The sequence below is a fragment of the Cydia pomonella genome, chromosome 7, assembly GCF_033807575.1.
Source record: "Cydia pomonella isolate Wapato2018A chromosome 7, ilCydPomo1, whole genome shotgun sequence".
Taxonomy (NCBI): domain Eukaryota; kingdom Metazoa; phylum Arthropoda; class Insecta; order Lepidoptera; family Tortricidae; genus Cydia; species Cydia pomonella.
The window spans coordinates 19139059-19283064 of record NC_084709.1 but is presented as its reverse complement, the minus strand read 5'-3'; the positions used below and the strand labels follow the sequence as shown (position 1 = coordinate 19283064).

Sequence of the window (144006 nt, the reverse complement as noted above, 5' to 3'; positions counted from 1 at the left end):
GTTGCACCCACGGGAAAAGGTACCTTATAGCGTCTGGCGCTTACGCTGTTATTCACAACGCGTTGTAAGCGCCAACCACCATAAGGTACTTGTCACTATTTTCTTTTTCTTATGAAACTAATAAGTTTATAGATAAACAAAAACAATATTTATCGAAGCAAAGTCATTATTTTTATGTAAACTTAATACTATTATTTAAATAAAAGAAATGGAGCTTTGTACCACTTTTGTACCTGTCTTGTCCAAATGCATCGCTCTTTCATTTTTAGTTCATAGTTTTATAAAAATCAAATTTACTTGGCTGGATTTAGTGTTTTCTAAATGACGATTGATATTTTCAAGGATTCTTCGAGAAAACACTAGCTTATGTAAATGAGTAAATTAAGAGGCAACAGGAGTGATCATATCTCCATACAAACGTACTCGACTGTTTCCTCCGTGGTTTTTGAAGCTAGAGCAATGATTTTTTTAACACAGATTAATATTATTAATATCTGTATCGGACTGTTTTGCTTTTTTTGATATTTTTGTTTCTTAAGGCGCAAGTGCATTTCAAATATTCATAAAAACGGCCTAGTTTACTAGGCCGCAAAGAGAAGCATGGTATTCAAAACTTAGCCTAAGAAGCAAAACAGTCCGATACAGATAATTTCATTACCATTAAGATCTCATAATTTCGTTACATTTGGTTAAGTTTTGGAGGAGGAAACAGTCGAGTATGAAACATCGTTATTTGAGATTTTTACGCAGGATTTTTCGCCTAACCTGGCGTTGTCGTTATCGCATTAGTTTTAGGAGCCGCTTTCGTTAGCGAGACGGATAAAGTCACCTAAAATATTTAAATCTCAGCTCTCTTAAAAAAATCCCGTATGTAAAGTAGGCTTAGTCTCGAAAAGTGGCGCTGCCACTTGTCAGTAAGTTTAATTTAGTTTTTTGTTATATATCACTCGAATATATACATTTTTAATCGATGTTGAAATATAATTTCTGAGGTCGTCTGCTAAAATACTAAGAAATAGTAACGGGCTAATTCCCTGAACTAATTCGAATTTGCTAAGGTACAACTATAATGATCTCTCAACTTTACAGCGATTATAATTATATTTATACCAGTCTTTATTATTTACTTAACTTGTCTTTGCTTAACTTAATGCACTGAGTGCAAGGACACTTTATATAACCGGTTGAAATGGAACAGGTGCAAGTAGGTCTAGTACAGTCAACTTTGGAAACATAAGTAACTGTAAACTTGCTCACTCTATAAATAGACAATAAAAACTGGACAAGAGCGTGTCGGGCCATGCTCAGTGTGAGATTCCGTAGTTATACGTCTCTCAAAGTAGGCAGCCAAGTGGGCTACGAGCTGATATTATATGTGGGCGATGTGGCAGTCCAAATCAAAAGGCACCTTATGGCGGTCGGCGCTTACCATTATTATGCGTAGAAAATGCAACGTAAGCGCCAACCGCCATAAGGTCCCTTTGGATTTGGACTGTCACATATAACAAGCAAATAGGGGTATCTTCGCCGCACTTTTTACAATAATTTTCCAAAAGTACATATGTACTTTTGGTTTGTCTAAACCCTTGTTCTTTTTGAAAGACCTACTCTCCGATAACCCACACGAATCTCACGATGGCGTTATAGGCTACACAATTTTTTTTTAACGTTATATGTACAAATTACGTACGCATTAGAAAGAAGGTAAGCAATCTTGAAATATATTTTTATTTAAAAATATTTTAGAAAAATAAGTCACAGCAAATAAGTATAAAATATAAGTCATAAACGATTATTAACATTATTAAGCTTTTATAAGTAATATTGAACAAATTTTTAAAAAACGTTTTTCAATATTTTTTTACAAAAAGACACGTCAAGATTGTTTATCTTTTTTCTAATGCTATAAAAACTGACTATAGGTGACTGTGTATCTTACTTTTCATACAAACATATTTTCAAAATTGATGGAACTTCTTACAAGACATTAATTAACTTGTTACCTCAGTGTATCTACTTAAAATGCTCGTCTACGGATAACCTGATTGTCAAAGAGCCTGTGCAAAGAGTAACTGCAATGTCGCAGCATCACCCGCATGTTGTTGCAATACATTAGGCGATTGAATTTGAGAAATGTATGATTGATACAAATTTATTTATACCCTGACTAGATTATACCTACGAGTATTTGGCCTTCACCATGTTGCGTTTTTTCAGGGGTGCTTATTTATTTTTCATCACACTTGCTCGTGAATGGTGTTATATGCCAGCATACTGAGATGGAATGAGCCATATTATGCTCACGGGTGTTATGGGTTTTCTTTTCCATTACGCCCATTGGCATATTGGGCAATTTTTTTATCTCAAGTAGGTATAAATGAGTATTACTTTTGAAATACTGACGTTTATAGATTTTATTTTGTTTGTTTATAAAAATTTAATTTGATTAATTTAATAGCCGTTTAAAATATGTTGACACAATTTCCAATCGTGGCTGTCACCTGTCAAAAATTACAATATGACGGAAGAATATTTGAAATGTCACCGTGTTTAAGAATTATTTCGCTTAAAATTTCTTTTTTTCCCTCACAAATGTGATGAAAAACATTGTGTGTGCCACGAGTTGTGGTGGGGGTAAGAATTACGAATTAAAACAAAAAAAATACTTTGCTAATCGACGGAAAGATAACGTGCTAGTCAATCAGTGCTAACTCGTTATACTTACTTACTTGCGTATTTATACATGCAATTAATGTTCCCCACCTCCCACCACAAGAATAAATACGCAAATAAATATAACAATCCACCACCGAAAATACAAAACTCGACACGTGTTACGCCTCTCTATAAGGCATCCTCAGGAGATGTTGACGGTCCGAAGCCCGACGACTGAAAGTCCGACGGCGACGGACCGTTATCGTCGGTCGTATTCTATTCGTTAAGAATAAAATTATGAACTCGTGTTTATTAAAATTATCACTTGCTCGACGTAAATTCTTGTTTACAGCCCTTAATACGCAAGGAGACTTTTTGATAAAAGATGTTGAAATTCATCGAATGGTACCGATGTATAAGAAATTTTAATATCCAAAAACAAAGAAATAAATAAACATAATAAAACTTAGTAAGAACTTAAACTAAAAATCGATGTATTGACATTTACAACAAAAAAAGGACGAAAGATGGCGTAGCGTTGAAATGCAGAATTTGGAAAATAAATAAACAATATTTTGAAAATTTTGACCAGTCTTTGACATAACCAGCAAGGGTAAGATGGTCGGCTGTCTATCATTTGTCACCCTACCTGTCACGCTCTAACAAATACGTAAGTGCGAACGTGACGGATGATATGACAAGTGACAAAAACACGACCATGATACCGCTGCAGTACTGACACTTTATTTGACTGTACAAGTCGCACTATTGGGATATGTAAGCTGCTTGTTGCGATACTATCTATCCTTCGTCCTTTTTTGATGTAAATGTTGGAATGTATAAAAACATCTTCCGTTTTCGTAATTTTTTATTTTATTTTTGTCGTTAAATCGTTTATTATTGCGAAATCATTTCTTCTTGTTTACATCAGTGACGACATTCTATGATTTTCAATGTCTGTTGTCAATCTCCTTACCGGTAAAATAAGTTGGTACTTACCACTAAACGGAAAAATAAAATCATGTCAGGGAATAATAAAATCTATTTTATAAGAAGCAAGCTAGTGGAAGTTTTGAAAGTGTAACTTCTACTCGCTGTGGGCCCTCTGAGCTGGCTGTGTGTTCTCTAATCTTGGCTGTTTCATAAATACATAGTATACGTACCGTCAAGCGTGGCAACATTACCTTCCGTAAGCAACTTTACCAATAGTCTACCTTTAGTGACAAAACATGGTATAGCTAAATATAAATAGCTGATAGAAAACTCCTGATAAAGAAGTTAGCTTTGAGAAATTATGGCAGGCAACATATTTTATTCGACACCGGCGATATTCGCAGTGATGAAAATATAGCCGCTTAAATCTGGCAAACTGGCGCATGTTTTCGGTGTCATTGTAAAAACAATGTTAAAAAGTGCAGAAATATACCCATTTATAAAATATATTTATGGGTAATGTTACTTGAGGTTAGGTTACGTCGCCACTATGAACAATTTGGCACCTTCACCAGGGTTGTCACAAAAAATTACAAATTCAAACATTAAATGTAACGTTTATTGTGTATATAACGTATTTAATACTCGTACGTATGTAATATTTAAGGTACTGAAACGACAGCTTTCATATGCACAAAGCTTCTCTAAATGTTCTATAGTCACCGACATTTTAATTAAATCAATGCCAAATTAAGTGAAAATTAATACATGAGTTTAAGCATTTATTGGTCTAGTTTAAGTAAATTTTGATGAGAGATTTTGTGATAGCCCTATTTTAAACAAATTACTTATTATGAAAATAATGAGGAATCCTGCGGCTACTTTACCAACTAGGCAGTGTTGCTAAATTTGATTTATGGTGTAGTGTAGACTTCTGCGGGACAGTGGCTGATCGCAAGCGAGTGTTCAAGCTCACGAGAGAGTACTCAGCACTTGCCTTATTCATTAAGCATAAAATCCTAACATTACCTAGTGTCTATATTTTGGAAGCGTGTAAGTACGCTAGAAGTCTCCCTTTGGTCCCGCCCCATACTACCGCTAAAGCCAAGAAATCCGTCGGTGTGTTAGGGGTCAAACTATTCAACGCGTTACCTGCCGACATCAGAGGAGCCCCTAGTGAAGTGAAGTCACATAAACTAATAAAATAAAATATATTTTATTAGAGATGGCCTGCTGCACTATTAACAAATTTTTCGATAGTGTCGTCGATCGATCGATAAAGTCAATGCTTACAGTCGGTGTTTTAACTGTGAATTTTATTTCTGATATTATTTTTGCTTGGAAATTGTATTCTTATTATTAAATTATTATTCTAATTTACTTTGATTTTTATTGTAGTATTGAATTGAATTGACATTTAGTTAAATGTAATCCAATTTTATGTACCTAACCTTGACGTATAATTACTTTTATCAATAAGAATATGAATAAATAATTATTGTTTCGTTTTGTTTGTTTTTTGATAAATTGTTTTTTTTTTTTATACTACGTCGGTGGCAAACAAGCACACGGCCCGCCTGATGGTAAGCAGTCTCCGTAGCCTATGTACGCCTGCAACTCCAGAGGAGTTACATGCGCGTTGCCGACACACAATATGTGTGTTGTACATACATACAATATATGAATATGGATAATTGTGTTACTACGTACGTTGTTGCACACAAATAGATCTTGTATATTCGAAAAGTCAATAGCCACATTAGCTTGCTTCCAAATAGCATGAATAATTCTATGAAAACCGGTAAGTAGGTAAAGATGGCAAAAATGTGTCAATTTTACTTGTTCGGTTTTCCTCCATAAAATAATATTTTGTGGATATTTTTAACAAGTTGTTACAAAAATTAAGTGCTCGGTATATTCTCATTGTATACAAGTTACTACATACTACATTGTATATATCTGCTTTTGTCTAAATCATAGTTTTTGAGAAAAAATGTGCTAAAGTTGCCACGTTTGACGGTATTGTGAAGATGCCTTGATCACAACTATTCTGCCAAGAAGATAAAACAAAATTATGAGGCTGCGTTGTTATATCATTATTGTTATTAATGTTTTCATAGTCATTTCCGATCTCCATTTTCAGATCAGGAGCCTCATTCTGATTTATACAATTTCTTATTCCAAAGCTGTTATGAACAATGACATTACGGAAACAAAAAATTCACTTTTTGTTTTGTTTGGATGGGGATTTATAATAGGTACAAACACAACAAATGCGTTACGTAGAAAATATTTTATTAGAATTGGACTAGTTTTGACTTTTTTTGTATAACGGTTTAACCTAACAGCGAAGCGACAACGCCAGGCGGCACACCACCTCCGGGACCCTGCTCGATGGTGGGCTGGTAACCGTTCTCGTCAGCGACGTAGTTGACGTTGTAGGTCACGCCATCGGGACCCACCCACGCGTATGAGCCCTTTACGGAAAGCGCTTCGTTATCTGTTCCAGCATTTTTCAGTGTACCCTGCTCTTCTTGTTTCTGTCCGTTGTCTTGCTCGTATCTGAGGAAAATACATATATTTTTTATTGTATGCACCCTTCGTAACTGTATGAATATTTATTTTTTCCGGTTGCAGTCAACGACCGCACCCTCTGCAGCGCTCCAAATTTAACCTTAGTAGTAGTTCTAAAAGTAAAAGGCTAAATTTCAAATGATAGGTGAAGTGTCGTGATCGCACTGCATGAATCCAAACTAAAGAATATGATTATAAGGCGAAATGTGCAATTCTATTTTGTCAGAAAGTCGTATCCTTTTGCAGAACACTTCTGCTGCAAAGCGTCGCAAGGAAAAAACATATACCTGCCTTTCTCAGCAGAAAGTGTCCTGAGAAAGGATAGACGTAATAAAACCCTTTTACTCGTAATAATGGAGACGTTGTAGATTTTTCTAGCTGGTCAGCTTGAAGCAAAACTCTATAGCTGACTAAACGAAATACCCATGTTACATGCGGCCATCATGGCTGGCCAACTTTGTTGTGGAATAATTTTATATTCAGCGCATTCATAACCGTGGAATTTTTCTTTTGTTTTTAATCTAAACGAATTTTACTAAACAACTCATTACTCATTATAATTAATTAAAAATGTCACTTAACAGGGCATGGGTATTTAATAGAATTGTCATATGCGTCACACTTCAAATAGTGAATTTTTATAACACATTGATGAATAAATATTTATATAGTGAAATTGTATTAGATGTCCGTCCAGGAACTTGTTAATTATGTTATAAACTTTTATTAGAACAAGTCGAATTATCCTCAAACTTTTCACTTCAAATGCATCCCATAAATGTTCTTGTTAGCAAATGACTTCAGAATTTACCTATATTTCTCTCTTGTGCAGTCAGCAATAAGAAAAGCTTATCGGATAATGATCCGAACACGACTTTATTGTCATAAGAAAAAAGCATATGAAGATAATTTTGAGCCATTCGAATACGTTAGTAGGTAGGTTATGAAACGGTTTCTTACGAGAAGGCATAATTTCCGAGTCCGTCGTTATCGGAAGCAGACCGCAAAAGGTTGATAATAGACCGAACAATGTTTTGTCGTGGAGCCCTTTGCTGCGCCGCAGCCCCCGCCACAGCTACCAAAGCGAAGACAACGAACTGAAAACAATACAATCCATGAGGAACTCGGTTCACAAAACACACACACTTTTCACTGTTAAAATATCAAAACCGGCCGTCCTTTAACCGTGGAATTTTATAAAGAATAACATTTACATTCAACAAGGTAACTAACCAGTTTCATTTTAGATCTGATAGTAAGACGCGCCAATCTCAACTGTGCTTGTTAGCTGGATAAAACCATCTTATATAGTGGATGTATTTATTACAACACAGTTATTTGTTGACGTTTATCCATGCACAAGGTTTTGTATATTGGACTACTCCTACGAAGCGACCTCTTCGTATCATCTGAGGACAGCGATGATGGCGTTTGCAACACACTTAATTATAATTCATTTTGTAACAAAATGGGTTATTATTGGTACTAATTAATGAAGGACTTAGAAGTTCAATAACGCCAAGTAGTTTATATTATGATTGTAGAACTATTTGTATTTCCGAATGTAGTCTATGATAAAGTACCACTAGTACCAGTTAGTAGTCTCTTAAAAAAAAAAATCTAGTTTATAAATTATTTGGTTTGAAATTTTAAAATATCTACCTAATATCTATATACCTATACTTAATTATTTTACGGTTATCTTGGAAATGAATAATTTCCATGTATGCAAAAATAATGTTTTATTTTACTGACAAACAAAATCAATATAATATTTATTTATGTGTCCGCGTTTTCGTTAGTCATAATTTGGTTTCTCTCAGAAAGGCGTAACTTTTCAGGATTGCCATAAAACAACCCTAACCTAACCCATCTATAGGATAACCTTACGAAAATCCTGAGAAGTTAACGGTTTCAGAATTATGACTAATGAATCTAATGATAATCTGACTATCATTACATTATGACTTTCAATACTTATGTCAAACCAAGGGATCCGGTTTTTATTATATACTTGTTTGAAGTTGAAGAAATTAAGTGGTCAACTCCATAAACTCTTCACTTTATGATGAAACATAATTTACATTATATTAAACTTTCATGAGATGGGCACATGAAATGTCAAAGGTTGTTCGTGGTCGATGATAGGATTTTTAATGCAACAGGGAGACATTATATTTACATATATGTCCTGACTTGGCAGTAGGAGATTAGTGCAGCATTAGTACGCTGCCGTGTGATGCCCCTCACCTGCATTTGAGTGAAGAAAAAAATAGGAAATACGTACAATATCAATACTACGAGTAACGATACCCGTAAGTCAGGAAAGGCCCTCTGTCATAGTCTTAGCTTAGTCTTATTTGAATCACGATCGTATCAGATAGTGGCAACTGAGACAACCCGTCTCTAGTTGAGTCATATCCAGATATAAGTTCTAAATTATCGTTTTTGTTCTTGAAAGTAAAGGAAATTCTTGAAATAAATAGGTAAGTGTGTGTATGTTTACGAATACACAAGAGACACATTTTGTTTTTTTTTTTTTTTTATACCTGTGTGAAATACTAAGTTCTGACAAGACTGCATTTCTGATGTACGATTATTATTTAAGTGAGGATAGGGGAGTGGAGTTTGATTTTGTTCTGTGGGCAACTTGCCTCGCGTTCTTGTGCCCTCAACCTTGCCCTGGGCCATCTTGACGTTACATGCTCAAGGCTAGGTTACTAGTGGTCACTGTCATGTTGTTTTTACCTAGTGGGTATACTACGATACTTTGACCAATAACTAATTTTAATGCGGTTTTATCACATTTAAATAAACATTAGAATATAAAAAAAAATATCTAAAATAAGTAACGGTAAAGTACATATTTAGGGTGCCGCACCCAAAAGGCGCATAAGGCATAGACAGTTGAATTTTATAGATTGCATAGTTCTTAAAAAATTAAAAGTCAATACAAAAACATCATCCAGGGATTTTTTGATATACTGAAACTGGGTAATTGTAATGGCCTAATACGCATGCCCCTAATAGATTATGCATTGAACTAAGAATTATAATCACGTTAGAAAAACGCTCATCTAAAAAAGTTTTGACATAGATGTGTCAATGTTTTGACAGGTCAGATAAATCTTTCCTTTTATTTATGCATATAAACTTTTGAAATCAACAATTACATGAATATGTCACTTGTTTAAGGTCACGTCAGAGTCGAATGTGCCTAGTTTATGCAAAAAACTAACTTTACCGTTTTAATATGACATTTATGCGATTCGTCAAACATTTTATATCCTGGGTGTTATATTATATAGTTATATGGCTACCAAGGTCCATAATATTTCGCAAGTGGCGACAGAGACGCCAGTAGACGTGTGCAAAGTACACGTTCTGCAATAGGTACTGATAATTGCCAGAGTACTTAAACATACACGGAGTAGTCTATTTGTTTCTGCCAAAAATGGTTATAATTTTAAACTCGGTTCGTAAAGAAAAGGACGAATTACATATAGAAAGATGGTGTTTATGGTTTTTTGTCGTCCATTCCGGTCCGGTTTCCGATCCCAAATGTCTACGGACTAAACTTCTCCATTTCGAGTGTTTCGCTCTTTAGCGGGAGTGTTATACTTACATAATAGAGTAACCAGAACAAAAGCGGGTAGGCCGCCTAAAGTGGGTAGTCACCTGTACATAGTTGTATATAATAGTATTGTGAATGTATGCCACTATGCATATGCCGTAAGGGTTCACAGTGCGTGCTGCATTGCAGCTTAGACGTATTACAGTATTACACGCTGTGTTCACACAGTTTACTGACAGTAATCCCACTTGTAAAGAAACGGAGTCTACGTATAAATAAAAATAAATAATTAATATTAGGGGCCAAATATACATACAAATCGAGCTAGCCCCAGTGTAAGCTAAATAAGGCCTGTGTTGTGAGTATTAAGAAGACAATAACGGTGTTTTATAGATATTCAATTTCAATAATTAAATTTATTTATTTCGAATCTGGGCAGATTCATATAGTTTTAAAAGAGTACCACAAATCTTAAAATTAGGTTAAGTAGCTTTTACAACTCGTATTTAGAAATAATGTAATACACACACACACACACACACACACACACACACACACACACACACACACACACACACACACACACACACACACACACACATACACACATATACAGAATGAAACCAACCGCCAATGAGTTTCAATTATATCCGAGCAATCCGCGCTATGTAGAGGATGCCTGGCTTATGCCGTATAAATTTTGTGGTGTTTCTATTAAAAATAATCAATTTAAGTGTTGTCTGATTAGTCAGATTATTATTATTTAACGGTTTTACTATACCATTAGATTAGATTTAATATTTAAACGAGATCGAAAGCATTGACGGCTTTGTTCGTATTTCAAAGTTATATCTTGTCAATAATAATAAGTGGTTTTAGGCAAAGCGGGCAGTATATTATTTACTTTAAATATAATTTATATTAGTTTATTTTTTAAAGTACCCGTTTGCCCAACCACTTCTCGTTTTGCCCAAAGCACCACACCAACCCACTTTAGGCCCCAGTCTGGGCAAAGCGGGTTTGAGTAGACCCTTTATTTTCTTCTTTAGTGTGAAAATTTTAAGTGGAAACTTAAAAAGCCATGTTTTAAATTGAAGTTCGATAAATTTCTTAACTAATGGCTGTATATTTGCTACTTTAATACAATAAAATCGTAGATTTTTTTAGGGTTGTTGTTAGCTTACCCGCGTTGGGTTTGCTTACCCTACGGTACGGCTAGAACCACCTCCTTAGCTCCATTGTACTCATGCGAAACGTCGCAACGGCGGACGCCCTTAGGAACATCAATCTTTTTTACATTTATCTTCAAAGTGACGATACCTAAACGATGCTAAAATTGCACAGGTAGCTTGAATTAATCGGGACTAGCCGTAGCCAAGAACGAGTAGTTGCGCGGTGATATTCATGTGGAGTGTTTGGATATAGGTTACTGTCTTTAGTTTTTATTTTGTCTAAACAAAATTTGCAGAAGATAAGAAGATATTCGTTTTGCATAATAAAATCGTAATTTATAAATTATACATTTGTGGTAACCAACTTCCATTAACCAAAGCGATGATCGCGCATACCTTTAGCACACATGTCCTTAAGCTCACGTAAACAATGTATAATAGGTCCAGGTACTTCAACCCCTAAAAAACTTTAAGGTATTTCCTGTGGACGTTATAAAATAACCTTGTACAGCGTGTATTTTTGATATCACCACAAACTTAAACGAGATGTAGGTTTTAGTAGTATGAACTGATTCCGAAGAAAATTTTTAATTTTCTCTGAACCACTACTGCATAATTAATTTTTGTTTTTTTTTTTCGAGCAGCATAGTATTTCGTACATCGTGATCACTTGTGACAGTTGTGACGTCGTGTCATTAATGCGACGTTTTGAGTTAGCACAAAGTAGTGATACATTGCTGGCTGTATAATTTTATATGAAAAAACTCGTCTATTTTTTATACAACCTATGAAAGTGTGTTCGTTAAAGGCTTAACTAACTACCCTTTTATTATGTGATCGTATCAAAAATACACGCTGTATATCTATATACGCTCCATCTTCCAAACTTTTACTTCTTAAAAGATGTGATACAAGCATTAGTAAAGACAAATTGTTGTATACGTTGATTATAATAGTATTTACAAAAAAAAAAAAACCGTTTTCCGGCATGTTTTACACATATAATTATTTAATAATAATGCATGGATAAGTCGCCCGGACTGAAGAGTTTCGTACCTTTCCTAATCCAAAATTTTCTTATTTGAAAATAACTGGCAAGTACCTATATTTTTAATGAAAAATAAATTTCAAAACCTACCTTTCGACTGTTTTAAGGACAGGTAGTTATTTTAAGTACAAGTAGAGAGGTATAGTTAGTTCGATAGGTTACGTTTAGATTGGCCTACTGCAGAGTTAATAAATACTTTGCTGTCGTCGACGCATCGCTGTCCTAATTACTTTGATATTTCAATTTATCACTCATATTATCAAGTAGATTGACCAAGATTGACAGTGACATCGCCTATTTGAAAGCTACAGCAGTAACGTTGCATCAGCAATGCAGCAGAACGTAACCCAAATAGACCGCTAGCTAGGAACAGATTCGGTTTAAAATATATTATTATTTTCTCAAAAAGAAATTTACATTTCACTTATATGAGAAACATTTTTCTATAAAATTTGATGAATAATAATCTATAAGATTTCCATGACCAATCGCCTCCGGGGCTAAAACTCGTATAGTGGTTAACGACTATGTATGATGAACCCTCGTGCACGGCAGCTGCCGCTCTGTTGGTGGGTTGAGGAATGGCAGCCACCGAAACACGTGAAAAAAATTTGTTATCACCTCCCGTTTGATACTTTGTCAGATGGTATTTCAGATGCTATTGTTAACTAAAAAATCGCCAGCCGGTTGTATAGCGGTGGTAAGAACGTCAGCTGGTCGCATCAACATTTAAAAGCTAAGCGCTTTACCTTTTTATGATGGTAAAGCAAAATCATGAAACTGCAAGTAGCATTCTATCAGGCATTTCAAATAAATGGATTACGCAATTTACACATTACGCATACTTTGCGGACATAAAGTGGTAAGGCGCGTATTTTTTATATGTTCATGCGTATACTGATAGTCAGGGGTCGGACAAAAAGTGCGGATGACGTCAAACCACTCATAGGATGATTTCAAATAGTATTTTTGATTTTCATAAACAATTATCACTTATCATTTATCAACCTCTTTATTAAACGATATCGCCACTTGAAATGAGTAAGTACGTTTTTGACTGACACATTGTCAATCAGATGAACAATAAATTGACTTCGTTATTGTTTAGCTATTGTATCTTCACGATTATATTAAGCTAAAATTTATATTTACTAATGTATAAGAAAACGCTCTAAAATGTCATCTTTACTCGAATATTGTGGCAATTTTCCGTTTTTGGAGGTACGTGACAAACACGTATACTGCTATTGCTGTAATCAAGATATACCAACGAAGGTAAGCAATATTAAAAGACATTTGGAGACAACCAAACATGTCGGAAACGTAGAAAAAAAGGGCAAAGTGAATTTAATATGAACCTTACAAATTTTATGATAGCAGCAAACATACCCTGGGTGCAACTACAAAATGAAAACTTCCGTAATTTCATAAAAAAAATGCATAAATGTATTATTAATTCCATGGATTTATTTACGATTATTTTGTTACTTCATTAATATATACATGTCACACGGAAGTTTAAATACAAACTCAAACATCATCTGTGTGCAAGATTACGTCATTTTTACGTCATCCGCACTTTTTGTCCGACCCCTGCTGATAGTCTTTCCACCGCGATACAACCGGCTGAGGATTTTTTTTTAATTTAAAAAAGGCATCTAAACTATCATCTGACAAAGGATCAGCCGGGAGGCGATGACTGACGATATAAATTATATCGTCAGTCATCCCCTCCCGCCATATTATGCTAGACACAAAACTGTTATTGACGATATATGCTCCTGGCTTGCGGTCTAAATTGGGTGAATTGCAAATGGGAATCCATAGTTAAAGACCTGTAACAATTAGTCTAAAGTTAATTGATTCCATTTTGTTACAACCATTAAGCCATTTCTATTTTAGTAATATGCATGAAAGTGTGTTACAGTATGCCGTAGACTTGTTATGTGTATAAATTAAGTACAATAAATACTATTCAAATACCATTTACATGGTTAATTTTTGTTTTCGTTTTCATGGAATTTTCGTTTTCATTTTCTTAACAACGCTTAAATTATGTTAAAAAAATGCAATTCACCCAAATATTACTTTTGGCAACGTTAACACATACAATCTTTGTAAGGTCTCTTGTAATACCGAGCCACACATATAAGTATTACTTTAATGATATCATCATGACTATCATGAGCAGTTGTCGATTAATAAAGTGGAACATTTCTTGTTTACCTACATTTAAATATGCGGTGTTACATTAATACCAGTAGTTTGAGATCAATTGCTTCCGGAATAGATGTACAAACAGGGGACGTATTTCAGAAATGTTATTCCAATTTCAATCCGACCGTAGTTAAAGTTAAAATTATGAGTACTGTGGCAACGTTACTAGCTACAGCGTTGACACGAAACATGTCATTCGCAATTTCATTGAAAAATTGCATTGCTGTCATTGCCGCATTACTGTAGCGATTAGAACGTTCAATCTTCCCACATTTTATTAACGAAAAGACAGGTGTCAATGCTTTAGCAGTTGCGCTTCAGCAGCACGTTGCAACAATAAAGGTAGCACCTTTATTGTTGCAGTCGTCATCCGAATATCACCTTAACAGTAGGCGAGGTAACTTAACTAACAACTATGATATCATTTTTGACACCTCAAAAGTATAATTAAGAATTAAGGCCTTAGAATGTGCTTGATTATGAGAGGATATAATTTATAAATCGATTCAACCTTTTAGAAGAATGTTTCTGTAATTATTTATTTCCTTAAATTTTAACGAAAATACTTTTAGTGACAATAGTCTAACATGAGTCTTCTGATTTTAAATCTACATCATCACGATCTGTATTCTTGTACTGAAACTATTATGGTTATTTCTGGTCCAGAAATATAACTTTTGACAGCTGACATATCCATAACAGTTTCAAAACAAGAAATTGATCAGAATCGAGATCTTGGTATCATAATATCTGTAATTATGTTAATCAAATTAGCTTAGATATGAAGCAGTGGAAGAATCAGATCTAACAATTATATAATTAAGTTTTCTTGTCTTATAATCCATTGTCAAAAACAACTTCCTTTGTATACAACAAGTAGGTACGATCGAGCTCACATGCAAACATCTTTATAAACCAAAGTTCCAAAAATATATTTACACCGCCTTATTGTCATTGTCTTAAAGGCATGTAAATATATTTAGAGCGTTGGCTTATGTGGGGACTGTACAACAAGAGTAAAATATTAATTTATTATTTTACTAGGACACTTGAAATAAATTGGCGTTAAAAACGAAACAATAAATAGGTACAACAAAAGAAAAATATCAAGTCAGATTTGTTAGCACTTAAAATAAATCGTTTTTAATTAACTGGGAATTTGCCGGTTTTTTACCCAGCACCCAGTATGCTAGCGAGTATTGGACCTGGTACAGCGCCAGGTGGCTTCTCGGCTTCCGTTATGATCGTTGGCTGGTACCCATTCTGGTCGGCCGTGTAACGCACTGTGTACTTCACGCCGTCGATGTAGAAGGAGTAGCTTCCGCTGATGACCAAGGTCTCCGACTCTTTACCATCGCTTACCACTTTGACTAGATCGCCTTGAGCCTGGACGATCGTACCATCGCTCTGCTCGTATCTGTAAAAAAGCAGCTGGCTTTACCTTTAAGAAAATTGAGAAGGTTCTCCATTCGACGTGTACAGTCAGATGCAGAGAGAGATGATCCCCCCCCCCCCCACTGCATAGACTGATTGTACATTAGACATCAGAATTGGTGAAGTTCCTCCAAATCGCAAGTAAAGTAAGCAGTAGATTTTATAGATTTTATAGAATATAAAACTAACTTAAACAAATTAGAAAGTATGCAAGTAAGATTCCTAAAACTGTTAGTTAGTAATAAAACTAAACATAAAAATAAAAAAGATTATAGAAATTTGTTCAAAATTTGTAACATTCTTCCGGTAAGCCTTAAGCATAAATATTTAATAGTGTTTAATAATCATGGCAGTCGAGAGCACACCCAGTTACACCGTAACGATGTTTGTGGAACCAGGTCGGTGTCTGCGGGCAAGTTTGTCGTACCGAGGGTCTCTAATTATTAAGGCGATAGGTGTCTCCATAAACGCCTACCCTATATATTTAACAGCCTGCCCTCTGACATCAGACAGGAAGCCAACATAGTTAAGTTTGGTAAAAAGCTGCGTAGTTACCTTGTAAACTGCATAAAATAATAATTAAGCATATAAATATAGAAACGAATCTCATTGTAATATAAATTATAAATATAAATATAAGAGAGTAGAGACTGCACGATCCCACAGTCAAACCGTGTAAACTGTTTTGTGGGACTCCGTATCTGTTTGAGATGTATCATTTTATGTTAGTAATAAATAAATAAAATAATAAAAATAAAAATAATAATAATTGATTACGTATTCCGAAAACCCTTGTTGCCGCCGGGATTAAAATTTTCGTTGAAAACAAGCTTCACATCTTCGGGCTTTGGATCCAAGGGACTCGCGGCAGCTGCTGCTGCCAAGCAGCAGAGGACCCACTGAAATTTAAGACATTGACGTTTAATAACTTATAATAGCGATTAGGTATTATGTACTAAGCCTTGCCAGATAGGATATTTAAGACTAAAATTGACGGTCGTGCGAAGTTGGCTTTCCGTAAATAAGTACAAATACAAACGTAGTCCTCATTTTCCTAACTGGGAATTAACGTTATTGGAAATATTTTGGCACAGTTTGATATATATCAACCACAGCTATGCCCCATCGCTTAATGTTTTTCGAAATTTTAATTATAATAATTTTAATTATAATTCGACGACCGGTTTGGCATAGAGGGTAGTGATCCTGCCTACGAAGCTGATGGTCCCGGGTTCAAATCCTGGTAAGGGTATTTATTCGTGTGATGAACATGGATATTTGTTCCTGAGTCATGAGTGTTTTCTGTGTATTTATAAATATTTATATATTATATATATCGTTGTCTAAGTACCCTCAACACAAGCCTTATTGAGCTTACTGTGGGACTTAGTCAATTTGTGTAATAATGTCCTATAATATTTATTTAATTTAATTAAAAAAAAAGAGTTAGAAGCATAAAAAAAATTTGTATGGAATATGTTTTTCTCTAAAAATTCTTATAATTATCAAAAAATGCTTCATTCGCGTCAAATTATGTAAAAAGGTGTTCCATTAAGTCAATAGGAGAGTTCGAGAGGAAAATGGGGATTACGTTTGCATGGAAAAGCAGTCCCCTTTGGTCTTAATTTTCTCTATATTGATCTTTACGAGTTCTCCAGTTGTTAAAAAAGTCTATTATTCCTTAGCCGGCTGAAAGCGAAAATAACATAGTAGCGCGCGCAGACAGACGATCAAGCGTGTGACAAGCATGTAGGCTTTACAATCGCAATTGTTTGTTTGCTACTTAGCTTGAAGCGATTGTCCTATTGTTTAAGATTATTGAAGGCGCTTTACCATTTTTTTATTAACATACGTCAATCGATTGACACGAATGACACACAATCGATTTCTTTGATGATCGAAATCGAGTCCAAAAGATTAACGCTTGACTTCAAATTGAATCAGTCGCACTTCAATCACTTAATAACGTACGTCTCTTCCTCACGTCAGGTATTTGTACTGAGCACCCATCATGCTTGATTGTCTGCGCACCCTCTAACTCATGCCACACTAGTAGGTAGATTAGGTAGATAGATAGATAGAATACTCTTAATTGGCACCCCTCACCACTTCAGTATAAGATACAGCTTAAGGGAAGCAATGGATTAAATATAGAGGTAGATAACAGGCGGACTTATAGCCGAAGAGCGATTTCTTCCTTTAGAAGGCAGGCAGTACAAATGAATTACTAATTTTTAGGCACAATAACTACGAAAAAGTAACAAATATGAAAATCGATACTGACCAGTCTCATTGTGATGCTGTAACGGTGGGTTGATACGGCCAAGTGACATAATAGCTAATAGTTCTAATCGTTTTATATCCGATTTAATCTAGCTAGACAGCTTAGGTATGTTAATATTGTTTAAAAAAGCGATCTAACAAAGTTGAAGGCCTTGAACTTCTAGTATCTGACTTAATTGTACTATTTATACATCTGCCGTATCTTACCCGTCAAACATTTTCTTATTTTTCTATCAATGGCCGAATATTTTACATTCGGACTCAGATTAGTCGGCAGCAATGTAGTATGTAATGTAGGTAGTTGGTAGCAATGTATTAGTCGGCAGCAATATAGTATGTAATTTAGTCGGCAGCAATGTAGTATGTAACGTAGTCGGCAGCAATATGGTATGTAATGGGGTCGGCACCAAAGTAGTATATAATATAGTTGGCAGCAATGTAGTGTGTAATATAGTCGGCAGCAATGAAGTATGTAATATAGTCGGCAGCAATGAATTATGTAATATAGTTGGCAGCAATGTAGTATGTAATTTAGGCGGCAGCAATGTAGTATGTAATGTGGTCGGCAACAATGTAGTATGTAATTATATTCAGCAGCAATGTAGTATATCTAGGTTTTTTCTCTGCAGCTGACTGTACATAACATAGGGCCAAATCGGTAGCTCCTATGCGTCTCATTGGGTTTCGTTTGATACGTATTAAATACAATGCGATACAGTGTATAGACGTGACAGTAATGACAAAACACGACGTTCAAGGCCAACTAAAGACTGACCAGTAATATAATATGATCACGCGCCATATTGCAGAATTTCACTGGAACGAAATTTTTCATACTAAACAGAACTGTCACCCTATACATGAGAATAATAGCGCCCTCTTGACAATGATCATATATTTCTGGTCAGGTTTTACATGCCGATCATATAACGAAATTCCAAATCCTACAAAACATGTCATGTACTTATAAATTAAATAATAATAATTCAGCCTATATACGTCCCACTGCTGGGCACAGGCCTCCTCTCATGAGCGAGAGGGCTCGGGCTATAGTCCCCACGCTAGCCCAATGCGACCTTTGAATTTCTTCGCAGATGTATGCAGGTTTCCTCACGATGTTTTCCTTCACCGAAAAGCTAGTGGTAAATATCAAATGATATTTCGTACATAAGTTCCGAAAAACTCATTGGTACGAGCCAGGATTTGAACCCGCGACCTCCGGATTGAAAGTCGGACGCCATATCCACTCGGCCACCACCGCTTTACTTACTTATAAATTATTTGTTCCAAAGCAAACTTTTATTGAAATTACACACAACCACCTACTTACATACGTGCTAAATTATCTTATTTCTCTAAAGTAAAAACACAGGAGTTATTTTTTCTCAGTAATATATTTTTATAAGCTATTTACAAACATATTTTGAAAGAAACGAAAAGTACTTTTCTACTGTATGTTAATAAGAGACACGTGGGGTAATAATATTTATATTCAATTGTAATATTTACTGTCCGTACTTGGGAATGTTAAGTAAATCACTGTATCGTTTATATATATATATACTTTCAATTATTTATAGATCTATCAAGAGCAATGGAAACAAGTTATTTTATATAGAACTTTCCTTACAAAAATATCTGTTTTAATAGCTCTTGCGTGTAGTTCATTAGTGAAAAAAAGCTGTCTAAAGTTACCCCGCGTGTCCTCTTCCTACCCTCTTCGACGGTACCTGATGAACCACCTAATAAGGATTTTAAGATTTGCGAATTCCTTGAAGGGAACTTCAGTGGCGGTGGGCGATGGGTAGTTGGGGGCGGCGGCGGTGGCCGACGAGTAATTGACGGTGGTCGAGGAGAAGTCAACGAAATAGGGGAAGTGGGTTGAGAAGGTTTTTCAACGACAATATTGGGATGGTATCCATTCTGGTCGGCCACGTATCGCACGGTGTACGTAAGGCCATCGATGACGAAGGAGTAGCTACCCTTGATGACCAAGATGTCCACTTCCTTACCCTCGGTGACTACTTTTACCACATTCCCTTGGGCTTGAGACTTCGAGCCGTCACTTTGCTCGACTCTGCAATAAAATACAATAGGCAATGATTGCACACAACCAAATTTTAAATAATTCAGTTTATAAAAAAGTGAGATATACAACAGATGTTAATTTTACCGAAGAGAAATATCGTTCAGAAAACCAGTTCCTAGTCTTGAACAGGAGCCCCATTCAAACGAATGATGTCAGATGCGCGTGTAATATTTTGTCGTACATGTATTGGCACGAGCAAGGCGCACGGGTGACTGATATCATTTTGATGGCACAATGTAAGTTTGAACTGGCCTCCAGGAACACAAAAGTGGATAACAAGTTATCAATGAAATCATATCTTAGATATTATCTGGAAAGTTTAAATTGGCGAAGTGATGGAGGTTCGCGAAATCTATAGCTGACGAAGCCACTAGTATATTACCAAGTATCTTACTCATATTTGAAGCCGCCAGCTTCGTTATTATAATTGTCGTACTTCAAGACCCGCACGTCACTGGGGCTGAAATAGATATGAGATATTCGTGAGTTCATTGTGCATGTCGACTAATCCAATTCCCAGTCAAATTCGTATTAGCAGATAATCAGTAAGACCCCTTTTAGATTTATGTACAGTCAGCAATACTATTAGTTTAGCACCCCTGCAGCTGTGCATACATAATTTAAGAAATCTGTTTATTCCTGCGAAAAAATCTAAAGGCTTGTTTACTGTGTAAGGTATTACATCTGGAGTGCAGCCAAAACGAGCATAGCAAACTCAAGGGACACACCAAAACACAAAGGCGATTTTACACAATGCGATTTTTTGCATCAATACGGTCTTTGACGGTAGCGCGTTTGCATCGCAAGACTTTAAACCATCATATACTTGATTTACTGCTTTGTTGTCGTTACGGCTTTATTTCAAACGTACAATCTGTAACTTATCGAAAGACCAAGGAGATTGATGACTTGATGGTGACGTAGCTCGCGTCAACGTTGTAGCACCAACGCTCTAGACGCTCTACACCACATTGAGCTTATTACGAAATAAATAAAAATATAAGTAACAGGTTTACTAATAACATTTGATTTTTTAATGTAGGTACTATACTATTTGGCATTCACTGAGCCACAATCAAGTGTTTTGTATGTACTTGTTAAAATTTGTTGTAAATGTTGAAACCAATTGCAGTATATGTCATTAAACAATCACTTCGTAAACATAAAGGACGAAAAGACATTCAACAGACATTTTCCAGGTATCAGTGACAAAATCGACCATACTCCGAATCTTCTCTTAAATGTCTCACGATTGATGCCGTTACTAGAGTAAAAATTCAACAAGTTTTAATTTTGTTGTTCAATTTCTTTAGTGGGTTTTCTGCTGTCTAGTGATAGCAGCGACCGCGCGGCCCAGCTGGGATATTGCTGACGATGTCGAATATTATGAGAACCACAACAATGGCACTGGCCATTTTAAATATGGGTAAGGTTATTATGTGACCATAATTGTAATCAGCAGCTCTTTGTAGCAGCAATACTCTTTGTAGGTCAAACTGAAAACTTGTATTATGGTACCAATGCTTCCATCGCAAAAAAAAATTGTCTGTCCCATAGAAATCAGCGGCGTCGCATCACTTCAGCCGGAGCCGTAATGTATGAAACAGACAATTTTTTGATGCGTTTTCGGCATTGGTCCCATATTAAAAGTTGTTCAGTATAAAGTCACTTTACGTAGAGTATGGCTAGTGATAAAAATTTCACCCTGTAGGTATATTTGTTGTAATCAAATAAATAACTCGCACATTCAATAACGAACCCTCATATTTCCTCATCTTTTATCATTCAACAGCAAGCGAAATCATCTGTCCGATATACTTATGTTTTATGGTTAATGCATGTAACTTCCCTTCTTAAAATGAAACCAGGAAACGTCTACATGTCTTCTAATAAAAAAAAAATTAAGGGGTTTTTTACCACATAGAATATTATACAATTATGTTTGAAATTTCAATTTTTCTTTTGTCGTACTTGTTGAGTTTTTTTTAATATACTTTATATCCGTAGATTCAGGGAAAAGAACGCAGGAGTGTCGACGTCCATTGAAGCTCAGGGAGACCTAACCAAAGTGACTAAGGAGGGCAAAGAAACGACTGCCGTAGTCACGAAGGGTGGTTTTGAGTTCTACATTTATAATAAAAATATCAAAACAGATAATTTTTGGGACTTAGTTAAAGTGAATTACGTGGCCGACGATAAAGGATATCATCCGCAAGTATTATTCCTTCCAAATGCTACTGGAATACTTAGTACAGCTATCGATCCTAGGGTACAAGCTTCTCTCCTAGGGTAAAAACTAACTAAGCCCAAAAAAAATAATAATAATAATAATGGTCAAAATAAAGCCTTTTCACATTAAAATAATAACAGCATCATTTTGTTTTCTTTTTTACATGATTTCCTACTTATTTTGCGGACACCGCTTGATGCGGTACAAGCCGTTGTACATTTCGACACGACATATTGGGTGGGTAATGAATAGAATCAGGCGTTACTTTGCGAAAATCCATTCTAATTAAATCAAAAATATTACTTTGCTAATCCGCGAAAAACGCGCATGGATTAGCAAAGTAATATTTTTGTTTTAATGACGTATTGGGTGTAAACAATTATTGTATCTTATTTTATTATAGGTATACTTCTCAGTCAATAAAAAAAAACATTCCAATACAAAACCTCAGTTCGCCAAAGATATAAAGTGTAGAGGATGATTGCGTATTTTTTTTAGCAGATACAAAAAGGTATACCTAATAGGTACACAACTATTACTTTTAGTTGCGATGTATAGGTAACATAACTCAATAGAAACATAATTATTAAAACAATAACATTATTTTTATTACTTTTCTTTTTATACAAATATACATTTATTTTAAAGGTTGTTTGTTATTGTGTTTAAAAAAAAAACATAATTAAGATAGGTATGTACAAATCGGAGATGTCCCATGTTTGAATCAAATTCGTTATTGAAGTATGCACTTATAGCAGAACAGATCTACCCCTTCTGTATCCATTCACTATACTTAACGTTACCTGATTTATATTTATTAGATTCTTGTACCTAAGATTAAAATCGGTGAAATAGATGCCGTAATTTAGTTCAGTTTCTCAGCCAAGCAGTGAAGCAACGACTCCCGGAGGAACAGCTCCTCCAGGCCCTTGCTCAATAGTGGGCTTATATCCGTCCTCATCAGCCGTGTAGTTGACGGTATAGGTGACTCCGTCGATGACGAATGAGAACACTCCCTTGACGGCCAACACCACTTCCTCGCCGGCTTTTACGAGCGTTCCTTGGGCCTCGTTCCTGTAGCCGTCGGATTGCTCGACCCTGGAATATAAATGTTTATTATTTGAACTGGGTCAAATACAATACAACAATGATTGAAATAATCGAAAAAAAAACATTAAAAAATATTCTTACTTAGAGCCACCCCACACTAGCGTCTCTTGAGCGTCGGCGTCTAGTCAACTGTAATATGGCTGCTGCTCGACGCAACGTTGTTGGCGCAACTGCGCCGACGCTTCAAAGACGCTAAGTGTGGGGTGGATTGCCTCGATCCTGACAACGAGCTAAACTCCGCGCCCATAACAACCAATAAGGATGTATTTAGGATTATCTTATCTTAGTTTGCAAATGTTGGCCGGTGCACAAAGACAATGATGGCAATAAACTTTACCTGAGCAAACCATTTTTATGTTTTTTATTTGTTACCTAATCTATATATGTCTATGACAATGCATGCCAGCAGAATTATTATTATTTAAGCCTTTTATTTCCAATAGAAAAAGATACATACATGCACGAATAAATTATAAAAGCATTTATAACTATTTACGTTTTTCATTAATTCTCTTAATCTAATTAAATTATATTATTTTGTAATTATTGGGTTTTGTTTTTTTATATAAATAATATTGAATATTGCGAAATAATTTATAACAATTTAAGTTCTATTGAATGTCCATTTATGGACCCTCCATACTATGCCATATTTCCCGATCGATGGCGGCACGGGTCCACGGCCAGCAGAATATGCTTCTATTTACTTACCAAAATTTACCATATTCTTTGAAATAAGTGATTGAAATTGAAATATTACCTCAGAGTTATCGCCTGACCGTCTACAAGACGTTTAAACGATTTCTTGGTGGCAGTGTAAGTGTAACTCGACTTTCATACCGGCACCTGTGGGCCTACCATGAACCACGTTCGACGTGCTGCCTCCATGTCGGACTTGTAAATTTGTACGTTAGTGTGACAGGGAGGTAACACGTTGAACGTGGTTCGCGGTAGGCCGTCTGTTTACACATTGATTTGTGTTTAGTGCGTAGAAGTAGTTCATACATTTGTCACCAAAGGCCAAAATAATTATATAAACTCGAAATAATCAATGTGTAAACAGGCCTCAACATGAAGGCCAGCCACTCTTATCCGTATTAATTTATTTTTCCTGGGGGCCAGACAAACTCTATGATGATTTGACGATACCATGAAATGGTCCTCTTGTCCCATTGTTCGTCTTACCCTATCTCAAATTTCTAAAGACCAATTCACACTCCCAAACTTATTATGGTTCGAAGTTCACTAATGTGTATCGGTATAACGTCGTCATCGTCGTCGGATGTATCGGTATCAAACACAAACAACAATGGTAAAACGACGCTAATGCACTCGATAGTACAACATGATCGTTATCTGTCCGACCAGTTATAGACAGAGAGCTATACCTGGGAATTGGTACATGATAATGAGGGTAACGAAGCTTGACAGTTAGTTTGCTATACTATCGTTATTACGTACTAAATGTGGGCGTCTGGCAGCTGTTCATCGGCGGAGGCCAGAATGACAGGCCAGCAAAATTTTCAGTTGGAAAAAAAAGGAATGCCAAAGTACGAGCAAATTTGAAACCGCTTTGTTTTATAAATATAGGTACTTAAACTAATGATATACTTAATAAAATCCCAAATCAGTAAATTCCGTACCTAATCAAATATAGCTAAAAGCTTTGACAAGACATTTATTGCCTGGCGATAAAAAGTTTGCCGAGATGTATAGTTTTTATTAAAATTAAGGTCAAACGTAAGAAAGGAATGTTGTGACTGTTATTTCGACGTCAACCCTTAATAAAAATAGTTAAATAGGTAACAATAAAGAATAACTCACGCCAGAACGGCCTGGGTGCGGGCCGAGAAAACCGACACTTCATTTTCTATGACAGGTGACCGTTGGTCACATGATGCTTTTTATAGAAAATGAAGTGTCGGATGCATCGGCTCGGACCCAGAACGTTCTAATATGAGTCATCCTTTAGGATCTTACGCGTAACTAAAGCCATCCGGATTGACTTCATTGTCGTATCGCAAGATCTGCACGTCGGCGGGGTTGAAGCTCGGAGCGGCTGGTGCGGCCAAGGCCGTTGCCACCAAACAGCATAGGATTAACTGAAAATTAACACGATAGGGATGATGACACATGTTGAATGAAATATTACATACATAATACATATGGTAATGATAAAAAAATACAGGACCAAATTTTTTTTTTTTACGTTAATAAAGGAATAAAGTAAGGGTACCATTCGATTCCTTACACTTTATCCAAAAAATATTATATAATCGCATTACGCAATATTTCACCGGCAAAATCGCAATTTTTTTGTTTTCCATACTTCAATCCGAACGGTACCTTAACTCAACAGAGAAGTATACGACTTACCGTATTAATAAAATTTAGGGAACCATTTAACGGTGACATACAGATTTTTTTCTAATACAATGGAATTAATTAAATGTGGACGAATTAAGACTCAAGGCCTTAACTATGTTTTATTTTTCAATTCACCCATATATTGGTTTAATGGAAAGTAATCTTTAAATTTATAATACGTGTCGTGTAAAATCACTCGTTTAAGTCCACCAATCCTCCATACAAAAGCCAAACTTTTGCCTGACCCATAGAAAAAAAAAATTTTTTTGGCGTCAAAAAAATTTTTCTTCTACTTTTTCTTAAACAGAAACACCTTACCGACTATGCCCTTAAACGGATCCCTGTTACAACTTAAGGGATATAGTTTTAATTTTTTTCTATGAGAGTTTCTAACAACGAAAACTAGTCCTATAAATATTTAGCCTGAGCATTTGAGCAACTTTTACTACGGAACCAACCCCGAAATCGCGAAAAAAAAATTTACCTCTCCCATAGAAAATGTTAAGCACAGACAGCCAAAATGTATAAAACAGCCAAATTCTCTTTCGCGTATTCGGGGTTAGTGGTGCTCAGTATGACCTATATATTCACCCCGTAAATTATTGCAAGTGACTAAATACTCGTAAACACCGTGTATGTAAAATAAATATTTATGTCATTTATTTCATGTTCAGAATGTCGTTTTAAAACTAGAGCGTAACTTTGATTTTATGAAGGCGGCTAGGTATGTGAGTTTCTTATATACAATCGCCATCAGATACATCGGAGCGGCCATGGTGTTCAAAAATATCTGAACACGGACTCTAACGCCTTGACATTAGAGGCGTGTTCCGATATTTGTGAGTACCTTCCGCCGCTCCAATATATCTGATAGCGACTGTACCAATTGTTTTTCACTCACCAGTTTCATCTTGATGTGACTGTATGGTGGGACACGACCAAATGACAATAAAGAGATGACACAGATCCTTTATATATTTAAAATTAAATCGAATTCATAAGTAGCGAATATTCAAAATGGTTGCTAATCTGGATAATTATTCATATTTCAAGGTAATTTCTTGTAAGGTTAGGGTACCATAATAAAATGAAGTACGATACCTTTGTGTTTGACACGAATATATTTATATTGCGTGTTTTTCTGATATATCCGCAAACTTAAACGGGACATAGGTTTTAGTGCTATGTAACGATTCTGAAATAAATTATTAATTTTCTCGTAACCACAAGTGCATAATTAATTTTTGTTTTTCTTTAGAGCAGCAATGTATTTCATACATCGTGATCACTTATGACAGCTGTGATGTTGTGTCAGTAAATGTCAAATGCTGACATGTCTTAATTATTTTTAGTTAAATGTTTTTTATATTTTAATTAATGCTGACATGTTTGAATTATTTTTAATGAAATGTCTTTTATGTTTTAAATAACTTCCTGAGGGTAGTCAAAAACGTAATTTTAATATTAATAGAAAACTATTTTATTCTATCAAAGTGTACGTATTGCTCACCCGGTATTGTATAGTCCTAGCCCTAAGTATACGTGTGCATGGTAGACTTTAGGAAAAATAAAAGTCGTCCCTTTTTCATAAAAACTATGGAAGTGTGTCTATTATGATCTAAACTAACTATCTTATGATTATGCGATCATATCAAAAATATACGCTGTATAATACTTTTTTATACTACGTTGGTGGCAAACAAGCATACGGCCCTTAGTCGGTACGGTACGGTAGTCTTCTTAAGGGCGTCCATATGCTACAAAGCTCCAGAGGTGCTTTGTAGCATATGGACGCCCGCAACTCCGGAGCCTAACACTCCGCGTCCTCGTTGAGCACTGGCAACCTTATTCACCGGCAGGAACACAGTCTTAAGTGCCATATACGCTACTGGCTCGTAAGTAATTTAGGCTAATTTCCGCTATTTTGAACTTTTTCCAAAAAATTCAACGACAGAAAAAGTATATTTAACTACCTATTGAACCTGTTCCCAAAATTTCACTAGAATCGGTTGAGGATTGCGACCTGTAAAGGAGAACATCCGGACATACGAAAGCAAATTGCCCGAGGAAAATAAACGCTTAAATTAAAATTGCATATAATAACTTGACAATAATTTATTCACTACACCCAAGAGCAATGAAAACGGATTACTTTTTGGATACTCTTGAATGTAGCATTTGGAACCATCGGATGCAAAATGGTATTCTTACTTTACTGAATCAAGCTGTGAGCTACATACTTATAATAAAAACAGGTAATCATAGCAGACAGCCAATAATAGATCTATCAAAATACTTCCCAGACTTCGTGAGGTCAAAAGATGACATTTAAGTGCGCAGACGATTAAGCATGCTTGAAATGCACGTGTACAGTACCTGACGATAAATATTGCACATCGGTCTTTAGAAAGAGAAGATGTGGAAAACAAGTGTTGGCAAAACTATTTACCGTAGGGTAACTAACTTCACTGTTAGTGCCCAACTTCGCCCAAATAAAGCTGCGTAAAAACTATAATAAAATAAAAATTCTGAAATAACCTAACGATCTGCAAACGATGTACAGTGATACGTCGCCTCACTACGCTTGGGATTCTATTTTAGAATCCTTCGCTACTTTGGTCCCTTTTCCATCCAGCACTTCTATTTGTCAATTAAATGACGGCTAGTGATATTGATATCTAAATAAACTTCATTAGAAGCGCGGCGCAGGGGGCGAGCTGGCGCTTGTCTATAGGATTATAAAAGCAGTTATTATGAATATCCATACAATATAATACAACTGTTGCATTTTTTTAATGATAACTTTTCTATATGTATTTACTTTGATTTTATTTATCATTTTAGTTGTTTGCTGCTGTCTTACTAAAAATATTGTGTGCAACGGTACTTCGACTCGGTCTACTTCATTTCGTTTTATAACTTCAGCCCTTGAATTTTAAGAACCCTTATTACGTATCTGTTACATAAAATACTATAAAGAGCATCAACCCAATTCTAGAGCCTAGTTTTATTCAAATTTTCTAGGTCAAATACTTAATTAGCAGTCGTGAGATTTTTTTATAAATAAAATGTAAGTAGATCTCAAATAATCCTTTAGATGTAAACTAGTTTAACTTCTATTGTCTTGACTGTCGCTAGTGTTATTCTTAGGTTAATTCGTCTGATAGGCCAATTCAAGTTCTAGTTATTCGGTATGTTTTCGATATGATACTGATCTGTCAGTGTCAAAGGTCAAGTTTTTGGTTATTTGTAGACATGTCACTTTTGACACTGACAGAACAGATCATATCGGAAACAGATCGAATAACTAAAACTCGAATTGGCCTGTGTGTATGCTGGAAAGCATTCTTCAATAAGTATCGTAAGCTATATATGTAGGCATATACCCAGACATAGACCTAGACAGGTAAAATGAGAGAGCTAATCTGGGGGCACGGTAGTGCCCCCGCCGGGACGACTAAATCTACCCCTGACGGAACGGAGACATGCGTTTCGGGTGAGAGGTTTTTTGTGGGTGTGTGTTTATTTACTCATTTTTGAACACACAAATAAATCTCAAACTATCTCTGAAATGGATTGACCGCTTTAGTTGTGGTTTTCTATGAAGGATTTGTCGTGATACACCAGTTATAGTTCTGAGATAGGCTTTAACTCAAAAAATGCCCCTGTTGCAATTTTTTCGAGTTTTTTAAAAATTATTAATATTTTGAGCTTTCATTTTAAAATTAATAATATTTACATGAATAAAATTATAATTTAAATGATAGTTTTATTCATGTTAAGGGAAAATAATGTACATGTATTATAGGTAAATAATACTTTATTATTATTTAAACTATTGAATCAGTATATAAATATTATATACAGCTTCATAATTGGCGCTATGTACAGAACTGTTAAAACAGTTTATTGACTTAAACATTTAGCCCAAAAGTGAGGCGACAACACCGGGAGGCACTGCTCCTCCGGGTCCTTGCTCGATGGTTGGTTGGAAGCCATTTTCATCGGCGATGTATGACACGACGTATGTCACACCGTCAGGGCCTACCCAGGAGTACTGCCCACGGACTGCGATGGCCTCGTTCTCGGTGCCTTGGTTCTTTAGCTCTCCTTGCTCTTCGTGCTTGCTTCCATCAGATAACTCGTATCTGCATTAAAAAATATATTAATAATGTTCGTTTTAAATGTGGTTACAGTCTTTTAGTTTGTGATTACTTACACGAATTGGTATCCGCCCAACCCAGAATTGTCGGACTCCTGACGGAGAATCTGCACCTCCTGGGGGTTCTGTTGAGGAGCTGCCCAACAAGCAGCGATGAGAGCTAATAACACCACCTGAAAATAATCAGGTAACTTCATATCGAGATCCAAATAACACTAACACTTCACTATTCAAATCACTTCACATAACTAACCGATTTCATTTTGGCTTCTGTTTTTGATTTTGGCGTCTGCGTGCCACGAAGATCTGCAAGTTTGTGGGATGCTGGTATGTCCTAACGGTTCTCTTATATATTTCTTCTAATGCTGGGTTACAACATAGCGCGATTCGATTGCCCTACGGCCCGGCGGCGCATCTGTCGCGGTGGGTGAACGGCCATACATACAAGCATTGTTCATCTGTGTAACCATGTGTATGGACATGGCATGACCCGTGAATGTTTTGTTAAGTAACGTTTAATAAGAGTACAAATGTCAATGTTAATAGGAATTTCAAAAGGTTGTAATTTACTTTGCTGCACAGAAATATTTCATTACTAAACGTTTATCGGACTGTATAATTTTATGAGCGATGTGATAGACACCGAGCATGTGTACGAGTTTCATTTACAACTCTGTGCTGTAGGGAATTTAATTGGTACTTTTACGTAGCATTCATCATAGTTGATAATAATTGCCTATAACAAGGTGTTTGATAAAACGAATCTTATGAAATGAAGCTGAAGTATTTTTCGTTATTGCTTTTATGTAACAAATGGATTCATAGTTCATTTAGTTTATAGTTAATACATAGTTAAATTATTAAATAATTGAATAAAATAAGATTAAGACATGACATGACGACCGGTTTGGCCTAGTGGGTGTGCCTGTGGGCCTACGAAGCTGATGGTCCCGGGTTTAAATCCTGGTAAGGGCATTCGTGTCCTGAGTCATGGGTGTTTTCTATGTATTAAAGTATTTATAAATATTTATATACCTATTATATACAGAATGATTCAGGAGACGTGAGCAGGATCAAGCTTGCATATTCGGTAAATTATCAGCAACTGTTTCGTACCAGTATTTGTGAGATTAACGTTAATTTAATTTTTACTGTTAAAAAAAAGAGTTTTATTTTATTTACGATATTTATGGTCACCCTCTTTGTTTTATCCATAATAAGTGACAAATTGAATGTCATCGGAGTGTGGTTACTTTTATAAAATCGTATCTCACTCAAGTGTGACATTTTATTTTCTTCATAATCAAAGTGCTGTCATAACTCATAACGGTTAAAGAGGTTGTATCTTTGTTAATTAATTGTTGTAGGGTGTCCATGATTGTAGATAATCAAATTTGTCCTTAAGAAAAAGTTAAATAACAGATAAAAAGCGTGATTGTTTTACTTAAATATGATGGTGAACGATTCATTAACATTTACTGATTGTGTAGTCTTAGTCCAGCTCACGTCTCATGAATCACCCTGTATATCGTTGTCTAAGTACCCTCAACACAAGCCTTATTGAGCTTACTGTGGGTCTTATACAATTTGTGTAATAATGTCTTATAATATTTATTTATTTATTTATTTAATCCACGCTTTGAGTTGCTTAGTAATGTAAATGTAACTACTTGACCCTTGTCTTTTATTAGCTTACGGTTTTTAAAAGATTATCTCAGGACTCGTGCATAATGATGCACTATCCACACTTGCACTAAAATGTACTATTACTTTATCAGGCGTTACTTTACGGAAATGCAAATTAGATAAAAAAAAAAATATTTTCCTAATCTGAAAAATAATATCGAGCTTAGTCAATTGGTGTTAACCGGAGCCAGCAGGGGTGGGAACATTAATTGCATTATGGAGAGTAAAGAGAATAATCTATGTGTATGAAAAGTGTCCACCAAAGGTGGCGCTAAATCACGTTTTTTTTAATTTGATAAAATATTCAATCGCACATCACTTCGTTAATGACGTCGAATCTCATGTCATATCCTTGTGCTACCATAGCGCCACCGGAGATTGACCATAGCGGACCATAAGAGATTGTTCTCCTTTAATTGCATGCAAAAAATACGCATGTAAAGGTGACATTCGGATGCCAATTGCAGATGCATTACTTTTGTGACATTACTGCGGACTGCGGCGCCGTTGATGCCGCCACTGTATCTGTCAATTTCCTTATTAACATTATAATCGTGACTGTAAATAATTTAATTGTAAACATCGCATAACTATTAACATTTTAAATCTACCTCAAAATAGCATCTACAAAGTTTTAAAGTTTTCGTAACCGTAACATTCGACCTCTCACCTCATTCTACAACCCCCATTATCTATTTCAAAAATATAGTGCTCTCGACGAATCTGTATTAATAAAGGCGTATGTTGTTAACAAATTGGCACTACTTACGCCCTTCCGTGTCCGAACGGGTGTACTCTCGTTGACGTGTAGTCACGTTCAAACGAAATCGGCAGACATCAATAAGGTGGTGCCACTTGACAGCACTAGTATCGGATGACTAGTTTCCTGACTAATATTCATGTCGTCAGGTCTTGTAACATAGTATAATATCTTGGTCACTTATTTATTCGTTCAGTTAGTTACATTCTTTATTTACTCTAGGATCATATCCATAAGGAATAACGTAAAGTACATGTTACACTGTGCCCTGTTAACTGTACAGTACATGAAAGTTGATATTATATAAAAATAGTCATTATTGATGCAAGTTTTATTGCCGATTAGTTACAAGCCGATTTTGAAAGGCTCGATAAGTAAATTATATTTTTTACTTACTATTTCTGTAACCGATTCCATACTCCTTATCAAACTAACCTATGTAACCTTTTGGTTACATTGTTACAATGTTTTCATTGGCAATATTGTTCTTAATCCAATTTATAAAACTTAAATTGCAAGCCGAACTCAAAGTTTTAATCATTGTTTCCTTATTTTACCTTGTAGAATAAAATAATCAGTTGAATGAACTTAAGTATAACTTTATAGGGTATTATCAGGAAAGTGTACATTTTAATTGATTCTTTAAGTTTCGATTGACCCCGAGCAAGGGTCAATTGTACGAGCCATTCCGAAGTCAGTATCACCAAGCGTGATGTGTTTATTGCAGAGTATTTATTGTTTCTTGTTTTTTCAATTAAGCAGTCTATTGAGTTACATAAGTCAAAAGTGTGAACATTTATATAATTCAGACTAAAAAGTGAAGGTTAAATTGAGATATATACCTGCTCCATTAAACTAATCATTCCTCAAACTGTGACTGATCCTAATAACAAACGTAATGTAACGAGTAGCTAACACTTGGCGTCTCCTTGGCTTCAAAATGTTACTGGAGTAAGATTTACTTCAGCAGTATTTTGATGCCAAGGGGAATTAATAGCAAATTACAAGGAAAAATAATTTTTTCACTTTTTTGTTACTTACTTTAGTTAGTGTGAATTGTATGTATTTGTTATTTTAGAATATTACAGTTTCAAAAAGATAGGACAACAGTATTTATCTTGTGTGGCACCAAGCGGCTGCCCGGTGAGCACATTAAGTCACTGAAGAGGCAAACAAATGGTTATTTCTGTGATACTTGCCACAAAACTAAGTGGCGAGTCCGGTCATAATGCCATCTCTTTCACTATTGGTTGGTCTTAACAAGGGTAAAAGAGATCTCAGTCGCCAGTTAGTTTTGCGACAAGTATAGTATGGCTCGGTGACCTTGCGATAAGCTTCATAACCTTAAAAATTAAAATAATCCTTCGTTAAGTCATTAACACAGCGAACTTACGATGATCTTGAGTACCATAGACCCTACTCGTATTGGCACTTAAGTCTACTACATATTTATTGTACCTATATATGTTTGTACGACTGTTAGAGTGTGGTAAACACTTTCGGGCACAAACTATTGATATACCTATTTGTAAAACTACTATATAGCACATATTACAGAAGTGACAGGTACTTCATTTTGTTTTATTCGATACTATTGTAGCTTCAATTTACTATTGGGTCGCAAATTGGGTGGGCAAAAATAAGTTTACTTATTAATTCATAAATTGGATGTAGATGACGACGTTAACATTCTCATAAGGTTATGGGAACTTCAATCGGTTCAAGTAAATATTTCGGCCTTTAACATATTCTATCGGCTAGAGTTATTCGGAAGATGATGCATTTTCTTAAAGAATCCATTCGATATTGACGCTTCTCCGATGGTCATAAATTTTATATTCCGGTGCGCTAGAATCTCGGAAATTAATACGCGCACCGACCGCAACGTGAAGTCAGTAATCAAGTAGGAAAGGTCAAGGTTTGACGTTTGGCGCTGAATAATTTGTGTCCAATTGGTTTTTGATGGGATGGGTCTTTTAAGAGCTTCGATCATTATGCATTCCTAAGTTCTTGTACAGTAATTTGTTTGATCACGTGGGCGGTCTGTGCCTGGCTCATAACACAGACGAAGTCTTGAAAACAATTCAGCTAATATGTATATAGTATTTAGCAAAACCCTAATGATAATAATAGTAGATTATGATACAAGTGTGCTACGTTGGTCATTCCTCTACACTCGAGGCAATGATGTGCGCGCGAGCTGAAAGTGAGCGCGCAACAAGACTGCCTATGTGTGTAATAACTAATGTACGTGTTTCTTACGACGTTTTTCATCACATTTGCGAGAGAGAGAGAGAGAGAGAGAGAGAGAGAGAGAGAGAGAGTTCAACAAAACTGATATTTATCAAATTTTAATTGTAAAAGTACTATTTAAAAATACCGTACAAGATCCCACATGCGGGGTAATATCTAGGATTATGAGCCTAAAAGCAGTTCAATATTTACCACGTTACGAGCAAGTGTGCTGAAAAACAATAATTTTAAAATGCTCATATATCATATATGCTCGCCCAGTTCGGGTTTAGGTCAGGTTTATCAACTGAGGCTGCGGTTCTGTGCCTCAAGCATACTGTCCGATATTACACAGATCGTAGAACACCGGTCTATGCATGCTTCTTGGACTTATCCAAGGCATTCGACCTGGTGTCCTACGATCTCCTATGGAAGAAGCTAAACCAAGCGGCGGTACCTGGAGAGCTGGTTGAGCTATTTAAATATTGGTACAGTAACCAGATTAACAGGATAAGATGGGCGGGTTCGCTGTCTGACTCTTACAAATTGCAGTGCGGTGTGAGACAGGGAGGCCTAACTTCGCCAAGGCTGTTCTGCCTATATATGGATCACCTGATTCAGGAGCTCAGCGGCACTCGAGCGGGCTGTTCAGTCGGAGGACAGTGCTTCAATAACATCAGCTACGCTGATGATATGGTGCTGCTTAGCCCTTCGGTTTGCGCACTTAATAATTTACTGGCCATATGTGAAAGATACGCGGAGGTACATGGCCTCAGGTACAATTCTAGTAAGACTGAGTTACTAATTTTCAAAGCCGGCACTAAAACATATAGCATAGTTCCACCAGTCATGTTAGGAGGCGTTCAGTTGAAATTAGTAACACAGTTTAAGTACCTGGGGCATTGGGTCACTGCGTCTCAAAATGATGACATGGACGTTGAGAGGGAGCGCAGGGCTCTATCAGTGAGAGGCAACATGTTGATCCGCAGGTTTGCAAAATGCACAACAAGTGTTAAAATAACCTTGTTCAGATCTTATTGCCAAACTTTTTACACTTGCAGCCTGTGGATCAACTGCACGAAAAAAGCCTATAGTGCGCTGCGCGTCCTCTACAATAACGCGTTCAGGATGCTGATGGGGCTGCCACGGTACTGCAGTGCGTCGGGGATGTTCGCGGAGGCATACACGGACGATTTTCATGCCATTATGCGCAAACGCGTCGCGTCCCTGATGCGTCGTGTTCGTGGTAGCCCCAACAGGCTCTTGAGCGCGGTCGCAGGGGCCCATGACAGCCCGATATTTGGCCACTGGGCGAAATCTCACGCGCCACATGCCAACTACGACAAATAATAATTAGTTTAATATAATGTGATTGATAATTTTAATTTAATTTATTTGATAATTTTAATGTAATTTAATTGATAATTTTGATTTAATAATGTTAATTTAATGTAAATATTTTGATTGTTTGTTGTTTTGTGTGTTATGGATATTTTCCGAAATAAATGCTTTTTATTTATTTATTTATTTATAAAGTACCTACTTAAAATAAATTTAATTATATGACTGCGTCTTAAAGTATATAAATAGCTGTTGTTGGAAAATAGTGTCTATTTAAATTATTTCAACACATCGTCATCACAACGCCAGTCGTACCTGTAGCCTTTAGGTACTTTGCTAAATACCGCATGCATAATGGTTTACAATGAACTGTTTATCGACCAATTATGCTACTGTGGCTACTGTTAATACAAAGTATTTATTTATAAAACCAGTTTAGTATAGGGTCGCATAGCCAATGTAACAATAAATACTTTCTATGGTGTATTAACAAGTAATTAGTTTTCTAGAATTATTTGCTAGTGTTTTATTTTTAATTTATTTTTTGTTATTTATTTGTAATTTTGCTATTGTAAGTAGTTACATGTTGTTAATTAGCAAAATCTTCATTCTGATGTTGATTTAAAATTATCGGGAAGTTAAATTACTTAACCAAAATTAAAATAATGTCTATTTTATCGAAAACCAGTAGATACCATAAATACATCATTCATCATTAATATAATACCCCGGGAAAATTTGAAATGGAATTTACATTACCACAACAGATTATTTACCGGTTTTATTTCCCAGAATATACTTACCGACATGTTACAAAATTTTGCGAACGCTTATTTAAGCTTCTATGATCACCATATTTCACCGGCGACGGGTCGCCCGACCGGTCGTGTTACATCAACCGAAGGCTCTACCGAAGTCACCCGATGACCTCCGACACCCATACGTTCGACCATCAGCAGAAGAACGTACTAATAGCATTCTAGTCTCCGATATACTTACGATCAATCTACTTCGAACAGCACCAAAGCTATAACTTGCCTTACGATCTGTTTCAGGTCAATCCACCGCCTTTTGACTCTCAGACAAATTCAATATAGCTTAATAATTAACAATGTAAATAACATTATGTATGTATTACAAGGTTCACAAGGTTACGCGACACAGATGTCGATGACATCGGCTTATGTAACTCGCGTCGAGAATTTAAGTAGCAAGTTCAATTCATCGCGTATTTCGTTTATTAAGTGTTACGACATGTATCATCAAATTTATAGGTTTCATTCGGCATAAAAATAACAATATTCATAAATTCTTATATGTCCACGTGCCAATCAAATCATCCAAATTTGCAAGAAAGATTTGTTAACGATTCTTATGAACTTTTGTTAAGTGTGTTGTCGTGTTTTATGATGATTGGAAGAGTTTACGTTGTCCGATTTCAATTAGCAAATATTAAGATGCCGTTTGGATTGAGAAATTCAAGCGATGACCGCTTTTAATGGGGATTTCTATGAATTGCACAATTTTTTTATGATTGACAATGTAAATTTTAGTAGGTAACTTTGTGAAACTCTTAATATTTATATATGTAGATAAGTATAGTATAAAATAGCATAGTATAGTAGTATATTTATTTTTATTTTATTTCAGGCAACATGTACAATCGTACACCCATCTTCTTCTTCCTCGCGTTGTCCCGGCATTTCGCCACGGCTCATGGGAGCCTGGGGTCCGCTTGACAACTAATCCCAAGATTTGGCGTAGGCACTAATTTTTACGAAAGCGACTGCCATCTGCCCTTCCAACCCAGAGGGTAAACTAAGCCTTGTTGGGATTAGTCTGGTTTCCTCACGATGTTTTCCTTCACCGAAAAGCGACTGATAAATATCAAATGATATTTCGTACATAAGTTCCGAAAAACTCATTGGTACGAGCCGGGGTTTGAACCCGCGACCTCCGGATTGCAATTTGCAAGTCGCACGCTCTTACCGCTAGGCCACCAGCGCTTCGTACACCCATATCAAAATAAAAATAGAAAATCTTTTTACGTAAACTTATAAAAACTCTAAGTCGCTGTAATTTTTACTACCTACAAATTATCCTTATTTGAAACGAACAATGTTCCAAAATTACACAACTATCATGAGATTGAAACATCACAAAGAATTCAAGTTGCCTCGCAAGACGTGACTAAGGACGATTCCAACATCGAAACGCCTCGCCGTCATGGGAACGAATGCGAACATCTACGATCAGATATCCGAATAACTGAACGAATGTCCGGGTGAAACCATACGACGCCGTGTGATTAGCTTATGCAACCTATTGTCCGGGGACCTACTCTATCAACGATAAACAATGAGTATCGAATCCAAAATAGGCTGTAATCGGGTCCGTGGACCTGTCTTGTCGGCGGCGATCGCGAACTTGATTGTTGTGTGTATTTGCATAACTATTGGGCTATGATTCGCATTGTTATCAAGTATGAAGATCTTTATAACTGATGCATTTAAATAATGAGAGAATTTAGATCAAGTCAGTCAGATCTATTTAAGACTATACAATTAAAAGGTTTCTAAAGTTCAAATTCTATAGATTAGATATGTATTGCATTTATATTACTGTTTTTCTACACGTAGTATATGCTTAGGCCCCAATAAAGAATTAACTTTTTTGTCAATTTGATGCATGAGTTTTTAAACTGAAAATTCTGACATTATACTATAAAGAAAATAAATATACTGTTTTCCAACTTAAACCAAGAAGGTATATATTAAAAAACACTGTAAAGAGTTAAATAAAATACTATTTCATGAAACAATGATAAAATGTATTCTAAAATGTCGTAACAATTTTATCCAGTTCCTCTAGAGTAAAGCAGATGAGAAATATACAGTACACTCTTCGACGATCAATGTGACTTTCTAGTTTCTGAGACATGACGTATGCGCTCTCTGCTGAGGAATATCGGTTCACGTCTATGTGGCACATCTGTAATACAACACATTAATGTATAAATGGTTCATGCGTCGATGTACAGTCGCAATCAGGTACATCGGAGCGGCCAAGGTGTTCACAAACATCTGAACACGCCTCTATTGTCACGTTAGAGTGTGTGTTCAGATATTTTTGAGCACCTCGGCCACTGTTGGGCACAGGCCTACTCTCATCGAGAGATCGAGAGGCTTTGGGCTATAGTTCCCATGCTGGCCCAATGAGGGTTGGAGACTTCACATACGTACACCTTTGAATTTCTTCGCCGATTTTAAAATTTCCTCAGCAGGTATCTCGGCTACATCACTAGCTATTTAATACTAAAATTATACTGCTATTGTGTGCATCGTAACGGTATACTACTAAAACATTAGACATGTTTTCGTGAATTTTATCTACCTAGCCAACTTTAACCTTTTAAGGTTTTGATTCGAATCTGCTCTTACAAGCAATAGTCTAGTTTCCATGTAATTTTTTTCATGGCAATTGCCCTTGAGAAAAACATGTGAAAATTTAATATAAAAACTAAAATTTTGCGTCAACGCCCTCTTAAGTCTTAACTGAGCTTCGATTGCTTACTTTGCAATAGGGCTTACAAATTGTCAGTTAACAGTGTGTGTTTAAAATACCAATAATACAAATATGTATGTAATTTACAGGAAAAGCAATTTTCTTAAATCTCGCATAAATACAGAGAGTGCTCCCATGCAGTATCTAGTAGTTATAATACGTTTTAAATTATGTTCATCAGCGTAAAAATAATCTATAGGAACAATAGGGTAAAGGCACCTATTACCGTGGTAGTTAAGGAACTTTTCAAAAGAGATCCAAAAATTAAGGGTATCAATGCTGTCTAACAGCCAGGAATATTTTTTTTTCATCAGAGCATTTAATGAACTTTCCGTTTCACACGTTTTTGGATTCATTTTGGGTTATTATATGTATTAAAATATTTTTTGAAGCCAAAATGACCAAATCTTCTATTACCGTGGCAAGGGCCAGGCTGTGATTCTATTATCGCGAATTGAGCTTTCATTACCGAGGGTACAATTGGCATGATTTTTCTGCACTCGTTAATAGAAACCAAACTCAAAATTCGAAACCTAATACCGAGGGTTAAAACAATAATAACGACGTGGGTTCTGTATATTATTTTTGTGTCATTAAGTTTAATAATGACACAAAAATAAAAAATAAAACTATAGGAGTATGTTTAAAAATAAGAGATATATTCGAAGAGATTATTATTACACTTTGGCACAATCAAATACTATTAAATAGTTAACTTACCAAGTACCCACGAGTACCTGTATAACAAGTTATAAGTTGAATGTTTTACATGTAAAACAACAAAAATTATTGTTAGTAAAGTTTTACTAAGGACGTATATGACAAATAGGCCTGCCTGTTATTAAATAAAGTAATTTTTAAATGCTATAAAGATTGATAAGAATGTGTCTTACTGACAATTAGCTGCACAAAAAAAACAAGTAAGTAACATTTTCTCATAAGGCACAGCGTAAATTATAGTCAAAATTTTATAAGCTGGACGTTTACTACCTGAGTGAAAGTTTACCACAGTGAAATGGTAAACGTCCACCTCATAAAATTTCGACTATATATAAAAACATGAAAATTTTTAATTCTAATATTTTTGATAAGGTAATTAAGTTAAATAAAGTCTCTCACATATTATGTGTTATAATTTACCCGTTTATAATGAACAAATCACAGTACTTTTCTTATTGCTGATTCTTATAGCTAAAAAAATCATGTCTGAGATATTGAACTACTATATAAATAAAATTATATAAAAAAAAAATTTATCGGAACTGTCCGGCAGTTGGGTACCCTTCCTTGTCAGAGTAATAACTGAATCAGAAAACAGAAGAATTTAAATCTGATAATGATAACTGAAGTCTAAATTTTATCAACGAAATCTGTACTTGCGGTACCCTAAATGCGATATTTCAATACAATACCAAATAGTCACTCGGTAATAGATAACTCTTTAAGATCCTATTACCGACCCATTCGATATTTCTCTGGGTCGGTAATAGATTTCTATACATTCTATTACCGAGGGTAATCTGATCATACCATCGGTAATAGGCTTAATTTGGAGTTTAATTAAACCTAATTCCGACCCATAAAAAGAATAAAACACAGATGGTTTTTCAAATCAAATCAAACACGTATATTACAAGCTTCTTGTAAAGACAAAATCACATAACTGGCAAGTAAATTTTAGGTTTTAACTCAAAATAAAAAAAAGTTGACAGATTAAGGGTACCCATAGAAATAAGGAAATCGGTGCTGAAGTTTTTGTCAAAAATTAAGGGTTAGTTGAATACTTTCCATACCACGGAAATAGCTCTTTAATAGCGTGAATAGATCAAGATTGGAATAAATAAAAGAAATTATAAAATTGATAATTTGTACCAAAACTAAAGAGTAAATAACAAAACTGCCACTTTTTTTATTACCGTGGCATACCACGGAATTACTTACCACATAAATAATTGGCGCCTATCACCGCTGTATTTTATTTTCAATTTTAAACGTATTTCCCGGTCAAAAACTAAGTTAAAAGTAACTCAAAATCGTGTAGAAAACAATACACAACCTCTTAAAAGGCATTGCACTAGTTTATTTGCCATAACTATTACGTAAAACACTAAGTAAGATTGGAGTGCACTTACCTGTGGTGTCACGCGTCTGTATGGAACAACCGGTTCTTGCGCCGCCGTCGCACAAACTGACGAATCGCGAGTTTTTTGTTACACTCACACAAATGCACACTAATGGGCACGATAGACCAATGAATGAGCTTGTTTTGTGTATGCTTTATTTCTTAGGGAATAGATCTGTTTGCTTGCAAAATGAGTATTTGTAAACACCGCGGTGTTAGACGTCGATTTTGATACCCGCGTTAATAGCCGCCGTTACCCTAAATTAAGCTTTCCTAGGGAGTGCTGAACTTTTGCCCATCATTTTATTTAGTGAAAGCGGTGTCGAGGATAAAATACGACATTTGGGCATTACTTTAAAGTAATAAACATTAAAATAATGCCCAAATGACAAAACTTAATTGATATTCGTATGTTATGCTTTTGAAAGTAAATAATATTACCCTTTTTCCTTGTTCGCCATAGCAAACCAATTCTTCAAAAGGGCTGTTGAGTGCAGACATCGGATGCAGGAAATAATGCCGGAGCTCAGCATAACGACCCAAGTGCTTAAATATTAATGTTATATGTAATAATATATAAAAATTACTAAATTCTTATCCTTTTGTGCACACATGTTTATAGAGTTATACTTAGTCTAGATCTGAAGTGTATGCTAATAATATAATTCCTGCAATTGTTTGTAACTTGTTTCGGGAGTAAAATAAAGTATGTGTCTACATATATATTAGTTTATGTAATGGCTGTGAGATAAACATTTTGTGCGATGGTATGTATACCATTGAAATATGTAGGTTGCTAGGTACCTACTAGATGTCCAAATATTACTACAACTTCGTGTACATGCAAAACAACAGTCGTTCGGCCCAATTTAAACTTTAAAATATGTCAAATATTAGGTCTATATACTATATGGATAGCACAAAACAAAAACGCCACTTTTAACACTGACATATCCGATCCATACCGTACTTAGACATAACATTTGATGTATCTCAAAGTTCGAATCGGGCCGCAAGACATGTTTAAACCTTATGAAGGTGTCTGCTACATTCATAAGTTAAAATAATACGTGAAGTAATGGGAGATATTTTGTCAACCATTTCAGCCAAACCTACTTACCTAGTTATTTCTTTAATTAATTACCCGATATAAATAAAAATTCTTACTTCAGCATCAACGCGCCCAGTTTTCCGGACAGTATCTTGTGGAAACTCGTTAGGGAAAATTCTCCTCAACTCGACATCCTCGCTAAAGCAAAAACAAGTGACTGTTAACCTTTACATGCACATAGACTCAACTCAGCATTTAAAGACCTTATTATAATAGGAATAAGGTCTTGACAGACAGGTAAGCATGATCGTACAAAAATAAACTCATTTGACGCGATATTTAGCAATATACCACTTACTATGTGTAAATGACAGCACCGGCCGGCTTCAAGAGGTTGTGATGAACCTAAAATGGCACGATGATTATGGTTAGTTTATTGCAATTATTTATTTTAATACATATTATTTAGCCTTTAAGATTCAAAATTGTAGTTATTGAAGTAACATGATGAGTACCGCAAAATGTGTGATGTTAACTAGATGGCTTATGAAATAGTCAATTTGAGGGTTTTTTTTTAATTTAGTCATTTTTTTTATAAATGTGGCCAGTAATCATTTGATGTTTGTACTCGTATTTATGATGCCATCCAATAATATTTCCTCTTAAATGTCAGAATTAATTTGTGGAAGGTTAAAATGGTTTTATAAATGAACAATTATACATAAGTTACAAATATCTTTTAAATTGGCTATTCGTTCATAATATTATGGTACTAATTGTGGCTTTTCATCACAGAAGGATTGTTATGCTTCAAGGGCAATAAATAAATATATTATAGGATATATAAATATATTATAGGACATTATTACACAAATTGACTAAGTCCCACAGTAAGCTCAATAAGGCTTGTGTTGAGGGTACTTAGACAACGATATATATAATATATAAATATTTATAAATACTTAAATACATAGAAAACACCCATGACTCAGGAACAAATATCCATGCTCATCACTCAAATACATGCCCTTACCAGGATTTGAACCCGGGACCATCCAATAAGGCCCTTTTTATCTGAAATTCCGACAGAAATTCTGATAAAAAGGTACTTATTGCACATTAAGCAAAAGGAACCGTTTATAAAAAGTTCAGATATACAAACTAACACAATTATAAAATTAAGGGGATAAAACCAGTGTACCGTATTATACTGATAATTATTATATTGATCACTTATACAGTACGTATATGATACGAGTAATTAATAATGTCCTATACCTACTGTTGACTACTGTTTATGAAGCATTTATTTAACTATGGTTATTTATGAACCTACTCACCGTTTGCATACTACTAGATTTAACAATAATTTACAGACAATCTACCGATGCTGCACCCGAATTGCATAGACCGACTAGTGTTGGTAGGAGTTCGAGTCTTTTGAGTCTGAATTTAAAGAACTCGACTCGTTTTTACGAGACTCGGTGCTTGTATAACTTTTTAGTCTTTTAAGTCCCGAGGCGAATCCTTTATTGAGTCATTTTTTAAGAGCAACTCAAAAGGACTCTAGCCTCCGAATAAAGACTCCGGCAACAATTTTATAGGTTTTAACTAAATAGCAGTTAAGGAATTATGCGTTATTGTATTATTTGTGTACCTAATCCACAAATATTACTTAAAGGCAATGCATTACGAAATTTTGCAAACAAAAAAATTTAGTGTTTCATTTCACTCAAGTCTACAAAAGACTCGGGTCTCTAAAAGTTGAAAATAACTCGAGTTTAGACTTAATTGAAGAGTCTGAAAATCTGAGTCGCGTTTTAAAGGAGAGGACTTAAACAACTCGAGTCTAAACCAACACTAAGACCGACGCATGAACCTTACTCATTTTTCGATCGGTGTTGATTGCACACTTAAGGTTAAAAAGCACTACGATTAATTTCTTGCGGTTTCAGAACCGCAAGAAGGGTAACGCACGGCATGCTTCATAATCGCACGCACTTGCAAGACTGAAACCGCAAGAAATTTGTGGCAGTGCTTTTAAAGTCTTAAGCGGTTTGTTAATATTGACATACGCAGAATATTTTTTTCAAAGACAACTATCACGTTCATTCCAAGCCGAGTGTAAAGGGAGAGTATTAAGATAGCTGCATTTACTCGAATAAACTTCACTTACCATTAGAGCAACAAGATGAATCGCTGTTTTAATCATTTTAGTTAGTTAGCTGCAATAACGTTTAATCATTTAAATGTTAGATATGACAGTCCGCGTCATCAGGTTATCGTAGCTTTTAAACTGTTTTTCTCAAGTCCTATTTATTGTATCCGTAAATATATTTATATAAAAATCTAAATAGGAAACGTTTTTCTCTTCAATCTAAAGTGTGATAAATTCAACAATTTCAAGTTATACATTAAACCAAATGTTATTGTGAAACGTAGCATAAAACCATAAATTGAAATTCGATGAAAGGTTATCGATTGTAATAAAAATTCTATTGTAACTATCATCTAAAACAAAAGTGAAATTTAGCTCAAGTATTTGGGTGAATCATTTCGTTTATATATCAAAAGTGTCGTAATATTGTCATTATGTAACTTTTAAACTGACGGTCTGTAGTTATCGTCCTAAACTGACCGTTGTGTTGACACTGATGCAGTCATTCAGAGTTGTATTAATAGTTAAAGCAATTTTAGTAAACATAACAAGAAAGCACGTATGTAAATAGCGTAATCATTAGCGACTCTTCCTGTGAATTTTATGGACTTTAAATTTTATGGACATCGTGATAATGACGGGGTCTGTCTCTTATTAGCATAAAAAATAGATTTCCTTGAAGGTGTAGAAATATACGTTACTTGTGGCATAAACGGCTATATATTTTTTTACGTTAACTTAGGAATTTGTTTTTTTTTTTACAGCTTCAAGGGGCTGTAGACTTGAGTATATGGTTTTAATTTCAACTCGATACCTCCAAACGTTCCCGAGATAAAGGGTCTTGGCAGACAGATAGATGGGTGGACGGATAGACGGATAACAAAGTGATCCTATAAGGGTTCCATTTTTTTCATTTGGGGTACAGAAATCTAAAAATAAGTAAACTTAAAAGGCTCACTTCATGCATCAGTTTCCTTACCTACTCAATAAATAATAGATTGTATGGTAAAACGTATTATTAATAAATTTCAAACTCGTTTAATACTTTATACTTATTTAGATAACATTTTATTACAAGTAAGTTTTTATCAATGGACTAAGCACTCTATGCTTAACTTATTTATCTATGTTATTAGTAGCGTGGTGTTAAAAAATAACGTTTGTTTTAACACGTTCCTCACGTGGATGAGTTCTTTATAAATAAAGCACTTATTTGTATCATGGTATAGACTTTATCCATGTTCCTATTGAAGTATTTATTACACTTATATAAATTTTAATATGAAACCTTTTGATTACTGATCAGTTTGTTTAATAAAATTATAATTTTTCAACAATATTCGTTATCTACAATAAACAAAGATTATTTCATAAGATCCTTCTATCGTTGAATCTCGTGTCGTCGTCTAACACGGGTTGGAAACCGTTGGCGTCGGCAATGTACCGCAAGGCGAAGGGGCGGCCGCTCGGGTCTATATAGCCGTATTCACCCCGGACCACGAGAGATCCATCTGGTCCGTTCACGAAGCCGCCATCTTCCCTTCTGTATGTGCCGTCTTGCGTTTCATACCTGAAATAAGATATTAAATATTATTATTTTGACAACAAGGTCAAATACTAAACTAAATTTTAATTTTAGTCAAAAACAAGAATTAGAGAGAAATTGGTACAGTCGAGTCCACAACATGTATGGAAGTTCGGTAGCTATAACATCCTCCATCTTTTCCCTTCATTTGCTGATAAATAATTAATTAATGGGCTTATATTGGAAAACGTAATAGGGACCTGACCATATGATACGGTCAAGTTATGTTTTAATATATTCGACGACCGGTTTGGCCTAGTGGGTAGTGACCCTGCCTACGAAGCTGATGGTCCCGGGTTCAAATCCTGGTAAGGGCATTTATTCGCGTGATGAGCATGGATATTTGTTTCTGAGTCATGGGTGTTTTCTATGTATTAAAGTATTTATAAATATTTTCCTACTCCTCTACTGTTATCTGTCATTTATGCATTCATTAACACGAATATAAGAACATACATAAAAGGTTTCAAGAAAAGTCTATATTGTCTATTCCTCATAACAGCTCTTGTGCTTTTAATCGCTATAACGTTACTGCGATTAATGGCTACCAACCTAACAAAACCAAAACGAATACAGTTTTAAACTAAGTGCATTGCTGCCAACTTACAAAATATTCATTTGGTTGCATAGTAAAAATAATTACTTCATAAGTCAGAAACACGCATGTGACATCCGTAATATAGCAACACCCATAGACTACGAAGATCGCTTAGCGTTGCTTGTTAGTCTCCGTAGGCTACGGTGGCCAAAATTGAGAAAAAACTGTCCAAAAATTGAATTTAGCAAGTAGCAAGTACCAGGGCCTCATGATTTACGAGAAGGTGTCGCCGACCGGCCGGCCGCGGCCCGGGGCGGGCCGGGCGCGTAACAAGGTATGCTCGCGCGTCTTGGCTATATACTTTTGCTGTAATTTGTTTACCTAAATTAAGATTTATTTTTGTTGACTCGTAGGAAAAATATTGTATGCAACGTTGTATAAGTAGGTCAAAAAATGCTCGTGGCGTATTCCTTTACAATGTTCGCCTACGCCTTCGGCTCCGGCTCACATTGTAACTCACGCCACTCGCCTTTTTTGACCCTTCTTATACAACTGTTGCATAAAATACTATTATATATTATATATATCGTTGTCTAAGTACCCTCAACACAAGCCTTATTGAGCTTACTGTGGGACTTAGTCAATTTGTGTAATAATGTCCTATAATATTTATTATTTATTTATATATATGGGGAAGACAAATCAATTATGCCTTTGGGTCCATACCCAAATATAGGCATAATTTGTTGGTCTTCTCCACTTGCTTGACGCACACTAGCGTCCTCTCCCCTCCATCTGACACAACCCCCTTTTAGCATGAAATATGTCTCGGTTGTCGGTTATTTTCATTTTTGAGAAAAGTATTAGTTATGAAAGCAAGGGAAGGAAGGGTTAAAAAGTTTCCATGTAAGAAATAATCCTTAATAAATTCTTAACAAATAAGGTTATATTCATTTTTGGATTCGTAGCATCATTTTTGTTATAGGCGAATGATATGAATTTTATAAGGATTATTTCTTAGGGTATTGACATTATATACCTCAAATGTATCCTTTTTCCAAAAACTGCCGGGACATATTTCCGGGGGAGGGACAGTTGTACGTAAAGCACTATACCCAAACGTATCATAACAGTAGGCCTAAGATGGTCGGCTCTTTATCATTTGTTACCATGCAAGTGCGAAAATGACAGGTATAGTGACAGGTGATTAAAAATGGAACCATGCTGCCACCACTGCATTAGTTTCAATTTGGATATAATTTGTTTTTCAAAAAATAACACAAATTATTAATTTGACCGAATCAAACATATTATTTCATAAGTGTGAAGTTACCTACGGAATGTTATTATTAGGTATAGGGAGTACTTATGAAAACAAGATGCATGTTTATGCAGAACAAATATAATATTTATAAAAGGGTATTTGACCTTACTCACGTCCATTGGTATTTTACGTAAATATGCTTCATTCATCATAGTATTACAAATGCATTTGAAAACATCAAAATAGTTTTCAAAATAATAATGTTTATGGCAAATGTCAGTAGTACTCTGAGCTTGCCATTTGTTTATTTATATGTTTTTGATATACAATAGAGTTCAGGGCTATTGCGTGAATAGGAGTTCAAGTGGCATTATACTTAATTCACTCTCTTAATTCCGGTGTAATTCAATTAATAGGTATTTATTTTACAAGCGGGCTAAGTTGTTGTTTGACCTCTTATGCTAATATTAAGCTAAGCGAAAGTTTTCAAAATTATCCAAAAACTCCGTTCGAAAAGTGGAATCTTGAGCGTTTCACCATATAGGAAAACACTTACTGTAAAATATCAAACAAAATCAAATCAATTCAAAATTAATTTTATTAAATATTTATCATTCAAAATCATCATTTAAAAGTCAATTCTATCAGCCAACATAAGGAACCAACTCAAAATTTGCATTTCATTACTTTGACACGCCTGTGGATACAATGCTACTTTCTCATCAGTTTTTGCACAATCAAGAGAGCCTCTGTCAGCTGGTGTGATAAAAAACCTATTTCTAGAGGAAAATTCTGACTTAACAATTTGTTATATCGGCTTTGTTGAGATATAATCTTGATACGATTTCAACAATCAACGTTAGCTATTGTCAAGTTCGTATTACAACAAGAAAAAAACCTTAACAATTTTTCGAATTAGAATCGGCTACTTACTCGAAGCTGTATGTTCCAAGTCCATTGTTGTTAAATACATATTTTTTTAATTGTGCCTCGAGGCCGCAGCAGGTTGGTATTATAATGGATATTATAATAGAGGAGGCTACCGCGGCGACGAAGAGGCTCGCTTTTACCTGTGCGTTGAACATATGTCAAGGTCAACGGTTTAACAAATAAGCTTATTACATAAATGACTAACAAAATTTGTTTATCGATACAATGAAATGGCATGTTGCATGATTATGCAGATTCCGGGTTCAAAGGCGAGTTTGACATATGTAATATGCATTTGTAATGAGATTGTGTAGGATAGGTGATAGATTGTTACGAGTATAGGCTTGTGCTGATATCTTTTGTATATTAGGCCATAGCAGCTAGTTAGAAAACAAACTTATTATAACTTAGATAAGCTCTTTCCTGACGGTTCAATCAAACCGCACCGTACAGCGCAATAAAAGGGATTTTTACGTTACATTGATCCGATGTCTCTTCGTTTCGTGCTGTATTTAAAAAAAAAACAACAAAAATCTACTAGTAAAAAGCTGTAATTTTGGCATTAGCATAATTCCAACATATATTTAGCATATTAATGCATTGTTAATCGGCTAACATAGCTAAACATAAAGTAAAAGACTTGTTATAAACTAGCGATAATGTTCAATCACCTAATTTGCTTAACTCGTACCTCCCAACGACTACGATTACTTATGAGTGAGTGACTTACCATTTCGGTCAAGGTTTTTCTTCTGTGGTCGCCAGCTTGAACTGCGACCACAACACCTCTACCTACTGTTTATATCCGCAGCCAGTTCCTTAAGAATGTCACGTATGGACTTCATTCCTGAGACACAAGGACCTGTCCATGTCCATGTCATTCACACTACAACACAATTCAACTATTCGCGGCCTTGGTGATAAAAGGTTCATCTGATCGTGAAAATTGTATGCGGATAAGTCTTTATATTAATAAGAATAAGTAATGGTACGACAAGCTTAAATTTTATAATGATACTAAAAATAAAATATGATCAGAAGAAGGATAATAATATATGATTACGCGTGACTTTTTTAATGTATTAATTTACATAAATTAGTAGAGCTGGCATAGATAATCGATTAATTTCAAAATGAAATTTTTGATTAAAAGATTCACACATACAGACTATAGATACTACATACAACAACAACTATTTTCGACGAAAGAAATTTCAAAAGGCCAGGCGGTTCACTATTTTTACTTAGGGAGCTCGAGTGACTATAAAAACAAAAGTCGATACGATTTTTATAATGTTAGCTAGTAGAATTGACTTTAATTTAGTCATCATTTATTGACAATAACAATATACATAATGGATATATACAGATGATTACTATAACTAACTTATATCTAAAATAGGCCCTTGAGGCATTGTTCCAAGGATGCTGGCGGCGTTTCCTCGTTGTATCGCAATACTGATACGTTGTGCGAGGAAGCCGCCAGCTCTTCGGTCACCAGTTACGATTTTTATTGAAATCAAATTGCAGAATAAAAACTATTTTTGTTTTACAAACTAGTTGAGTACTTGAGCTAGTCTTCATTTTATTACTATCAGTGCACCTGTTTTGCTTGTAATTTCGATATAAGCATGTTTATTAACCGGAGGAACCACCTAGTATACTTATAAGCACGGGTTGTGGCACTACCTGAAAAAAAAACATGGAGTAAGGTTATGTAGAGCATGTACCACTAATGAGGCACGCTTCTTATCATTATTAAAAGCATACAATGTATCTAACTTAATGACTTTAAGGAAAAAGTTGCGTTCCCATGGAACTCCTTGCAGCCTAGCTTCAAACCCACAGCCAACAGTTTGCAAGCCGTGCGACTTACCTCTAGGCTAAAAATAAATAGAGCTATTTTTCTTAACCCACCCAGAAAAAACTCTAAAATAAGCTTTATAGTTATTTAGTAAACCCACCTCCTGAGTGACTTCCGACTGACGGTTTGGCACGTCTATTATATCGTCATAGTTGTACGGTACAAATGGTATGGTCTGATTGTGTAGTTTACTGTCCAGCACAGTTGTCGGGATTTTTCCCGGATGGACTGGATAGGATGGCACATGTGTGATTCTATCTGGGACGTTTGCCGGGATTTGACCGGGATCTGATGGCACATGTGGTTTTTCTTTCGGCTTAATGACCGGCATGGCTGTCAATGTTTCCAGGTTATGAGTTTGCACAGCTGATGATATTTCCTGATAAGACGGCAAAGCTGTTTTCTTTGCCAGCTGAGGGAATAACATGATTGGAATTCCAAGTTGATGAAACATAACAAATGGTGAGATAACAGGCTGACGGAACCACACAAACGGTGGAACTTTCAGTTGGTGTGATAGCACAATTGATGGAATTTTTGCCTGAAAGAAAAAATGTACCTATAATATAGCTGTAATGGACCAAAGAAGCGTACCTAATTAAAATTTAATGATCTTGCGAAGGACTGCAGTCATCGAACGGGGGCAGGCCGTTGTACCGGACACGACACGATGTAACGTCGTTCGCTATATGCAAATAATGTCGATTCCCTGGCAAACTCATACCTACTGTGCATTCAGCGGCGGCCTAATCGGTGTGATTTCGCCTTTGTTTAGGCTATCGAATTAAATGAAATAAAAATATGACCCACAACCCAGTGTGATTACGCCATTTATTGGCCTACCTATATCGTGTCAACAAAACACAACATATCACTGATTAAAACTTTCACGATTTTTACACATTACTACATTATAGAAACGGGACTTTATCGCGTATTACGTTTTAAATTTACCTCCGACGTATCGAGTATATGTAAGCGGAAACGGATATCGACAGTCAAAAAATCGAATATCGTTAGTGATGCGTGTCGACAGAGTAACATCCCTAGTGCGCAAAACGTTCAAGTTGATAAATAAGATCAAGTGAGGGTAGTTCGAAAAACTCGCGCGTCTAAAAGATGTTGATGTCAACTTAGCCAGTCTTCTCCGAGACCACGGGGATAACGCCGTCCTCGAAACGTCGGAGGTAAATTTAAAACTTAATACCCGATTATGTCCCGTTTCTATAATGCAATAAAACACTACAGACTCCATTCATATTTTTTAATACTTACCAGTGGTGCCTTTGGTGGCGTTTCTGTTGCTTCTGAAGTGACATCATCTACAGTGACATATCCGTTTTCGTCGGATTTGTAATGAACGACCACATCATTGCCGTCCGGATCGGTGTAAGAGTAGGAACCTTTCACGTGATGCTTCTGGCCATTCTTCACTGTACCGATTTCATTTCTGGTTAGTCCGTTAGAAGTCTTGAAGCTGTTATATGCAAATATTTCGGTATAGTACCGAATAAATGTTACTTTTTATTTAGAAGACGAGGAAAGCATTTGAGAGAAGAGAATTTGTAAATTCATGTTATTTTATTTATAAAATAAAATGAAATCATTTATTGCAGACAACATTGATCCATATACATATAATATTTATAAAAAGAATATAAATAAAATAAAATTGAAAATTATACAAAAATGCGATAAAATTAAAGACGATTCAAAACTAGACATTAAAATTTACTTGATTTATCAACCCACATATTCATGTTATAAGCGATGCTCAGATTTTTATTTTACTTGTATAAGATCTATCTAATATTAACAACGGATAATCAATAAATTGGACAAAAGTTATGTGATAAAATCAAAGGTAGAATTGCGAGCTCCTTTTTCTTTAGTTTTATTAGCTCCCCCGAATAAAATGTTATTATTATAAATGTTTTTTTTTTTTTGAGGAAAAAAGACCGAGACATCTGTTGTTTTGAACACGCTAAAGAGAACGTTAACACTAAAGAGAGAGTCATCATAGTGGCGTATCAGGAGCTCAAGACAGTTGCAGAGAGAAAAACGGAATGGCGATTACTCCGCCAAAAATAGCCAGGCTCTTAAAATTATTATGATGATGATATGATTGTAATGAAGTATTGTAAAACCACCCAGTCCTGTACTACAACTATGGTACACAAGTTCCATTTGAATTTAAATAGGTACCATTATCCCTTTGAACGGTTTACGTTATAAACAAAAACATCACTGACATACCAAGGTCCCGGGCGCAAGCGAGCTAATGTAAACCTTACTTCTTCTTCTTCTTTTAAAATATGGATTCCATCAAATCTGTGATTATTTTGCCAATGTCAAGTTTCGTTGTTGTTGTTCGGTAGCTGCTTTTAGTAAAAAGATAGCTGGACTTTACTAAAAGCCACGATGAATTGCCGGGTGTTGATTAAAACATGGTTAAACGCGTTTCAAGATTAGTTTTTCATTAGCTACACACTTCCACGATAGTTCACTGCATAATAAGATATCAATATTACACTTTGAACAACATGAATGAGCAAAACACAAAAATATTCTCGAGACGTCTTCGCCATCTTGAATCTCAACGACAACCGAATAATATTCTAAACTTTACTTGAAAGTGTGAAGTTTATTTTGACAGCGTACGTCATAACACCCATATAGTCCAAGGCGCAGTGGGCACAACTAGTAAGGACGACTTTAGGCTTTTGTTCTTGGCTTTCAAAAGGTTAATGTTCTTTTTGTTTGTCATTTTTTTTATATACCTATATGAATATTAACGTTAGACCTACAACATTCAAATAATAGCCACACTTGAATAAAAATATATTCTACTTAATTTTGGACCATAGTTGCGAGCTTTTGGACTATACTTTTTTGGATTTACGGTATAGAAAGATCGTGTCATTAACAAAGTCGCATGCCTTGATTCGTAATGTCATTTTATTAAAGGTTAGATTTGACAAATCTACGCGTTATCGTGGATGACACGAACTATACATAAGAGTAGGATTTTGCAAAAATAGTTTACCTGAAATGGTAATTACCGCTGCCGTCATTAGAGTTAGTTTCTTCTAATATTTTTGATTGAGCAGGAGAAGAAGCAGCCTTTATTATTAATATCTGCATTACTAGCATATTGAGAATCATCTGCAATGCGAAATGTAAGAATCATTTTATATACGATTTGCATAGAAATGAATTAAAAGACGAATTATTTACAGTCTTGAGTAGGACTTGACCATATGACCACTGGATCGCTTGCCCATTGCTCTACCATCTGAGCTACCCTAATACAGCGAATATTTTCACCATATATGAGCCTTAGGGAGAACCCAAGACAGTGTTTTTTTTTTCACTTTTAATTTGTTTCTAAGCTTAATAGCATCGTCTGCAGACGTTTCTGCTTAATACAAAATTTATTTGTAATGATTTTCATTTCAAATTGGACGTAGTTTTTAACTTTTTGGGCCGTCACAATATGTAGGCAAATACAGTGAGCAACAATAGATACTCAAACAGCTTTTTAAAAAGAGACTTATCTTTATATAGATGAATAAGTAATCTGTAACAGATACTTTTGAATGCGAACTGTAGAGATTTCTCTATTTGGACAAGTTATCCAGGGTGGCAGGTACTTTTGGCACATCGTTATTCGCTAATATTGATGGAGGATGTAGGTAAATTCCATATAGGCCCAGCGCTCTGAGTTTCTTTAAAGACCTATCGACTTCGAAACGACTCAGAAATGCACAAGGAAGCGAAGAGCTTGCAGGTTACTCACTATCTTCGGTGACCTGTGACCGCTTGACGAGCCGTGGGCCCCTTTTAAGATTAAGTTTAGAGTTTATTTTATTTGAGTAATATTCTATTCAAAATTTTCTTTGTGTTCGGTTTTAATATTTAATTTGTGAATTAATATTAAAATTATTGCTTTGTAAAAAAAGGTATCCTATCGTAGCCCTGGAACTTTGACTGAAATGTTCAATTTACCATTATTATACAGAACGTGTTTTGTTTTTAAACTATATGATACTTAGAAGAGTTACATATCTAACTCAACATAACCTAAAATTGACTACAAAAAACTATTTAAAAAATATGTTCAATCCATGATTTTTGCAAAAAAAAAACATGTATCTGCTTTTTGCGACTAATGAAAATTTGGTATCGACATCATGTCGGTTTTTTTTAATTAAGGTTGCTATGGGATACATTGTAGAAGCAATCAACTATTAAGTGTTGCATTTTGTAGCATGCTAAAATAAGTGCTAGAATTATAATTACTTACCATGTAAAACATAATTAACAAGAAACCGCCTCACGTCAAAGAATATTCACATACATCTGGGTTTAACTCCGTACTTGTCCCTTTTATATGTTAACTAACTGGATCACATGAACCTGCACTTTAACTATAAATAGCAACCAGTAAGGAACATTAACTTGTAGATAATCAAGCAAAATTTTTAATTTTGTACTTAAATCTGAACCTTATAACCAAAACGAAAAGTCGAATTTGCCACAGAGATTTTTATTTCTTTTAGGGTTTCGTATTTACCTTAAAGGGTCATAATCACTTCTTTCTTCGCGTGAAGGTCGTTGAAGACTATCAAATTCTCAGGTCAGCTACCGACAGCCACAGTTCCTTAAAGTTGCGACCAAACTTCCAACTCGACGAAATCAAAAGATTTGTCCGTTTTCTCCACAGGCAAAGTTTTTCTGTTCCGCATATTTATCAGTACTTTCATAAACTTGATGTTGCCATCACCTAGTTAAACGGAACCAGAGGAAACTAGAGCGTTCGAGTGTTCTCGGCTCCGTTTGGCTCAGAATTGGCTCAGGTTGGCAAAACTTGACGTTCCTTTGCGTGCACAACCACAGATAAGATAATTACATGAATTATGACAACCCTAAATAGCAGAAAAGACAGTTCCATACATTAGAAAGGGACAACATGGTTCACTTTCAAACATTGGTTTTGTAGGAAGTTTCTGTTTGATAGTACCTATTATTTATTCTGTGACGGAACCCCGAGTGCTCAAGTCCGACTCGCACTTGGCTGGTTTCTTCTGCTATTGGTTGAATTGGTTGATTTTTATTTGTTTTTACCACGTTGCATTCTGCGGGTATCATGGACCGAATGAAGTGAAGGTCTTCTGTTATATTTATAACTATAGTCAACTACTTATAAGGGTGTAGGGGATGTATTGAATTAAAATACGGCAAGAATTTTTATTGTAATTACGATGTTTGGGTTTTTATGAAGCAATGTGTCCGCAGCTGTCAAACGCCAACTTTGTCGCTGGCCATAAGGACGCCTCGACAGGTTATTCGTATAAAGATACAAGGAAATCTCGTCCTTATGGTAAGCAACAAAGTGGAACCTTTGACTAGACTTCAACCCAAATCAGCTAAAGTCACACCTGGATACGTGTTAACCTGAGTCTCGATATACTTTTTGTTACAGTAAATGATTTGCATCATCCTTGCATCAATGCTTAGTTTACGAAAACGCATACAATACAATGCTTGATCTTATAATTTAACATCTTAGTCAAACTTCTTAGCTAATTAAACAATGCGTTTGCAAACCTCACGTTTTGTTACTTTCAAATATGGAATATCTTTATTGTATGCGATATAGTTCGTGTCATCCACGGTGACGCGCAGATTTTTCCAATTTAACCTTTAATTACATGACAATACGAGTCAATTCACGCGTCTACCTTCATAAGGTGGTGTTATGCGGGCTTCGTTTTCCCTCTTAAAATGGAAAATACTCGTCTGATAGTTTAGTCATCATCGCCTCGTATCACATCACAGCATCTTGAAGGTTCGGCGGATGTATTCTTTTCATATTATGTTAACGTGCGAGTCCAACCAACCAGCTGAACAGGTATGGTCTGTCTTTTGTTGTCTGTCTGTGTGTGTTGCAAGGTCACAGGGAATGTGAGTCAAAAACGAGTACTGCTTTAAGACTGTTTTGTTTATCAATTTTTTACCATAGTGCACATACTAATATAGAACAACGTTATAACTACTTTTTATGTGCGTCCACTTTGGTGTTATAAAGTGTTAGATAACGTTATAAAACATTTGTTGTATAACATGTTATCACAAATCGTAACAAAAGTAACGCATTGTTATCATGTTATGTAACTTTTAATGTTATACAACAAACTGCAACACAAATTGTAACTTTGTTTTAAAATGTTTTATAACATTATGAAACATGTTAGGCGCTCCCACACTGAACACTTTCGAAAATTTATTGCAAATTCTTGTATAACATGGTAACAACTTATAACTTTTGTTACAATTTGTGATAAAGTTATAAAAGAATTGTTTTATAACATATATTTTGTTGTACAATATGATATGAATTTTTACCGGTGTGGGAACCTTTCAAATATCTAACAAGATGTAACAAAGGTTAGGGAATGTTATCGTGTTATATAACACTTTGTAACACCAATGTGGCAGCATCTTCAGAAACGCAATGAAACGCGGCCCTTTTCATACAAGTTTAATTAACGATTACTCCTGGAATAAAATAAATAAATATTATAGGACATTATTACACAAATTGACTAAGTCCCACAGTAAGCTCAATAAGGCTTGTGTTGAGGGTACTTAGAAAACACCCATGACTTAGGAACAAATATCCATGCTCATCACACGAATAAATGCCCTTACCAGAAAGCCATTGCCTTATGGTGTAAGAAATGCTTAATATAATGGGTGAATCAACTTTTTTTGTTTTGTTATCGTGTCCCGTTGTCCAAGGGACAACAGTGGCACAGTTTGTTTGAAGAGACGCTGTATGCCGTTCTATTAACATGCTTAGTAGGGGGCTCATTATGGACATTGGTTATAACGACCACAAAAACGCAAGTTTAATACATTTAAGTACCATAAAATCAGTATTTCAATGAACTTTTGTCCCCTGGACAACTAATCGTAACCATGGCAACGAGTGACGCTAAAAAGTTGATTCTCCCAACTAACGTATTTAATTTGATAATTATTAATACTGTATCCGTGTAAATGGTTTTACAAATGCCACATATTATGTAATCTTTTTCTAAAAGTTAAGAATGGGTATAATAAGTTATCCTTAAAAGATAGACATTCAACGTCGCGGAGTTTTTTATAGACCCATGAAGGAGAGACAACCCCACCATACATTGTGTTGTTATAGCTCAAACGGATTAGGCAGCGTTTTCGATTAAAGCTCCTAGCCAGCGTGATTTTTTCCGACAACTGCATCGTTATATTTCAACCAATTTACACAAAACCTTAACAAGTTATATACCTAAACCTTCCTCAAGAATCACTCTACTGATAGATGAAAATGATTGAAAAATGATTGATTTAGTTTTGGAGTAGTTTTATAAGATGTAGTGAATTGACGTTTTACCCTAGACTTGCGGACGCTAGGTTGTGTGACAGTCGTGCACATAGCGAATACTCGTATGTTATTTTTCTGTTTTTTTTTGTATTAATTGATTGTTAATAGTAAAACATCTTAAAATAGGAAAATAAACTTTAATTACACCGACCGGTCGGTTGACGTTTTTAAGTGACCCTGCATATGAAGCCGATGGTCCCGGGTTCAAAACCTGGTAAGGGCTTTATTCGTGTGATGAGCACTGATATTTGTTCCTGAGTCATGGGTGTTTTCTATATATTTAAGTATTTGTAAATATTTATATATTATATATATCGTTGTCTAAGTACCCACAACACAAGCCTTATTGAGCTTACTGTTTGACTTTAGTCAATTTGTTTTATTTATTTCTATAATATTTATTTATTTCATTTACATAAAAATAAATTTGATTGGGACGCCAAATGATGACTATTCAATAAAACCAGAAGCAGATAGTATTATTATTAAAATTTAATTACAGGTACTTCAGCTTGGTTTAATGACATTGCTACATAAATGTAAAACCGATGGCGATAAAATACTTGGTTAATATAACCTTAGCCTAGTAAAGACGCCAAAACTCCAGTCTAAAACAAAACAAATAAGGAACAGGTTCAGAGCGGCATTCAGATTTTAATATGTCAACTGGATTTGTTAAAATTATAATCATACCTACCTATATTATATATATATTATATAATACAACAAAGCCTATTGTACTTACAGATATTGAAGCTGGACCGGTTGGGACTGGTTTCACAATAACGTAACCATTTTCATCGGCTATGTAATGAACAACCACTTCGTTGCCGTCCGGATCGATATAAGAATAAGAGCCGCGCACAATATATTTCTGGCTTGAATCATAGTTAGTTGTCAGCTGACCAGTTTCCGTCCTGTATAGTCCATTTGATGTTTTGAAGCTGTGACATGAACATATTATTAGCTACAATAAAATTTTATTATAGCATTATGCATGCTGTTAGTTGGTGTCATTTATGTATATTTTTTAATTCAGCAAACATTTGTTTAATTTCTTTAAAGTTAAGAATATTAAATTAAGGCGATGAAAATGTTCATTATATTAAAAATATACAAATTCAGTGTTTTATTATCTTCAAAAGAAAAGTAAAGCCCGGTTTACGATGACAGCACATGCGTCAATGACCCGCTCGCCGGCAAACCATACGAAATCAACATGAGTGTGATAATCACTGAACTTAATAAAACGATGGTAAATTTACCTGAAACGATAATTACCACTTCCATCATTAAAGTAAGTTTCTTCTAATATTTGTGACTGAGCATCTTGTTTTTCAAGGGCTGCAGCAGCTCCTACTACCAATACCAATATCATCGTCAAATTGAGAATCATCTGTAATATTACAAGTGACTGTCAAATATATATTCTAGTAGGTACACACTTTTATCGCTTATTGTACTTTCTCACTTATGCATGTCTATCAGATATTTCTAATGAGCATAACCATGTGTTTTCCCAACAAAGAGTTCATTGGGCTATCTCCGAGTGCATCATCAGATCAGTTCTATTTTAGAATAGTATGACATTGTCATTGGAAGTATGCCAAATATCAGCTCAATCAGAGGCAGGAAAGTGGTTCAGATTTAAGTTACATAATTTGAAGCACATAAAAGTATGTAAAATAAATATTTATTGCTTTCAAACTTCTGCTGATCATGCACATAAAAATATTTCGTGGTTAGTAGGTTTTTTTCTGTATCTGAAAATTAAGGACATTGTTGTTATTTTTTATTCCCGTAAACTACGTCGGGACCGGGTTTGAGCGATTTTCATCTTTCTGTCTGCACATGACCTTGCTTTATTCAATTACTTTGTATAAAATTTACCTTCAACCGTGATTATAAGATTGACATACACAAGGTTTTATAACATTAAATCGAAATATAATAAAACAGGCTAATTCGGAAGACTATTTATTGCGAAACATGTATTGGAATTTGCTTTTAGATTTTATTTTGTCATGGCCCATCATTCTGAATGATTAAAATGGGCCTCCTGGTGTATTGTAACTAACTTAAATCATTTCAAGGATGCAAGTAAGAGTCAATTATAAAATAAAATAAAATTATGTGCGACTCGCTCCCCCTGTAACTCCCTTTGCTAGCTAAAGAGAGGGGAGGAGAATATCCACTCATACCTTCACCTGCGGCGTCAACCGCTTTGCAGTTAGGGGAGCGTCATGGGATCGCTTGCGTGCGGTATTCTACGCGACGTAGGGACTATCCTACGCAGTTGTACAAGATTCAAATATAGGTAGGTATCAATAACATGAAGTACTTACCATGTAAACAAAAATTGCAATCACATTAGAACTTAATAATAATATATTCACTCACAGCTGGTTAAACAATGGTACCTTTTTATACTTTTACTGGATTACTTGGTCCAGCAAACATTAAATAGCCACTGGTAAGATCCTGCAGATTTGCATAGTATTTAAATAGGTAAGCAACTTCATATTACACGAAGGTGGACAAAAAAGACAATAAAACGCGATAAGAACGCGAGAATCAGAACTTAGTGACCGAATAAAAAAGTCGAATTTTCTGTGGCTGTTTTTTGTAGAACGCATATTTTTCTGTGTATTACCACCTGTTTTATATGCGCTTTTGACCCGAAGTTACATTCCGTAGTTATCGTAACCTCCGTGTCAGCGCGTCTTATGTGGGCGATGACTCGCAAATGTGACGCGGCGCGGCGGCCCAACGGCATTCGGAGATCGCCCACGTAGGACACTTCCATAGGTATCAAAGGATTGAATTCACCCGCGCCGCGCCGCGCCGCTTCGCGTTCACGAGTTATTCCCTCAGGTAAGACACTGCCTATCTATCATGCTACATCTTGGAGGATTTAACAACTGGAGACACCTTGTACTTGTAATTATACGTAACGTACAAATAGCCATGTCAGATAAACACTCCAGTTGCTACATTAATGTACAAAAAAAATATTCCTCTACTATAGACATGCAATCATGTTGGTTCTATTTGATATGTTAAGCCAACAACAAAACAATACAGGTATAAAAACATATATCACCATATAACATCTTCAACGTTCGAATACATTTATGTAGTATATCGTAAATTACAATATTCATTGAAAAATTGTATAAACTAAACTTGTTTAAAATTAAAAATATTAGTAACATCTAACTTCACTAACATACTCATATAATACAAACAAGTGCGAGTCAAACTCGCCCATGAAGGGTTCCGTACCATTTATGACGTATAAAAAAAACTACTTACTAGATCTCGTTCAAACCAATTTTCGGTGAAAGCTTGCATGGTAATGTAAATCATTTTTTTTTTTAGTTTAATTATTCTCTTATTTTAGAAGTTACGGGGGGGGGGGGACACACATTTTACCACTTTGGAAGTGTCTCACGCGCAAACTATTCAGTTTAGAAAAAAATTAATTAGAAACCTCAATATCATTTTTGCAGACCTAGATACCCCACACGTATGGGTTTAATGAAAACAAATTTTTGAGTTTCAGTTCCAAGTATTATATGGGGAACCCAATATAATACAATTTTTAGATACAATTTTTTCACTTAGAGACCTTATACACCTCTAAGATTTTATTTTATTTTAAATTTTATTTTATTTTAAATTTTATTTTATTTTAAATTTCATTTTATTTTAATACCTATTTTAATGATTTGGACACTTAGAGACCTGTACATCTCTAAGTCAATTTAAATTTATAATTTAGTTTTATAGGTAGGCACTCCTTATGAATAATATGTAGTCGCGTTTATGTGGCGCTATGCCGTCTTTAATGCAACTTACAAGCACAAATGTTGTATCTCACAATTTTTTTTATTATATTTATATTAATACAACCCGGCAGCTTGAACATGTCATGCTCGCTTAAAAGTCTTTACTTACGGTGGCGTCGTTGATCGGGTCGCCACTTTCCCGAATGAAGGTTGAGGGAGGCGATGGCTGAGATACACGTCATACTCGTGAACGGGTGCTGTTTGTGGAGACCGGTCTGTTTAAGCTTACACGGGGTACAGGTTAGGTTATGTTAAAGTATGTAACTTTACTTTTGAGTGACATTAACGTGAGACACTTCATTCGGTTCTTGTCTGTTTTAATTTATTTGTCTTTTAATTATTTATATAAGAATTCAAGCCTTGGCGACCCTCTACATCTCTAAGGATAATTTAATATATATTTTTATATTTTATCTCTGACACTTAGAGACTTATACATCTCTAAAGAATTTTAGTATTTTATGGTTTTATTTTTTTATCATAGTTTTTTTTTGTGTAATTTGACATTTAGAGACAGTATACATCTCTAATAAAGTATTTATTATTTCATAGATTCGATATTTGTAATTGTTTTTTTTTTTAATTTATTGTTTGTAAAAATGGACATGTAAAAGTGCCCCTGTGGCCTATTTGCTGAATAAATGTTTGATATTTGATATTTGATATTTAATATAGATTAGTTAAATTGTATGAATAAAAGGGGATAGTGTGTATATTATTTATATTAATGTAGGGACCTATACACATATTAGCCTAATAAGGACGCCACGATGAGTGGAGACACCTCTTCCTGAAAACAGAACAAATAATAAATACTATAGCTATGTGATATTCAACTAATAGTAAGACAGTTCTGTTTTTTTAGCAAACCCTTATTTTGTTTTCTTAAAACGTAATATATAGTTTCGTTTTGCTCAGAATTTTAATTGTAAAATCCATTGCTTCGCTCTCGCTATTAGGCCAGGCAACGAATGCTCAAAAAAAGTGGCTGTGACATAATCGGACAGACAGACGGACATGACGAATCTATAATGGTTCCGTTTTTTGCCATTTGGCTACGGAACCCTAAAAAGTTAGAGGGAAATGCTTGGAACACAACTTTTGACTTCGTAACTTTGGACTAGTTAGGAGGTGAACATATGAACCCCTCGGGGGGAGTAGGGTGTTTGAGAGTCCCATTTTCCGGGTCTTCGCTAATATCTCTGAGACTATGCGTCCTAGCGACATGACTTTTTCTACAAAACTAAACCCTTTTAAATTTACTACATGTTTTATTAATTCAGTCAAGTTTGTCGATATCTTGTATAGTTTTCGAGACGTCCGCTCTTGAAAGCCTATAGGCCGTGGCAGGATAAATGTAAGACCTGAGTGGACGCTCGAGTTGGGCGTGCAGCGGGGCGGGGCGTGCGGCGTGCATGTTAGACAAATGCAAACGTATAGGAGCGGCCTTAGTGCACGCTGCTCAAATCACTTGTGATCCCGACGCCACGCTGCACGCCCCGCCGAACGCTCCGCTTCGAGCGTCCACTCAGGCTTAAGTACACTAAGGGACCATCTTGTGCCCTAATAACTTTTCGTCCTGATTTTTTTTCTAATGATTTGCCGCGTCATTAGTGAGTGTCATACTAAATTTCAGCATTCGCCTCTTCTTATTCTTGAATAAGAAATGTTGTCCAAACAAAGTCACGAAGTCAAATCGTGTTCCAAGCATTTTCCTCTATACCTTTTGTGTTGCTTGACTTACTCATACGCAGAACTAACCATAAATTTCCTTGCATCAGGAGCCTTACCTTAGTTACCAGCAACGGTTCATCTACTATATGGTAGCCCTTTTTGTCAGCTGAGTACCTCACAATTATTAATTTGCCGTTTGGGTCTAAATAGGACACTAAACCGTCTACGACAATATAAGTGTCATGATGCCCGCCATTTATTAACGTGCCGGTTTCTTCTCTGGTTATGCCGTTAGATGTCTCGTATCTATGAAAATAAGCTTTATTTGATACTCAATTATTTTTACTACAAGAGGTTTACAATCGAGGTTGTTTTGTGGTAAGTGAATACATTCGCCTAATAGGCGCCAAACATTTAGGGTAGGTAGTTATATACCTATGAGCATATTCATGGGCAGCCTAAGGAAAGCGGAATCGTCAAAACACTGCATTTTGACTTATATATTACTCATGATCATTAACTCAATATATTTATTAGTAAATATTAGTTTAAATACTGAGTATTGTATCATAAACTTACATTAAACATAAAATTAATTTAATGGCGTGCATATTTATAGATTTAAAAAATCGTCCTTTAGTTTTCGAAAACATTCAACAAATATCGGTCAGTTACAAAAAAATACCTACTCGAAATGATAGTTCCCGCTGCCATCGTTTGTATTTCTGTATCTTATAATTTTTGCTTCTGTATCATCCTTCGATGTTGGAGCCGCAAGAAACAATGGGATATATATGAAGAATAGTAACAAGATTTTCAAAATCATCTAAAAGAATTAAATACATTTGCAACATCATTCATAAGAACGAGCAATAGAATTACGAAGCTATGAATATATAAACCCTTATTATGATGACTGCATTTTTATTGCAAAAACGTATGCAATAAATATCAACATTACACGCCTTCAATATAAAATATATAACTATATTTATAGCTTAATATTCAAATTATATATAATTGACTTAATCAATCACTTTTAAATGTTAATTGTAGTGATCAATATGCGAATGCATGTAATAGGTATATTACTGAAGCTTTTCTTGAATGTTAGACGGTTATCAACAGATTTTCACATTTATTTAAATGCAATTTGATAATTACTTCGCATTATCGTAGCTTATTAAAGTTACTGGTAGCGTGGTTACCAATGCTGTTCAAATATCTGTTGGTAAGTAAGTATGTATATAAATATTCTTTATTGCACCACATACAAAAAAAATCAAACAAGATTTACAATATAAACTAAGGTAGCAACAGGCGGTTTTATCGCTGTATCTCTTCCAAACAACCTTAGGGTAGCTGGATATGAAGAACAGAAAACTATTAAAAACAGGTAGTGCACGAATAAATTAGAGGAGTAAGAAAGTTACACACACACATTAAGTAAACAATATAGATGCATATACTATATACATAGACATAACACGATATATAACATATTAACAATGGTATAAAAAAAATACTTCGGTGTCACGTGACATTATACTCACATTTTACAAGCTTAAGACAACGAGTTGGTGTACTCTAGTCATCTGATGACTTTGTTTTCACGCCTATGACTGTGTATCCATACATGAATCAATATTTATATCTGCTGGCCTTGTTCCACGGTATTATTACCTGCTACGTGTTTTTATATGGCATTTACTGTATAAAAATCAATCACGACTCTGCAATCTGCAAGGTCCATCCTTTAGCCGTCTTAGTTTTTTCCCCACCGTCTAGATATCTAAGTTTTACAGTGGAGTAGTTACAAACACCTGTATTTCTTCGATAAGCAGAATTCATATATTTTAAACTAGTAAAGAACTCCGATCTGACACTGACATCTTGTAATTTGCAAAAAACATTAGGACGCCACTTTATACTTATTCCCAATTTGAAAAATGGTACGGTCCATGAGTACTAGTTGGGAGTATCATAAGTTGCTGACGACCACGCTAAGTTTGCACCTAAATACTTGGCAGTAGCAAAGCATAGGGGAAGGTGGGGAGGGTCGATCCCTAGGGGACACTTGGTAATCTTCATTTCAAGTTTAACCAGACGTCATACAGTTTTTTACGCTAGCAACACTCATTAATTCGTTCCTAACTTCACGTTCTGTCATGGCGCCGTTTGGAACAAGTCAGTGGTTTGCAAGTGGCGGACTATGAAAAATTTGCTGCGTGCTGTATTTAATTTTCGGTAAGTTTTAACTGGATTTATTAAGTAAAATGTGATAGAAATGCTGTTAGTGAGTATGATTATTCTATTTGTTGTTTATTGAAGTGTTAATTAACTTTGATTTCATTGAAATACGCGAACGTAAGTTTCGATCACGCCATGTTTTATAACCTGAGTATGTATGGGGAGACTTCGACTTTTTCTTTGGGGGAGACATGTTCCCGGGATCATGTCACCCCTAAAGGGATCAAGTCTACTTAGTAATGAACAAAACGTTTCATAATGCTGTAATTTTTTATTGTTTTAGGAAATCATGCGTCGAAAATATACCACCAGAGAAGGTTGAAAACAAAGAATACTGATAGATAAGGAAAGATTAAAAAATTCTGTACTAGAAGTATTAGCTGGTATTACCATTAAAGTGTTTAAAGCTAAATAGTAACTTATTTTTGATGAAGACTGATTATTATAATATAGCTAAGTATTAGCTATTGTTGTTGATTATTACTTAGATGTTTAATTTCGCAAATTAGGCATTTCTAGACTGTTAAAACTTTTGAGATTATAGTTAGCTTGTTACTTGAGTCTCCAAATGTGGTAATGACAAATAAGAGCAATTTACAGTAATCATTATGATTGTTAGGAAGTTTGTTTATAAACAATTAAACTTTTTTTAATTATTATTCTACAGACAAGTGTACTTGTTAGAAGAAATTTTATGTTTGCTACTTCTTTTTGATTTTTTGACGGCGCAATAGTTATTTACGATACAAGTGCGAAAAATAGGAAATTTTACACGAGTTACGAATTACCTATTCGCACATGTATCCTACAACGTTTTACAGTACATATGACCCTTAAAATTTTCGACATAGTTACATAATGTGCTAATTTACGCACTTTGGGGAAAAGTAGCACCATATGTACTGTAAAATTGATTACCAGTTTGGTGTTCTTTTTTCGAAAATATAACTAGTTTCTTCTTAAAAATTGAAAGATACGGATCATTATGTGTTTTATTTCTTAATAGATTAAATTCCTGTTGATCAACTCAATTAATTAACGTGAAATCAACCCTCAAAGTATGGCATTGTCACTTAAAATCTATTTACCATGTGTCCCCAAGCATGGGAGACTTGATCCCTTTCGCATCAAGACATCTTATTGGCGGAAATATAACTGCTAAGTATGGAAGATACAGTATATATATGTTCGTTGTGTGTTTACCTAATTCTAGATGCATTGCTAGTTCCGATTCGGGCTATATAATCTGTGAGAATCTGGTATGGGGAGACACGGTAAAAATCTGTTTACCATGTGTCCCCAGAACCTGGGAGACTTGATCCCCCCAGGATCAAGGCTCCCAACCAGGGGTAAACATGTCTCCCTTATACAGGGGACACATGGTAAAAGTCTACATTATGGCATTTCTTTAAATAATGGTCTAAATTGTTGCACAATTCTGTTCTAATTCAAAGTATTCATAAATAGATAAATTCTGAATCGTATGGTCTATAAAGCTTTTCAATACTGCTAATAGTTTAAAAAATTTAGTCTAAAATCAAAAGGGGTGATCAACCCTCCCCAGTTTCCCCTACATATACATATCTCATAGAAGCGCCATACTTGACTAGCACTAGAATATACATTTCTATATACAATCGCGACGTAAGTCCGGGTCATAAAAGTAAATATACATAAAGTTTCATAGTTTTTTGTTCATTACAGTTTTCATGCATTATCAGTAATGAGATCAAGAAATTAGGGCCTGATTCTTACCTTTAAATATTTAACAAATGTCATCGTGTGAACGAAATCCAATCTATTAATCATCTCGAACGAAATAACCGTCTCGTTGCATGCTCATCTCAGTGTTGCAATATGATTGTCATCCGGTGGATACTTCAATCAAGTAGGACTTTTTTGTAATTAATATACATCCAATTATATTATAGTAGATTCGAATCCAGATATTTATTCTAACATTCGGCCCCATTCAAACTTTAAGATACGTCAAACATTTGCTTAATATACGATATAGATTAGATATGTCAGTGTCAAAAGTGACGTTTCTTCAAACAGAAATGTCACTCTTGACACTGACATATCCAATCCATATCGTATCTTTAGGAAATATTTGACGTATCGTAAAGTTTGTATCGACCCGTTTATTGCATAACACATTAAATTACAAAACACGGACTCAATATCTGAGACTATTCAGGAAACAAGTAGAATAAATAATAGAAAAATTAATTATTTGAAGTACATCAATCATATAACATAATTGAAATCAATCACTAATCTATTAGTTTTAAGATTTCTATACATTAGAACTCAAAACATTTTGAAGGGAGATCCTCTCTATTTCCAATAAACTGAAAGAACAACATTTTTTTACCAAGTCTAAATGCTACAAATTTATTTCGAATTCAGATATTAATTGTGTATTGTACAACCAGTTTGTCAATTGGTATGGCTTATTTCTCTTCCATTACAAGTACCGTCATTGACTGGTCTAAGAACACAAACGTCATGTGTGATGAATGAAATGAAAACCGCGTTACTAACAATATACCATTAACGCGTCATTTCACTTTTCGTCCGCTAACTATGACGCAACAATGCGATAGGTCAGTCCCAATTATTGGGACCGTATACAATGGTGTTACTTGTCCTACTTTGACACTTCATTGTTTTCCTACGGGTGTCAGAAAATAATCTCTTGTAACTTTTCTGTGTGATTATGACGAAGCAGTTATTTACTGATCGACCTTTTATTTTTATTTTGACAGTACACATCAAACATTCATTTTAGATTTATGTTTCATAACAAGACAATATTTTTGTGATATTTTATCGCAAAAATTTTTCACCTGCTTAATTTTTAAACAATCTACCTTCATCATTATCATCACTATGAATTGGCTATAATGTCAATCGATCTTGATTTTCCTGAGTATCAAATGCATATATAGGACTCATGGCATTAAAGCAACACAAAACTCAGAAATGAGAGTTAAAATCTGACGCTCGCACTCGGCGATTGTGTGTGACGTTACATTACATTTTAATAAATAAATAATAAAAAAATCTTTATTGCCACACAACAAAATTTACAATTTACGTGAAAATAGCTAAAAAAATACAAAATAACTTAAACTAATTAACTTAAATTAACATAATAATTATAACTATAATAAAGTATATAGAGACAAATGGAAGGTAACTGGTACTTATAGCACAGGTTCATACCTATTTTAATTATCAGCGAAAAACTCTTGGACAATGAATCCTTTGTAATTTATATTATAAGAAATTATGTATTAGGTGTAAACTTTTGAGCTTAATAAACTTATCTTATCTTATCTTATCTTAACTTAAATCTGTAATGTGGCAAAGGGTCCCAGTCTCAGCATGTGCAGTGCCAGAGGGCTCTGCGCTGATTTTCAGACTGGTCCCGGGAGAGACTGGGGTCGGTCACTACTAGCATAATGTACCTTTCTTAGGTACAGCTCTATATTTACATCTTTATGTGTATTTGCGTGTGCCTGTACTATAGTTTATTAGTGTGCGTATATGGGGCTGGTATGTATATGTAGTGTAGGTAAGAATGTGCTTTGTATTGTGTGTATTATGTTTTGTCCTCACATACAGAGAAAAGAAAAAAAAGAAGAATACATTAAATAACTATAAAAATAATAAAATGAAAATAATATATCAAAACCAAAAAAATAATGATTATATAATATAAATATAATATTGGGAGCTACAACTTATTTTGCATATTTAATAGATGTGTACGGACTAAACGCTTATATTTTAAGAACGTCAAAGGTTCTCGCAAGGGGGGTGGTGGGTCATTCCAGACTTTACTAGCAGCAAATTTGAAACTCCCCCTAAATGACGCAGTTTTATGCGGTGGGATTATCAGTTTCGTGCATTTTCTCAGCGTCCTTGAGCGCGTATCCTTTACCCATTTTATTTAGTCTGTCTTAAATGTATGGAAGATCAAGAAAATTGCTATTTTGACCCTGAAATATTGCGTTTAGGTATATAGTTATCATACAATTTATTTTTCAATAAAATGTAAGAAATCGAATGGTAGCATTTTCTTTTTTCTTTTTGAAAGTTATTTTTGAGACTACAGAGCCTTGTATTTTTTTTAATCTCAATATTTCTTTTTATATTCCACTTTTTAAAATGGATGGCCCATTTTCTATTCATTTAGCTAAGTTTTGTTATAATATTCAACATGTGTCAAGTACCCAATCGTTTATTTTTTCTGCTGAGAAAATGCTGTAAATAGTTGATTTCAGTGATGATTGATTGAAGGAATTAGTTTAGGAACAATGAAATACCACCTAACCTAACCCCTCAACTAACAGAAAACCTACTCAACCAAGCTTTTGGCGTTGACACCTAAACCAAAGGTAACACAAGAGACAAGAAGTAGATCCAAAGGTCATTGACCTACTTTTTGTGATGACACTTGCGATTCAAATTTATTATTGACTGATAGTCTTTATGTCTTACATTTTCCACCTTAACACAAACAAAAAACCTATAATCGATGCCGTCTTAATACAGAATTTATGCATATTGTAATAAGACTGAAAATCAAATGTCAGAAACATCAGTCAGTCACAAGATTGTTGTAACCAAGGTGTACATGGATGATTGTGCGGTTGACAGACGGACCAGCGGGCGGCCAGAATGTATGTTGACGAATAATTAGTATAATTAAATTGCTATTGTTTTGTTATGTAACCATTGAAAGTGCAATCATTAAAATTATGATCAACAATGCTAGTACAATCGAGCTCACAAATATCTTTACAAGCCAAGATCCAAAATTTGTTTAGGGGGTAAAGTTGTTGTTTAACCGCTTGTGCTAATATTGATACCCGAGTAAACGAAAGATTTCAAAATTGAATCTCGAGCGTAGCGAGTAGTTCTAAAAGTGGAATCTTTAGCGTTGCGAGGGTTTCAAGGCATGAGCGTTAAACAAATTTTGCCTTCGAGCAAAACACAACAGTTTTCACCACATCAATGCGAGGAAAATTTTAACTGTAATATGTGAACAAAATCAAACCAAGTCAAATCTAAATGAACGTTATCAAATATTTATTATTCAAAATAATCACTTAAATCTACCAGCCAACATAAGGAATCAACTCAAAATTTGCATGATATTACTTTGCCACATATGTGTAACTTTCTCATAAGTTTTTAAACAATTAAGAGAGTATTTATCAGCTGAAATAGTACATTTTGCAGAGGCCGGGAAATAGCAATTCGTGGATGAGTTTCGATTTTGTCAGACGACGCGTAGCGGAGCCGACAAAGAAGAAGAATCCACGAATTGCTGTTCCTGCCGAGGCCTATATAGTGCTTTTCTCCAAACATGCGAGGAAATCAGGTATAATAATCATAATTTACTCAAATCGAACCTTCACATCAAAAAAGTTAAAATAAAAATCCCTCTTTAATTATTTTTTAAAAGTTAAAGGTACAACTATTCTGCCATTCAGTACCATTCAATATTCGCTCATTCATCATATATTGTGCAATATAAGCTGTATTCGCACGCATGAGATCCTTAAAAAAATATAAAATTATATATTATAGTCTTTGATTTTATTAAGCAGTATTCACACGATCATACACGTTGGTCTTACACGACATATTATCCTATAGCTTGAAATGATGCTGACCGGGTTGTGTAGACGCGGCCCGCAGTTATATTAATTGGCTGTATGCGTTTTTCTTAGTGGATACATGTTGTAAAAAAGTAAAAAGCAATATAGTAATAACTTTCCCGTCCGCTACAACACGACAATAATGGTTTTAATTTGTTTAATTTGAGTTTGACAATAACGAAGAACTTCTCGTGCTATTTTTGCTACAATAAGGTGAACATTTCCGAGCATATTGGAGAAAATATATTTACACAACTCTAAGACACTGCCAATACGGGTGGTGTAAATATATTAACGGGAGGTTGGCTTTTAAAGAGTTTGTGAACTCGAGCGTACAAAGAAGTGGAGTAAGAGGTTTGACTAATTTTCATGCGATCCTGAATTGGAATTTGTGGAATGAGGTAATAGGAACAGCGAAACAATAATTTTGACGACCGGTCTGGCCTAGTGGGTAGTGACCCTGCCCATGAAGCCGATGATCCTGGGTTCCAATCCCGGTAAGGGCATTTATTTGTGTTATGAGCATAGATATTTGTTCCTGAGTCATGTTTTCTATGTATTTAAGTATTTATATGTATCGTTGTCTGAGTACACATTTCACAAGAATTCTTAGCTTACCGTGGGACTTAGTCAATTTAAGGATGTCCATATAATATAAAAATAATAATATTAAAAACGTTTTATCGTCAACAATAATTTAGTTTTAGACAGGTGTAGTCGACATGATATATATTAGACTGGAATGTGTTTCGACACTGTGGACATTGTCGACATACAGAAACGAGAGTCATATAGTGAAAAAATACAGGCGTGATAATAATGTGTGTTCCAAAATGTTACATATAAATGTATATTTTATTCGTATTATATTTTTAGCTTATAAGATTCTGATTATTATAATGTCCTTAGTTGCCTGAAAATAAACGATATTTGATTTAATTAAATTTGACTATTATCATTAATTAGAATTGATTTTGTAAATGCTGACCATTAAGTTTGGATAAATTAGCAATAATTTAGATTTACTTTATGTGCGATTGTCACGCCCTCTCACGATTAGGAACGGCATTGATACAATCACACAAGATAATAACCTCGTTCTTACTGCGCCGGCGCCGCTGCAGATTCTTGATATTACTCGTATACTCGTATTCGCTAGTGCAGATATATCGCTCGAGATGGCGCTCTAGATGAATATCAAATATCTTATTACGTTAGTTCACAGGAATATATCGGTAATGTGATAGGTACCTACGTTGATAATGAATTAGCCATGAATACCTAGCTAGCTGTTATTCTCATGTATAGGCTAAGAGTTCTGTTTAGTATGAAAAATTTAGATCCAATTAATTCCGCAATATGGCGCGTTATACGCTAAAAACAGTTTATTTTTCACAGGGCAATTTAAACCTGTTTGTCACCTTAAATACATCTATCTTTAGAAGGGTTTGGTCGATTTTGATGTTTCTGTTCTGTTCTTAGTTTCTTACATACATGTGTTGGTGCCACCCTAATAACCGTGATAACTGATAAGTGATAACTCACTAGGCGCGGAGCAGTGCAGGTTTTTCTTCCTTGATGCATGTGCGTGTATAAATTGTAAATGTGTGTGTTTTATGTAGGTCATTTAATTTTGTAAATTACGAAATAATAGTTTGATTAGTAATAGTTAGCTAACCTTATTGGAGTCAGATATTATGCTGGGTAAATTGACTCCAATGGTTAGTAAACTTGAATTTTAAGTTAATAAACATACTACAAACTGATCTAATATACAAAGTATATTGCTAATTATTTGATCTAATTTTAATCAAAAAGTATACATTCGTGTACTTATATTTTTAATATACTACTATAACGTGACTAGGTATAACTAAACATTGTAATTACGTATTTAGTTCATCACTATAAATGCATTTCGCGTCAACATTCAAAATCCCAGTAATTTGTGAAGACAAATAGATGCCAAAATATCAACTAGACAATTTCCTGAGGGCAGACGTGAGATACGGCATGTAAAATGTTGAAACCCTTTGTTACATTCCAGTCGCAGTCGCTGGGATGCGTTATTTCGGCCATTTTAAAATATTGTTCTCATTGGTCCTATACGTAGTTCTACAAAAGCGGTAGGGTACTGTTAGAACAAGTATCACTATGTCCCTCTAGCCTCCCTCCACTCTTCCCTCCTTCTTCTGTTGCTGCAGTCCTTGAGGTTACGTTTCACTGGTTTGCCTATGAACGCTGCTTCGGAATACTCGTACTATGCTTTTGTTTGAGGCAAACGTTCGCTTGAGCATTGTACGTTGAGAATAACAACATGCAGAAACGTTTGTGAGAAATTGTGGGCTTATTTATAGTGTTGGAATAAATCCTCCTAGATCGTAGATGCCAAGATAGACTCAGGGTATTAATTAAATGATTTGAATGGTATTTGATTATGCTATACCACTTCAGAATAACAAAACTATAGAGGCGACAACGGGGGATGAGAGAAATGATCGAACGAGATTATTACGAGATTAAGGTTAACTAGAAGAGATCCCTTAAAGGGATAAGTTCGCCTTTGTACTAATGATGAGTGTTTTATTTCCTGTTTTGTTTTCATTTCTGTACAATAAAGAGTTTTACTACTACTACTATTATGGAACTTTCAGTAAGATTAGCAGAGAAAGCGCTATTATTTATTGTTTGAACTTGTCATTGTCTCATTTTTCATTTCTGTCTACTTCTAAGAAGTCCCAAGTACCGCGGTAGACGTATTGTTGTTACCCACCAGTGTTTGGTGGGCAAGAATCACCCGACTAAATTGCGTAGGTTATTTTTGGTATGTTGTCAGGAATGTTAAAACGACCGCTGACGTTTGACGACCGCTCTGGCTTAGTGGGTAGCTGGGTAGTGACCCTGCATATAATGACGATGATTCTGAGTTCGAACCCCGCTAATGGCATTTTTTGTATGATGAGCACAAATATTTGTTCCTGAGTCATGAGTATTTTCCATGAATTTTAATATTTATATACCTATCCTATGGTATGGTATGGTATGGTGGTGGTATTTATATTCCTATTATATGTATATATCGTTGCCTGACTATCCACAAGCCTTCTTGAGCTTAATGTGGGACTTACAAGGAAAGGTACCCAACTGTCCGGTTCACATTTGATTTATATTTATATATGTTATAGAGTAGTCTAAAATAACGGACACGTATTTTTTTTAGCTGCCCAAACTCAACCTATTGGGAGAAATTGTCCTCCAAAGTACTAAAAAGTTACTAAATCTTCTAACTCCTATAGAAAGTGATGCTCAAGCAACTTGCTAGTTAATGGCTGATTTGAGTATATGTTTGAAAGCAGCAACATAATGAGCACGTGTTTTATACGTGTCCGTTATTTTAGACTACTCTATAACATATATAAATATAAATCAAATCGGAACCGGACAGTTGGGTACCTTTCCTTGTTAGTCAATCTGTGTAAGAATGTCCTATTAAAAAAAGTGTTTTTTATAATGTTACGAAATATTATGCATTCCGTATATTCTGTCCCTCTTGGGCGCATGCATGTGGCAACTCTATAGTATACTTGCTTTGAGCATACCGGTAATTATTATTGTCAAAGATCTTGGACGTATCTTAACTCTATGTCAAAGATGAGTACTTTTGACATGCGGCATGCATATTATCTGGATATTATAAATTGCGTAATATTATAAAGTATATTTCGTCACTTCAATTTTCAAATATAAATTTACATATATTAATTCATATTGTACAGGTAGCATCGCATACATTTAATAGTAGTAGTAGTATATATCCATTATTTTAAATGGATATATATACAGATCATTACTATAACTAGCTTATATCTAAAATAGGCCCTTGAGGCATTGTTTGTGACTGGTTGTTAATATCTATAGTCAACCTCCTAAAGTAAAGAGTGCCCTCTTTGAACGACTTAGGAGTAAATACCTAGTTCTGTAAAGTATCGGTATCTGTTACATCCTTCAGACCTGTCTACGTTAACAATAGAAGAAAGAGTAAGACCGTTATAAAAACTTGGAATATAAACAGCTGTTTGCTAGAAAATTTACTGATCTTACAATTCAGGCGAAGTTTTGCTTGGTACCCAGTTTTGAGCACCTCTGCGCTATCAAAGAAGCACAAGCCTAATCGCATACACCGTAAACAGTGCATGATTGTATATTAATCAATCAATATTTTTATATATTGTAAAATATTAATTATCTCTGGACGCTACATCGTGCAGAGGTTTAGAAATCCGACAAAATTCATTCAAGAATGAACCCCTCTTGAATATGCATGTGCAGAGCTTACTAAAATGTACATGTAAAATCTCATGATATTGACCAATATTCATAATATATATACTTAACCTTTATGACAATAAATAAAATATAAGTGTGCAATTAATCAAACTTCTCAGTATTTAAGTAAATAATGTGTTTGCGAACTATACATCGTATTTCAGCATTATATCGGAACATTTCTACTACATACAAGAGGTATTTTACTTAGGCAACTTTTTGATTTGCATGTTTAACTCAAGTCTTTATAATTTATAAAATTAAAAAGCGCTTCTCAGAAAAATTATGTCAAGCCCGCTTCAAATTAAAAACTTCAAAATTGTTAAATAAAAGAGACTCATTAATATTTATGTCATTTAATATACAAAATTCGTTTCATATTATAAAAAATAAATCACAGTGACAATACCTACATTAAATTAGGTACATATATTGAGTATGATCTAGGTACACGTGTGTTTCTATGAGTATCGGTTAGGTACGGTCGAAGTTAGCCTCGGAAGTTCTGCTGGAACTGCTGCTGAGGCTGGGCCTGCTGGATCAGCTGGAGTGAGCGGAGGATTGCCTCCGGGATCGGGGGAGGGGTGGGCAGATGGGCACCCTCAGCGCGGAAACCTGGCAACAAACAAAGTCAAAAATGTACTTGAAGGCCTGTGATAAAAAAAAAAAAATTTAGGGAAAAATTTTATAGTCACTTTTTCGGGCAAGATTGAAACTTGTGACCTTTCGGAAAACCGGTCCAATCGGTTAACCCACTATGTTACCAAAGTTTACCAGAAGCGTGTGAATTTCTCCATTGGTTCCGTTTTGTTTACAAGCCTTATGGAGGCGCAAAGCCGTGATTAAGAATCGAAATAAGCTGAATTAGACTATAATATGTGAGCGATGCTTATTTATATAAATCATATTGAAAATATTTAAAACCTTAGTATTTATTTGATGTCGGTAAAGCATTAAATCATGATGACCCCCAAAGTTTTGGAAACCTTGACGAAAGATTCATTGTTTAAAACATTAGTATCATTACCGGTGTCGCAATTAAATAATAGATGCAGATACAATGACATTTATGAATAATGGCTTCATCAGCCTCAAGATCTTAACGCTTTAAGCAGCATTATTGTATATGTATATTTTAAGGCAAACTTAAAATAATTTCATAATTGAATCGCATGAACGTAACAAGCGGCAAATTAAGTACATCAAATAGGTATTTCAATCAGTCACGGGTTTTAAAGATGTCAATCGTAGGCGAAGATGTCTAATAAACGTCAGGTAATCACAATAAAACGTAAGCAGCAATAATAGCAAAGCTCTTAAATACTAATTTGAATGCGATTGTTCAAGTCTTTACATGGGCATTGGGCAAAACCTATTCATCCGTGTATTGCGCACACGTTCTATAGGGGGTCATTCTCAAATTATATGACTGTGCAGTCAGATTCAACTCCGACAAACTTTTCATACATTTAGTTTAGACGCAGGCACAAATCTGGAGAATGACCCACTTATATGGTACAACTTTACGCAAATATGTCTAAAGTTCAAATAATGCTCCACCTTTCTTGTCGGGTGTTATTTGCATCAATCACTGTCAAGTTTTACGAATACTAAACGGGGCATGATGGAATCGCTAGTGAGGATAAATTAGGACATTTATCTAAGCAAGTAGGTGGATATGTCAAGTCTGTCATTAATTACTATGAATGGCTGTCATTTAAATATGTTTAATTTTAAACTGAATCATACTTGGCAAAGAAAAAATAAGGGTTTAAGTTGTGCTTCAAAGTCCTTTAGTATTTTTTATTCTTAAAATACCGACGATCGCATATTAATCCGATGTGCACTGATAAACGTGTCAAAATGTTCGGAAGAAACAGGCATGTTTCCTGTCCACATTATGAAAATTAATAATTTTGCGTACATTTTTAAGGCTTTTATCATTCAATTTATAAGAAGTAGAAGGTTTGAAGATGCATGTAAATGTCCAGCAAGGAAATTGGGCATTAATTTTATGATGTCCACAGAAAAGACGCATAACGTTAACTCATACTAAAAAAATGAAAAATTCCATACTCTTTTGCGGTTAAGACGTACTTTAGTGGACTTTAGTGACTGTTGGAAACGTACCGTTCTCGTCAGCGACGTATGTGATGGAGATGGGGATGCCCTCAGGCGACGTGTAGCTGAAGGAGCCCTGCGCGACCTGCGCCTCCGCGTCTTTGACGCCCGCGTTCTTCAGGTAGCCCTGTTCTTGCGCCGCGATCCCGTTGCCGGTCTCATAGCTGTGACAAAGATAAGGCAAAGTTAATTACTGCTCCCAACTAGGTTTAGATCTGAAGTCCGGAGGTGAGACTCTCTTCTACTCATTTTAAGGAATAAGAGCGAGTTTTTTTTTAACGGATGGATACCTACTACCCATTGGGTTGGGTTATGTAAAATTAAATGGATTAGACGCTTGGGTTTGAAAAAATTATTATGTTACATGACAGTATCACCTATAGATAGTTTTTTTTTTAACATTCTGAAATTAGAAATCGAAGCGAAATTTTATTTATTTTAAGTATGTATACAATTCAAAACACAATCAATCTCGCAAATCTCACTAACCGAACATAGATATATCAGGGCGTTATAAAAGCTACAAATGAATGGATGAAAATGCTGCTTTAATAATCTACGGGAGAATTATCTGATATTATTATAAAATATTCTTCTTAGAAGGAATAGAAAGAATTTCAGCTAGTTATATCGTTTTTGTTTTCAGAAGCCTTAAACGCCCCGGGCGCCCTCTACAGCCGGCAAATATCAAATCTAATGACAGATCAAAGCTTCTAATTTAAAACCAAAACCACGACTATGGTACTCACTGCATTACAAGGAAATACGGATAAGCAAGATGCAATATTACTTAGCTATGAAAGGTATTAAGAATACGAGGAATCATATCGTAAAGTCCTTGTGTATCACTTTGTTACTCAACACATTAGTTATCTGTTCATATATATTATGTCATTGTTTTATTACCATTTATGTTTGTGAAATCATCACGTTCTTGAAAATTTTACCCCTTTCTGTCGTAAATAATCTAACAAAATTAATGTATGGTATTGCTTTCCATTCTAAACATTTTTTTTATTCCTGGATTATGTGTAAAGATTTGATTTAGAAGAGATCTTACTTGGTATATTTAAATTTTTTTTAAATGAATATAAAAACAACAAAAGTAACAAAATATACGCAAATTGATGCTACTGTTATGTTGTAAGATTCGTGCCTAATCCTATATTTAAAAGCCTAACATAATGATTTCCTAATTCAATCGAGAAAATTATCATTTACGAATATTTTTGGAAACATCAATGCCACCGCTTTGACGCAACCTCATTATGTATATGGACCTGGTTATCAGGTGGTTTTCCTACAGCTTAATACGATTGTGAAATCAGGTGAATCACCAATATATTTTGCGCCCAGGCCAGGCCGGTTGCGTAAAATGGGTTGGGCGTATGTTGTAGATGACTCCTACAAAATCTCACATTTAATGTTCTTGACACCGACGGAATTCTGATTTGATCGCACCATCGCAAATCTTTCGTAAGATGTTCATTACTTTATAAACAATGACAATATTGAAAAATCTTTATGTACAAATAACCATCACATTTTATTGCCAAATTTTTACAACATTCATCTTTATCAATTTTATCACAACACTTTTAATACCTACCTTTTAATACGGTATTAACTGGATATTTTTATTATTTAAGAACGTATTATTCTTAAACAATAAAAAATATCCTGAACATAAACCGCCATTTATGATGTCAGTTTATAGCGAAACCAATCTCATCTATTACATGTTATTTGGTAGGCATGTATGCGAAAACTCGTAGCCTTTTAGCTCGCTGAAACATATACTTCACGTTTTATGTTCGTTGCCTAACTGAGTTAACTGACATTAAGAAGAAATTACACGTGGAAGAAACATTATTAGGTCTTTAGTTGAAAGTTCGTAGTCGTAGCTTTTAAGAACTTCGTGAATGTCATGCAGTAACTTGTTAGCTTTTATGTCATGCCTATTGACTTAGTCATTAATTCTTAGTAATTATTATTGTTACGTTTATTTATTCAGACAACAAGATCCACATATTTGTTAGTATTATTAAAGCTAAAACCTAAAATCTATGTTAATATTCGTAATGACAACGTATTTTTAATTAAATGTTCCATTATTGAGCACTCATTCCTTACAGCTAATGCCTAATAATCCTGTCTAATGCCAACAAATGCAATACTCGATTGATAGTATATTAATATGTTATTATTGTGTATGTACATTCCAGATGAGTGATGTATGAACAAAATGATCACGCACCATCAATAGAATGGTGAATAGATAATTTTATCAAGCAGTTTCATCCGCTACTATTATTGGCTATTCACTTATGATTTTGACATATTACAGGATTGTATCTTCAAATGTTACTGAGGTTATGCTCAAGCAGATATTAGCTATTCTTTTAAGATTTATGATTTTGTTTACGCAGTAAGATGAAAGGGTTCGTAAAAATGTCAAAATCAAGTTTGTTTTTTTTTTTATAATCGAAACCAAGATTATTGCACTAAACCCTACTCAAAGTGTTATGTTCTTGCCGGTGAGTAAGGTTGCCAGAGCTCAGCGAGGGCGCGGTGTGTGAGGGTCGGTAACGCGCATGTAACTCCTCTAGAGTTGCAGGTGTCCATAGGCTACAGAGCCTGCTTACTATCAGACGGGCCGTATGCTTGTTTGTCACGAACGTAGTATAATATATATATATATATATATATATATATATATATATATATATATATATATATCGCTAATGAACATACCTGTACTGATACGATCCGTCGAAGTTAACCTCTTGGCTTTGCCTGACGATCGGGATCACCTGGTTTTGTTGGTACTGCTGCTGGAATTGAGGTGCTGCGCAGGCCACAGCGAACAGGGCGGACAGAGCGATGAACTAAAATTTAAAAAAAAATGTCTCATTAACACTTTTTCGGTAGATGTATCTAGGCAACTTTATTTACTTTTAAGGATATGCCAATGATAGGGTCGAGTGGAGAAAACGAGGGGAGGTCTTTGTCTGGCAGTGGGACCTTATACACATAATTATACATAACATTGTTTCGTGTGTTATAAATATTTTAAGGTTAGTTTTAGCCAATTAATTAACTTGGAAGAGTAATGACAGGTAACGTAACTTTGAATAAATATTATTAAAACTTTTTTCTTTGTTATTTACTCTTTGTAATTGAACACAAGACCTTCCCTTAATGGCATTTTTAATATTTGATGATATATAAGTGCTAGTGCATGCATAAAAAGTTTAAGATATAAAAGTGTTGCTAACAACAAAAATTGTACCTACTTAAAGCAAACATACCATTGTCCAAATTGTTAACTGATAATTCGTAAACCTTATTGTAAATATAAGATGCACCGTAATACCGGAATTATACACCGATTTTTACGATATTTCAATACCGGTATTGAAGAAAAACAATATGGAAATATCGCAATTTCTGTATTTTATATTCTTCTTCCATTTTCATAAAAAAAGATTTTTAATAGGTCATATTCAATACCGGAATTCCGGTATACTCGTCTGAGAGTCAATTTCAGATTTCAAATCGTCCAATATTGGATGCCCTAGATCCACCGATGCATATTGCATGTATGACGCTACAGAGATCGTCAAATCTACATCATATTGCAGAAAGTGACGTTTTTGACCTAACATTCAAACTATGTAGCAAACTGCTTTTACATTAGTTTGCGATAGGTACCTACCGACTTAAATGGTGGGTGTTACAAATGTATTTATTGATATGTAACAGTTATTGCTGTATGCTAATGGATGAATGGCACTTTACATATATTAAAAAAGTTTAAAAATATATATTAATATGCTGTATCATAAATATATATTTTTATACGCAGACGCCACTTGTAAATGGAGCACCGGCAGAGAAAATCTTACTTAATTATGCTAGTATTTTTTTCCACAAAAACGGAGTTTTCAAGTATTCTACTGTAACTGAAAACTTTGTTTTGCCAAACTGTAAACTTCTGTCAATTTTCGCCCATATTAATATATTTTAAGAATTGAGTAATTAATCGGTTACGCCTATCAATTTTGTAATTGTATGCAATAAAAAACAAAAAACATTTTAGCGTCTGTACATCTCATAGCGAAAAATCAATGTGGTGGGAAAAACGCAGCAAGATAGTATTGTAGTTCGTACAATGTTACAAAGGACACGATATCGTGGCATCGGGCATTGTTCCACGTGGTAAGAGACGGGCCACGGGAATGACTTCGCGCCGGAAACAAGGTGAAATACTTATAATACTGTGTTCGAAGTGACAAAAAAATGCATCACTTTGATAAATATTAGTAAATTTATTTCGTAAAAATACTAGATTCTAACTAAACCTTGGCAAGATAGTTTAAATATAAAGCATGCCGGAAAATGTAAAAAATACTATTATTTTATGAACGAAACGAAAAAATGATATTATGTTTTGCTTATATAACAATTCACTATAGACACCATAGCTTGTGTCTATAGTGAATTTGTATCACTTTCAATGAAATATAGATTATATCGATATTTTGTTCTCAGTTATTATTACGAGTAAGTATGCTGAACGTCCCATTAAACTCAAAGTGATATTTTTCATTCTAGTTAATTAATTCTCTATACCTGAAAAATAGTTATTGAACGTTTAAAAGATAACAATTAAATTTCACCAGTTTTTATCAGTTAATGCACATGTTTCGTACACAAAACAAATGTTTTTTTTTTTTTTGGTAATGACTAATTAATATCACATGATATGTGTGTATAATAAATATTATAATTCATGTAAGAAACTGTTTTATTTTAGAAATATCTTAAAGTGGTTATATGTGATTTATAAATTTAATTATCCCCAAATTGTAAAAGTGATATTAGTAGGTATAACATTTGTAGAAAAAATAAGTATCATATTAATCCTGATCATTTGATATGAATTGATAAAAGCAATCAATATTTTCTATGAACTCACCGATTTCATTTTTATTTTTAATACAGCTTTTTCGGTGATCCTCGGAAGATGTGTGAGGCGGGAATGATTTTTCAGATCGGCAACCTCAGCTTTTATACGAGCGGTGGAGCTCGTGAAATTGGAGTATACTGCGCGCCGGCACAACACTTCAAAGTTGGCGCCCGCCCGATGCGCCGATGCTTCTGCGCACAGAAAGAAGTAAGTCACCAAATAACACTGATACAACTTGCCCTTTAGTAAGTGGCTGAATAATGATCCGTTGTTTATTACTATACAGCGTTTAGTAACTTTTGAGCTTCTTGATTGTACTCATCCGTTTCTGCCAGTCGGTAACTTATTGACGTTGAACTAATATGGTGACAGTTGTGAAAAAAATTACAGTGTTCTGGGAACTGACTCTGATTTTTAATAGGTAGGGGAATCTGATTTTGGTTTTGTATAGGTAGTTAATAAAAATTAAAACTAGGTTTCGTAGGAACCCGAAGAAGGCTAAAGAAGTAAATATATATACAGATCGCAAATACGTGTGAGTAAGTTATATTTAGCCATATTTTGTATTTTTTTACAAACAGACTAAGAGTTACAAAAACGTTACATAAAAAATACATTAGGATGGATATCTAAATATAAAATGTAACCCCCTCATTCATAAAACTTTACAAGCCTCACTTAGTTAATTTATGTTTTATCCATTTCTTAGAAATACATAAGTCAAAATGACAGATTAAACCAAATTATTTATAGCTAATTTATGCGTGTAGCGCTTTTTATGAATAACGCCATTAGGCTTTACCTTGTTTTATAAAATATGACTTTGATTATTGAACTAATAAAAATCTTCAAATATGTATTTAGTTTCAAAGGTCTTAACATTTAGCTGAACTTTACTCGTCCTGTCACTCATAATCGATGTTGTGCGGATCCATTGTCTTCTTACTTGTAAAACATCACATATAAGCGGAGCTAACAGCGGCGAGAATTATGCCCTAATATTGTTATTGATACGAATTACAATTTATACTACTTTTATTGTCAAATGACGTTAATTATCACAGAACCTACTTGTTTGTATCACTTAACAACATTCCAGTTTATTCTATAAGGTATAATCGTATCTATCATTTTATTTTATACATGTAGCTAAGTCCGTTTTTTTAAAGCATAATGTACCTACTGCCCATTATGAATAGTATGGAACACTCATTTGTTTCTTGCGTAGAAAATATATGGAGTAGTACTTTATAGTTAAAAATATACAATAATTTATATTTGTCATCGAAGGTTGGCGCCATACTGTCTCGCTGTCAGAGACAGTTCTGCCCGCCACAAATAACAGCAGTTACAGTAGTTCAGTATTAGACTATGAGTCAATCAGTCTCTAAAACCTTAACCAAAACAGATATGTCCCTGTATGTAGAACAATAAAGTTAGAATGTGGAAGATACTTTTAAACGCAAAATGCTTCATACCTATATCAATATTTGGAAAACATTCGAGGGTGGCAGATATTTTTTGACGCGTTCATTCATCCGCTATATTGGATGCTGGATGTATTATGACAAGCCATATTCAACAAATATTTTGGTTTTTTAGTAGTACCTATATTTATTTAATTTTAACATTGTGAACGCTTTTATCCCGGATGAAAAGTATTAGATTCTCTTAGTAAGTCACATCTAAACTGAATCTCGATTATTATTTTTTTATTAAAGGGGCAAACCCTTATTACACCTATTATAAGATATTCACCCTGAAACAAAACATCTAGTTATGTTTTTCTTAAACAGCTGATTTATTATCCGAGAGATAGCCCTATGAGAGAAAAATTGCACCCATTTCGGGTTTTTCGGGTTGGTTTTGGGGATTTAATTTTCTAGCAATTATCGTTACAGGTTAACCCTAATACAATAGCGTCGTATTAACTATTTAATCTAAATTAACTTCTATTATCTAATAACAACTTAAGACATTTAAACAAATTCTTACAAATTCGGACATATTACATGAAAACAAGTCAGTTTGCCACTAAATTTAGTATACGAACGGTGCGACTGAGAGTAAACGGACGGTGCGATTTGTCTTTCATAAGATTTTATGTCAGAAACAACAACTGTTACTGTTAAAATTTCTACAATACATTAGACTATAGTAAAATTATACTAGCTGATTCCGCAGGACAGTTGAAAAATTTACACGAATAATATTTTGAATTTGGAATCTATTCCGTGAGAATACGATATGAAATTGAATAAGTTTTCCAATTATTGTTACAACTATTGTAATGTGTATGTGTGGATGTCTTGTGTATACGTCAATTACATTGTTGCATCTTTAACCTTTGTGTTTATAAATTTTGCTACAGTTACCTATTATTAGTACCCAACGCTAGAACTAATAGCAACATTAGCATTAGGACTTTACCGCATTATTACCACATTATTATTATTGTTGGACATTATTGTCTTGCAAGTGCATGCACTTTCAGCAAAGTTATTAGCTTAGCATCTGTTAACTAGCGACGACCTGTCTGGTCTAGTGGGTAGTGGCCCTGCCGATGAAGCCGATGGTCCCGGGTTCGAATCCCGGTAATGGGCATTTATTTGTCTGATGAACACGGGTATTTGTTCCTGAGTCATGGGTGTAGTCTATGTATAGTTAAGTTTGTATTTATCTAATTAAGTATGTATGTATATACTTTATTGTATATAGAAATAAAAACACGAAAAACACAGTTACAGAGTAAATTAAATACAACAAAGGCGAACTTATCGCTGTATGGGATCTCTTCCAGTTAACCTTTGAGGAAATGAGTAAAACAGAAGTAACGGTGAATGAATGACAATATATGTATATATAAGTGTGTGTATATGTTTGTATGTATATCGTCGCCTAGTACCCAAAGTACAAGCTTTGCTTCGTTTGGGTCTAGGTCGATCTGTGTAAGATTGTCCCCAAATATTTATTTATTTATTTAGTTATCTCTGAATTGAATGCTGAAATTCCAGCCGAACATGTAAAGAACTGAATTTGTATACTAACAGCTTATCAACTCATGTTTTATCAAATAAATGATTATCTTATCTTATCTTATCTTATCTTATCTTATCTTATCTTATCTGCTTACAAATATGCAGGTTTGCTAAGCTAATCCTGTATTCTTATACTCTACGCGTTTAAGGGTCCCCAGCAGGCTCGGTTCTCCATACAAACGTAGTTACGCTCTCATTTAAAACGACTAATCAGTACCCCTAGTGTAAATTTATTCGATGCCGTACCGTGACGTACGCGTTTGCGTTAAGTCTTATTTTGTATGGATTTTGAGTTTCCAAAAAGTTCCGCTTGGTGCGCTGTGTGTAAATCCCATACTAAATGAGACTTAACGCAAACGCGTACGTCACGTTTCGAAATCGAATAAATTTACACTAGGGGCTCAGATTGCTCTGAAACTTTGTACTTACAGTAGGATAAGGTATATCTAGTCCTGTAGTTAGTTTATGTAGCTTCAAATACCATAGTTAAAATAATGCAGCTAATTTAAGTTTTTCATATAAAACTTTTTTTTCTTCTATTTCGTTTGTTTTTTAAATTGCAACTGTATTAACTGATTACAGGACTACGTTTACCTCACGTCATTATATGCGCAAAGTTTTTTTTACAGTCCAACACGTAGTTTAAAAAAGAAATTTTGGGTCCAATCCTCCGTTCTCGAAAAAATGCAAAATGCAAAATATTCGGTCATTAGCCTTATCATACAAATTAAGTTTTAGGTTTAAGAGATTGTCCAATAAGAATTGGCCGATGTTGTTAGTATTAGGGCAGTACACCTGGGCTATAACCGCGAAAACCGAAATTCGCCAATTGCGGGGATTTTTCTCTTTTCCTCTCACTAAGACGTTATTAGCGTGACAGAGAAAAATACCCGCAGTTGACGGACTTCGATTTTCGCGGTTATAGCCCTGGAGGCCTACCGCGAAAATCGAAAATCGCAAATTGCGAGGATCTTTCTCTTTTACTCTCACTAAGACGTAATTAGATGCAGTTTCCGCAGTTTGAACGGGATAACTTTATAGGCATGAAATATCGCCGTCTCACTCGTACATCGGCAGGTCGTACAGAAACCTCCTCGAAAATGCTCGATCCACGCCATAGGTGTGTGTTGTGATGCTGTGATGCCAATGATGTGTTGTTTTATTACTAGATCTTTAGTGTTCAATTATGTCTCAAGTTTCTTTAAGTGCATAAACTAACCACCAGCTTATCTACTTATGACGCACTGATAAAAACAGTTCCTAAGAAAAATAAACAGTGAGCTTTTTATATGTTTATTGAAATTGTAGGTACCTACGCGTTATTAAAAATAGTTCTGAGAGGTAGGGGAGCGTGGGGTAAATGGAGCGGGTGGGTAATGGGACCTATGTAAATATAAACTTACACAATGATCGTATTTATAAAAATGTCATTCAGGTGGGTCCAGAACCAATCACAAGGGCTTACCTCCTGGGCATCCCCGTAGTGCCCCTCGATCAGTTGCATGATACGTACGTTTCTTTTTGCCTCCGCGTTTATAAAAATATATAAATTACATCACTCAAGATTAACGCTAAAATGTATACACACTATTTTGTAAATGTATACATCTATTTAAACATCGTTACTTCTGAAATCGCATCTAGGAATCATATATTTCTATGACTTTTTAATATTTTGGGTGATATTCGGGTAATAAAAACCTTCATAGCATCACAGCAGAATAACTTGTATTCGGTCCCCATTACCCTATCGCACTTTACATTTTTCTCTGATGTATTTGCCTTTCTTTATTTTTCTAAATGCAACGAAAAAGAAACCTTACAACGACGACAACGATGTGTTAATTAGCTCCGATTACCCGAAATCGAGCGTAATGGGAGCGAAATTTTTTTTTTTGTTTGTTTTTTTTTTTTTTTTTTTCGTGTCTCACCGATGATGATTTTGTTTATTTATTTATGAGTAGACAGATAAGCAACACTTTCGCCCATAAATTATAAAACTTATTAATAAATAATCCTTAGCAAGCTCCCATTCCCCCATGCTACTCTAATAAATAAAAATATTGTCTTTATAAGTATTCTGATATTCCTGACACTTGTAAATAGTTATAGTCATTGTTGACTACACACATACTGCATAAAAACCGAAATGTATTATGAATTGTATTGCAAATTAATTGCAATAATACCGCGTAGGATCCTTCAAGTTCGAAACCTTAACAATAATACAAGACGCGTATTCTGATTGCCAATCATTCATAAAGGTTGGCATGCCTGCCGGCTATGAATCTAACTGATCTCTTGTGGATATTAATGTAGGTACAGTTAGCATCAAAAGTAACGTATCAAATAACGCTTCATAAGTAACTACCATTCTGTAACAGCTTAACAAAAAGTGATGTCTTAAATATAGAACAACTAAGACGGTAAAAGATATGCTTGAATGTGAACTTTAGAAATTTATCTTTATTTGGAAAAGTTACCTCGGATGTCAGATACTTTTGGCGCGTTGTTTCATCCGCTACTATTGATGCTGACTGTACGCTGAAACAATGCGATTGAAAATTAAATATATTAAATTTGAAAAATACGTGAATTAAGTACCCGTACCATGAATCACTGACGTGCGAGTACGAGCGAGATGCATAGAAAGTAAGTTACATTCTGCATAGCGTTTATGTCAGTACCGAACTGGTGGTAGCCATAACGTTCTCAATGCTCTTACACTTCTCAACCCTTACAACCATAAATCTATTAGTAAGTATGGATTCGGTATGAGGGAACTGACAGAACAGGAATAACGGGATCTTAGTCCTCTGTATGTTTCAGTAGGAGTAGCAGAGTAATCGTTATTATTGTTTGTCTTTGTCACAGTCTACCATTGTTTTTATTCCTCACCATAAATTTAGTACGGTTTATGGTGGGTAACAAATTACGTAGGTTATTATTGGTGTGTTCTCAGGTACGATAAAACGTGTTTTGAATTTTGTCGCATTGCAATTGCTCTGTCCTTTACGGGCACACGGTATGACACATCTATAGGATCCTATGCTTGCAACTCTAAGTAGGTAGTGACAACCCTTTTAGCTTAGAAGAATTGGCTGTATTGAAAGTTTAACCTTTCATACTATGGAAGGAAGAGGTAAGGAATACAATCTCCATAGGCAGAAATGTTGCAAAAGTGTTCAGCTGTCAGCTCTAAATAATAGTTCCAAATCTCTCCAGAGTAGCGCTCGAGTAGCTAAGAACGCAAGCGTTATTGACGGAGTGAAGTGCTCTGTCTATGATTTAAAAAAAAATCAAGTATTCTAGGTATTGTAGCGCACCTATTTAAGGTTTTTTACGGACACTTTTTGGTACATGGAGATTCTATTCCATACCTCTACCTTCCATATTTCATACGTTTGTAGTGATCTAAAATCGTGTTTGAGCCTTGGTTATGCTGTAGCCTTGGAGGATTTAACAGTTGGAGTCGCCTTGAAGAGCTTATCCCTCTGTCGAAAACCTCGGCCAATGGTCATATGTGTTGTATAGACTGACGTTATCTGATATAGCTATTTGTACGTTACGTACACAGTGCATTCTTGAGAGCACTGGAAACCTTACTCACCATCAGGAATACAACACTGAGTATACAGTGTGTCCCTATACATAAGACAAACTTGAAATGTACATATCGAGGGCTTCATGCTAAAGGGGCGTATAAGCAAGAACCCTACTTTTCAGGAGACGCAAAAAACTGAATAACTTTTGTTACAATGTACCAATTGTTCTACAATTTTGCATAGAGTATTTAAATTACTATCTTTTTCATGTGTCATGCCTAGTTTCGTTCTACGTATTCTAAAAAGCAGTAATTATGTAGTTACGCCTCTTTACCACGACAGTAATTTCCGACATTTAGGTTGAAATTCTCTGAAAAATACTTGAGATTTATGGTCGTATAATTCTTTTTTTTTTTCTATTCAATAATTTAATCATGAAAGGTGGAAATACTGTTAATAATTCGAAATACTTTAATTTTACAGTAATTTAGTCATCATTGTGTAGTTTCTTCTATTTTTTCTGATTTTTATACGCCCGTCTGGGCTGACGAATCTATCGTGTAAGTATCCTTTATTTGTGGTCGTATAATAGGGCGCCAAATTATATTTTCAGTAAATATTCATGAGTTCATCTAGATTTTACCATTGAAATGATTCCTGATGGTTTTGATAGTGTCACAGCTGTCCACGAGATTAAGCAATGTCGACTCGAGCTGGTTACCGATTGGGTAAGTAACTGTTTTGAATTGCCACTTTGAGCATTTCAGTGTTTCAATAGCCTCCGTTGTCTAGTGGTTAGAGCGGTTGTCTCTCGATTCGGAGGTTCCGGGTTCGAATCCTGGTGGGGACACTGTCAAGCAAAAGTCGCTTTGTGACTTTGTGAGACTATTCCCGGTTTGGCTAGGACATTGCAGGCTGAATCACCTGATTGTCCGAAAAGTAAGATGATTCTGTGCTTCGGAAGGCACGGTGTAAAGTCGTTGGTCCCGGCTGCTATCTATCCGGTGGTGCTCGTCATGAAAGCCATGTCAGAGGCCTTTGGCGGCTCAATAACTCTAACACCAGGGTTTTTAAGGAACATCAATCTTACAACCCACACGATATGAAGAAGTGTTTCAACAGACAATCACGCCGCTTACGTATTCTGTTTTTTGCCTATAATATTTAGCAGTCGTTTAGCCCCAGTTAGAGTTAAGACGTGTGGGCTTACTTAAGAAAACTGACTTAACTGAATTCCAATAACCTCATTTAGTATTTGTGATAGTAGGTAAATGGTAGTCACTCAAAAGTCGAGTAGTACAAAACGATTTTATAGAACAGAATTGAAATCGATAGTAAAGGATGCATGGAAATTGCTAAGATAACACAATGACAGCTTTACTAAAAAAGCAGTCAAGAAACAATCAAACGAGTAAATTTAGAGTGCATTAACTAAAACAAAAAGTTAAAACGTATCAAAACTTGTATTCAGGCAATAAACATTACTCCTTCTTTAATGGTACCACTGGTAACAAAATTATAACTATCTTAAACAATAAAATATTAATCAAAAATTCTAACCAAATAAATACGACATCATTTATCATCATTACATAAAAAGAAACAATATTAAATCTTCTGTACTAATAAACCTAAAAGTAGTTTAGCTAACAACTTAACCCACTTACGTCTCCATCAAATTATAACAGAGGAATGTTACACTTAAGAATTACAACCACCCCGACGGAGGACGAGTGGCTACAGACATATGAGGTAATCAGCCCGCAGCGCACGCAGTGGGCCTTAAACAGCTTTGACTCCTTCAAATCTCCAGGAATGGATGGGATCTTCCCTGCGCTTCTTAAATGGGGCGGGAAGCATCTCACTCTGAAGCTGACCATCGTTCTGCGCGCCTGTCTGGCTCACAGGTACGTGCCGAAGCAATGGAGGGAGGTCAAGGTTATCTTCCTACCGAAACCAGGTAAAAGCGACTATTAGAGAGCTTGTGTGACAGGTACCTTAGAGAGAGGGTGCTAATTCATGTGCCCTTGCATCCAAACCAACATGCCTAAAGCCCTGGCAAATCTACAGAATCGGCACTTCATGCAGTAGTAAGTAAAATTGAGGTGGCGATCAAAAACAGATCCATGTGCTTAGGAACCTTCATAGATATAGAAGGGGCTTTCGACAGGACAAGGTTCAGCAGCATTACAGCAGCACTGGTAAGACATGGCGCGAATGCAGTCATGACAGAATGGATAAACAACATGTTGAGCCAACGAACCATCAAACTCGGGACGGGCGAAACACAGCAGGCATTAGTGGCAAAAGGATGCCCCCAAGGAAGAGTCCTATCGCCACTACTATGAAACCTTGTGATGAATGACCTGATCACCACACTAAATCACTATTACACAATCGGCTATGCTGACGACATAGTGATACTGACGAGCGGCAATCATGCAGGTACGGTATGCGATGTTACCCACTCTGCACTAGCCATCGTGGAGCGCTGGTGTTTTAACAACGAACTTTTGGTCAATCCCAACAAAACTGAGCTGGTTATGTTCACCAACAAACGCAACCTGGGAAACTTCCGCCTTCCCAAACTGTTTGACACTGAACTCCAAGTATCTGCGGAGGTAAAGTATTTAGGGGTAATACTTGACAGCAAATTGAATTGGAGCAATCACCTAAACGGCAAAATTGACAAAGCCACAGTCGTATTCTGGCAATGTCGTAGAATGGTGGGTAGAACCTGGGGGCTAACCCCAAAGATAACTCTATGGCTTTACCAGGCAGTCATACGACTAATAACAAGCTACGGTGCGATAGTTCGGTGGCCACACACCAAACTATCCATAGTTGAAGCTAAACTACAACAACTCCGGAGGTTGGCCTGTATAGCGACCACGGGCTGCATGAGGACAATACCAACCGCGGCCCTGGAAGCCTTACTGGGCCTGCTGCCGCTGCACCTCTTTATACAACAGGAACTACGGCGGTACGTCTTTAAAAATTTAATCTCTGGAGACCACCTAGGGTACCACACACCGAGATCCTCTACGAGGCGATAGGTAAGGAACCGCTAATAGAAACGGTGACTAACAGGATACCCAGAAAATTCGTTTTCGACAAGAAATACAAGATACAGTTACACGAAGAACCGCGTGAAGGACTCAACCCAAGAGAGCTGAGAATCTTCACGGATGGATCAAAGACAAGGTCAGGTACTGGCGCTGGAGTATTCTCAGAGGACCTAAACATACATATCTCAACACCACTAGGTGCCCACAACACAGTCTTCCAGGCAGAATGTAGGGGCATCATAATGGCAGCACACGCAATCGCCTCAAGGAAAGTATTGGACTACCCCATCCGCATACTCTCTGATAGTCGGTCAGTACTACAAGCTCGGCAAAGTTATACTTTGACCTCAGGGCTAATCTACGAATGCCACAAAGCTCTGTCAGAGGTAAGCACCACCACCAGCGTAACTCTGCAGTTGATCAAGGGACACAGCAACTCGCGAGGGAACGATGCGGCCGACATATTGGCGAGAGGAGGCTCAGAACTGAGGGTGGCAGGACCGGAGCCAATTATACCTCTGCCTTATACCTGGCTCAGGAACATGCTGTGACACAACACCAAGGTAAAACACCAACAGTACTGGTCTAACCTAGGCACGTGCAGGCAGGCGAAGGAAGCCCTCCCGACAATCGACCCCGGTTTGTCGAGGAGGCTGAGACAGCTGAAGAGGCCACAACTCCGGCTTTTGAATGGGGCCATAACCGGCCACGCCCCACTAAACAAACACCTACTAACCACACGTGTTACAGATAGCCCCCTCTGCAGAGCGTACATGGAGGCAGAGGAGACAGCCGCCCACGTCATTCTTGAATGCCCAGGGCAGAGCCATCAGCATCAGAGCGCTCCACTTCATTGTTATTATTCGCACGAGATGCACACCATACTGTAACGCACTAGACACTGACTGAGAGACAGGCGGCCCTAGTGCGCTAACCCGCTTGACAGAAAGGGATAGCAATATGCGGCAATCAAGGACGCTGTCTCCGCGCCCCTTTGGCCCGGCATTATTTGAAGGCCAACGTAATTTTTATACGGTCGTATGTTCATACGCCTCTTTGCCGCGACGCACTTTGAGGTTAGTTGGTAAAAGTTTATGGACGTATGTATGTACGCCTATATAGCGTGACACTATTTCGTGGTTCGCACTGTCACGTGAGAGACGTATGTACGTACGCCTTTATACTCCGATGAATATTGGGGACTGAATGAAAATATCACTTATACGCCTTCAGTACGGCTTTTTGGAACGACATAAAAATGATGACTGTCAGTTATACGCCAAATGATTTTTTAATTATTTAATTAAATGACTATGACTATGAAATAAAGATGAAAAGTATAGAAAACCAAAACAAGGACCTGCAAAACAAATACACAAATATTCAACTTAAATACAATTCTATGGAGCAGAAATTAAATCATATTGAGCAAAACCAGCTAGATAGCAAAATTGAAATTTGCGGAGTAGAGAAGAAGGAAAACGAAAATACCACAGAAATTGCAAAAAAAAGTAGCACGAGCAATCGAAATAAATTGTGATGACGTCATAAGTGCATTCAGAAAGGAACGTCGAGCTCCGGCTGCACAACAACGAGTCGCTTCGTCCATCGTCGTAACCTTGAAGCCGGGCCAGCGTGACAACTGGATCACAGCCGCGAAGGGCAAAACCATCACGGGCCAGGACATAGGGCATCCAGAGGACACGAGAATCTTCTTGCGCGAGGCACTTACTCCAGCTACGGCATTTCTATTATGGAAAGCAAAAAGCGAGCTAAAAAAGGACGAACTTTTTAAATATGTGTGGTGTAAGGGAGGCAATGTACTGGTAAGAAAGAACGACCAAGCCAGGATTCAGACCATAAAATCAGAGCAAGACATCGAAAAACTGCTTAAGGTGAAAAGATGAAACAATTATGGTATGTCTTTTTTACGTGTTTTTCCTTAACGGTAGAGGTCATCAAATATATATATATTATTTTCTTTTTATTTATTTTAGTTGGAATAAATAACAATACAACACCTATTGATGTCTGATGAACTACTTATTAACGAAAGTAACTACAATACCTGGAACGAGTACATTGACTCACTTACACCTCATCAAACCTTGCTCATTTTTCTCCACGTTAACATACGGTCTTTAATTTTAAACTTCGCACACCTTGAATATATAACTAGTAACAGTAAACGTAGTATTGATGTTATAGTATTAACAGAAGTGAATATTCGTGAAGACTGTCTTTCCTTATATAACATTCCAAATTACACTATGTATTCCAAATTAAGATGTAAAAGAAGGGGCGGGGGTGTAATCTTGTATGTGCATAACAAATATCATTTCGAACAACAAAAAACACAGACGCATTTCTTTGAAGCAATAGTTGGTTGCCTACATACGAACCCTGACCATAAAATAAATATATGTGCAGTATACAGACCGCCGGACACTGATAAGACTTGTTTTGTGCGGGAGTTACATACCTTGTTGAACGGTTTCAATCAAAAAACTGACTTGCTATATACAGGTGACATTAACATTAACTTAAAATTGAATAATAATATATGTAACTACTACTTAAACACAATGAGTAAACTAGGCTTGGTGTGTGGTATAACGCAATATACACGGGTTGAAAAGAAAGGTAATTATATATGTAGCTCATGCATAGATCACCTGTTTGTGCGTAGCGTATATGGGAACCAGGCACAAACCTGCGTGATAAATACTGCACCAGCTGATCATTACATAATAGGATGCGCGTGTGTGTGTGCACCGCCTGGCACCTCATCGCGGCGGGAGCGGCGCACGCACACCATTATAGAAAATAGGCGCGTGTTATCACTTATCAAATCAGTTAACTGGAATGCGGGTCTCGCTTATGAGTGCCCCGAAAAGGTGGTAGATTTTATTATTAGCCAATTTCAACGTATTTATAAAGACTGCGAAATAGTTATCAAATCAAAGCGCGGTTATTTAAGAAAATCGTGTGAGTGGGCAAATAGTAAAATTAAATTTATGAGCAAGAGGCGAAACGATCTTTTTGAAATCTGGAAATCGGACCCGGAAAATTTAAATAACAGAATAATATATAATAAATACCGAAATATTACTAATAAATATATAAATAAGGTTAAAAACAGATTTTATCTAAATAAAATAAAAGATAATTTTACAAACACTAGAGTAGTATGGGGAATAGTCAACGAGTTATGTGGGAATATTAGTAAATCAATAGAGGACACGGTCTTACGTGCATTTAAGTGCGAAGAAAAAACTCTGGCGTGTAACTTTGCTAAAGAATTTCAGCGTAATCTAGATTCAATCACACAAATGTGCAACACACCAATTCTAACCGAATCCACATACTGCAACAAACCGGATGTAGTCATGAGATTAGGAAAAATAACAAATGACATGACTAATAAAATTATAAAGAAACTTAATAAAAATAAAAGCCCGGGCTACGACGGAGTTCGTGCCATAGATCTTAAGTATATTGCAAATGAAATCACGCCTTTAATTACACACTTAATTAATACATCCTTAACTTCAGGAACTTATCCAGATATATTAAAAATAGGTACCATCCGGCCGGTACATAAAAAGGGTTCAAAAACGGATTACAATAATTATAGGCCCATCACAATACTTTCGTGCATAGACAAAATAGTCGAACGTTACGTAAGTGATAAAATTAATTTATTTTTACAACAAAATAACATAATTAACAATAAACAATTTGGCTTTCAAAGAAACAAAAGCACTGCACAACTTTTAGGTCAATTTTGTGATGCAATAAACGGGCATTTGAATAACCAAAGACATATATTAGTAATTTTTATTGATTTTAGTAAAGCTTTTGAAACTTTGTTGTACAATACCTTATATAAAAAACTTGAACAAAACGGAATTCAGGGCCCCCTCTTAGAATGGTTTAAAAGCTACCACAGAAACAGATTTACCACAGTTAGGCTAGGAAACTCGTATAGCGACATGATAAAAACATCAAAAGGAACGGCACAGGGATCAATAATTGGCCCGACCGAATATATTTTATATGCGAATGACATGTGTAATACGGTCGGAGAACAGTATGTGTACCAGTTTGCCGATGACACTTGCATAGTTGTTGCGGATAGGGATCTTAAGACTGCCTTACAAAAAATTCAAAATATATTCGACACCATTTGTAAATGGTCACACGATGTTGGCCTAATCCTCAATGCGGACAAAACGAAGGCCATGCACATACGTTCTTCACATAACAAACTTTCCTACGCTCCAGTAATTAAGGCACACGCACACAGTTGCCTACACATACAACAAATAAACTGCGACTGCCCTACTATAGATTTTGTGAAGGAACATATGTACATTGGCTTATTAATTGACTATAGGTTCAATTGGAAACCGCATACTGAATACGTATGCAATAAACTAAGATCTGTCATAGGAAGGCTAACAATTTTAAGACATAAGATACCATACAACACCCTACGAATGTTATACCTCTCTCTGGCTGAATCGGTAATACGATATGGGCTGAATAGCTACGGAAGGTCATACAAAACTAATATTGCTAAAATATACAATCTACAGAAAACACTGTTGAAAACCATTGTGCCCAAAAACATACAAATAAATAATAGTGATGGCTATCCCCACCTTTTTCAATTTTGTAATGTGCTTCCCGTGCAAAACTTAGTCAAGTTAACAATGCTTAAAGAAGATTGCAAGGATGTATCCGATCTAAAAGAATACCATCGTAACAATAGGCTAAGAGGTTTACCTAACTCACATCGATTTATATTACCAACAGTAAAAAATGTGTACGGTATGAGAACCAACTATTACTTGCTTCCAAAAACACTAAACAGCCTTCCGAAACATTTACAAGATTTATACCTAACCAATCCTGAATCAACTAAAGATATAAAAAAATACTTGTTATCATCTAATAACCATGAACATATTTTATAAAGGATAACATTAGAATAATATTAATGTAACATGTGTACAATATTATAACATAACTAAATTCTTAGTGCATTAGTCCGAACTCTGGCTGTAAACAAGCCATCTTTGGCTTAGCAGTTAAGAAATAAGAAACTCTGCGATTGATTTAATGTTTAGAACTTTAATAAAAAAAAAAAAAAAAAAAAAAAATTAACTAATTATTATGATAAAATTATGAAAAAAATTGTGCTTACGTATTGTTAGAAGACGAATACAATGCCGTTAAAAACGAAAAATGGCATTTTTGTGTATACGCCCCTTTGGCCTGAAGCCCTCGATATGTGTTAGGGTATTTAGAACCAGTATACAAAGTATCATATAAACCGATGTGTACCCGTTACGAAGAAATTAACAAATTACGATTTTTTGTTAGTAGCCCCACTCGTACTAGTCGTACTAACAATGTAATATGTCATAATAGTGCAAGCTAGATGTAAAGAAAGTAAATTTCGTAGAAGTTAACGTATATGTCAGTGTTGACACAGTGATTCGTGGTAAGGGTACCTACTTGTTCTTATATTGTTTAAATACTTAACTTACTGTTTAATAAAAATAATGTCACATCACATTTAGAGGAAACTGCCTATTTACAAGGAGCCTCTACTTGTTGGCTTCGGTCCCCCGCAAGCTTACCTCATGTCCGAGACCCCATGGTCCCGAGATTATGTAAATGTCAGACATAATAATAATAATAATAAGAGCTATAAGCTCCAGGGGTGGAAGTGAAAATTTGCATAAGACGCGAGTTGGCACAGTGGCTGCTCGCAGCCACCGGGTAGAAAGCGGCGTACACCTCTCGACACCCCCGAGTCGCCCACACCGGTTTTGCCCTTGAGCTATCCTAGATGTCGCTTTTTGTGGGGGCCCATCTTGTGGCGGCGAGTCACCGTCTGCCGGACATAAAATTGAATACCGTTTTATTAGGCAGGCGTCCGGTTTTTTATCCCATAGCCTAGTATTTAGTCCATCGCTTTCACCCAATAGCCCAGTTCATTTTAGATTCCATCAACTCGCTAGTTCTTACACCCTGGCGGGTGGTGCTTCTGCGTGCGTCCCATGACACGGACAATGGCAACATCCGCTCGGTGTACCCCTTACATTTCATTAAAGTGTCAAAGTCAAAAGGGCCTCTACGTGTTGGCTTCGGCTCCGCGCACGCCTCCCAAAGGTCCGGAACACCATTGTTCTGTGATGGGAAAGACATACATATAATAATAAGAAAAAATGGAATAAATGGAATAATAATAAATAAGCCCTGTTCATGTTAGAGTCATCAACTCGCAAATAGTCCTTACACCCTGGCGGGTGCTGCCTCTGCGTGCGTCCCATGACACGGGCAAGGGCAGCAACCACTCGGTGTACCCCTTACATTTCATTAGTGTCAAAAGGGACTCTACGTGTTGGCTTCGGCTCCGCGCACGCCTCCCAAAGGTCCGGAACACCATTGTTCCGTGATGGAAAAGACATACAAATAATAATAAGTATTCTTTATTTAATTGCTCTAATGACAATAGATTTTACATGTAAAATTACACTTAATATTTAGAAGAAAATTATACCTACCGTGCAATTTCCTTTTCTTCAAGAACAAATTTCATGATTTAATAATCATGAAATTTGTTTGCTGGTAAAACCAAGGTAGGTTGAAAGTTGAAACAACGTCAATTTTGACACATCTATAACTGTTGTGTTGTCGTCGAGCTGGAAAAAACTATGTTTCTACGTCAATAAATTTTTCATGTTATGACACGGCTAGTAAGTATATGAATCTTATTACGATCGTAGACAGTGTTCAGTGAAGTATCTGATCAATCTGCAAAGAATTACAAATTACCACTAACTAATAGGCTACATACAAGTATTAAACAATATGAAATGTTTAGCCTCGTCCCAACGTCAAGTGTTGATACTGTCAGTAACTCGTGGTACGGGTACTGTACCTCTAGTGTAAATTTTTTCGACAGCGTGGCGTGACGTACGCGTTTGCGTTAAGTCTAATTTTGTATGGGATTTTGAGTTTCCAAAACGCCCCGCTTGGCGTGCTGTTTCTAAATCCCATACAAAATGAGACATAACGCAAACGCGTACGTCACGTTACGCTATCGAATAAATTTACACTAGGGGTTCGGTACCCCTAGTGTTTTATTCAATAGCGTGACTTGACGTACGCGTTTGCGTTAAGTATAATTTTGTATGGGATTTTGAGTTTCCAAAACGCCTCGCTTGGCGCGCTGTTTCTAAATCCCATACAAAATGAGACTTAACACAAACGCATACGTCACGTTACGCTATCGAATCAATTTACACTAGAGGCTCAGATAATATTTTAGCGTTAATTTTTTTCAGTAAATATATGCATAGTACGTTTAAAGATCAATCAAAGCATTATTGAACTTTAACTTCACTTTTAACCTATTATTGTCCTTCCGCATTCAAACATCTTCATCATTGTAGTTTGTTCTTAAAATATTTATCAGGAAGTGTTATACCCAATATGTTCTATCTGTAATGAAATGAGGACACATCGGATCATACAACCTATAGAAATTTTTAGTTAAAGGATGGAAGTCAACAATTAAGGTTAACGTCCACTTATCCAACTGGCGGTCGATCGACGCGACTTCAAACAAAGTAACAGGGCAAGTCAAACGTACACTACAAAACGTACTACAAAAAAACAATTATACCCAAATTAATAAATAGTTATGAAATTGTTATGGTTAAAAATTTTCACGTTCCTTACTAAATTCCATCTCCTCATGAAACCGTAGTTTTTTCGAAAGTTTTGTACTACAATATAGCTTAAACATCTTAAAATAAGCTGAATAAGATGCTTTACTCGTACGTATGGCCCCTGCATGTTTCCACCACGGCAGAAGATGTGGTGGAATATGGAGGGTGTTCCAGCTGCGATCGCGCCATTATATGCACTTCAGTGCATTCGCGGTGCGCGTGCACGTGCCGCGGCCGCTGCTGGAGACCATCGCGAGCGCATACTTTTGGCCGAAGGGTGTGATATTTCGGCGGTTCTGTGGGAATCCGCCGAATCCTACATTAGAACAGGCAGTGCAGCAAAAGACTGTTGCGTCGCCAAAATCATTTTTTTTTTAAGATTATATTTACTGTATGTATGGTAGTCTGTAAGGTTTGATTTAATCCAGAAGTGAAACCTTTTTTTAATTTATTTTCATGCAACTTGGTGTTTTCATTCAATTTAACAGACATTCCAACAATTTGGTATATTTCACAATCATTACGATTATTACTCACCCTCCGCGCGCTTTCATAAAACAAACTGCACCTATGTGTGCACCGTATGTGTGCAGCGTGGAAACCATACGTCTGTGTAATATTGTATAATATATTGGACTTATTGGATACAACACATACTAGCTATATATTTTGTTAGCTTCACACCATTGTAGCGTGATGGGAAAGACATGCAAATAATGACTAATGGTCATCGGAAAACTTTTAATTTCTTTATCTTATTTTCCAATACCTGATACGCTTGCCTTCGTTTGACATAATTAAGGGCCCAATTATGAATATTAATTCTAATATTAGGAACTAAAGGTTTTTTTATAGGGAAAATACATAATTATAATCTTATAATTTTTTTATTAAGAGCTAAGTGTCCATCACTAAGGCATAATAACATACGATTTCCAATACTGGTTCAGATAATATGATAAAAACGAGAGTTGTCAGCATGGAATATATACGACAACCTTTATCTACAGATAAACCATTACACACGATATTAAAATCAATGCATACAAGGCACGGTAAATATCACGATGAATCAATTTGTTCGTTCCTCATTATCATAATTGTATCATTATAACTTTATAGCGTACACAAATCATTTATACTCCAATAAATGAAGAGTTTCCTTTAGAAATAACAAAAAATATATAAATATTGCACAGTCTACTGTAGCATATTTATTATAATTATAGATTTTAAATAATGGGTAGAAAGCTCGTCTGGGTTTCGTTGATGTCTTTTACTCTTAGGTAAGTAATTGCCACTTGCACCATCCAGGGTTAGGGCGGAGTTAATCGTTAACACGGTGTTAATTTGTACTTGCAACTCCAGGTTTAACTAGTTAACCCCCAGTTAGAGGCTAACCCTGGATATTGCAAGTGGCCCTAAGAGTTTACACATAGAAAATAAAGCGTAATTAATACATTTTTTTAAAGTACGTTTTAGACCTATGGCCGTGATTTATTTAATCACGCGAAAGTCAAAAAATCAGGATTGGAATCGCTGAAGTCCATAGAAAAATATTGCTATCTAAAACTGAGGTACGTTTTTCCAAAAACTCCGCTCTCTGAACCTATGGCAACTTAAGAATAACATTACCACGCTTTCTTATTGCATGTACCACACAGAGTTTGTTTGATCCAACTAGTTGGATCGCGTATTTACTCATTGGACTACAAATTCCACGAACGTTCCATCTGTCCTTCAACTATGTATTCTATAATATCAGTAATATCACACAATACTCTTATTACATATTTTTGTTTCGTGTGCTTGCATATTTGACCTTTAAATTGTGTTGGTTTTCTTTTGTTCTGCTTTGTTTATTTTTTTAACTCTTAATATGCAATAAAGATAGTGTCATCGGAATCATTATTAATGATAGGACCATTAACAAGAACACGGAAAACGTTAACAAGAGATAAAAGATGTAGTGACTGTCTGAGAATAATAAAAACATAATTAAAGACATCCTAATTTTTACAAGAAAAGCAATACTTAAGATAAAATACTATTCTAAGATTAAACAAAATACTAGATAAAAGAAGGAATATAGGATGAAATCTGAGATTTGAATCAAAATAATAAAAATAAAAAGCCTTTTATTTCTTCAATTATTACATTGTTACTGTTTTTGGTAAATTATTCAAGAACCCCGCTTTCACAGGTGAAGGCCTCCTCCAAATCAAATAACGTACCTAAAATATTACTAGATTTATTCCGATTTGTCTTTGAAAAAATACGTTTATATTGTTATTGAATTGAGGTTGGATTTTTTGATTCCAAAGTTGTAAAATTTGTCAATCAGAACAATTAAAAAACGCATTTTTTATATTGAATATGTAATACACTTATACTTAGCACTTATAGTTATGCCATAATGACACGAATATCCCAAGCTCATACAATAGATACTTATTTAAAAATAGATTTATACTAGCATTAATTATAATAATCCCGAGTTTGACACTGTAATTAGGCAATAGACTTAAAAGCTTTTCAGAGACTAGCAAATGACCCGACGCATTATCAATCCACAGTATCTACACGATATGAACTCTAGAAAACTATTTTTTATTAAAATAAACGCTGGAAATGTATATATGGATGAAGTTATAATCAGTTGCTAGTCTTATTATAATCAAATTATTTTTTCAACACACTTGCTCAAAAAAACGTTTTTATTCCACCGATTTTTGGCTCATAATCCTAGATATTAAACACGCGTGCTTTTTCAGTATATTATAACACTCGTGCTTTTTCATTGGAAAATCAGCAAAAACGTCCAGTCTTTCTTGGAAAACGTGTTGGTAGCTTACTTCATTGAACTGGCGAATAAGTGCCTACAAGCCCAGCTTTGGTGCAATTATTCGATGTTAGAACTGTAAACCACAATTTTTAAAATTTTAATTTTACTGTTTTGACAAAAAAAGTTTTGTTTTTTCCTCGCAAGTGTGTGAAAAACGTCGTATGAAACGCGTGTGCATTGGTCATTACCCACATCGGCTTTCTTATTGCGCGCTCACTTACAGTTCGCGCGCACAATATCGCCTCGTGTGTAATGATCAACTTAGCACACTTTTATCATAATGTACTATTAATTTCAATGTAGTGTTACTAACTTCATTTAATAGACTCTATTGCATTGTACAATACAAACTTGTTTTATTAACGATTTCTAATTAATATTACCTACATTTAAAATCTGCTTGACATATTCCTATGAGACAATAGCTGCCAAGTTGATGTTGATGATTTAATTTGTAAGTTGATTGCGAGACTGACAGGGAGGGCGCCGGTTGGTTGGTTTCATTTTCGATATTCGACACATTGTAGACAAACGAACAATCCGACGCCAGATGGCGTTGTTACGCTATCACCCTGTATTCCGCTCATACAATTTTTAACGTTTTCCAATAGCATGACGACCGGTCTGGCCTAGTGGGTAGTGGCCCTGCTTATGAAGCTGATGATCTTGGGTTCGAATCCCGGTAAGGGCATTTATTTGTGTAATGAGCACAGATTTGTTCTTGAGTCATGGGTGTTTTCTATTTATTTATGTTTTTGTATATTACATATATCGTGTCTGAGTACCCACAACACAAGCCTTCTTAAGCTTTCCGTGGGACTCAATATGTGTAAGAATGTCTTATAATATTTATTTATTTATTGTACATATACAATATAATAATGCTGATGTATGTAATGTAAGTACTCATACTCATACTCATAGTTTATTGATAATGTAAATTACAATCACCCCTAATTTAGGAACTGGATCGTTTTCGACTCGTTAGTTTGACAGATCGTTATGTAGCTAACATATTATGTCAACTTTTTTTGATAAATACACTACGCATCGAATTATGCTCTCATATGGCAGCCTGCCAGCAGCCTCTTTTGATAGGGTTTAATTAAAAAAATAACAAATATGTTTATCCCTATTTTTATTACTTAAATGTTACATTTCTAAATAAATTAATGAGCTAATCTGCCAAAAAATGTCTAGAGTTCGACCATGAAAAGTCTGCAACGATTTTGATATCACATGCAGTGCGTCTTCAGTTTCTTGAATTATATTTATATCGGCACTACCTGATCAATGTTGTAAGTTCTTAGTTTACTGCTACCCAAAGGTCTGGAAGAGATCGCTTCTATCTAGGTTTTAACTGTATTTAATTTTCTGTGTATTTTTTACTGTATGGTGCACAATAAAGAAAATTAAGTTACTTACTAGTGTCATTTGAAGTGTCAAACTTCTCTGAAATGATGACGTATAAATAACACTTGCATGTGTGCTATCAAAATCGTTGCAGGCTTACCTTGTTCTAACTCTACAAGCATTTAACGTGTACTCGATATAAAAATAAACGGTCATAGAGACCATCATTTGACACGAGAGGTATAAAATCTACTTAAAATAGCCCCGTCTCATTATAAAATTCAGAACATAATGGCTCCTCTACACGATGGGCCATCATATTGACCCACTTATATGGGCCAGCGTGTAGAGAGGGTAGTGGTGTCGGAAGTTTTATGGCGCGGCGGGATGGTGATGGGATGGCTACGGTGTCGATTTTTCGTCCGCACATCAAAAGTATAGTGGGCCAGCGATGGTGCGTACGCATCTACACGTAGCCCATTCCATAGTGCGTGCTCTCAACTATTGCATGGCCATCTCGCTGGTCCAGCGCTGGGCCATCTTGTAGAGGAGCCATAACAGCGCCCTAACAAGACAATCATTTTGTATGAGCGGAATATACATTTACATTATAAATATAAGTTTTTGTCTATGAGATGGAATGTGAATGCTTGTTAGAATCTCCTGAAAGGCGCTGCTTGGTACTGAGGCTGCAGGTTAGTTGAGGCCGGCGTTGGCGGTAAGGTCTTGAGGAAATCCAAGGCCTTTTGGATGGCTGGTGGTATCGGCGGCGGGGTCGGGAGGTGCTCGCCCTGGAAATATTAAAAAATGGTTATACATTATGAATGTGAGTGAGTTTATTTTATAGACGATTATAGTGTTACTGATTTACGTAACTAGACTCAAACCTTGGAAGGTGGTATTTGACTGTGAATATCGCGACTTTTGTGATAAATTGACATTTTAAGGCCGAGCTATTAAATTTGGTCGGCACTTATAAAATAAAGGATGTCCGAGAAGTAAAGAGACAATTTCAGTTTTACTAACTGAAAGTTTTATTACTATAAAATATGAAGAAAAGTTTTAGTATCATAGCGTCTGTGGTTTCGTTATTTGTCATTTAAACGGGGAATTTTGTTATTACACAATAGTTTTTTTTTCAAAATAGCGTCCACTAGCGTCAGATTCGTAAAATACAACGAGGTATTGTATTTTACTAATCTCTAATAAAAAGGATACAGTTTAATTTTCTTCTAGAAGAGCTAGACAAACTAGTGGTTAGTTTTAAGTAGATTCCTTGACGAAATAGAACGATCATGGTACCTCGAAATATTAATCGGGTTAGTTAAATCGATTTTTATTAGACTCCTTCAACTTCCGTCAGAGTGCCAACCGAAAAATAAAAATATCAAAGGTTATCGCCAGAATGAAAACGAACGATCTATATTTAAAAGCATATGTAAAACAAAAAGTTTCTAGATACATGAAGAACCAAGAGGACCCAGCTAAAAGAGGGTGCCGAAGAGTTTATAACAGTTAACTGAGGAAAGTACTCGACGATTTATTAACGATGAAACCTATGTTCCGGCGGATCCTAACGTTGATAATGATGTTCCTGGCAAGCAATATTTCGATTCAACCAGTCCCTATGGACAAAAAAAGGCCACATATGGAGCAGCTGTAATGCGGTGGATCGTAAACAATCCAAGAATAAACGTTGTTGTGGGCGCAAATATAATATTAACATAATAATTCAATCAATTTTGTTTACAAGTATCAACCAGAATTATTACTTTTAATGTTTACTTTACATTAAATATTTTGAATATAAAATTGTATATACTTCTGGGACACTCCAGTAGTGTAGGATGTAGCTGAATGGTGAGATTTGTGCCAAAATATTTTATCAGTACGTTGACTGAATGTCTTAGTAAGCAAATTAAATTTCTGGGAGGTAAGAGTTCATCAAAGGTCACGTTACGCTTTAAAAATATATTAAAATCACAAATTTCGCCAAGCTATTATATCCATACATATTGCAATAGGCGACAGACCAAGGGGCCAATCCTAGATGACAAAGCTTTCGCAGAGAAATGAAACAAATCGCTATCTGTCTCTATCGCATTAATATGGAAGAGTGATAGAGAGACAATACCGTTTCGTTTCGTTTTCTGCAAACTATGCCTACAGGCCTACAGGCCTACCCACTGCTTAAAGAGCCGGTTTCAAAACAAATTTAAAATTAGTCCCCATTATTGTCACCATCTGTCACTGATTTATAGCAGATACAATTTAAATTAACCTATTCGATTTACATAACGGACAGTTTGCCAATAGGTTACGACAGGTGATAATGGGGCATCTTGACTGACATATTGGTTTACGCAGTTTTTGCACTTATATATTCTTGCGAATACCCTGTAATATATTACGCTATAACATTATCTCACACAAAAATCGGCGTGACACGGCCGAGAAAAACCATTATTTTTGAGGCTTAGGCCGTTTTCATTAATTAGGCACTTATATATCTGTACATGTATACGTAATTTTAGACTGACCACGCTAACGCTTGCTTTGCTTTGCTTGCTCCATATTTGAAAACGTCACATATCATTACTTCAGGTATAGATTTCAATTACTCTTTTAGGCATAGGTTAACTGGAGGAGATCCCTCTTAGGGATAAGTTCGCCTTTGCACTACACATTTACGTTCTATCTGATGTATACAATATTTTTTTGCTCGTACAGTCGGCATCAAAAGTAACGGATCAAACAAGGTTTCAAAAGTATCTATATCATTCTGTAACAGCTTAACAAATTATGGTGATTCTATATGTAGAACAATTAAGACTGTAAAAGATATATTTTTGAATATAAATTTTAGAGATTTATCTGTATTTGGAAAAGCTATCCGGAATATCAGATACTTTTGGCGCGTTGTTTCATCCGCTACTATTGACGCTCACTGTACAGTAAAGTGAAATGAAAACTTAGCATGATCCGACTAAATATATTCTAGAAAAATTCACTGACGTTAAGAAAATCGAAAGAGGTTCTATTTAATATGAAACATAATAAATGACTTTATGAACATGATTGTTTTGACATGGCTCTTCAATATAAATGTATTATTTTAACATATAAGCCGCTTTAATTTAAAATATGTATGTTGATTTTCGTGTAGGTATATGTAACAAATATATTGGTTCGAATGGGATGCCCTGCGAGATTGCGAATGAGGTTAAAATTAGATGATTTTACAAAATATGAATTATATCCCGAGAATTTTGTTTATCTGGTAAAATTCAAACCCAAGTTATGAGGTTTCAAAAAAACGACGAAGCGCTTCGAGAAAAGGTAGGTAATGCCCTGCGCTTCGCTTTGCTCGTCTTGGCGGGCGCACTACCGTGCCCTCAGATTCCGCTCAGGCAGCTCTCTGGTCGCACTCACCAGAAGCATATTGTGGAAAAAATTGCTTTTGCACAGAATATATAAAAGAACATCTACGACAGGTGATCGGTGATCACGTGGTGCTTTCTATAGAAAACGAAGTGTCGAACGCCCCGGCCCGGCTGGTCCAACGTGAGTCATTATTTAAGCTAACTTTTTTGTAAAGTATGCATTGCAAGTAATTTTATTCATTTCGTACTCGTACCTTGAAAGGAAAATACAGAACCCTTATAGGATCACTTTGTTGTCCGTCCGTTCGTCTGTCTGTCTGTCAAGACCCTTTTTCTCAGGAACACATGGAGGTATCAAGCTGGAATTTATATCAAATACTCAAGTCTACTGGCCCTTGGAACTGTGGAAAAATCAAACTTTTAAGCCAACGCAATCAAAAGATACAGCCGTTTATGCCGCAAATTTCCGCAAATTTTCGACACTCGCAAGGGAATCAAAACCTACAGGGTACTTCCCGTGAACTCAGATTCTTGAAATTTGGTACGAAGCAACTTATTATAGCACAGATACAGGAAAAATTGTGAAAACCGTAAATTTTTAGTTACATCATATAATAATATACATCTACAGGTTTGTACGGAAAACTCGGTGCGCGAGCCCGATTCGCACTTGGCCGGTTTTTTGCTGTGCGTTCTCTTGTCGAACACTATTTATATGATAGTTACGATACTGACAGCTACTGTGTATTTAAATTTTGACCTGGCATGACATTTTGTGAAATAGCTCAAGCGTTAAACTGATCAACGTCCGTCAAGTCTATTACAAGATTATCCCGCAACGTTGATGAAATACTTTCTTGACAGATATGAATTGACTCTTAAACATTAAGAACCTTAATACAATATTGACCCGCATACATTAACCCCCTTACTTATAAAGCTTTTTTTATACTACGTCGGTGAAAAACGAGCATACGGCCCGCCTCATGGTAAGCAGTCTTAGCAAACATTTATTAAATTTTGTCTCTTTCTGACAAACACAAGTATCAAAATGTCAAATAGGGACAAACTATTATCAAGAGCTTATTAGAGTTGAAGAATATGACCCTTATACATAAGAATAATGTTACCAGGAAAGCGGTGGTCACTTTAAACAAGTAATACCTACACACCAACCTCTGACACGGGGTGTACTTTTGTACTTTATTAATTTTTTAAGTTATATATCTGATGATAATTAAATAAAGTAATTTAACAACTCATTTAATGTACGTAATACAATATTAGTGCCTAATTGATCCAGAATCAACAATTTTGCATTTAATACCATTTTGAAGTCGGCCTGGGGCCCATTTCTCGATCGTTATTAGTCTAATATTATTAGTGTGTCCATGGTAACCCATACGACTTGACACGGGCCATTTCTCGAACGGTATTAGTCTAATATTATTAGTGTGTTGCCATGGCAACCCATACGATTTGCAGGATTTGCGATTAATATTATTAGGCCAGGAACTGTCAAATCGTATGGGTTGCCATGACAACACACTAATAATATTAGACTAGTATCGTTCGAGAAATGGGCCCCAGTTCGTGAACTAATAATATTAGTCTAATACCGTTCGAGGAATGGGCCCCGGTAGGTATATTATACTCGTAAAATTATGAAGTTAAGTCCTACCGTTTATCTCCCTTATCGGCCTTAGCTTTATATATATACTACCAAAAATCAATTCTTACGATACTCCGATAATAATATCTTTATTTCGAAGAACAAACTTAATAGTTGTTTGTAACAAGTAAAAAAATTAACTGAAACCTAGGTTAGTATTATTTTAAGATTTATTTTTTTAATATATAAAATATTAATTGATTGATTGAAATCAAGAGAGTACTCGTTCGGATGAGTTTGACTTAGGTTGTGGTGTGCATTGCTATACTTATAGACAAAACAACATTATGCTAATATTCAAGTTAATAATAATAAGATATTAATTTACTAATTAACAAATTATACAAATTCTTGAATATATGTAACTTATTATAATTTTTATTTAGATATTTGATTATGAAGCATCATTTTATATAACAATTAAAATCTAAATAAGTTTCAATTTCTGTTATATTAGACACAGATACTCGTCAAAAACTGCAAAAATGTTTTGTGCCACAAAGTATCATTGAAGGTGAATGACCATTCCATTATAAGTAATTTTTTTTATAGAAAACGGAGAAAACATGATAGCCATGTGTCAATTTTTTAGGCTTGGTAATGTGCATTTGATACCTCGGAAGTGATAACCTAACCTCATACCACCACACGAACCGTAAGCTTGTTTACCACATGATATAAAAAACAGGCAGATTGGACTTGCAGCAATGGCCGTGCCGTGGGTCACGGGTCGGCGTTTGATATTTCGCAGCGACATTTGCCCGCGGTTTACCAACTCACACGCCCGCGCTTTTCGCATATCCTATGTTCTTTACGTAACTTACATTATTCTGAAACCCTGTTATGTTTAGTTGGGCTATAATATATATAGTGGGGTACTTAATTTTCAAACACCTTTAGAGCCGGACCAATGTAACTTCGTATGGCATTTGCAGTGACAAAGTGCGGTATGTCATCATTAAGGGACTGTCAACCACCCAATGTCCTTGAAATGGATGTTACAGTTTTTTAAGAAAAACTATTTGTTTTGGTAAAGCAAAAAAGTTAATATTGATTATATTTCAAAGACCGTGGCCGTACTCGATACATGATTGAACGAGATCGGCGCGATACAAAATAATTGCAAAGATTGGTCTTAAAAACACCAATAAACTGTTTTTTGACTTACGGGTCTGCAATTAAAATCACAGTTTTAAACTTTTATACCTAAACCCCTAACGAGTAATATTACACAAACCCATTTTTTTTTTCAATAGTTTTCTTCTCATTCCCTTGCCAAGGCCCAGTAACAGTGACAGTGCTATCTCTTTTACTCCGATACAAATAGTGTGCGCGTTTTAGGTATTGACAGCCTCTTAATGTCAAATTTATATGAGAATATGACGATTGTAATGACATTCCATCAATTTGTTCTATTCGAGTAGGTCCAAAGTTGTCTAAGACGGACTCTAGGCGCCACCCTGATTATGAGCACTGTTTTGTCTTACAGATCAGAGAAGGATAAGATAATCACAGATGTGAGGTTCTGTAACTTCTGTCAATTTTCCCATACAAACATTGTCGACATTTTCCTCTCTGTATTTTGGCCGATAGATATTTTTTTTTTACAAATGCAAAATTATCAGTACCTGTGACTATCCTCGTAAGGCACACCATACAAAATTTTCCTATTTTTAATTGGAACTTTCTTTAATATTAAATCGGGGTGAATTTAGTTTGTTTGAGAAAGCAATAAAACAGAAAAAATACAGTTCTATTTGGTTTATAAAAGGTTGAAAAGGTTCTATTTAGATTGAAACGGAGTGTACATTACGACTGGCCTTACAAAGCTACTTTTTTTTTATATTCTTGTTTTTATATGAACTAGGTTACTTTAAATAGCCCTAAAACGGCCAAATAAATGCGCCATAAACAGAAGCCCAGCATACAAAATCAGAAATTATACACGCAAAAGTCAAAACGATCAGACACAGATCATTTATTTCTCATTCATATTTCTCACGACTCGTTAAGTTTTGAAGGCGGAAAATGTCGAGAATCAAACCTTGATTTCTGAGATATTTACGTAGGTATTTTTCGCCTAAGCTGCAGTTATCCTTATCGCACTTATTTTAGGAGCTGCCTCGTCAGCGCGACAGAGATTTACCTAAAGTTCTTAAATCTGAGAAGGGACTCAACTGGTATATTTTCCTCTTAATGGTTTGCTGATTGTATTTCTCACAAGTTTAAATGCCAAATAAGCATTAAATTATAGATTAATGTGTAATTAGTAGGTATTTGTAGACAGGAATGACGAGATTGTTTGATTGGACGTTTAAAAAACGATACTTCTACTAGATAGATTTAAAAATGTAACTTAAAGAAAGGCGTGTTAAACCTGTTAGTTTTAAAAAACTTTTTTTTTCTAGTAAATAGTTTTTGCTATTTTAATGCTTTTACTTCAAGTGAAGTCAATTTTATTAGGGGTTTTTTGTACAAATACTGCACGGCATATAATCATATACATAGTAATAATTTAGACACTATGCTAAATCGTACTAATTGAATATAAATAAACCTTAACGCATGTCACGTATCCGTTGTTTTTTATGAATTCAGAGACAAACTAGAGTCGCCCGAGAGTCGGGGCCGACTGATATATCGTTCGATATCAAGTAACGCGAGATTTGTCAAAATTGTTTGCAACTGACACTTTATTTCGAATCCAATTAAATCGACATCTTGACTGAGAATAGAAGTCAAATCCTTTGTTTCTCAGATCGCTGAGAAACAAACAACAACGGTTCTAAATTTGAATGTAATTAGGGTATCGGTTATCGATTCATTAAAGTGAGAATTACGATGCAGCATAGATATGATATTAGATAGATTTTGTTGCATTTAGACCTATTTCCATGTGCCAAGTAAAAATGTGTAACTAATTAGGTAACAATTTGATGTGGTAGATTTTTGTGAACAAAATTTATTTGATGTTCTTTATTCACAAAAAATCTTGAATAAAGTGGAAGAGTTTAAATTGCAAACTTGACATTTATAAAATATATATATCAGTCTTCACACTGCAGATTCTTGATAACAATACTATTTATGACCAACGTCGTGGGCTTGATAGCCCGACAAGGGACGAGTTTTGTCACCCGACCGACACTGTCTCAATGCGACCCTAATTTTATCCCAATATGTTAATTAATTTATTCGTTAAATATGCCATATATAACTTTAAAACGCCTATCTTAATAATTTGCTGAACATTGAAGCAAATTAAATTATTATTATTACACAAATAATAACTAATACGATATAATATTTAACTGCAACTCAAATCTGTTACTCTTTATGAAATTGCGCCAAAACGATTTGGTTTAAGTTAGGAAGTAAATCGAAGGGATAGAGTTTTTTCTACTTTGAAATTCATTAAAGTTTTTTTTGTATTGTTTACATAATTGCTGTTAAACCAAATTGTTAAATTCTGATATGTTTATGTTTGATATTCTTAAATTTAAGATTACGTCAATCACTTTAAGTTATCATGAATACCTATAAATGCATAGCGTGGTGCGCGTACCCATGTTTTACTGAACATTCCTTAATGGGCATGAATAGGCGAAGATGCATCATCAATTACATCAGCATTAGCTCTACGAAGCTTAAGTATGTGCAAAACACCCAACATTTCTTGTATCAACTATAAAATTATTTAAATGTGCAAAACATTCAATACTTTACACAATCGGTAAGTAAAATGACCTAAGAATGTTATGAAACTTCTAACCGCAAATTCATTTTAAGGAAAGGTTAGGTTGTGAATTATCATAAAACAATGACTAAATGTAGGTATGCTTGTATATCTGCGATCGATACATATGGTAATTTCAATGGTTATTTGTCAGAGTAACCAGTGAAGCCGTCCAAAAAAAAGTGAAGGAAAAGAGAAGCTTAATGAGCATTATTAAAAATAGAACAGAAAAAATTATTGGCCACCTGTTACGACCACTTCATCATAAACATAATAGAAGGGAAAATAAATAGGACAGTTAGGGGAAGACCAAGAAAAAGTTATATGAGCCAAGTGAAGAAGCATGTAGGGGCCGTATTGTACCAGGACATGACACTAAAGGGCTGCCTTCGGATCGACCAAGGTGAAGACAACTTCATCAAGCTGCACCCACAAGAGTCCAGCTCTTAAAGTGAATGATGTTGAAGTGTTGAAAATAGGTATAGAATTCCCATCGAGTTGCTACTACGGAATCTAACATATTACTATTTTCATACCATTATTCTGAATTACGTTATTTAAAGTAAAACCTACGTTGATTGTTAATATTAATGGAAATAAGTGATTTGTATTTTATATTTCACATTTTGACTTTTGCATAATATCATTTTACAAAGATTTTGCACATAAAAAAAAATACAAATTTAGGTACGTTACTCAAAAACGCCCGAGAAGCAAAATGGATATAAAAGTCAAATCTATAGCTGACTAGGTCAATGATAATTATTGTCTAGATTCAAGATGATTTCAGTCTCGAGGTTAAGCAATATTTTTACGTTATTGCTTATTTTACATGAAAAAGCGATTCCGATGAGGATTTATTTGGATAGGCCTATTAAGCTTAATTAAATTTCAATGGCGCATGGTGCAGCTGTAAAGTACGACTTACACTCGACGTATCAATTGGGGCGATACTTATGTGATGTTGTGTAACAGGTTGCGACATGGTTATCATCAGACCACTTGTAATAACATTTTCTATTGACAAAAAAAAACACTTATCTAGGTTTTTTTACTAACGACAAACTTTAAAAATAAAATTTCAAAGTTGGTACTTATACAGAATCCTTACTGCCACCTACACTGCACTTCTTCAAATTGAGTTTATAAGTTCATTATAAACTTGAAATAACCATACAAACAATTAAATAACCATGTATCAAAGGGTGCCTTAGGTATATACCTATTTCCTATTTCCCGCGGTAATGCAATTGCTTGCATTGCATTACCGCGAGAAATATCAACACAGTGGACAGCAATGTGGCTGCGACTTGACAGCGCAGTTGCAATTGGAAAGTGACGTTTCGTCTAGGAAAAAACAAGGCCTTATTTTGGTTATTATACTAAGTAGTTATTCGTTTTTTTAGTATAAATAATTAAGTACGTATGTTACTTTCACACAGTATAATGTTTTACATAAAGTAATTATTTACGCTCCGCCATGTGTAAATCATACTTAACGAAGCACTCGAACTAGTCAGTCCAGTATATGATTCTGCGAACACCTCCGGTCAATGTGCTAAAAGCGGTAACATATATCGACGTGTTACATTGTTACTGCCTCGTATGGCTAGCGTTGCGATGATCCCAGGAGAAAACGTGTCAAGGATGCCTCCGCGGGCGTTGCATCGAGAACTTTAACAGGTGTTGAGAACACGTAATTTAATTTTAGGTATTATTACACAATTACAGTTGGAGCAGCATCTTATTATAGCTCAGTTTAGAGATTACTACGTACCTATTTTGTTTCAAAATAATCTGTTCCATCAAAAAAAAAAAAGGAATAAGTGTTCCATGCCACTGTGCCGATAAAACAAGAAAATTTTCTTACAAAAAAAGAACAAGTAAGCTCAATGAGGCTTGTTGTAGGCACTAAATATTTATAATATTTATGGATGTGTATATTATCCGCACCACGACTAAATATAAACATTTGAATATCTCTAGAATGTTTTCTCAATACCAGCCTCGAAATGAAGAGGGAATAAATTCAATTTTATAATTTATGTAGGTAATTTAGCTTTATAGGTAGATTGACTAGCTGATTAACTGGGAATATAATTTTATCTTAAATACTTAATAACGACTTCAAATACACCATTAGTATTTATTGTTTAACTTACGCAATGAGCATTTAAAACTTATAATACGACTCCGTAAAATAAGGTACCTTGGCATACTTGTACAAATTAATTGAGTATTCCTAGGAATCCAGTAAATCTTTAAGTTTATTGAGATTTATAACAATTGGAATATCCCACGCCGGTGACACACCTAATTATGGCACTCGTCAGGTCACACAAAATTCACACGTCGCATTATACAGATAGGTTATAAATGTTATAATACTTATAATTATGACACGTTTGCCTATTCTGTGTCAAATAAACGTATGGTCTTCGCTTTAAAGGTCTACTGTGTGCGATGCCGACCTTTTAATGCCATGCACTGTATTGACAGATTAGATAACAAGTGCAAGCTCCTCGATTTGCATACAATGCTTTCTCGAAAGATCATCACCTTAATCACCATCAGGAACACAACAGTATATATTCACATATTAACGAGACTACGAGCTTATCTGTAAACACTGTAAGCAGGTGGCTACTTTTCTAGTTGTGCTGCTCGATCGAGCAAGATGGCATTCCGCTGTACCCTTATCAATGCCTACATCTCTTAAATGTCTATGTTGCGGGAATCATACGTAGATTTATTCTGTGTATAAATGTAAAGTCAAAACGGTATACAAGAGAAAAAAGTAAGCTTAGAGTATTCACTCCATAAATCAGTTTCCTTACTAAGATGTAGGGCATAATCGTTTTCCGTCGTATTTTCTAGGAAACGTTCATATAAATTTTATCATGCTACTTCAGTCAACCTCAGTACTTTTTGTTCCGAGAATGACGGAAATAGCAAGACATATTCTTACGTTTCTGGGAAAATAAATACACTACATCTGTAATAAATAATAAGATGTAAGAGAGGTGAAACTTACAACTTCATAAGTTTTAAATTCGCTTAAATCTTATTCCAAATAAGTTCTCATTATCCTCGCTTTTTAAGTTAGTATAAATGTTTTTTTTTTGTTTGTACGGAATGAGCACTCTTAGTTTACTTATTTCTCTATGAAAAATAATATTCAACACGCAAAATTACCGACCTGTGGCTGGAAACCATTCTCGTCCGCGATGTAGGTGAGAGATATGAGCTGTCCTTCAGGGGACTTGTAGCTGAACTTTCCTTCAGCAACCTGCACCTCCTCGGGCTCGCCCTTGCCGAAGTTCTTCACGTAGCCAGATTCTTCGGCGGTTATCTCGTTGCCCGTCTCGTAGCTAGAAATAGGGGATCGTTATAAATTGCGTCAACTGTTTCTATCGCTGGACTCCATGGAGGCGCTATATTAGTGATTTTGAGTAAAAAGTTAGGTTTATGTTGGTCTTTTAAAACGATAATGTTGATGATATGTGAAACATATGCCTAATTTGATGCATTTGAGAACGTATTAGTTTCAATTTCGAAAACTGAAGGTACATCTTTTATTTTTCACGGTGTGTATGACCCAAAAGGCATTTTTCATTGATTTCTAATCCAAGCATTTAAAAGTAATATGTGTAAGTTTTATTCCGAATGACCTGAATATACCTTAGAATTAATTAAAGACACTTTCCTCTAAGCAATAATTTACGACATTTTAGCTCTGTCTCGCCAACAAATTAGCTTACTATGGCAAGTAACAAACTGATAATGCAGAATTGTCAGTCTGAGAAAATTTTATGGTAATTATCTATGGAAACGTAATTATGTGTTATGTTACGTGAAAAAGTCTGATATACATACGCCCATTTATACGTCCCATCGACGTTGGGCCCGTCCGCCTCGAACCGGATGATCGGGATCGGCTCGGCGGTCGGCGGCTGTTTCGGCTGCTGAGCCACCGCGGCAAGTATCGTCATCATCAGCGCCAGGAGTACTACAGGAATCTGAACACAAGACCGATAGTTCACTTAAGGACACATTCGGATGGCGACTGCAGCTGTTACTGTTAAAAAGTTATCTTCTGCAGCGTTGGTGCGAACGATGTCACTGTTAATTTCCTTGATAAAATTAGTGACAGATTGAACTTACTAACCGCCACCGCAATACAAGGAAAATTTATGAAGAATATTAACATTGATATCACCCGCGACAACGCTGCAGCAGTAATGTTGCTGCAGTCACGATAAAGTAATCATTACATAAACATACATACTACTTACATATGAATATACATTTAATAAGTAGTTAAGTGACAATATTAAGACATTTAAAATGAATGCGAAGTTAGCTTTGTCTGTCAACTATTTCAGATTCAAACAATTGTATAAACCTATTATTAAGACAGTTGTCTTGGAACCAATTATCTACAACATAAATATTTAGTTATGTTCGACTGGGCGATACCTCTTTATCTATCTGTATATTTTTATTTATTAAAAGATGGATTACAAAAGAAAGACGGATTTTGCTGTTTTAGAAATATGAATTATCTTTATTATTAAAGTAAATTATTTAAGTTTATTAAATACATTATAATCACTAACATTATTGAAGCTAGAAGTATGACTGCCAAGAATAAACTTTTTTCCTTCCTAACCAACTTTATCATACATGGCTTAGGGCTCAGATGAGCAGTTGAGGTTTTACAGCGTCTAGACCCAAAATAATGCTAAAAGTAAGTTTCTCTACATTTATCAAGGCCATTTCTTTATCAGTTTTGGCATTTTATTAATAATATCTGAGAGACCGAGCTTTGCTCAACAACAATAAAACTCAATAATGCGCGTTTTGCCGTTTCCGAGATCCCCGAAATGTATATATACAAGAATTGAGGTATAAGATATGTGTGAAGCATTCTGGCAGTGCTTTTTTATCTTATATTAGGACTTATAAATATTTTTAAGTAAAGTTCGTGTTTTGTAAACTAAAAGTGCAAAAAATGTAAACATGATGTTTACATTGTCAAGGTGTACCTACACCTTGTTGTAACATATCAGACTGTTGAAGAATATTTTATAGTACATATGGTGCTACTTTTCCGCACTAGTGCATAAATTAGCACATTATGTAAATGTAACTACATATGTCGAAAATTTAAAGGGTCATCATGTACTGTAAAACGTTGTACGATACAGGTGCGAATAGGTAATTCGCAATTTGTGTCGATTTAAAACATGTTACTCGTTACGAATTTCCTATTTTTCGCACTTGTATCGTAAATAACTATTTCAATTTTATTTTAGCACTTGCACTTGAAAAAACTATGACTAACTAACAAATGCGTGTATTTCATAATGCTTCCATCACTAACTATTAGTTTACTTAACAATAATATTGATTATAGTAGTACATTTTCAGGTTGCGCTGCCGCAATCCATTGTATTTTGAAACTGTTACCAGCTGAAGGACGATATTAAAAACTAAAATTTGAAATTGAACTGCGGTTATCGCTGAAAATGTTTCGTTGGCACTACCTAGTTTGTAAATTATTATTATTACTATTATATCTCCTTGGATTTCACGGGCCTATAAATCCCGGTCTTTTGATAGGCTTGCATGGGGATATAGATCCAACACGTAGAGGCCTCTTGGAGAGCTTTAATGTCATGTAGAACGCCTGCTGGAACCCGTTCACGGGCGCAACAATAGACACCAATGAACCGGTCGCAACAGGCATTGGGACTATTGTAGTAAAGTGAACAGTATAACGGTCTATGGATTGAAGTTTGGGAGGACAATGAGACTGGGTTATTGCAAAGACGTCCGGACACCTGCCATAACAATGTTTTCACTAGTTATCGAGGCAGGCGGTGACTCGCCGCCCACTAGATGGGCCCCTGAAAATGCCGTCCTGAAGACGACCAGGAGCAACACCGGTGTGAGCGGCTCAGGGGTGTCGAGAGGTGTACGCCGCTTTCTACCCAGTGGCTGATAACAGCCACTGTGCCAACTCGCGTCTTATGCAAGTTTTCACTTCCACCCCTGGAGCATTTAGCTCTAACGACTCCTCTCTGGACGGCCAATGAAGGCAAGCCAGAGCTGAGAGTCGTGCGTCCCCTTGGGGTCCACTCCGACCGACGAAGACACGCCGGAGACGGAGACCCTGACCGACTCTCGGGAGTACTCGGGTCCGTAGGGTCGTTATTATTACTATTATTATTAATTAAACTTTATTGCACAAGTACAAGTATGACGTACAATAGGCGGACTTAATGCCTTGAGGCATTCTCTACCAGTCAACCACTGGGCCAAACAGAAATTTGCTAAGGTGGGTGCAGTGTGAAAAAAATATTTTTTTAATCCATAAATTATAAATGTGTGTCAACTTACCTCAGTAACTGTACATCGGTGGCAACCGAGCATATGGCATGCCATGGTAATAGTACTTCGTACTATTATTATGTAGGACCTCTTTGTAGGTAGCTTACCTATCGTATTGAGTTACAAATAGAGACGAATTTAGTAATGTATTTGCTTAGTGTAAAGATGAATGCCAAGATAAGATGCCTGATAGCCATCTGCGAGCAAAAACCTGTTCGCACGTAGGTGTTGCGTTTGCGCAAGGATTTTGTATAGGCCCCATGCCATATAGGCAGCCACGCAACGGAACTACTTGACTTATGAATTCACATCAGAAATAGGTATAACTTTTGAGATATAAGGATATAAACGGCTAAGAGCATGTCGTACTATGCTCAGTGTGGTATTCCGTAGTTACCGGTTAACTAAAAACGGTTTAACCGATCAGGTTCGGTATAGTTTTCTTGAAAGTCTTTACTAAGCTGTACTTTCACGATGTTTTCTTTCATAAGTTTTGGACCCATGGTTCGTGGTTTCATTTTTTCCGAAAATATTATGTTTATCAAAAAATGATTCATGAAGACCGACTAACGACACCCCACACTATAGAGTTGAAGCGCGAAAAAAAAATCATCCCCACTTTTCATGTAGGAGAGCCACCCTAAAGAAATCTTTGTCCTAGATTTTATTTTACGATTTTATTGGCGTGACTGATTTATATATCCATGCCAAATTTTAGCTTTCCAGCACTAACGATCATAGAGCAAAGCCGCGGATGGACAACCGGTGGCAGCATGGTTGCATGTTTTTCGCCTGTCACTATACCTGACACTTTAGCACTTACGTACTTGTTAGAACGTGACAGTCAAAGTCATAGTAACAGAGGGCCTACCGCGAACCACGTAAATTCGTACGTAAGTGTGACAGGGAGGCAACTCGTTGAACGTGGTTCGCGGTAGGCCCTCAGGTGATGAAAATGCGACCGTGCTACCGCCGCAGACATAACATGACACTTTTTCAATGGTATTTTTAAATTTTGATTCTTGTCATGCTCACATAGGTGTTACATTTTATTTGATAATCCATATATTTACCACTTCAAAAAGGTATTATATAATGTTCGTTATAACTATTGAAATACATCGTTCATTATACTTAACGCAGACAACACCATGAATAGTGCCATAATAAGCACATTTGTTCCGACATATCTTTTATACAATGCGGTGACGAAATCTTCCATGCTCGCAATTTCCGTGCCATGCACCAGGAAATGCACATGCCGGAAGATGAACTTTACCGTTTGACTTTCTTCACGTACAATGTTGGCAAATTTAAAGGAGTGTCGAAACCGCGGTTTAGTCAGACAGGTACCTAACCGAGAATATTTAGAAAATAACAAGTACTAGAGGTAACTTGATGTAGATGCGAATTTCAGTACGTATTTATAATAATAACGATATTTTATATTTATAGGTAGGGTCAGATTATAAAACAAAAAGCGTACTTACAAACTGAAATGGAACTAGGAAGTTTCTCAAAATATTATGACATAAGTGGGCAATAATAATCAAAAGACAACGATCAGTGATGGGTATCATGCCAATCATATTCTATTTCTAACCGATATGAGTATCTATGGTATCTAAACACATTTTTTACTCGTGATTTCGCGCGTTTATGTCTTCTGTACAAAATTTTTGTCTACTGAGATACTTATCAATTTTTATTAATTATTTAGGTTTTATAGTAATCAGAGTGTTATTTTAGATGACTCGTAGAAGAAATATTATATACAGTAGTGATATAATCAAGCTTTTCAATCTCGTACCTTACTTAGGCAACTCAGCAAGCTTCGTAACCTTCACACGGTACTCGACTGGTAAGCTCTCTATTACATAAACGATTGTATAAAATACTATTATAACCTACAATTTTAAAGTTATTAACCCTGCCCTGTAACCGGTTAGGGTTGACACAAAAGGCAAAAGGTGTTATTCAAATACCGACCGCAGTAGCGTTACTGATGCAAAAAGGACCCTTGATAAAATGATTGACGGATTGAATGTTCTGATCGCGACAGTTGTACGGCAACGACTGCAACGCAATTTATCAAGGAAATTCGTCGTAACATTGTCCGCATCACAATCAATGTCACCTGAAGTATGACAAACATAATGTTACACTTTTTGAGGTCACCGACCAAGTGACTACCGTAAAATGGGGTGAGTAGGGCTTACTAGGGTAGTTGGGTTATGAATGGGGTGAGGAGGGATGACAGAGGGATAAGTTGGTTTTTACAGGCTACTGCTACGTAAATTATATATTCTAATAACAAATCATGGTATTATAATGTTCATAATCCCAAAGTGTCGATCCAACAATTTTCAAAACTCACCTTAGTAGGAAATGCCCCCTCACGCCTACTCCGGGGTGAGCTGGCATACCTACTATTTCATATTTATCTTTAAAGTTATGAAATGGAACTACACAATATAATAAAAAAACTAACATTCAAACAAACAAAAAAACGTTGGTAATCACTAATCATTAATGCATTTTGGACTTGGCCTGTTCTAACGTGAGTCATCCTTTAACGAACCGTTTTCCAGCGTCAGACCACACTTAAATATAGATGGTTATTAAGTATAGAAATATTTATAAAATAAATGTTTTTCTTTTCTTAATAATTAGAAATGATCAGGTATGTCTAAACTAGATAAATTAGAAGCAATTCTGTAGATATTTAATTTTTTTTAATACCGACCTATTTAATTTAAAGCATAATATTGTACATTTGTAATTTTTGCCAAATACGAAATTCAACAAAAGTCGGAAACATATTCGCAAGCGAACTTTATGGCTATATGTAAATATTGTCATGTTTTACGACAACGTCTCGGATGAGACGAAGGGTCACGTAAACGCGTCATATCTCTCATGAAACGTGACAGGAGAGAATGTCGGATCGGCACGGAATGAAGAGGTATACAGTGTGTATTTTTGATATGTAACCGCAAACTTAAACTAGACGTAGGTTTTAGTGCTATAAAACGATTCTAAAAGATTTTTAAAATTTAGTCTTAACTACCAGAGCAATTTTCGAAAAAAAATCGATCGGTAATATATTTCGTATATACTCACTTGTGACAGGTGTGACGTCGCATCATTAAATGCGACGTTTTGAGTTAAAACAAAGTAGTGATACATTGCTTGACGAATTATTTTATATGGAAAAATAAAAGTTATCTGTGTTTTATAAAACCTGCGAAAGTGTGTTCAACTACCCTTTGGTCATGCGGTTGTATCAAAAGTACATGCTGTAGAACAGGCGAGGTACCGTGATTTGACAAAGATCTTTCTTTTTTTATATCCGGTTGGTTTACCAAATACTTATACAGCCTCATGTGCTTACCCATACAAATGTAGACCTCATTTTCCTCCTGGATAGTAACTTTATAGAAAATATTTTTACTGACGTAATTCGATGTAACCATAATCCTAGCAGCATTGGTTCTTTTTGATTTTTTTTAAATAGTATAACAGTGGTTTTTAAAAATCCGTTGGGATGTGCATTTCGCTCCTAACTCTCATAATAATCAGAAAATGGGAAATAATCGAACAAAGGGGCATGCTCGTAGCTACGGTTAATATACATGAAATTATAATATACTACATGAAATTGTGTGAAAATATTTACCATGAATAAATATTTACCAGGAAATTGGGTACTGTATATGCAGTAGCGGTCGTCCAACTAACCCCCTTATTCATAAAACTTAGCAAACCCTCGTTAAATGTTGTCTTTTTCTGTTTCTAACAAACACATGTGTCAAAATAACATCATCATCTTGTTAAATTTGACAGACGCTTATGAACAACACCATGTCTTTACGCCGTGAGGTTGAGACGAAAATGTAGGACCCGTGCGAAATCGCCTTTTCATACAAAATATAGTCCTCCTTTTTCTGTCTGGATATTAGTATGAATGAAAATATTTTAACACAATTTGTTGTATATCAACGACAGCTATTATAAATTCGAAAAAAATCAAGCGTTTGATTTTTGTTCGAATTTTTAATTGACCCCTCAAATTGAGGGAAGAGGAAAATGGAGACGAGTAGTACGGGTGTAGGTCAAATGTGTGTATGGTGATTTAAGGGTGGATCTGATGGACCAGACCAGACCAGAAATTTTTGAAGAGTCAAAGGTGAAGGGGTAATGTTGGGAGGTGAAGGCAGAAGATGGATTTTGTGGGGCCTGAGGTTGGGTGTTGACGAGAATGATGAGTCGGGGTTTGAGGAGTTGGAGGATTGGGGGTTGAAGGGGTGAGGGCTTTAAGTCAGGGGTTGAGGGATAAGAGGGGTTCAAGGGTTAGCGGTAGAGGCTGGTGGTTTACAGGTCGGGGCGTTAAGGGGTTGGGGATGGGGTAGAGTGCTGGTTGAGAAGACTGATTTTTTTATGTTTATAAAATACTTTCTTTGACATAGTAGTCTTCGGCGTTTATTACGACGTATTATCTGGTTGAAAAAATATAACCAGTTATTTTAAAGTTTTTAATGCTTCTTAGACTCAAAGGTTGTTTTTTTTATTTTTAGCAATTAAAAATTTCTTGCTTAAGTAGTCTCGAAAAATGTAAAGCTGGTAGTAATTTCATTAAATAAATCTAAATATATCGGTCCTGTGATAATTACGCACTTTAGAAGTGATTATATTTCAAATATACTCAACATTTAAAAGTTTCATTTCCCCTTTTTTGGAAATCAGTCGGGTTATCGCTAATAGTGAAATGAATGGACGTACCCACCGATTTGATTTTAGGAACTGTACCCCTAGTGTAAATGTTATCGACATCATAACGTGACGAACGCGTTTGCGTTAAGTCTCATTTTGTATAGGATTTTGAGTTTCCAAAACGTCCCGCTTGGCGCGCTCTTTCTAAATCCAATACAAAATGAGACTAAACGCAAACGCGTACGTCACGTTTCAAAATCGAATTTAGTTACACTAGGGGTACTGTTCGTTAAAGTCGAGTTGCAAAGACGTTCAAACGTTAATAATCAATCTTTTCATAAACAGTTTTATATAATAATTTTAATATTAATACTTATTAGAATAGTTCATATTTAAAACGTATAATTTTGACATAAGTTTTAAATATTAATTGTAATTAATATTTATTTTAATAGTTAATATTACCAAAACCGGGTTTCGTACGATTATCTATAAAAACGGCAAAGATTAATGTCTGTTGTATGGGAGCCCCCTTTAATATTTATTTTTTTCTGTTTATTAGTATTTGTTGTTATAGCATCAACAGAAATATATCATCTATGAAAACTTCAACTGTCTATCACGGTTCATGAGATACAGCCTGGTGACAGGCGGACAGACAGACAGACAGACAGATAGACAGACGGACGGACGGACAATGGATTCTTAGTAATAGGGTCCCGTTTTACTCTTTGGGTACGAAACCCTAAAAACGTATAATTTTGTCATGTGTTTAAATATGCCAGTGAGAATATTTCGTGCAGTTTATTACTATGTCAATATCTGCGAAAGACATCGATTATTTAACATTTTCCTATTATCCATCCTACAGTTCCTAAAACTTCTTAAATTTAATCAAACACTACGTAATAAATCTTCGTTAAGCAGACCAAATTATTCTTATTAACCAACATCACTTGAAGGATGCTGTTAAATTCTTAAAGAAACAGCATTAAATTGTTGAAAAAAAAAATACACTTGACTTATCTATTTCTCATTTCTTCAACTTTCCCACCGAAACGTCAACAGATGTCAACTAACGTACATACATATGTCTAAAATAACGAGACTCACCATTGTAATGCAAGTCTGGATGCACTCACGGGCAGCACCAATATGTGGTGGGTGACACCGCATAGGGTTTATATACCGGCTGCTTTACCTATGAACTTCGAGCGACCCGTGCGGGCATCCCGGTGACTTATGCCGCACATTTTAATGCACGGTGCACTGAACAATCATTGTCGTACGTATTCGTGCACATTTGTCCTGATGATAGAAAATAGTAGTGCCTATGTTTTCTAATCGAAAAGCTCTGGTATTAATGTGTGCAGGCAAGATTATCAAACTTGCTTAAAGATTGGAGATATATTTTTTTCATTTAAAATATAATCATTACTGCCATGCAGACCTTAAACCACAGGCAATTTTACGAGTTTTGGTATTGTCGTGATCTATAATCATTACACTCGTATACATAATGTTATGTAATCGGTTTTCTATTCTGAAAATCAAAATTCCCAAATACAACAAGCTAGATTTTCCTACACAATACTGCTTTAAATTAAACGCAGTAAAATGGCCTACTGCTACGGCTTTTGGGGCAATGCAGGCTAAAATGCAGTAAAATAAAATTTGCAAACGCTTGTATCTGTATTCTTTGAAATTTGTAGCGACAAAACGAATTAAAACGCAGTTTGTGATTATTAATATCCAAATATGTGAACTGCGTTTGGAACCTTTTCGGTTTTTACGTACAGTATATTTTTTTATATTATGTGTAGATATATTTACTACTTTAAATGAAATAAAACCAGATATAATTTAATTTCCATGCAGTAACTAACTCCCGTAGTACTAAAATTCAATCAAAATACTAACTAAATCACAGTAAATGCGTCTCTGTTACTTATTTCAGTACATTTCATTTTTTCAGTAAATATACATAGTTATTTTTAACTCGGGTATCTATTTATTACCGGAGTAATTAATCTAAACTATCCTTTTTTACAAAAAAATAGGACGCTGCTTCTACCAACACTGTCGAAAGAAGAAAAAGAAATGACATATGTCATATCAGTTCCGCAAAGGTTATATGACTTGTATGTGTTCAAAAGTTCATGAAAATAAGTAACATCGTACGTCGTGTGTGTAATTGTGTATGTTAAAAATATATAACCAGGAAATAGGATATAAGACACGTTGGTTAAACTAACAGTGTACCATTGAAGAATAAAATTCCGCCATAAAACTTTAATCAAGGCAAGAAATACGAGATCTTGATACTAGATTCAAAGTCATTGTTCCTGGATCTGGAGGTAAGTAAGTTTCATAATGTAATTATTATATTGACATTCAATCTAATATATAGAAAGTATTTTACATCTAAAGAGCCGTATAATTTAAACTGAAACGGGACATAATCGCGTGCACTTACTATTATTATTTGGCCTAACCATTGAAACACACCACGGAATCTCTATCTCTTCACCGCAGCATAAAAGTAAAAGAAGCAATTGAAATCAGGAAACATCGAAATATCAACCAGAATGAGGGACAGGAGATTTTGTCTTCGTGGAAGCCAGTTATTAGCAAATGTAAGTGTGGAAAACAATCACAAACATACTATGTGGTGAATGTTTTATGTAGGTAAAGTGAAAATCCTAAGTTGGGTCTACACTTGTATTATTTTGCCGTATCGTATCTCAGTCGCGTATATATGATCTTTAGTGTGAACGTCAATCATTGCCAAAAAAAAAATCCGAATATCATTTCCCATCCAGTTTTTCGGGTAAATTTATTCCGCCGAATGATCAAGTAGCAACCGAACATAATAATTCGTATTAATTATTTCCCAACCTAACAGTTAGCAACTGTTTGTTTGGAAATCAACATAAAAATACACTTTTCTAAATACAATATTTTAGGTAGCAGATTGACTTTGTAAGCCTAATACGAAACATACAAAGTTTATTTTTGCAATCTATCTCGTTTTTTGCATTGTTCGATGCATAAAAGTAACACCTAACATGCTCCTCCTCGCTTCGCTTGTTGTCGCACCTATCTTGCCTCTGTCGAATGACTAGACGTTATCGTTTTAATTTTTTTAGCCAAATAAATGATTTCGCGAAAGAAATGTATTTCAAATGTTGTATGTCGCAATAATCATCTACTTAACAATAATTCTACAAAGTAAAACGTTGTCATAATACAAGTTTGCCGAATGTTGGTTGCCAAAGTGAATCATCTGCGAAAATTTAGTTGGCAAGTGAAAAAAAAAGGTAGAACACCACGTCAGAGATCCGATACCCGTGTGATTTTTTTCATGGCATTTGCCCTTTAATAAAACGTATAAAAATCCAATATAAAAATTATAATTGCGTTAACCCCTCTGAAATTAGAAATAAGTTTTGGCAAAAATAAAATTTTTGGACTTTTCGGTACAAGCTTTTATGGCTGACTGTACTTTTCTTACCGCAGGCAACTAATACTCATCGAGACAATTCTTAAAACCTCAAACACAATTAGGTTGCGTTTTTTCATCACATAATTCCAATGGCCATCTCCTATCTCCATCATCAGATCAGCTCGATAGTAAAATATAATGCAATAGTAATATTGTGTCACCATTGCGAAGTGGGTCAATATTGCTTCCAAGATTTGACCCACACATACATACTAACAGGGCAAGTTATTAAAAGCTTGTAAAAAAGCGCTAATGCAACAAAACGATTTTAATGTGATATAAGTTAGGTATTATTTTTTACAAAATAGAGAGATTTACAAAACTAAGTGAATTATTTAACCTGATATGGTCACTCTCAAATGCGCTATATCATTTATATGCCTCAAAATGAGCAACCTGGGAATACTTACATTAATCCTTTGCAATTAGTATCTTCTTAATTCAATAGTTACTCATGAATATGGAGTACTCATGAACACTTCATATTTAAGTACATATTACACTGCTATCAAATTCGTGGGTATCGACACGACTTAATTTTTAATTATCGGCGATAGAAACTTCCTAAAGTAGTGTTCGTTAAGACTCGAGTCCTTTGAATCCTCTGCTTTAAGACTCGACTCAGTGTTTCAGATTTTCAAGCCCAGATCCTGACGGCCGCGGACTGGACGTACGCGGCGCGCGGGGCGGTGACCGGGGCGTCGGGATGTCTGTGAAGTTGGCATATCAAAGGCATATCGAACTATCGCTCGCGCCGCTCGCTTGCGGCCCTGGTTTCTCAACAAGTCTCATTGAAGTCAATACACTTCAAAGAGACTTGCCGCGCCGCCCGCCGCCCCGTTCCGTTCGCCGCTCCGCGCGCCGCGTGAGTCCAGTCGGCGGCCTAAGACGGATCAAGAACTTGCATGCGATTTTCGTTACACTCCTGTGTTTGATCGATGGACTGAATTGATTGTACAGTCAAATGCGAAAATATGTATCGAAAGAATCTTCTCATAAATATGATATTACGCTCTTAATACACTGGAATAAGATGTTATGGGACATATTTTTGAGTAAGATGTGTACACCCATATTTTTACACTTGACTGTACTCTGTAGTTAGCAATATATCGAATGTTGCTTGCAAATTCTCGCACTGAATAAGTGGGGCTTTATAATTAAGTCGAAAAGTCGAAACCTGAGTTTAACTTTTTAGAGATCCGAATTTTATAAAGACCGTCCTTTTCAGAGATCTCTAAGATTATTTTTACAAAAAAAATCGAAATGCATTGTCTTTATGTAAAATTCATGGATTAGGTAAGCAAATGACATAATACCGCCTATTTTCTTTAGGGCTGAACACCGAGTTAGTGGCCAACCCTGGATGGCGCAAGTGGTTCTTACTGATATTTATAAGGGAATGAAAAATGATTCAACTGGTCATGTATTTTAAGTCTAAGATTGCTCGACATGTTTTGCTCCATAACAAGGAGCTTCAATATATATTGCCATCTCGTTTAATATCAACACTAGGTATTATTGATGCCAAGTAAGAGGACTATTCAGTAGTGTTATATTTATAGATATTCTGGTTTGACTAATTGTTATTTTTTACAAGAGCGAAAGTAAAAAGCGTATAATGCGTACGTAAGCGTACCTCTGTAGAGTACGTTCTTACATTATATACTTTAACCTGTATCAAAAGCTTTTTAAAATGCTATAATAATAACTTAACTAATCAGAAAGTACTAATTGCATTTGAACTGTGCGTATATATATATTATTAGTAGGTTATGTTAATGCTAAATGAATGCGCAAATGCAGTGAGTGCACCGATGACGTGCAAATTTAATTTAATATATATTCTATAGTAAATCACACTTAATTTACTGTTGCATCAACCGGTCCACACTAGGGCAGAGTTGCACAAAACCGTCGAAGACTCTGCGGTGTTATTTAGAAAGCTTACTCATCAAAACAGTATAGTCCGACCATTATATAGGTCTGATCTCTGGCTGTTTGCAGCCTTTTGTCCACGGGTCAATTTACACTAGACACAAGCACAAAGTCTACTTTAAAATATTGTGTGAATGTATAGGCAAGTAGGGGTTAGGTTGTGAAACACATTAGCGACCAGCGCTGACCCCCGCGAATCCTGTTCTGCGTGACATTTGATGAAACTAATGAAATGTCCTCGCCAATATTTTAATAAGAAAATTTATTTTAATGTAATGACTGAACATTTAGGTACACACATATACTTATTGGCGATTTAATTGTAAATAGTCTCTTACTTTATTCGCTTGAATGAACTAAGTAGGTAGTTAGTTGCCCAATCCAATAGTGCGACGTCAAACGTTTTTGCATATTTTCTAAAAAGTTTGCTGTGCTATGCTATGTAATATCTAAACAGAAACGACTGGCATAAGATGGAGGAGGCCTTCGTCCGGAAATGGATGATTTCTGGACGAAGGCGTCCTCCATGTCATGTGAACCCCGCACAGTAAATAAATCGGACCCGGGTACGTCCTTAAACTACGTCCAAAAGAGAGGTATGGGCATTGTGAATTTCATCTCGCTTTGTGTGGTAGGGCACAGCCAGTGGATGTCATTCCAGATCTAGAGCAGAGCCCAACTGGGGAAGTACCTCCACCTTACAGAAAACCGCAGCCAAATAACACTAGACCCTACTCATAGTGTTGTGTTCCTGCCGGTAAGTAAGGTTGACAGAGCTCAACGAGGGGGGGGGTTAGGGTCAGCAACGCGCATGTAACTCCTCTGGAGTTGCAGGCGTACATAGGCTACGGAGACTGCTTACCATCAGGCGGGCCGTATGCTTGTTTGCCACAGACGTAGTATTAAAAAAAAAGTTAAGTTTAATTTTAGTTTAATACGTTAAATAAGTTTAACTTTTTAGGGGAATAAAGATTATTTTTTTTCTTTTTTTATTTAACTAATATGCTCAAATATCACGTGAACATTAAAAAATAATGGCAGGTCCTTTGCTCCTTACTAAAAACCTTAGGTATATAAGATACACGATTGAGCTAAAATTTTGCGTACTTACGTATTGTTCGTGACAATGCAATCTTTAAGATGGAGGCGGAAGTAACTCTGTAGAAATTGTACAGTCACATCGAGCATAAACTAAGCAGTATTGTTTACTAGGCACAGAAGGTACCTAGGCCTTAAAGGCGTGTTTCTGTGATAATGATAACATTTATAAACTAAAAGCATGTACAGTCACGTCTGAAAACATCGACACGACTTTATGGCCCATATATTAGGGTAGTGTATAGATATTTTTGGCACTTTGTCCGTATCGATATTTTCAGACGTGACCGTACGTCTAAATTTTAAGCGAAATAATTCTTAAAAACGGTGACGTTTCAAACATTCGTCAGCCATATTTGTCATTGTTGACAGGTTAGGCATCGATCCATCCGGCATTCAACCACAATTGAAAATTGTGTAAAAATGTTTTTTCATCACACTTTCTCGAAAAATATCTTATTTTCATGCAGGTGGATTGAAGTACAAAGGTCTATATTGTTCCCTCGGGTGTTATGGAGTGTACAAAAAAGCTATAGTTCCCTAGGGAAATTATATCACTATATAAATATTGTATCACTAATTCATACAAACCAATATATAAATAAGTTTTACTTTTAAAATACTGACATTTATATTTTAATATGCATCAAAATATTTAATTTGATTATTTTAATAGCCGTTTAAAATATTTTTACATAATTTTCAATCGTTGCTGAATGTCGAATAGGTCCGTGCCTTCGATGCATAACCTGTCAAATAATGACAATATGGCGGACCAATATTTGATATATCACCGTATTTAACAATTATTTCGCTAAAAAATATATATATTATACAACCCTTGCTTCCAAAATTTCACTTATTATCCCCCTCGTTGCACAATGTACTATAAACGGCTATTAAATTAATCAAATTTAATATTTTCAAACATACCCAAACAAAACTATTTAAAATTATAATTATATTTTGAAAATAAAACTCATTTATACCTCCTTCCGTAAAAATTGAGTACCTAGATGATAAAAACCATTATGCCCATAGGCATAATGAAATATTAAACAATCTATTACACCCGGGGGCATAATATAGCTCATTCCTTCTCAGTATGCTGGCATACAATAACACCGTTTACGAGCAAGTGCGATGAAAATGAATGTACGGTTGATATCGAATATTGATGTATCTGAGTATCTGATGTGGTTACAAGTACATAATTATCTGAACACATATCTAATGTCAACGCGTTAAAGTGCTTGTTTAGACATTTTTAGTACCCGATATATCAGAGGGCAACTGTATAGTCAAGTTTACAGACAGAAAAACAGGAAAAAATGTCTGTGAATTTTAATAACAAAACTTCCGTGAGACACAGACATATTAAATATATTAAAAATGGGAAAAATGCTTGACATGTTTAACTCCGCACCGAGTAGTATCATCAGGAGCTTGCGTTGGCGGCTTGAGTTGGTCGGTCCGCCAACGAGTCGGTCAGTTAAACATGTCCAGCGTTTTTCGACTTAAAATGCGTGAGTGACCATTTTTTAATATATTTAATGTTTGTGAACTCAACTGTACCATCGTAGACAAATATTTGTGAATCTCTTGAATTGCAACAGGATAAAGTTTTGGTCGGTTGTGTTGATGATTCGCTAAATACGTCGTCATAAATATGGTCATACTCTCATACTAAAACTAGCCGATACTTAATTTCTTAACCGTCGCCATCGTAAAATGAATAGCCTAATATTTATTTACTGATTTCACAAACCATTAAATGATTGGTCAATTCTCTTATTTTAACAACAATGGAATATTCTAAAGTAAAATAGGCAATACGCTTTCAAAATTTCCACTTTGAAAGTAGGTGAAGACATTGTCAGTAATTTTTTCACACCAATGTAGGGCGGGCGCGGGTTCACTGGCGATATGTGTGCGAGTTGAAAGCGAAGCGAGCGCGTAACGTGTTCGCCGCGAGTGCGCAACGATATCGCCGCGAGCACGCAACGATTTCGCTCCCATCCCAGTATATCATGCCGCGTAGCCAACGTTCACGCTCCGTGGCGAACGAAACGCAACTGTCACAGTCGCACTAATATGGAAGAGTGATAGAGAGAGATAGCTACGATATGCTACGGAGCGTGAACGATTGTAACGTTGGCTACGCGGCCAGTACGCAGCGAAATCGTTGCGCCCTCGCGGCGATATCGTTGCACACTCGCAGCCACAGAATAACTAATAGTTGTCGCAGCGCCCTAATTTGGCCATAATTTGTCACGTCATTTTTGTAACACCTACTCTTAAACTCTGTTTTTACATTATATCTCTGGTAATTTTACAAATGTGCAAATACAAGGTCTACCCTCTAAGTTTGGCTATAAATTGTATAGGTTCATTCGTAACTACGTATATGCAAATGTATATGATTGTCGTTAATAACCACAATTTATACGTAATTTTGTTTATATTGCGTCGCCTTGCTAGTTTTAACGATTATGTGTGAAGTTTTATTGTAAAATTTAAAGTTGAATGTAACTAATTATATAGCTTTTGCTTTATTTGCATAGACCCAGAAATTTAATAAAGATTTTTGATGAAAAGATGTCACACAAATACAGGTACACATTTATGTCATTATTCATAAACGCGTTACTGGCCTGAATTAGTTCGAAGAAGAATCGTTTGTCTTAATCTGTCATTTTGACTTATGTCTTTTTAAGAAAGGGATAAAAAATAATTTAACTAAATTAGGCCCGTAAAGTTTTATCAGTAAGGGAGTTAAACTGCACAGTCAACATGAAATAACTAGATAATGACGGTTAAATTGAAAATACATATACATATTTATAGTCAGCTGCAGAGACGCACACTGCATAAAAACGTCCATGCAGGGAGGTCAACCTATCACTGCAGCTGAATGTATATGGAAACACACCTTTATTGCCATATAAATAAGGGTTGGTATGTCACGATAATTGACCACTTTGGCCATCACTATACATTTGATGCTAACTGTACATGACTTCCCACACAAAAGACGTAAGTGTACTCACTGATACGTCCAGTCAGCAAAACTATTAGCTTAGCACCCTTGCATACATATTTGTATGCAGGAGGCACATACTTTTTGTAGAAAATGCTCCTACTTCCGAATTAAAACCAAATAAAATGTTTTAACATTTTTATTAAAATATAAAAATAAGAAACGTATTTACAAAAGTAAGAATAATTATACAATGAATTTCTCATGTTATCACAATGTCATACAGGATATGCAATGGCTCGGCTGACTACGGAGACACAGAGGTATAACGACATTAAAGGGTTTGCGATAAATATTTATATTCTAAAATCGAATTATTGGAATATTTTTTAATTCTTGCAGACCCTTGACACTTACGACATTAGTGTTTTAAATACTTTCATTCTCAGAAGATATTTGCATTTACACAATTTGACTGTTTAAAAAGGCAATAAGTATAATTATGTCAGAAAATCTTATAAACCATTTAATTGATTAACAACTTGCTACATACTCGTATTTATTACCCAAATCGTAAGTATTGACAAAATATGTAAATTAACGTTCGTACAAACAATACTGTTAAATTAAAGCTAAAACCAAAACTTAATTTGATTAATTTGCTTTTTTATGCACTAACATAGTGAACATAACATCAAAATTATGGCATGGTCGGATTTGCATTTCAATCATGGCAGTGGCTTATCAATCAGTCAAAAATTGGACCATTGCCGGATATTTACGACATTATTTTAAACTACCGTAAAGATCGGTAACTATTTTATTTATTAAACATAATGAGTATCTAGGTTTTAAGTTGCGTAGTGTCTGACGTCATAGCCCCTCACTTCACAGGTACGGTTAGTCCTTAAGTCCTTACACTAGAGTTTATTGTTGGTAGTATTGTCCCTTGTAGTCAAGGGCTGCCCTATCTTGCTGTTGTCTGGCGGCCTCAGGGTTGTTCTTGGCCTCTATCGCGTCACGCTCCTGGAAAACAATATAAATGCAAATTTAAAGTATATACATATTTTTAAGACGATACGATGACATAAGATTTATCCAACTAATTTACAAAATACACAATTGATTCGGTCAAATTATGTTTTTTTTTAACAAATTATATTCACACATATTTCATGCGAAATGGGGCGGGGGTTGTGTCAGGGGGAGGGGAGGGGACGCTAGTGTGCGTAAAATACCATACCTAAAGATCATACTACATTTGTTTGTAATGAGCCGGGTCCACACCTCATTCCATTTCCTCCTGTGTGGACCCGGCTATTTGGATGTAATTTGTTTGTCTTCCCCATACATTAAAACAACTTTACCGAATCAAGTATTGAAACGTGAATAAATAAAATTAAATCGAGCTTATAATTTAAGAAAGAGTCTTTTTCAGAAGAAGAAAAAAAAAACATCGAATGGGGGGTCGAAGTATTTTACACAAGGCGTCAGCATAGCTTGCCCTGTCAATACCTTGTGTCAAATTGTTGTTTTTTTTTAATGCTCTGGATGCCTTTAAAGGCCAAATCTCGTAAAACAAAACTAGGAGCCGGGGCAAAGCTATGATGGCACCATCTATGCAAACCTTTGAGAGTTGCCAAACCCATTCTAAAAGTTGTTGGAATTTATACGGTTTTCTGACAGTATTTATCTCCTAAACTTCGTATATAAGTGCCGAGAAATTAAATGATTCGAATAAGAGTTCGAACCTCCTGTAATAAAGTCACACACTTTGCAAGTCAGCTTCATCATCATCATTATCATTTGGTTATCCAATGTAGGCCTCTTCTTCCACTCCTGTCGATCTTGTGCCCGATTCATCTAGTACCTACCTCCGTGTCATCGGATGTCATCCACCCAGCACTGTGGTGGTCTACTGCGTCGGGTGTCCGCCCTGGGCCTCTATTCAAGCAAGTTATAAAAAACGAGGTCCAAAGTCATATTTTCAATACTAACCGCATTAGCCTTGATTCCGGCGTAGATGAGGTCCAATCCCTTCTGGATCTCAGGGGACACCGGGGGCGGGGTGGGGATGTGGTCTCCCTTGACCCTGAAGCCGAATTCGTCAGCGGTGTACTCGACCGTGATGACCTCTCCGTTGGGGGCGGTGTAGCTGTAGGAGCCGTGCTGGACCAGCGCGTTCTGGTCCTCGCCGACGGACTTCAGGAAACCGGACTCTTCGGCTTGGATATGGTTGCCGGTTTCGTACCTGGAATTGAGATACTGAAATGTTAGTTGTGGTTTCTGGAATAATCCTGTTTCGCTTTATTGTTGGGATCAAAAGTGTTGATTATGATTCTTAGTGGGAAGAACCCAAAAAAAGTAAGTTCTGAGATATTTCTTTTTGGAAGTCATCGCGGTATTGGACCCGGGTATGTCCTTAAACTACGTCCAAAAGAGAGGTATCGGCAATGTGAATGTCATCTCGCCTTGTGTGGTAGGGCACAGCACAGCAGATGTCATTCCAGATCTAGAGCAGAGCCCAACTGGGGAAGTACCTCCACCTTACAGAAAACCGCAGCCAAATAACACTTGACCCTACTCATAGTGTTGTGTTCCTGCCGGTGAGTAAGGTTGCCAGAGCTCAACGAGGGGGGTGGGGTTAGGGTCGGCAACGCGCATGTAACTCCTCTGGAGTTGCAGGTGTACATAGGCTACGGAGACTGCTTAACATCAGGCAGGCCGTATGCCTGTTTGCCACCGACGCAGTATATAAAAAAAAAGAAGAATTTCTTTATCGCGATCGCGAAGATCTTAAGTTCAAACAGTCTTAATAAAGTAGGTACCTACATTTTTGTAGCTATTGTACTCGTGAAAATCTGATCAAAAATAAAAGTTTTTAGGCAATCTTATGTATATAATTTTAACTAGTTTACCCGCAAAGTCGTCTGCCTGGAATGATTTCCGTAATTCTTATATTCTTCCCCATGACCAAAACTATCTACATTCCATTTTTTATCTAGATATATTCAGCGGTTAAGCATGAAAGGGTAACAAAATATAATAATTATTGCATTTCTAATATTTAATAGGGATAGAATTAGGTTATCAAAGTTAATAACAAAATTAACAAGCCGCCTGAAAATGAATATAGTTGTATTAAGATAACTCTGAAGCGACTTTGATAGCCCAGACTGTGCAAGTGTTATTTATTTATACGTAATAATAACGTAGAAATTGTACGTTTAAAATAATACTTCTACAGTCTGTGCTATCAAAATTATTGCAGAGTTATCTTGGTCTAACTCTATAAAGATTCTTGTGATACAATGACCTTTGTTACCCAAATTTCACTCGTAACAACTCTAAATTGACTTTGCCCTTGGGGCAGAGTAAATATTTGTAAAAGCGATTATGTATTTTTCTACAAAACACGTGAGTAAACCTCTATGAATTTACATTATAAAAAGTGTTTGCATAGCATATAATCTTCACTTTAGAGTGGTTTACTTACTTACATATAAACCAAAAATCTATTAACAGTAACTTTAGTGACAGATTAAGTTTAGCAATTGACATCCAAAGAAAATATGTCCTTAACGTTTGCAGTTAATTCATCAAGTTGGATTTACATTTCCTGCAAACTTCTATAATTTTTTAACCAAAGAACTTGCACTATGAAAATAAAAGCGCGTGGTATGAACCTATCTAGACGGCCATTTAGTCTTAATTATAAAATTACATTGCAAAGCATTTGTGGTAAAAAATAAAATGAATAAAATAAAATTAATAAATTAAAATACGGAGCTTCGATCAAGCGTTTCTTCGTACTTTGTATCCTTTTACAATACCGTCTTATTATGTATAAGGCTTTGCAGTTATTCCTTTTTCTCGACTTTGATATAACGAATTATAAAAAAAGATGTATTTACGGAATTTAGTGGGCAGACAATTAGAGCTGACCGATCTTGAGACGACAACGAAAAAATTATATTTACATCAAAACAAATACAAGGCCCGATTCGACCTTTAAGATATGTCAAATATTAGCTAATATTTGACGTATCTTCAATTTCAAATCGGGCCCACTGACACATTTTTGTCGCTAGGTAGTGTCAAAAAATAACGACGGTATCAATTTAATTTTAGCACCTGAGCGCCATAAGCCTGCTAAAGTGTAACTCAACAAAATGCATACGTTACTTACGCAGTCTTGTAGCTTCCGTCGGTGCCTTGTTCCTTATCAAAACGAATGATGGGAATGAAGGTGGTAGTTTCCAGCTGCACTTTAGGTCTGAAGTCGTCGATCTGCTTGGCCTGTCTGAACTCCTGTGGCTGTTGTTGCTGCTGCTGCCTGTAGTCTTGGGGATAGTTGTTGTAGTTCTGTTCGGCAGTTTGCTGGTCGTCGAACGCCTGTGGCTGGTCCGGCTTTGACGGTGCTCTTCTCTGAGGAAGAGCTACCGCCAGGGACGCCACAGCACAGAGAGTTATCTGGAAATAACACATACAGAAATTAGTAAAAAAAGTTCATTTTCATGCACGATTTATTTCTTTGTAATTAGAGATCCCTTCAGAGTCTCCGGCAAGTGCGGCGGAATTTCACCATCTCATACAAACGAAGTTTCGTTCTCATTTAAGAACTACGTATTGAATTGTAATGATACTTTGCACATACAATGACATGAGACATATCTAGGGCTGAAATTAGTTTATATTGCTCCACCTTATATAATAAACGAAATAGAGCAAATATTTGTAAGAGAATCTTAAATTCGCTGTATTTTTTAACTATGGTATCTGAGGCTAACATAATTTAATTAAAGCTCTAGATATACCTTATCTTATTGTACGTACAAAGTTTCAGAGCAATTTAGTTAGTCTACTAGTTAATTAGTAAACTACGTTTGTATGGAACACCGAGCTTGCTGGGGATTTTTAATTTTATAGCTAAAGAAATTGGCCTCGAAAGGTTTAGAGGAGATGCGACAAAACCATGCAAAATTAAATCAAGAATAAACTGTTCATACCTAAAGAATCTAGGCACACCCATAATTCTACTAAACATGGGTTATAATCTATGCCAGACTGGCGTCAATTACATAAAACGTTCATATTTTTGTTTTAAAAGGTAATCTTCGTTTTATAAACGCATAAGAAACCGGCATCTTCTGCTAACGAGAATCGGTGAAATTACGATCGTATCTATTCGTATAATGAACAGTATCGATTGCGCGTTGGTTTATTTGATAAATGTGCATAAGTATTACACACGAAGGAATTACGTAGAGTGAGAGTAATCGGGCGGAATAATAAATCTTGGAAATGGTTGCATTATATCACCACATTATTCCGTCATACATTCATAACGTACGTAATGTAATTTTTGAAAAAAAAAAATTACAACAATATCCCATTATGTATAACTAAATAATGAATTAATAAACGCTATTCGTAGTTGTAACAATCTATTTAAATTACCTTGTTTTACCTGTTATAAAAGATTTATCCGAAAATGTCAAATCAATTCGACCTTCGAACGTATATGATGGAGACGAAATACAGAACGATGTATAGTTGTATGCGTCTGATACGTTGGCGATGATGCGATGATGTCAGACAAAAGAGCTTAATCATATTCGTTATGTCGTAAGATGAGATGGAACGGATACAATAGGCTTGTGAAACCTCTTTCGGCACGCCGTTGGGGCGAAAGCGTACTCAACTTGTTACCACTTTCAGGACCAGCAATACTATTGTTTTCATTGAGATCTACTTAACTTCTGGTTATGGTTTGTTAGCATCATTAAGTATCTCATGTTGGTCAATCGCTGTTACGTCATACCAGTAGTTTAGTTGTTTGTTTTGCGTATGTTGTAAAACTATGTCACCTCAAAAATGTGTAAGGTATATCCATTAATACATATGGCTTTGAAATAAATGTCTCATGCAATTCTATAGTATTATGTTGAAAGATAAATATAGCGATCTGCGAATGTAACATCTAGAATAATAAGAAACTAAATGGATATGGGAACATTGAAACTGCCAAGTACCTCAACAAATGAGATTCACGATTCTTAGCTTACTGTTAAGCAAATAGATGCTGAATGAGAAACGGGACTTGTATTATGCACCGCAATGTCTACAAACCAATCAAAAACGATTTAAGAGCCATATCAGTCCTCCGAGACTTTAACTTTTTGTTAGTACTAAAGTTTTAGTAGTGTTATGTAAGGATCGTGCTCGTAAGTGCACTAAACAGCTCAACTAACAGCATTAGCTTCAAATCAAACAATTACCTTACAAACCCTGCCAATCGTCTGTCAGTTACGTTACGTTAGTCCATTGCGTTACGCCTTTTCAACATCTTCATATGTATAAACATTTAATGCAATTATAAGTAATGCAATATATTTCACGCTTTGATATAAGTCTAATTGATTGTTAAACATCCATTAGATTATGTGCTTCATTGATTATTTCATGTCGGCAGGCGTGCTCGCATAATTGACTTATTTAACATACTCAATGCTTTATTTCATTTCATTGTTTGTTTATTGCAACTGAATTCAACTGAATGTTAATCAGTGCGCGATACGAGTATTGACGATTAAAGATTACATGGCCCATTTGACCAAAGTAAAACAAGGATGTAAAGTCAAGGTTAAATAACAAATTGATATTTACAATATTAAGCTGTTATTTCGACTGTCTGTCTTACGTCGAGTTTGTTTCTTTGTTCTTTGCCGCATAATTTTATGAAACAGATTTCCATTACCTAGTCACTTTGGCATTGATTTAATACGCAAATTTCATTATTAAATTAAGAAACAGTCAATTGGTCGCAATCTGACCTTCCACCTATGCGTCCAAATTATGAGCCACAAAGTTATGCAACCAATGAACTAGTACAAAATCGCTTGTATAACTTAGAGTAAATTAAAATGAAGCTGCCCGTATGTGAAAAATATATACCATTGTCTTTCATATAAATAGCTTTTAAGACAACAATAAGACACTTTCATTGCCAATTTAATTTAATTAGTTACATACGTTAATTATGATACGATTGTTAAAAATGAAGTATTGTCGACATTAAGAATTAAAATGTCGGATGTGTAATATATAAGTATAAACTTATAAAGTAACAGCATCTTCTTAAGAGGAAACACTGCGGCCGCTTCTCCATCAAACATAATCCTCATTTTTGTCTCTGGATAATGACAATGGAAAATGTTTTAACATATTTTGACGTATATTAACCATAGCTATGCCCCTATGTTAGACTTATTTGATTTTATTGTTTGTGCAAAAATTAGGAGCGAAAACAGATTTAATAAAAAAGATGCTCCTCACTCTTATAATAATTAAAGATACGATAAAAATTTAACATACGGGCATAGCGGTGGCTGATATACAACAAACAGTGTCAAAATATTTTTAATAATGATAATATCCAGAGAAGAAAATGAGGACTAAGTTGGTATGAAAAGGCGATTTCGCGCGGCTGCTGCGTATACTCTTAAATATCGTTAACCAAAAACAAGCGGATGTAGAAATGTCTGATACTTGAATTAAGCACACAGAAATAAAACTCAGATAAAACAATATTCCAATCATATTAAACTCTCGAATCAAATCATAAGATAAATAAGTTGTTCTAGCTGATCCATAAGCTCCTGTCAAAAGCTGTCACAAGTTTTACGGTGATACTTTGGAATAGTACGTGTAAACATTAATCTATGCAAATTACTTATTTACAAGTGCAAGATTATTTTGTTAGTGACATTGAACCCACGTGGTTTTCACACATGGACAGATGAATATGTTGGCGTCGGCAATTATTGCGTTATCGAACTCCTTGGGGTTATACCCAAACAATATATTAGGAATTGGCCCACTGGTCCTAGATTTATGGGATCGATATTGACAATGTAAATAAAGAATGATGACGTTGTGAACTATATTTGACCGAGCGTTATGCTAAGGTCTCCCTTTCAGGTTGAAATGGTCACAGGTTGCATTTATTACCCGATTCTCATGAAATTTTGTCAGCAGGTTCGGTAGTTAGATATTTTTTTTCTGTCGTTTCGTTTTTTGGAAAATGTTCAAAATAGTGGACATTGGCATAAATGAGTTTGATGTGATAATGTCTAAACGAAGTATTTTCCATTTTTACATTTTTATTAAGCTTATTGTGAGGTCTACAGCTCACAGAGCCACCATTAGTTTGAGAAAGATCGTATTTTTCATTATTTCATTAAGATCTTTCGTGGTGCTATGAGATAATTTTTTAACAATTAAGTACGATTAGGCCAATGGTGAAATGACCCGCATTGCTGACGTAGGCGAGAAAACCGCTAGGCTAAAATGGGACTGGGCCGGTCACGTCTACCGCATGCACCCAGAGAGGTGGGCTAGCATAGCCACCAAGTGGATGCCGGTAGAGGGACGTGGACGGGGCAGGCCCAGGCGGAGATGCCGGGATGACCTGGACAGCTTCCTGAACAACTGGCCGGAGGAAACACCAAATCGGGAATCGTGGAAATCAAGGGGAGAGGCCTTTGCCCAGCAGTGGGACACTCAAACAGGCTAATAAAATAAAAAAAGGCCAATGGAGTACAGACAGAGATAACCAAAGATGATAAATAAATATCAAATTTTACAAATTTGACTAGAGAGAGCTACAACTACTTGGAACGCTTTTCTTTTGATACGTATTACCCCAAATTTCAGAATTTCTTATTACCCCAACATGTAAATAATTAGTCAAATGGTGAATCAGTGATTGGTAAATAAAATGCTTTACCCAAAGCCAAAATGGCTTATTGAGTTAATTGTGTAAACAAACAATAAGATTTAATTCAGATAATTATCTTACACTAAAGATATTTTGAACACTTTAAATCCCAATAAAGATTAAACGTTTACAGCACGAAATTATATCGCAATCCTTGAGTTTGTTCCATCGTCGCATGTTCCATGAAGACTTGTATTAATATTCGGCTTTATTCCACCAAGGGTACGAATCTGCCTGCTTAAAGTGAATGTCAAAGTTCGCGGCACGCCCACCGACCCTATTCGATCTCTTGCAATACTTGATCAAAGAAAATCCTTACGTTTGCTGCGCAACATCCTCTTTCGTCCTTCATCTTATTATTTTATTATGCTATTTTCTTCACAACATTAAATGTTTATTAACAAGGACATTGAATCTACTTATATACGCAATGTTGATTTACATGTTCAAAGAAAGCACTTTACGCAACTAGATCTGTCTTGAGACTAATGGATTTATCGTGTCAAAGATAAACTAGGATACCTAACTAGGTATTCGGAAGGACAATTTCTTAATCTAGCTTTCTACTTACCAGGAGCTTCATTGTTTTTTCGAGTGATGCGGCCGCGTGGCACGTGGTTCGTGAACTATGCCAGAGTGGTGGTCCACCGCTCACTTTTATACCTCACCCCTGCCACGCGCTCTGCTTCGAGCCATCTCACTTTCATGCTTACTACTGCAGTATTGCAGCCACCGACGATGCTGTCAATTTTTGTTTTCAATGTCAATAAGTACTGCAAATGCCCTTTTTGTAGCGCTGAAAATGTAATACTTGAGACGGATTAGACAGGTAAAAGGATTATTGTACAAGGGATCTTCTAGTCTCATAAGTTACGTCTCTGAAAACTAGAACATCTCTTGTAAAGAAACCTATTATTACCATACGCGCATGAAGAAAAAAAAACAGTAATCTTTTTCTA

At 35.5% G+C, this 144006-nt stretch overlaps 12 protein-coding genes across 14 annotated transcripts; all 12 read right to left on the bottom strand.

The window, feature by feature from the left end:
• Positions 1-5862: 5862 nt before the first annotated feature.
• Positions 5863-7524, bottom strand: LOC133520085 (endocuticle structural protein SgAbd-6-like). The gene is made up of 3 exons (XM_061854387.1): positions 7396-7524; positions 7123-7259; positions 5863-6150 (listed from the first exon to the last, which is right to left on the bottom strand). The coding sequence occupies exons 1-3, from the start codon at positions 7402-7404 to the stop codon at positions 5925-5927; spliced, it is 372 nt and encodes a 123-aa protein (XP_061710371.1). The 5' UTR covers positions 7405-7524; the 3' UTR covers positions 5863-5924.
• A 7671-nt stretch (positions 7525-15195) lies between these two features.
• Positions 15196-17951, bottom strand: LOC133520083 (flexible cuticle protein 12-like). The gene is made up of 3 exons (XM_061854385.1): positions 17892-17951; positions 16385-16506; positions 15196-15590 (listed from the first exon to the last, which is right to left on the bottom strand). The coding sequence occupies exons 1-3, from the start codon at positions 17898-17900 to the stop codon at positions 15344-15346; spliced, it is 378 nt and encodes a 125-aa protein (XP_061710369.1). The 5' UTR covers positions 17901-17951; the 3' UTR covers positions 15196-15343.
• A 234-nt stretch (positions 17952-18185) lies between these two features.
• Positions 18186-21006, bottom strand: LOC133520082 (endocuticle structural glycoprotein SgAbd-9-like). The gene is made up of 2 exons (XM_061854384.1): positions 20374-21006; positions 18186-19967 (listed from the first exon to the last, which is right to left on the bottom strand). Exons 1-2 carry the CDS (start codon positions 20469-20471, stop codon positions 19517-19519), a joined length of 549 nt encoding a protein of 182 aa, XP_061710368.1. The 5' UTR covers positions 20472-21006; the 3' UTR covers positions 18186-19516.
• Positions 21007-23002: 1996 nt separating this feature from the next.
• Positions 23003-26634, bottom strand: LOC133520084 (flexible cuticle protein 12-like). Its single transcript, XM_061854386.1, has 3 exons — positions 26588-26634; positions 25300-25421; positions 23003-23307 (listed from the first exon to the last, which is right to left on the bottom strand). The coding sequence occupies exons 1-3, from the start codon at positions 26594-26596 to the stop codon at positions 23088-23090; spliced, it is 351 nt and encodes a 116-aa protein (XP_061710370.1). The 5' UTR covers positions 26597-26634; the 3' UTR covers positions 23003-23087.
• Positions 26635-29529: 2895 nt separating this feature from the next.
• LOC133520081 (uncharacterized) lies at positions 29530-44924 on the bottom strand. Its single transcript, XM_061854383.1, has 7 exons — positions 44781-44924; positions 42963-43009; positions 42721-42802; positions 41995-42099; positions 38769-38858; positions 29906-30021; positions 29530-29834 (listed from the first exon to the last, which is right to left on the bottom strand). The coding sequence occupies exons 1-7, from the start codon at positions 44814-44816 to the stop codon at positions 29609-29611; spliced, it is 702 nt and encodes a 233-aa protein (XP_061710367.1). The 5' UTR covers positions 44817-44924; the 3' UTR covers positions 29530-29608.
• Positions 44925-45136: 212 nt separating this feature from the next.
• LOC133520080 (endocuticle structural glycoprotein ABD-5-like) lies at positions 45137-49918 on the bottom strand. Of its 2 annotated transcripts, XM_061854382.1 has the most exons (3): positions 49810-49918; positions 49083-49219; positions 45137-46332 (listed from the first exon to the last, which is right to left on the bottom strand). In XM_061854382.1, exons 1-3 carry the CDS (start codon positions 49810-49812, stop codon positions 46131-46133), a joined length of 342 nt encoding a protein of 113 aa, XP_061710366.1. In that variant the 5' UTR covers positions 49813-49918; the 3' UTR covers positions 45137-46130. The 2 variants fall into 2 exon arrangements, with proteins under 2 accessions (XP_061710366.1, XP_061710365.1); XM_061854381.1 differs by lacking the exon at positions 49810-49918 and having other exon boundaries at positions 49083-49251.
• A 1023-nt stretch (positions 49919-50941) lies between these two features.
• LOC133519520 (uncharacterized) lies at positions 50942-54096 on the bottom strand. The gene is made up of 3 exons (XM_061853525.1): positions 54006-54096; positions 52219-52463; positions 50942-51484 (listed from the first exon to the last, which is right to left on the bottom strand). The coding sequence occupies exons 1-3, from the start codon at positions 54094-54096 to the stop codon at positions 50963-50965; spliced, it is 858 nt and encodes a 285-aa protein (XP_061709509.1). The 3' UTR covers positions 50942-50962.
• Positions 54097-58846: 4750 nt separating this feature from the next.
• LOC133520079 (endocuticle structural protein SgAbd-6-like) lies at positions 58847-61445 on the bottom strand. Of its 2 annotated transcripts, none has more exons than XM_061854378.1 (4): positions 60718-61445; positions 59638-59768; positions 59118-59316; positions 58847-58980 (listed from the first exon to the last, which is right to left on the bottom strand). In XM_061854378.1, the coding sequence occupies exons 1-4, from the start codon at positions 60718-60720 to the stop codon at positions 58951-58953; spliced, it is 363 nt and encodes a 120-aa protein (XP_061710362.1). In that variant the 5' UTR covers positions 60721-61445; the 3' UTR covers positions 58847-58950. The 2 variants fall into 2 exon arrangements, with proteins under 2 accessions (XP_061710362.1, XP_061710363.1); XM_061854379.1 differs by having other exon boundaries at positions 59118-59289.
• Positions 61446-62891: 1446 nt separating this feature from the next.
• On the bottom strand, positions 62892-65933 carry LOC133520078 (endocuticle structural glycoprotein SgAbd-5-like). Its single transcript, XM_061854377.1, has 4 exons — positions 65451-65933; positions 64587-64723; positions 64014-64203; positions 62892-63013 (listed from the first exon to the last, which is right to left on the bottom strand). The coding sequence occupies exons 2-4, from the start codon at positions 64721-64723 to the stop codon at positions 62972-62974; spliced, it is 369 nt and encodes a 122-aa protein (XP_061710361.1). The 5' UTR covers positions 65451-65933; the 3' UTR covers positions 62892-62971.
• Positions 65934-76491: 10558 nt separating this feature from the next.
• Positions 76492-83410, bottom strand: LOC133520076 (endocuticle structural glycoprotein SgAbd-2). The gene is made up of 4 exons (XM_061854376.1): positions 83254-83410; positions 81027-81160; positions 78282-78436; positions 76492-76766 (listed from the first exon to the last, which is right to left on the bottom strand). The coding sequence occupies exons 1-4, from the start codon at positions 83260-83262 to the stop codon at positions 76642-76644; spliced, it is 423 nt and encodes a 140-aa protein (XP_061710360.1). The 5' UTR covers positions 83263-83410; the 3' UTR covers positions 76492-76641.
• Positions 83411-101514: 18104 nt separating this feature from the next.
• On the bottom strand, positions 101515-128417 carry LOC133520075 (endocuticle structural glycoprotein ABD-4-like). The gene is made up of 4 exons (XM_061854375.1): positions 125858-128417; positions 117512-117654; positions 116835-117006; positions 101515-105635 (listed from the first exon to the last, which is right to left on the bottom strand). The coding sequence occupies exons 1-4, from the start codon at positions 125918-125920 to the stop codon at positions 105498-105500; spliced, it is 516 nt and encodes a 171-aa protein (XP_061710359.1). The 5' UTR covers positions 125921-128417; the 3' UTR covers positions 101515-105497.
• A 6032-nt stretch (positions 128418-134449) lies between these two features.
• LOC133520072 (cuticle protein 3-like) lies at positions 134450-143739 on the bottom strand. The gene is made up of 4 exons (XM_061854366.1): positions 143619-143739; positions 138455-138738; positions 136264-136516; positions 134450-135291 (listed from the first exon to the last, which is right to left on the bottom strand). Exons 1-4 carry the CDS (start codon positions 143628-143630, stop codon positions 135193-135195), a joined length of 648 nt encoding a protein of 215 aa, XP_061710350.1. The 5' UTR covers positions 143631-143739; the 3' UTR covers positions 134450-135192.
• Between the last annotated feature and the right edge of the window lie 267 nt (positions 143740-144006).

What these genes read in the sequence shown, in the direction of transcription:
- LOC133520081 (XM_061854383.1), bottom strand. Translation starts at nt 44,816, where the DNA reads ATGATTAAAACAGCGATTCATCTTGTTGCTCTAATG. An exon ending in CTGGGCGCGTTGATGCTGAA is followed by an intron (nt 42,100 to 42,720) that starts GTAAGAATTTTT and finishes TTAATATTTAAG; the next exon opens with CACTTGGGTCGTTATGCTGA. An exon ending in TTGGGCGGATACCAATTCGT is followed by an intron (nt 29,835 to 29,905) that starts GTAAGTAATCAC and finishes TTTTTAATGCAG; the next exon opens with ATACGAGTTATCTGATGGAA.
- LOC133520083 (XM_061854385.1), bottom strand. An exon ending in AACAAGGGTTTTCGGAATAC is followed by an intron (nt 15,591 to 16,384) that starts GTAATCAATTAT and finishes GCTTTTTTACAG; the next exon opens with ATACGAGCAGAGCGATGGTA.
- LOC133520079 (XM_061854378.1), bottom strand. An exon ending in AGTGGTAATTATCGTTTCAG is followed by an intron (nt 59,317 to 59,637) that starts GTAAATTTACCA and finishes TTCATGTCACAG; the next exon opens with CTTCAAAACATCAAATGGAC. An exon ending in CCGGTCCAGCTTCAATATCT is followed by an intron (nt 58,981 to 59,117) that starts GTAAGTACAATA and finishes GTTTTGTTTTAG; the next exon opens with ACTGGAGTTTTGGCGTCTTT.
- LOC133520078 (XM_061854377.1), bottom strand. Translation starts at nt 64,723, where the DNA reads ATGATTTTGAAAATCTTGTTACTATTCTTCATATATATCCCATTGTTT. An exon ending in AGCGGGAACTATCATTTCGA is followed by an intron (nt 64,204 to 64,586) that starts GTAGGTATTTTT and finishes TTATTTTCATAG; the next exon opens with ATACGAGACATCTAACGGCA. An exon ending in AACCGTTGCTGGTAACTAAG is followed by an intron (nt 63,014 to 64,013) that starts GTAAGGCTCCTG and finishes TTCTGTTTTCAG; the next exon opens with GAAGAGGTGTCTCCACTCAT.
- LOC133520080 (XM_061854381.1), bottom strand. Translation starts at nt 49,234, where the DNA reads ATGTTCAACGCACAGGTAAAAGCGAGCCTCTTCGTCGCCGCGGTAGCC. An exon ending in CTTGGAACATACAGCTTCGA is followed by an intron (nt 46,333 to 49,082) that starts GTAAGTAGCCGA and finishes ATCTTATTTCAG; the next exon opens with GTATGAAACGCAAGACGGCA.
- LOC133520084 (XM_061854386.1), bottom strand. An exon ending in CCGGATGGCTTTAGTTACGC is followed by an intron (nt 23,308 to 25,299) that starts GTAAGATCCTAA and finishes TTTATATTCCAG; the next exon opens with GGTCGAGCAATCCGACGGCT.
- LOC133519520 (XM_061853525.1), bottom strand. Translation starts at nt 54,096, where the DNA reads ATGCTAGTAATGCAGATATTAATAATAAAGGCTGCTTCTTCTCCTGCT. An exon ending in TAACTCTAATGACGGCAGCG is followed by an intron (nt 52,464 to 54,005) that starts GTAATTACCATT and finishes CTAAATAAAAAG; the next exon opens with TAACATTTATTCGGTACTAT. An exon ending in CGCCACCAAAGGCACCACTG is followed by an intron (nt 51,485 to 52,218) that starts GTAAGTATTAAA and finishes TTTTTCTTTCAG; the next exon opens with GCAAAAATTCCATCAATTGT.
- LOC133520082 (XM_061854384.1), bottom strand. Translation starts at nt 20,471, where the DNA reads ATGAACTCACGAATATCTCATATCTATTTCAGCCCCAGTGACGTGCGG. An exon ending in GCTGGCGGCTTCAAATATGA is followed by an intron (nt 19,968 to 20,373) that starts GTAAGATACTTG and finishes ATTTTATTGCAG; the next exon opens with AGTCGAGCAAAGTGACGGCT.
- LOC133520072 (XM_061854366.1), bottom strand. An exon ending in GACGGAAGCTACAAGACTGC is followed by an intron (nt 136,517 to 138,454) that starts GTAAGTAACGTA and finishes TCTCAATTCCAG; the next exon opens with GTACGAAACCGGCAACCATA. An exon ending in CCGGAATCAAGGCTAATGCG is followed by an intron (nt 135,292 to 136,263) that starts GTTAGTATTGAA and finishes ATTGTTTTCCAG; the next exon opens with GAGCGTGACGCGATAGAGGC.
- LOC133520085 (XM_061854387.1), bottom strand. An exon ending in CTCGGAAATTATGCCTTCTC is followed by an intron (nt 6,151 to 7,122) that starts GTAAGAAACCGT and finishes TATTTTCCTCAG; the next exon opens with ATACGAGCAAGACAACGGAC.
- LOC133520076 (XM_061854376.1), bottom strand. An exon ending in GACGGATCGTATCAGTACAG is followed by an intron (nt 78,437 to 81,026) that starts GTATGTTCATTA and finishes TCTTTGTCACAG; the next exon opens with CTATGAGACCGGCAACGGGA. An exon ending in ATACGTCGCTGACGAGAACG is followed by an intron (nt 76,767 to 78,281) that starts GTACGTTTCCAA and finishes GTTTGTTGCCAG; the next exon opens with GTTTCCGCGCTGAGGGTGCC.
- LOC133520075 (XM_061854375.1), bottom strand. Translation starts at nt 125,920, where the DNA reads ATGCGGTGTCACCCACCACATATTGGTGCTGCCCGTGAGTGCATCCAG. An exon ending in GATGGGACGTATAAATGGGC is followed by an intron (nt 117,007 to 117,511) that starts GTATGTATATCA and finishes CCCTATTTCTAG; the next exon opens with CTACGAGACGGGCAACGAGA. An exon ending in AGAATGGTTTCCAGCCACAG is followed by an intron (nt 105,636 to 116,834) that starts GTCGGTAATTTT and finishes TAATATTTCCAG; the next exon opens with GGCGAGCACCTCCCGACCCC.